The sequence below is a fragment of the Notamacropus eugenii genome, chromosome 1 (genome assembly GCF_028372415.1).
Source record: "Notamacropus eugenii isolate mMacEug1 chromosome 1, mMacEug1.pri_v2, whole genome shotgun sequence".
Lineage (NCBI taxonomy): Eukaryota > Metazoa > Chordata > Mammalia > Diprotodontia > Macropodidae > Notamacropus > Notamacropus eugenii.
Genome location: NC_092872.1, coordinates 611,902,763 through 612,035,429, shown reverse-complemented (window position 1 = coordinate 612,035,429; position 132,667 = coordinate 611,902,763). Strand labels below are relative to the sequence as shown.

At 44.8% G+C, this 132,667-nt stretch overlaps 4 protein-coding genes and 1 long non-coding RNA gene across 10 annotated transcripts; 4 read left to right on the top strand and 1 right to left on the bottom strand.

The window, feature by feature from the left end:
* The first annotated feature begins 3,434 nt into the window (after positions 1 to 3,434).
* On the top strand, positions 3,435 to 22,162 carry PDLIM2 (PDZ and LIM domain 2). Of its 5 annotated transcripts, none has more exons than XM_072634883.1 (10): positions 3,435 to 3,744; positions 6,525 to 6,619; positions 7,333 to 7,484; positions 10,401 to 10,467; positions 10,544 to 10,698; positions 11,040 to 11,118; positions 15,939 to 16,051; positions 16,351 to 16,496; positions 19,778 to 19,895; positions 21,540 to 22,162. In XM_072634883.1, exons 2-10 carry the CDS (start codon positions 6,527 to 6,529, stop codon positions 21,715 to 21,717), a joined length of 1,101 nt encoding a protein of 366 aa, XP_072490984.1. In that variant the 5' UTR covers positions 3,435 to 3,744; positions 6,525 to 6,526; the 3' UTR covers positions 21,718 to 22,162. The 5 variants fall into 5 exon arrangements, with proteins under 5 accessions (XP_072490984.1, XP_072490982.1, XP_072490983.1 ...); XM_072634881.1 differs by lacking the exon at positions 3,435 to 3,744 and adding an exon at positions 3,971 to 4,286; XM_072634882.1 differs by lacking the exon at positions 3,435 to 3,744 and adding an exon at positions 4,048 to 4,262.
* Positions 22,163 to 36,335: 14,173 nt separating this feature from the next.
* C1H8orf58 (chromosome 1 C8orf58 homolog) lies at positions 36,336 to 45,850 on the top strand. The gene is made up of 7 exons (XM_072634873.1): positions 36,336 to 36,633; positions 41,124 to 41,611; positions 42,068 to 42,214; positions 42,847 to 42,949; positions 43,132 to 43,244; positions 43,498 to 43,604; positions 45,048 to 45,850. Exons 1-7 carry the CDS (start codon positions 36,426 to 36,428, stop codon positions 45,157 to 45,159), a joined length of 1,278 nt encoding a protein of 425 aa, XP_072490974.1. The 5' UTR covers positions 36,336 to 36,425; the 3' UTR covers positions 45,160 to 45,850.
* Positions 45,851 to 47,605: 1,755 nt separating this feature from the next.
* On the top strand, positions 47,606 to 63,540 carry CCAR2 (cell cycle and apoptosis regulator 2). Its single transcript, XM_072634872.1, is given in 22 exon segments — positions 47,606 to 47,708; positions 48,116 to 48,213; positions 48,578 to 48,669; positions 49,165 to 49,256; positions 49,541 to 49,655; positions 49,810 to 49,939; positions 50,104 to 50,200; positions 53,583 to 53,702; positions 53,811 to 54,033; positions 54,129 to 54,242; positions 54,884 to 55,047; positions 55,442 to 55,478; positions 55,480 to 55,614; positions 55,692 to 55,925; positions 56,022 to 56,240; positions 60,524 to 60,668; positions 60,774 to 60,856; positions 61,342 to 61,488; positions 61,677 to 61,788; positions 61,881 to 62,072; positions 62,224 to 62,429; positions 62,701 to 63,540. Coding segments are annotated over 21 exon segments (2,760 nt in total). The 5' UTR covers positions 47,606 to 47,708; positions 48,116 to 48,155; the 3' UTR covers positions 62,746 to 63,540.
* Positions 63,541 to 63,950: 410 nt separating this feature from the next.
* On the bottom strand, positions 63,951 to 106,434 carry BIN3 (bridging integrator 3). 2 transcript variants are annotated; one of them, XM_072634875.1, is made up of 9 exons: positions 106,235 to 106,434; positions 89,561 to 89,609; positions 83,267 to 83,307; positions 82,847 to 82,908; positions 76,714 to 76,850; positions 75,960 to 76,000; positions 69,433 to 69,574; positions 69,110 to 69,244; positions 63,951 to 65,049 (listed from the first exon to the last, which is right to left on the bottom strand). In XM_072634875.1, the coding sequence occupies exons 1-9, from the start codon at positions 106,240 to 106,242 to the stop codon at positions 64,903 to 64,905; spliced, it is 762 nt and encodes a 253-aa protein (XP_072490976.1). In that variant the 5' UTR covers positions 106,243 to 106,434; the 3' UTR covers positions 63,951 to 64,902. The 2 variants fall into 2 exon arrangements, with proteins under 2 accessions (XP_072490976.1, XP_072490977.1); XM_072634876.1 differs by having other exon boundaries at positions 105,540 to 106,298.
* A 64-nt stretch (positions 106,435 to 106,498) lies between these two features.
* Positions 106,499 to 122,346, top strand: LOC140520727 (uncharacterized). The gene is made up of 3 exons (XR_011972625.1): positions 106,499 to 106,914; positions 121,153 to 121,238; positions 121,612 to 122,346. It is a non-coding gene; the product is annotated as an uncharacterized lncRNA (long non-coding RNA).
* Positions 122,347 to 132,667: the final 10,321 nt, after the last annotated feature.

Below are 132,667 nucleotides of genomic sequence, written 5' to 3'. Positions count from 1 at the left end.
TGGGGCTCCAGGGGACAAAATAATTTGCATATGCTCACTAGCTTATGAGTGTTGAGCAAGATCTGAACTCAGATCTTCCTCACCCAAGACCAATAATCTATCTACTGTCCTATGGAGTAGGAGAGACAATTCTTAAACCTTGCCTGCAACCCACAGACATATTGGCCCTGCTCTGCCTGTAAGCTATTCCTTCTGTGTCTTCTATGTATGTAGAGTCTAGAGTTAGTTGGGAAGGCCTTTTGGTCCAGCCCTCTATCTATAGGAAGGTAAGGTATTATCTCAATTTTACAGATAGAGCAACTAATCAAGAGAGATTGAATAATTTACCCAAGGTTGCACAGTGGACAGCTGCCTGCCTTTTTCCCATAACAGGCTTCCTTTTGCTCTAGGATTGCTGGCTTCCATCTTGGTTGTTTGTGCTTTGGTCCTTGGAGGTGTTGTTTCGTTTGAGGATGTAGGGGGGCTGAGGGGAAACAACGGAACAAATTAACTTAGGAAGACAGTATAAAACAACAGCTAGTAGCTCGAATTTAAATAGCATTTTAAGGTTTGCAAAATGCTTTACAAATATCATCTAAACTGATCCTCACAACAAATAATAATAGTAGTAACTATTGTTATCCCCTTTTTACAGATGAGGAAACTGAGGCAAGTTGTGGGGATACAAAGAAAAGCAAAAGACAGTGCCTGCTCTCAAAGAACGTCCAATCTAATCAGTCCTCCTCTGGGGCCAAACTCTTCATTTAATTCCTCATTCACATAATTCCTTTTCCACATCACCCACACCTTCCCCCTTTTTTGTAATCAGGGTTAAGTGATTTGCTCAGGGTCACACAGCTTTTAAGTGTCTGAGGCTGGATTTGAACTCAGGTTCTTCTGATTCTAACTCCAATGTCCTACTTACTGTACTACTTAGCTACTTGTAGTGGGGTCATAAAAAAAAAAGCACTAAACTGGGAGTCAGGAGGGTTGAGTTGTTTTATTTTTGCAAGGCAATCTGGGTTAAGTGATTTGCCCAGGGTCACACAGCTAGTTAAGTGTCAAGTGGGTTATTTTATTTTCATTTTTTATTGTTCAATTTTTGATATACACCAGACAAATGGATATTTCTATATACATAATAGAGCAGAAAATGAAGATTTTATGTAAAACTGTGAATCCCTATGATATAGTTTTTTTTAAAATAAGTAATAAATTTAACATGTAACTGTCAAAGCTTTCTTTCTTGTCTATGATTCCATGTGTCTTTTCTCCTTTTCTGTGTGCATTTAAAAAATGCTTCTGTAACCTTCTTTTCTTTTTTGGGGGAGGTTACACTATCCCTAAGTTCCCTCTCCCTACTTCCCATTCTCTCTAATTAAAAAAAAGAAAAACAAATATACATAGTCAAGCAAAACAAATTCTCACTTTGACCATTTGTCTCATTCTCACCTGGAGTCCATCACCTTTATCAGGGAGCAGGTAACCGTTTCATCATCAGTCTTCTGGATTGAGATTGGTTATTATAGTAATCTTTCAAGTTGTTTTTCTTTACAACGCTGTTGTTATTGTATAAATTGTTTGGAGGGTTGGGTTCTAGTTCTGTCTCTGCCAAAAACTAGTTGTTCAATTGATCTTGGATAAGTCAATCTCCCTCAAGACCTTAGTTTCCTTGTCTGCACAGTTAGGGGGTTGGATCAGATCTCTTGAGATTTTTTCCAACTCTAACATTCAATTGTTCTCTGACATTAATCAAATTTTTTTTTTATGTCTACAGTGTTCAAGGCTCTAACCTAGGTTATGTGGGAAAGGAAGCCTAAAACTGGGTCTCTGCCCATTAGAAGATTTCAATCTAGTTGCTGAGATAAGCCATATTCTCTAGGGAAGCAATGGGCCTTGAGCTAGGCGTTGGAGTTTCAGCAGGATTCAGATATGCTAGGAGGAGGGGAAGGGCAGTCTTGTTGGGGAGATACAGAGGCCAGGATGAACCAAGTGGGAAGGAAGGAGGACCAGTCTGGCTGCAGAGAAACATTTTATGGGAAAGAGGCATGCTTCATGCATGGATTTATTGGAGAATAAAGCTAGAAAGCCTGATTGGCAGTTTTTCCCTGCTTACATGTTAGGGACCTTGGGGAACCAAGATCCTTCCCTGTAATTGAAACTCTTCACAGCTTTGTCCAGAATACAAAAATTGTAGAATTTGAGAGACAGATGGGACTTCACCATCTGGTACAACCCATGCCAGGAGAGAAGCCCTAGCACAAAACAAATGGTTGTTCACACTTTGCTTGAAGACCTTCAAGGAAAGAGGATTCACTGCCATCCCCTCCACTTTGGAGTAGCCCTAATTAGTTAGGAAATTTTTTCTATCAGATTTAAATTTGTGCCTTTGCCATTTCTACCCCATTGGTCCTGGTTCAGCCCTCTTAGTTGGTCAGTCAGCATTTATTTAGTGCCCACTATGTGACATGCACTGTGCCAAGTTTGGGGGATGCAAAGAAAGGCAAAAGACAGAATTTACAATCTAATCGGTCTTTCTCTGGCGCCAAACTGTTCATCTAATCTCTCCTCCACGTGACTTTTTTTTTTTTTTGTAATCAGAGTTAAGTGATTTGCTCAGGGTCACACAGCTTGTAAGAGCCTGAGACTGGATTTAAACTTAGGTCCTCCTGACTCTAGAGCTGGTATTCAATTCATTGTGCCACTCAGCCACCCCATCACAGCCTTTCAGATCCTCGAAGACAACTATCGTGTGTCCCCTTCTCTTCCCAAATCTTTTCTTGAATATGCCCAGTTCCTTCAGCCAATTTTCAGGAGACATGGACCCAGGGTCCTTCCTCATCCTGGTTGCTTCCCCAGACACTTTCTAGATTATCAGTGTCCTTAAACTGTGACTCCCAGAACTGAAGATAATACCCTCGATGAGATTTCATGAGGGCAGAGTATAGTAGGATTATCACATCCCTGTTGAGGACAACTATACTTCTCTTAGTGCAATTCTAGATCTCATCGGTATTTTTGACTGCAGCATCACATTTCTACGGTTGTACAAAGGACCTTCCAACAACAGTCCTGTGAAGTATGAAGTACCAAGTATTCCATTTTGCAGATGAGGGAACTGAGACTCAGAGAGATTAAGTGACTTGTTTAAAGTCACATAAATTTTCTAGGGGTGGGGGTGGGGAGTTGGAATGAACTTCAGGTCCTTACCTCTTTCCATTGTATCCTGAACCTTTCCCCCTCCCCAGCCAACTGCCCAATCATTGGTATCAGAGGTGCCACTGACAGTTAACCGACAGTAGGGAGTGGGGAGCGCTAGCAAGCGCTGCCATTTATTTAGTGTTTTAAGGTTTGAAAAAAAAAAGTCATTTTATCCGAGTAAGCTCTTGAACCTCCCAACAATAATAATGCCTACCTGTGAGGCAGGCATTATTGTTGTTCTTTTTCAAATTCAGGAAACTGAGGCGCGGAGGCGTTTAAGTCACTCGCCCACGGTCGCACAACCATTAAATGTCTGAGGTGGGACTGGAATGCGTCAGGTCTTTGCAGACTCCAAGCCCAAGTCTTTCCCACCACGTCAAACCCTTCATTTTGAGATCTGGTCAGCGCCTGAACTGAGAACGGTCCAGAAGAAGTAGCAAGGACTCCCGGGGCCCCAGTCGCAGCCACATTCACAGCCCACTGCCCTCTCAGACGGTCACAGGGGCAGAAGATTGGACCTGGCCAGCCTCAGTTTTAGGTGGAATGGGGTGAGAGGAAAAGAAGGTGAGCTGAGGAGTACGGAGCACAACGCGGGACTGAGGGAAAGGGGGCCTTTGAAGCCTCAGGTTTTCTTACAAGATTTGGGGTCTTTATTCCAAGGGCAGCCTTTGGAGTAAAGCCGGAGGTGGGCTCAAACCCAGGCGTGGGCGTCCTCGGAAGGAGCGCGCATCGCCGGAGGCTGAGGACTAGTTGGAATGAAAAGGGGGAGAACCCCCCAGGCAGAGGTGGGAGGGGGCGTGGCTGCCCCCCTCTGCTCCTCCCCTCACACCGGGGCACAGCCCCGAGGCCAGCGACCCGAGCGCTTTGGCTGGTCTGGGAGGAGGCTCGGGGCGCAGCTCAGCACTACAGGGGCGGCCCCAGATCACATGGGCGGAGGCACCTCCCGGAGCCCCAGGCGGACTCTCCCCAGAGCCGACGAGCCGCGGCGGCGGTGAGAGCAGAGGCTGCCTGCGCTTCCCTCCCCTTGCGCCCCACGTCCTGTACCAGGGAGACTGGCAGCCCCGGCTGCCCGAGCCAGTCAGGTGAAGACAGCCCAGCCCGTACAGGTTAGGGGACCAGCACCTGCTCTTTCCCGTTCCTCATCCTCGCCTCCCTGGGCCTTCTTTCCACAGCGTCTCCAGTCTTCTGGCCCCGGCACCGTCTTCTGACCCCCACACCATCTTCTGGCCCCCGCATCTGCCCTCTCCTGCGCCCTTTTCTCTCTCTCCTGTGCCTTTTTCTCTCTCTCCTGTAATCCTGGCTGTGCCCTCCTGCGGCTGCCCTCTCCTACCCCTACCTCCTCACTCCTTCCCCCGCTCATGCCTCCATCCTCCCTCTCCTGCTACCATCTCTCCTCTCCTGCCGCCGTCTCCCATTCCACCCCCGACCCCCTCTCCTGCTCCTGTCTCCCCATTTTCTTCCCCTATCTCTTCACTCCTGCTCTCTTCTATTCTCCCCGCCCCCGGCCCCCATCTTTCATCCCTGCATTCCATCTAGGCTCTCCCCATCTTTCTTCCACCTCCCCCTCCACTCCCCACCCCCACCCCACCCCCGACTCCACTTATCCTTCTTCCCATCTTCCTTCTCTTTACTGGTCTCTCTCCTATTCCTTTTCTTCTTTCCCCAAACTCCTCAGCCCACCAGACCTTGTTCTCCCATCCTCTGGGTGGGTAGGAGCCTCCATCCTACTAAAACAGCCCAGTTCCAACTTGCCAGGTACTTTGGCCCCAGGAATGGGGAAGTCATCCTAACTGGGGAAATTCGCCGGGAAAGTGAACGGAAGCCAGTCTTGGCTCCTTCGATCAAAGCCAAGGAGCCAGAGTCCACTCAGCTCAAAGGTCTGAAGACCAGCTGAGTGCCTTCCCACTATCTCACAGCTGCCTTAAGAGCGCTGTCATCATGAGGCTGGCTGGCTTTGGTTCCTTGGCAAGATGTGGAGCCCAGATGAAGTGAGGTGAAAAAGTCAGAAAGTCAGACTCTGGGGTCCTGAGAGAAGGGGTCAAGGGCGGAAGAGGAGCAGAGAGCCCCCAGTAATGTGCTTGAGATTGGGGGGGGGGGTGAGAGGGTAGGAGAGGAAGTTATTCTAGGAAAAGAGTAAGGCAGGACTCCTTTCTTCTTATGTATCTTGTATTGTTCTCAAAAAGAAGCTGGGCACTCTAGGGTTCATGGGATAAATTATGGGGTACGGGAACTGTATTGGTTGTGTCTGCTGCTCTGTCTTCTTGTCCAGCTCTGCTTCTGGCAGAGGTTTAATGCTCCAGCCTAGATGGACAGGATGCAAGAAAGAGTGCCTAGAACCTGTCTGGGTGGGTATCTGGCAGGGTGGTATCCTCAGACTGGCACAGACATTTCCTGTCCAATCCCATCTTGGGAACTGAAGGCTCAGAAAAGTCTCTGAAAGGCAAGACTTCTGGAAAAGTTTCCTCTCCCGATGAAAGGGAAGAGGAAGAAAAGGATGCCCATCCCTTGTCCTGCCAGCCACCACCCTAGAGCACCCAGAACCCCACTCTCAGGCCTGTCTGTTGATTCCAAGAGCAGGTTGCCTCCTGTAGCTTGGCTAGCACTAAGTATTGAGTGTTCTTGGCATATCAAAGGACTAAGCAGGGTTTGCTTTTTTTAAAACCATAGCACAGCTGGTGTAAGGGCAACCAACTCCCCACCCCCACCCCAAGGGGTATGGTTGATAGGTAGTGGGGGCATGTTGTCCTCCTTCATCTGAGAAATGACAGCCCTACTTGATCTTCTTACTCAGACATCATCATCTTTGGCTCTTACTTGTGATTCCAGCCCTGCTGAGTGTGGGGTCCACAGAGTGCCTGCAGGGGCACATGCATGAGCATCTTTTAGGCCTTTTAGGGTTTCTGTCCTGTCCCCACCCCCTCCTCGTTCTGGGTTCTCTCACCACCTCTTCCTCTTCCCCTACCTCCTTAAATGTGGGAGTGGCAAAAGGAAATAGGTTATATTGTAGATTTTACAGACCAGATTCTCATAGGGTATGACCACACTGCATCAAAGAAAGAGGAAACCGTGGTGGTTCCCCCCACTCAGAACCTACTCTCCAAGACATATCAGTCCACTTACCTTGAGCAGCTGATTTCCTGGGAGTCTCTAGTTCTTAGGACACAAGGAGGGAGAAATTCAATCACCTCCTCCCACAGTGGGAGTGGGGGGGCAGTGAAACTGTTCCTCTGCAGTGGCTTTAGTCACTTCCTCTCCCCTTACCCCACAACCTCCGTATGATTGTTTCCCGTGGCTGGGCCATTACTATTGCCTCCCCCATCTTGTTTATTTCTTTCCGGTCTCAGACATGGCACTGACTGTAGACGTAATGGGGCCTGCACCCTGGGGCTTCCGCATCACTGGAGGCAGAGACTTCCACATGCCCATTGTAGTTTCCAAGGTAAGGAATCAGTGATTCCTATGGGGCGAGGATGGGGGCAAACTGGCATCAAGATCGAATGAGATATTTTGGGTAAAGTGCTTGGCAAATCTTAGAGCGCTATATAAACGTTAGCTATTATTATCGAGAACAAACACCTGATTGTCCCTTTCCCCCCTCACTCTGAAAGACTTACCTACTTTTTAAAAATGCATATCTGGGAATGATTGAGGGGGAGGGATGGTATTGCCATGGGAATAAAGGGTGTGAGTGTGTGTTTTGGTCCAGGCTACCCAGGAATTACAAGTGTCTAACTATAGGGCCTGTTCTCCTCCTCCTCCTCCTCCCTTTCCCCCTAATCATTGGTAACCATCTGGGGTTATTATTACAGTGAAAGGCCTAGAGATCAGGGCTAGATCTGGGTGCAAGGTGAGTGGTCTTATTTGCAAGTTTCAGGGGAGCTATTGGCCAAAAGTATCACTGTGCTTGAAATTTCACCATTAGAAATTAGGTCCTTTGGAAATGTAACTATCCCTCATCAGCTGAAGTGGGGTCAGCTGAGAAGGCCTTGAGAAATAGGACATAGGATAGATACCTAGAAAGGAAAAGACATTCAGAATGTGGTGGTGGGAGATGTCATAGACAATTTTTACAGTTTGAGGAGGGGGGAGTAGGGAATACCTCCCCACACTAAACAGAGCCACTTCTGACCCATGATTGCTCATCCTCTGAAGGTGACGGAACGAGGAAAAGCTGAAGCTGCTGACCTCCGACCTGGTGATGTGATTGTGGCCATCAATGGGGAAAATGCAGGAAGCATGCTTCATGCTGAGGCCCAGAGTAAGATCAAGCTGAGCCCGTCCCCTCTGCGGTTGCAGCTGGACAGGTAGTTTATGGGTCCCTCTTTACCTAATAATTAGTGTCTTCCTCTTAACCAAGTATCATTGGCATGGTCCCCAGGTCCTCCCATGAGGCTTAGAGTGGATGCCTCATTAGGCATTAGGAGTGAGATTTTGAGCAGGGGCAGTACTGGGACTCCAGGATGTCCTGTGGTCAGAGGGTGAAGGAGGTAGGGAAGTTGGGTGAGCACCTCTGTTTCTGTAAGCTCACTGGAGGGTGGGTGCTCCCGATCTAGGTGTGCAGCTATGGGCAGGGCAGGGCGAGTTGGCATCAGGCACCTGGTTGCCCAGGTTTGACTGGTTCCTAGGAGTGTGCAGGGTGTGAGCATGGGCGGGACATGTGGGCTCCTCAGGGGCAAGGGGGAGCAGCTGTGGTTTGGTGTCTCTCCTGAGCCGGGATCCCCCTTGGCACCTCTGAGATGGAGCAGTACCACTTAGGCAGGGGTGTAGGGGAGAGGATCTGAATTGCAGAGGTTTTACTCCCTGTCCTAGCTCCCTCTTTTGTCTTTGCTCCTTTCTAATCTCTTTTCTCTCTTACCCTGACTTTGGTGTTAGCACCTTCCAAGTTCAAGGCAGAACTGTGGGTATGGTGGGATGTTGAGCCTGAAGGCAAGGCTTATGGGGGAGACAGGTGGCTCTCTGGGGTTGGGTGTCCTAGTGACTCAGAGATCAGGAATGTAGAAACATCCCCAAGCAAGAGATACCTCTGGGAGGAGCTCCATTTGGCCTGAGTCATGGCCTCCGTTGTATTGTCTCCTTGGGCTTTTCTCATTTGGAGAGGGTACAGGCCTGTCCTTCTATGCCTCCATGGTGCCAGAAGCTATAATCTCCAGGGGACATTGGTGACTGGGCCAAAGTTGGCATTGGGTGGCCAAATCTGGTAGATCAGATGCCCTTCTACTGCTGCCATCCTTGCCCTCCTCTGGCCACTCCTTCATGCCTTTCTAGGCTGTAAGTGTTTACAGAAGTGGTTCCTGAGGACGGGAAGGGCCTCATGGCATCTGGGAATAGGACCAAAATCCACAGCAGGCAACAGGCCGAATAGGGGTGGGGGAGTTGAGAACATGATTTAGCCTCCCCCTCCAGTCCCCACCAGGGTTGGTAAAACTGCAGCCAAGTCCCTGAGGACTCCAGCGCAACACCTGGCAGGTCAAGGCCTCTGTGGCAAATTCCCCCTTTCTTGCTGAACACAGTTCTCTGCCCTTCTAACCTGTTTCCACCCTCCTCTGTCTTGGGGCTCACTTCTGTGGGATTCTGAAACTCTGAAGCAGAGAAAGGGCAGAGGGAATATTCTTTGTTGGGCCCAGTGCCCTGAACTCCCTTTTCCTGATTCTCCTTTCTCCCCCTTCCCTTAAGTGGCTAAAGGCTAGAATGTGGAGTGGTAAATGAGGTTTCTTTTAACTTTCCCACAGAGTGGCCAGACATCTAAGAATTTATGTGGTGGTGCCTAGGACAAGGCAGTGGTGGTAGCGGAGGGTCACCTCCTTCCTCCTCCCATCTCTTCCTAGTTTCCCTTGGACACCCCACCCCCATCTCTTATCCTTGGCTGAGCTCCTGGCCCCTTAATGACTTCCAGTTTTCAGTTCAAAACCAGTTCCTAAACCCAGGGAAGGATCTAGAAGGGGTATCCAGATCAGAGAATTGGTATTACCTAATGGTTGGCACTGCCCTATGGAACCCCCCATATCAAGGGAGCATTGGAGACTGTTTTTGCATGCATATAGAGGCAGCCAGGTTGTACAGTGGGTAGGGAGCTTACTTGGAGTCAGGAAGACCCGAGTTCAAACCCTGCTTCAGACACGATAGCTGTGTGACCCGGGGCCTTTGTCTCCCTCAGTTTACTCAATTGTAAGATGGAGATAATAATAGCACCTGCCTCCCAGGGTTATTGTAAGGATCAAGTGAGATAATATATCTAAAGTGCTTTGCAAGCTATAAGGCATTCTGTAAATGCTTGCTATTATGTGGTCTTACTCAACCCTCAGAAGCAGCACAGGAACTTCACAGGATGGGTTCTGGCACCCCTGTTATACAGATAAGGATGACAAGAGGTTCCCCACCCTGGCAAGCCTACTTCCTTTGAAATCTGACTTCTAGGATTGAGGGCTTGGGACTCGGTCACACCACTGAGTTGGACCAGAAATTGGTCAAAGTCTTCTTAGGACAGGGCTATACATCGGAGAGGAAGGAAAGATCATCAAAAACTGGGATCAGAAAGACCTGGGCTCCCCCCAGCCCTGTCACTAACTGGCTGTGTGACCTTGGGAGAGTCCCTTTCAGTTTCAGGCTCTCGGTTTCCTCATCAATAAAAGCATAAGTGGTCATTTCAAATTCAACAAATATTTGTTCAGCCGCATACCACACTGGAGACCCTACAGGGCTGAAAAAAGGGACAGGTGAATAAAACTCAACTCTTGCTCTCAAAAAGTTTACTCAGCAGCTAAGAGTGAAAGTTCAGACAGGCAGAAACCAACCACTTGGGCCTCTGGTGGAGGGTCAGACCAAATGATGGGACACAATGTGAAACGGTGGAAGGGCATGGGATGTGAGATTAAGGGGGTTTCCACCTCAGCTCTTCCTGCATGACCTTGAGCAAATCATTTCACTGTTTCAGGTCTCAGTTTCCTCATCTGCAAAATAGGAGGTTGGACTTCACCCCTCAGGTCCCCTTCTAGCTCTAGGTGTGTAACCGTTAAGAGCCCCTCTAGGAGCATCTAGGTGGTGCATTGGATAGAGCACCAGCCCTGGAGTCAGGAAGACCTGAGTTCAAATGTGCCCTCTGACACCAGCTGTGTGACTCTAGGCAAACTATTTTGGAAAAAAAACAAAAAACAAACCCCAAACCTCTGGCTTTGGTATTTTAAGATTCTCCCCATCATTCTCCTTCTTTCCCCATTCCCCAGGTCTCGGGCATCTTCTCCTGGCCAAACCAATGGTGGGAGTTCTCTGGAACTGGCTTCCTGTTTCCAGGTAAGACATCCCACTCCCCATCCCTGGCCTTATTGCCTGAAATGCTTCTCCCTCACGGTATCTTTTCTCCCTTCAGAACCCCATGAGGACTAGAACTGAGAGCCAGACCTCACTGAGATCCTCTTACTCCAGCCCAGCTTCCCTCAGCCCTCCACCATCCCGAAGCTCTTTTTCCACCCCACCCCCTACCAGCTCCCACACCCTGCCAGGAGAGGTGGTAAACAGCAGCAGGTGAGAGATGGGACGTGGGTCACCTGGGTCCAGTTTCACATTTAACTGGCTGGAGACCTCTGTTGTTTTAGTCCATGGGTGGGGAACCACAAGTGGTCCTCTAGGTCCTCAAGTGCAGCCCTTCACCTGTCAAAGTGCTGCACTTGAGGACCTAGAGGGCCACATATGGCCTCCAGGCTGCAGGTTCCCCCACCCCTCTAATTTAGTCACCAGTAGACACCCCTGTTTCCAGCCCCTTCTCCTAAATTCTTGTAGGGGGTATGGGCGGCCATTGTCCTTACTTAACCCTTGCCTCTGATAAGGGAAACAGGGTCAAACATTTCTCTTTTTTTCTGTTTCAGTTTCCAGAGTTTATCATATTCCCCTGCTTCTGTCTATTCTGAACACCTGACCTCTCGGGGCCATCTTAGCAGCAAGCAGGTAAGGAGGAGATGGGATTGGCGGGATGCTGGGGGTTGCTTCAGCAGCATCTAGGCCCTCCTCGTCCTGGGATCCTGGGGGTTGGCGCAGCCCTCTGGGGAAGAAAGGGCCACTCTCCTTTTCCTGGGCACAGCTGCTCACTTCTCAGGAGGAGGGATGCTTATCCTTTCCCGGCAGTTTTGCCCCCATGGGACTGATGCTCTGGTACCAGCACCGTTCAGTGCCTCCCCTCGGTTTTTCTCAATTCCCGAAAGCCTCAGCCCCCACACTTGCTGGCTTCCTCCCTCCTTTTGTGTTTCTCTTGGGCTGAGACTGAAATAGTTTTGCTGCTGCTGTTGGGTTGTTTCCCTTTGGCTCCCACTCCATCCCCTGAGAAATTCCTCCCCTGTTCCAAGTGGTATCCCCCTCCCCCTCCCTGCACTCCCCACCCCCTGCTACAAGGCCTGTTCTTCCTCATTTTTACTCTGCTTCCCTATTTTTTAATAGTTTTGACTTCTCCTGGCATCCTGGGATGGGGCTTTGATTTTATATAGGCTCCTCACATATGCATTCCACCTCTTCACCTCTCCTACCTCTCTCCTTTTGCCTGGTTACAGCCCAAGCCCCCTTAGAGAGAGGGCATGGGTGCTACTGGAATGGACTCCAGCTGTTGGGGGTGAGACATATAGTATCCAGCTGCTGGGGTGAGGGGGATTGTGTCTAGCTGCTAGCCCCCAGAGCTGGCCTCCCACGGGGCAGAGGGTTTCTGGGGATGAAGGGTGGGGCAGAAGGGCCAGACTTTTGTGAGTAAAACTTGATTAGTCAAAGTTTGATTGGTCAGATGGTTGATTACTGACTATTCCCACCATGATGCAGAAGGGATATAGCAGAAAGACATGCTCTGTCTTCTCAAGATTTTTATATTAAATTTAGTAGAGGTTCAGGGAAGCAAGAGCTCACTGTGGGGAGTTAGGAGAGGTTTCATGGAAAATGTGGGAATTAACGTAAGCCTTGAAAGCTAAGTGAAGAGAAGGAGGAAGACATTTTAGACCAGGGTGGTGAAAAGTGCAAGGGGAGAGCAGGAATAATAGTGGCGGTGAAGCTTATGGATTGGGAGATGATGAGCAAGTCAGCCTGGGAGAAGTCAGAGGCTGTCCATTAGGGAGAATGGAAGCTAAGGCTGAATAGGTGAGATGGGGAGAGATGGCTGATTCTATGGAGAGGGTTACCCCAGACAGGTCACGAGTTCTAGGAGATACCTCAGGGTCCTAGAAAAAGCTGCATCTGAGAGGAGGTAACCAGAGCAATAAAGTGAGAGGACAATCCTTGCAATTCTTTAGCAATATAGAAATCATAAAGCTTAGCACCTAGGTAGTGAGAATAATTAGTCAAAGTAGAAATATCTCTGATGGTAGGCTGGGGTAAACTTCTCTCCTGTTCCATCCTGCTCTTCAGCAATGCCTTGGATTGGTATCTTGGTCACCCTTTTCCCTCATGGGGCAATACCCTATCTCTTCTCTCCTATAGAGGAGAGTATCTATTTGTTCTAGGAAGAGTTTGTGGTGGCGTAGTGAATAAAGCGTTGAGTTCAAATCCTGCTCAGACACTAGCTCTGCGGCTCTGGACAAGTCACTTGTCTCTGTCTGCCTCAGTCTCCTAACCTGTAAAATGGGGACCATAATGGCACCTGCGTCCCGAAGTTATGATGATCACATGAGATAATATTTGTAAAGCTGTACAAATGGTAGCGTTGATCAATAATAATAAATAGTTAAGAGTATTATTATTGTCCTAGTTAAGGCCCAGGGTCCTGGTCTCTTATAAGGAATAAGTTTCTAAAGTTAAAGTATGTTTGTAGTGCTTTCTTGTAATTATACCTGAATTTGGGGGGAAAGAGTGGTTGGATGTTCCTGGGGAAGGAGCTTCCATCTGTTATTTTAGAGTGCTGCAGTCCAGCCTCAGCTTTATTACCAATGCCCCATGTAACCTTGAGTTAATCCACTCCTGGGTTGGTTTTCTTATCTGGAAATTGAGGACCAGGGCTAGATCTCTAAGGAAGCTTCCATTTGTGCTCTGAGACAATCTATAGGGACATTGGTGCTGGGCAGCTAAGGGAGGGAGAGGGACTTTTTGGTGTCCTCATCCTATTCCCATCCGACCTGTTGAGAGCAGGCGTCCATCCAGGGTTTAGAAGGGCCAGCATGAAGGGGGCCAAAGCCTTCTTCTAGGTGCTACTGAGGTAAAATGGGAGGAAAGGGAAAGAAGGAAGCATTTATTGAGCATCTACTATGTGCCAGGTCCTGACTAAGCATTTTACAAATATTCTGTCATTTTATCCTCACAACAACCCTGGGAGGCAGGTGCTGTTATTATCCCCATTTCATAAATAAGGAAATTGAGGCAGTAAGAAGTTAAATGATTTGCCCAGGGTCGCACAGATAGCAAGTGTCTGAGGCTGGATTTGAATTCAGGTCTTACTGACTCCACATCCATCTAGCAGATCAGAAATGTTAAATTTCAGCTATAGAAGAGATGTCAGAGGATCATAGATTTGGAGACAGAAGGAGCCTTAGAGTTCCAGTGGAGTCCAGCCCCTTCCCCCCAACCCTGATTTTACAAATGAGGAGATTGAAGTAGCCAGAGGTTAAGTGACTAGTTCAGGATTACATTGCTAGCAAGTGCCTGAGGCTGAATTTGAACTCAGGTCTTTCTAACTCCAAGTCTGGAGTTCTATTCCCACAATACCCCATTGCCTCAAGTCATCTTGAGTTCAACTCAGGTGTACAGGTGTCCCGGGTTAAAGTGGCCTTGACAAGAGTGACTTTGATCAAAGCCCTTCTGTTTTCTGATGGGCTGACTTGAGGCATCCCCCCTCTCTCTCTTTGCCCTGGCCCCTCCCAAATCAGACAGGATGTAAGCCCCAAGTATCTTTCTTCACCTCCGGGAAAATCTTCTTGTCTCTCCCTTCTCCCTTGAAATAACATCAGAGTCTCCTCTATCAAACACTGCCCATCCATCCCTTCAGACCCCTCATAGCCTTGCCTGACCACACTGGTCCAACCCTATCTCGATCTCTTTCTCCTTTAAGAACAATTGTCATTTACACAGTGCCTTATAGTTTGTGAAAATGATCTCATTTCCCCCCTCAACAACCCTGTGAAATTAAATCCTGGAGGTATTATTATGCCCATTTCACATTTGAGGAAACTGAGGCCAGAGCAGTTAAATGACTTGCCTATGGTCCCTTGACTATATGTGTTCCAGAGGCAGTATTTCTTTCCATTACGTTACCTTGCCCCTACAAACAACCAGGTCCTTTTCATCTTGGCTTTTTCCCTAGAGAACCTGAGCAACTTCCTGGTAGGCTAGCAACCCTTAGACAACTGGAGTACCAATGCATCACCACTCAGGATCTTCACCTGCAACTTAGAGGCAACTTATGACCATGGATGGGACTTGGCCTAAGAGTTAGGAGACTTCTAATCCTGCCTCTGTGATATTATCTGTGAAGTAATGGGGTTGGACAAAATGGTCCCTTGCAACTTTGGCCTTCTAGGACTCTGATAACTGTACACTCTCTGCCAGTTTCACAGGGGGATAAACAGGTGCTAATTTGCACCATAGCCTATAGAGTAAACCTGAACTGCAGATATTATAAAGAGAAAGCATTAGAGGGGCCTGCTAGCCCAGAGCTTAGGCATGTATTGCGTTCAAGTAGACTCTAGGTATTAAAGCATTCATCCTCACTAACCATCAGATGTAGTGCAAGGGGCACTAGTTCTGAGATCAGAGAACCTAGGTTCAAATCCCCACCTCTGAAAGCTCACCACCTTGGTGACTCTGGGCAAGTCATTTCTTCATTTCTCCAGGTCTCATCTTTCTTGACTGTAAGATGAGGGAGGTGAACTAGGTGGCTTCAAAGTCCCTTCTGGCTCAAGAACAAAAACGAGGGACCTTTTTGCAGCTGTAGAGAGTGAGTGTGTAGAGGGGTAGAATGCATCTAGGAATGACAGTCAGGAGACCTGGGTAGACTCTTAATCACTGTGAGCCTTAGGAAGGAAGAAAAGGAGGAGAGAAAGAGAGAAGGAAGGAGAGAAGGAAAGAAGGAGGGAAAGAACAAAGGAAAGAGGGAAAAAGGGAGAAAGCTAGAGAATGAGGATGGAAAGGAGGGAAAGAAGGAAGGAGGGTGGGAAAGGGAGAAGGAAAGAGGGAAAAGGGAAGAAAGAAAGAAGGAGAGAAAAGGGAAGAAAGGAGGGATGAAGTAAGAAAAGAGGAGGGAGGGAAGGTAGGAAGAAGGGAAAGAAGGGAGAAACTAAGTATTTATTAAACAGTTGCCATATGCCAGACCCTCTGGTAAACACTGTACCATCATTACCTCATTTGATCCTCACAGCCACCCTGGGAGGTAGGTGTACTATTATCTCCATTTTACAATTGAGGAAACCGAGGCAGATTGAGATTAAATGACTTGCCCAGGTCACACATCTAGCAAATGTCTGAGACTGAATTTGAACTCCGATCTTTCTGACTCTAGGTACAGTTCTCTATCCACTGTTCCCCCGAGCTCATTTTCCTTATCTGGGCCTCAGTTTTCCCCTCTGTAAAATGAAGGGGATAATGTCCCAGGCCCCTTCGTGCTCTGACATTCTGAGTCTCTTATTCTAAGGTCATCCGTCCCTGCACCTGGAGAATGTCCCTTTCCCTGGTCAGTGAGAAAGACGTGCCCTCTAGTGTTTAGCAGGAGAACGCGTGGGCTGAGTAGGAGAAAGGGGTGTGCTTCGCCCTGACTGACCCATCCTCTTCCTGCTCCTCCCTCACCGCCTTCTCCTTTTCTTCTCCAGGCTGGGCTTGGTCGAGCTGGCGACTCTGCGGTCTGGGTGCTGCCACCTTCCCCAGGGGGGTTCCGAGGTTCCCAGTCCTCTAGCCCCAAACGATCCTCTAGCCCCAAGCGCAGGTATGGCGGGGAGCAGGGTGAGCCTGGGGAAGGGTTGTATATGGGGCCGAAGGGCTGAGGCTTGGCCAGAAAACAGCTAGCAGCTGGGAGAGGAGGTTGGAGTGTAGGGATCCTGGGGTGGGATTGGAGGAGCAGGGCTGGGTCTCTCCTGGTTGGCTTGTGCCTCTTCTATGGCCCCAGGCCACCACTCTAGCCTTTAGGTCCCTTGACACCCCCTCCCCCCCACCACACACCCCATTCCAACTTCCTTCCTTCCTCCCTTCATCACCCTCCTCTGATTCCTGCCTCATTCTCCGCAGTGTGGACTTTGAAGGGGGAGGGCCTTACCTAGAGGAAGATTCTGAGGTCTTCAAGATGTTGCAGGAGAATCTGGAGGCTCGGACTGCCCCAAGGCAGTCCAGTTCCTTCAGGATGCTGCAGGAAGCATTGGAGGCAGAGGAGAAAGGTAAAGGCAGAGCAAGGCCTGGGGTTTGGGGAAGGGAGTCTCCAGGGCCCTTTGTGCTCAACGTAGGGGAAGGGTCAAGGGGGATCCAAAGAGCCATAAACATAATATCTGACACATTTTGCTATTCATATCTACTATTCAGTTGCTATCCTGGTAGCTCTTGTCTGCATACATCCAGGTCACTCCTTTTCCTTTCTCAATGAGTTTGGTGCCTGGCTCACAGTTTTTCTCTCTTCAACTCTTGCCCTCCTACTGAGGACTTCAGTATACACATAAACTTTCCCTCAAACACCCTAACAACTTAGTTCCTCAACCTACTCACTTCCCACGACGTACTCCTCTACCCCAATTCAGCCACACACAACGATGGTCCTACCCTTGATCTTGCCATCACCCACAGTTGGACCCAGATGGCTCTGGAGGAGACAATGAGGCTGGTGACTTTGCATAGCCCTGCCTCACTTAAATTCAATTCACTTGCAAGTCAAGACATCACCTTCCTGATGTCATTGGTCCTCTTGGGGAACCAAGGACAAACAATCCACAAAGACAGTCCCTTCAACTGCACATAATCTATTCACTTTCCTCCTCTCCCTCTCCCTTCCCTTATCAACTCTTTACTCTTCCAGGCCATCAACCTGCACTGGTCACTCTCTTCACTTTTTCCCATCTTGATCCCTTGTTGAATCATTTCAACTCAATGCTCTCCTCTTCTTTGAATCCCTGACCCCTTACCATATTGACAATTTCATTCTGCTAAGCCTCAGCCTTTGATCACCCTGCCATCTGCTACCTTCATATCTACATGCATGCACTACTTAATGAAAGTGAAGAAAATCATGCAACTGTTCTGACAGTGTTCACTACATGTAGATCTACATTATACAACCTCAACTGGGCCTTCACTGCTACTAAACAATCTTACTATACGTTCTCCATCAACTCACTATCTCATTCTCTATAATGACTCTTCCAAACTTTTTCATCCCTCTCAAGCCTACCATGGCTCCCAGTCCCTCCACCATCTTAGCTGAGAACCTTGCTTTATATTTTACAGAAATATTTGAGGCCATTTTCCATGAAGTCCCTATTCTTCTTCATCTCGTCACTCATTTGCCTATGGCTACCTATCTTGCAGGAAGAAACAGCCTTTTCCAAGGCTAACCCCTCACTTGCACAAGTAATCCCATTCTGTCCCATCTCCTCCAAAATTCCCAGTCTGTCATTTATCTTCAATCTCTTTCTGTCTACTGACTTTTTCCTACTGCCTCCAAACATGCCCATGTCTTCCCCAATCTCAAAAAACCCTCATTTGTTCCTTCAAATTATTGTCCTTTTTCTCTTCTACTCTTTGTGGCCAAATTTGTTGAAAAAGCCATCTACAATAGGTGCCTCCACTTTCCTAGCCACACTGCTTTACCCCTCAGTCCAGCTTCTAACCTCAGCATTCCTTTGAAACTGCTCTCCTCAAAGTTACTAATGATCTCTTAATGGCCAAATCCAATGGCCTTTTCTCAGTCCTCTTTCTCCTGGACTTCTCTGTAGCCTCTGAAAGTAGTGATCACCCTCTTTTCCTTAATACTCCCTTCTCTCTAGGTTCTCTCCTGGTTCTCCTTCTACCTGTCAGAGCACTCCTCTGTCTCCTTTACTGGATCCTCATCCTGGTCACACCCTCTAACTGTAGGTGTCCCATAGCGTTCTGTCCTGAGCCCTATTCTCTTCTTCCCTCTCTACTATACTTAATATCTAATCAACTTCTGTGGATTTAATTATGAGCTCTATGCTAATGATTCTCAAATATACCTTTCCTGCCTTAACCTTTCACTGACCTCTGTTCTCACATCTCCATCTGCCTCTCAGATATCTCAAACTGGATATCCAGTAGATATCTTAAACTCAATATCTCCAAAATGGAACTCATTATCTTTCCCTTACAAAAATAAACTAAACTGTCTTCCTAGTCCCTCGGGCTCATAACCTAGTAGTCCTGGACTCCTCCTTATTTCTCACCCCACCATATTCAGTCTATTGCTTGTGGATCTCACCTTTGCACCATCTCTCAAATGCTCTCCCTTCTCTCTGACACTGCACCATTTTGGTGCATACTTTAATTAACCCACATCTGGATTACTACACTAGCCTGCTGGTGGGTCAGTCTGCTTCAAATTTCTCCCATTTTCAATCCATCCTCCCTTCAACCTCTAAGGTGATTTTCCTAAAGCGCAGGTCCAACCACATCATCTCCTTCATTCAGTAAGCTCCAGTGGCTCCCTATCTCCTCTAAGGTCAAATACAAAATCCTCTGTTGTTCAAAGCTCTTCATAACCTAATTGCTCCCGCTTCCAGTCTTCATACTCCTGGAAACATACTCTTTGCTCCAGTGACGCCGACCTCCTGGCCATTTCACAGACAACACATTCCAGTTTTCATTTTCTCTGGTTGCCCTCCATGTCTGCAATGCTCTTCTTTCTTATCTTTACCTACTGGCCTCTTCAACTTCCTTTAAGTCCCAACTAAAATCCAATCTTCTACAGGAAACATTTCTCAGCCGTTCTCAATTCTCTTGCCTTCCTCTGTTATTTCCCATTTATTCTGCAGGCAGCTTGTGTAGACGTATTTGTTTGTCGTGGCCTCCATGTGATGGTGAGCCTCTTTTGTATCACCAACACTTAGTACAGAGCCTGGCACCTAGTCGGGGCTTAATAAATGTTTATTGACTGATCTCTGACATAATAGTAATAATAAGTACTTATGATGATGATAATAACGATAGCTGACATTTACATAGCACTTACTATGTTTTGGTGCCTTAAAATGGTTTTCTTATGTGATGCTCACAACGACACTGAGGGGTAGGTGCTATAATAATCCCCATTTTACAGATGAGAAAACTGGGATAGCACAGGTTAAGTGACTTGCTCAGGGTCACACTAATAGTAAGTGTCTGAGGTCTTTCTGACTTCAGACCTAGAACCCTAACCACTGCACCACCTGTATGACCCTGGGCAAGTCATTTAACTTCTCAGTGCTTTAAGTAACTCTCAAAGAACAACCTATATTAATATAATCATAGCTCTACATAAAGGGGCAGTAGGAGACGTGCCTTGAAATGTAGACTTTGGTGGAATTGTAGAGGGCCTTGAATGCAAAGTAGAGACATTCAGGAGGCCAAGGATATAAGGCAATATGTGTATATGATTTAATGTTCAAATGGATGACCTTGGGGAGGTGGGTTTGGGACATTAGATAATGAAGGAAAATTCTCTGTCTTTCTTCTGTAGATGGCACCTCTACTTACCTGCCCAGCTCATTGAATCCACTGGCCTCCCGGCCAGCTGGCGCTGCCCAGACCACACCACCCAGACTTCACACCTGTGAAAAATGCAGTACCAGCATCACGTGAGTGGCTGCTGGAAAGTGGAGGCTGGGGAACTGGACGGTGGTCCCAGGATAGGGCAGACCCTTGTGCTAGAGAGAGAGTCAGGGTGCCATTCTGGCCTCTTAAAAATGGCCATTGATGTCCTCAACCTTGGGACTTGATATAGGGTGAGGCAAAGCTGGAAGAAAGACCCACTTGTTTTCAAGGATAATTTTTAGCCCTGAAAACTTCAGTTCTGAGGGAACATCTCTAGTACCTTGTCTTCTCCTTTTTCCTTCTCCATCTCCTTCAGAGGGATAGATTATCAGTCAATCAGCAAGCATATACTAAAGTGTCAAGCGTTATCATAAACCCTGGGGATCCAAAGAAGGGAAGAAACAGGCCTTGTTCTCAAGGAGTGCAGCCTAATGGGGGCCATAATAGGTACGTAAGTGAATGCTTACAAGATGCAGACAGTAAGTGGTAACCTTAGTGGCCCTTGCAGCTGGGGAAACTCAGAAGACCTCCTGAAGAAGGTGGCATTGAGCCAAGCCTTGAAGGAAGCCAGGTTAAGGAAGAGCTTTAAGACCTGGGGGTAACAGGGGGTCACTGGCATTTGAAGAAGGGTGTGACGTGGTCAGAACTGCACTTTAGTGATTGAGTGGATGAGGCTGGGTTGGTGGAGTTGGTGGAGATGGGAAGGGCACTGGCCCCTGGGGGGATCAGGAAAGCTTTTTTGTGTAACGAGGTAGCATTTGAGCTGAGTTTCCAAGGAAACCAGGAATTCCCTCTAAGAGTGAATGCATTCCAGGTATGAAGGACCAGCTGTGCAAAGCTACAAAGGTGGGAGATGGGAGTGTCATGTGTGAGTGACAGTAAGAAAGCCATCCTGAGTGGGACTGTGTAATTTGAGAGTGGAAGTAATGTACGAGAAGTCTGGGTACTTGACATGGTTGGGGCCATGTCAGATTTAAAAGGCAAATAGATGTGAGTGATAGATGTGAAAATAATTTGAACAGCATAAATCCATAGAGCTTTACATGCAAGATAATGAGTATTTTTTTTTCTTCAAAGGTCTTTATTTCTGAATTCTTTTTCTTCTCCCTTAGAATGCTTCTCACAGCTATTCCTTTCTACTGTGCTTTCTGTCCTTTATCTCCTTCTCAAATGGGGTAGAAAGTGGATTCAGTAAGTGAGAGAACCATTCCAATCCCTACTTCAAGCTCTGCTTAACCCTTTTGGGGAGGATTCCTTTACATTTCTCTGAAGTCTCGAGATCACTAGGGGGTATGTGGGTGTGTGCCAGTGTGTATGTTTGTATGTGTTTTGAGGGGCAGGGTTTGTGCCCCTGAAAGGGCCAGGGCAATGTTGCTGCTTGTTCTCTATTGTGAGTCCTGGGAAATTTTGGAGAGGGAGACAACAATCAATTTTGAGATCTACCAGTAAATATGGGTTTCCCTGTTGGGCATTGCTGTCAATAGACAAATATGACAATCCCTTTGGGTAAAGGAATCAGGTCTCCAGTGTTTCCCTCTGTAATTTTTTTTGCCCCCCGCCCCCTCCCTACCCCATTGTTAGATTAGTCCCTAGAAGAATAGGTTCCTGGTACATCACCCTTATCCGACTCACCGCCTCCTGCATTGTTGGTGTTACTGGTTAGTAACAGTTCCTCCCTCCCCCTGCAGGAACCAGGCTGTACGGATACAGGATGGGCGGTATCGACACCCTGGCTGCTATACCTGTTTGGACTGTGGGCTAAACCTGAAGATGCGGGGCCACTTCTGGGTGGATGATGAGTTGTATTGCGAGAAACATGCCCGACAGCGCTACTCAGCCCGCCATGCCCTGAGCTCCCACTCCTGAAGGGCCCCCCTGGATCTCTCTTTCCTCTCCCTTACTCCCCCACCTTTTGTCTGAGGAACTCTGCTGGGGGTCTTTGCTAATGGGAAGCTTATGCAGAAGAGAAGGTGGTGGGTAGCTCTTGGGGACTGAGGTTAGGGACCATTTCAAGGGTTGGAATATGTTTCTTTTGTACCAGGCCCTCTCTGTTTCCAGGTATAGGCAGTAAGAGCAAGCTCTTAAGCTCCATTTAGGGACTTAAAGGGTTGTTTTCCCTGACCAAGTGGGGACCGTGCCACAGGGTGAGATGGGCTGTGCACCAGATGCTGAGCCCTAGGTCATACATAGGGTGACGACAGGGTGGGTTCCAGTGCAAGGTAAAAATGATTTGCTTTGAAAGCCATTGTGTGTAAAGATATGAAAAAATATATATATATATACATGCATAAATAAAGTAGATAATGCTCCATCTCCCTCCTAATTTCCTCTCTCAGTTTGATCTCAGGCCCTAAAACCACATGGAAAGGGTGCTTCATGTTCCTCAGTCCAAATAAAGTTACTTCTGATGCCAGGAACTAAGGTAGATGTGAGCAATGGATGACCTTTGAGAGGAGAGAGCATTCAGAGTGAGGGGACAGTTGGGAGGGTCTGCAGACAAACTGTGCTGGTGCCAATTTTGCATTTGGTGAACCAGGCTCAGGGTATATATTGATGTACAATTAATGGATCAATTAAAAGTCTTAAAAATAACACATCTTCACGTAATATTTTGAAGTTGACAACTTCCTTGTAAAATTAATAGTACAAGGCTTCCTGTCATCATTTTACAAATGGAGGTGAGTCTCAAAGATGCTTGTAGCCATGGAAACTAGTAAATGGAGGACCTGGAATTGGAACCCATGTCCCCTGACTCCAAGGCAAGGGTTTTTGCCACTGTGTCATACAGCCTGTGCATTTTATATGGTCTCAGTTTGGCATAAAGGGCTCTGATGGCAATCTTCTAAACTTTAGTGAAGATTGACTGTATTGTTGTCTCTGTGTGGGCATGTATGCATAGATGGACATTATCTGGCTATCCATTCATTCATCTGTACTTTAGTAACTTAGTACTTTTAAATGAATGGACATTTGGGTGGCACAGTGGATAAAGCCGTAGGCTTAGAACCAGGAAGACTCCTATTCTTTAGTTCAAACCTGGCCTCAGATAGTTATTAGTTGTGTGACCCTGGGCAAGTCACTTAACTCTGCTTGCCTCAATTTCTCTTCTGTAAAGTGGGCTGGAGAAGGAAATGGCAAACCTCTCCAGTATCTTTGACAAGAAAACCCCAAATAGGCTCAGAAAGAGTCATATACAACTGAAGCAACTGAACAAACTTTCAAGTGAAAGATAAACTGAGATCACTGGTTTTTGCCCATTGATTTACAAGTTTAACATATATGCTACATATAGAAGCTTTAACATATTAACTACATGCACGACAAATATTTAGCACAGATGAACTTAACCTATGTAGCACATATACACAGAGAATCAACAGTATGGCCAGTCTTTATTAAAGTTGATTAACACTGGTTTGTTTTAGTCCACTTCTGTGACTTCATCAGAGTGGGGAATTCTCAGTGTGGAAACTCTCTCCACTAATGCAGATGACAAAATTATCTGTGATTTATGTGGTCTTAGAGAATCACCCACCCAAGAAGTTAAATTACTCAGAGTTATACAGCTAGTACCTATCACATATAGAAGTCTTTATGATTCCAAAGCCAACTATACCCAGTTACCTTGCATAAATGTGTGTGCGTTATTGTGTATACGTGTATGTTTATGAATTCAGTAAAGTTGAGTTGAACCGTATGAACTACAAGAAGTATAAACAGAGTGGAAGTTTATAGAAAATAACTGTATTCTCTCTACTGATACAGCTGGTGAAACCACAGTCCAAGCCAAACTCCTAGACCCTGGCATGAGCCATTTGCTTGGAAGTGCATAGACAAATGGTCCAGAATCAGATCTAATCCATACCAGGCATCGTTCCCATTCTTTTGCTGTAGTGGCCAAAGTACCCATGCCAGTTAACCACTCAGGCCCTGGCCCAAGCCAGCTGACAGGCTGGAACTTAAAAGCTTAAAAATGAGGCCCACCTTGGTCTTTAGGTAGCTGGATTAGGGCCCTTTTCAGAGGGTAGCCTCAGTGTATTTGTTACAAGGGTGTTGTTTTTCTTTCTTTTCTGGTGGGAGGAAAGGTAGACGAAAGAAAACACAGACGCTTGTTAATTGAAAAAAAAGTTAAGTTCCAATATTCAAGCTAAAATTTGCTCAGGGTGGCCCAGATTTGGGGCCAGGACTGGTGTGATGGTTCCATTAAGGTTAATAATAGCTTCTTTGGCCCATTCATTATTTATTGACTCAAAAGATATTATAATCTAGATGCACAATATATATGATCATAGATTTAGAGCTGAAAGAGACCTAGACTTCAGAAATACTTTGGTCCAGCCCACTCATTTTTCAGATAAGGAACTTAATTTTTTTTTTCAATTAACAAGCGTCTATGTTTTCTTCTACCTCTCCTCCCACCAGAAAAGAATGAAAAACAACATCCCTGTAACAAATATGCATAGTCAAGCAAAACAGTGCCATTTGGCTATGTCCAAAAATGTGTGTCTCCTATATATTGAGCCTGTCAGCTCTGTTAGGAGCCAGGGTAGAATTCTTCATCACTGGTCCTCTGGAATCTTATTTGATCATTTCATTGGGGAGAGTCCTTAAGATTTTCGAAACTGTTCATTTTTACCTCGTTGTTACAGAATAAGCCATGCTGCTGGTTTTGCTTGCTTTACTCTGCATCCATTTATTCAAGTCTTCCCAGCTTTCTCTAAGAATCCCTTTCATGATTTCTTATAGCAATCATATTCTATTCCACTCATATAACATAGTAATGTAGTCATTCCTCAAGTTATAGACAACCCTTTAGCTTCTAATGTTTTGCCATCTCAAAAAAAAGCTGCTGTGAATATTTTTGTATACAATACGTATACTTGTACCTATGTATTGTGTACACAATATTTTGTACATCCTCTTTCATCTTTTGGGGATGTTGGCCTAGCAGTGGTAAAGCTGAGTCAAAGGGTATTCAGTTTAGTAACTTAAGGGCATAGTTCCACACTGGGTTCCAGAAGAGTGAACCAGTTTGCAGTCCTACCAGCAGCGCTTCAATCTGCCTGTTTCCCTGTTGACCCTCCAAATATTTGTCATTTTCCATTTTTTGGGGTCAATTTTGTTCTAATCCGGAGGAGGAAATTGAAGTTCCTGAATGTAATTTGCCCAAGGCATACAGAGATTAAGGAAAGATGGGAGTCAGATCCAGGTTCCAGTATTTTTTTTCCAGTGCTGGCAACTACATCTTGAATGCTGGGCTGTCCTCTGAACTCAAATTTTGCTGAGTGGAATCTCAAGATCTCACTCTGACCTTAAAGTGGCACCTGGGGTTTGGGAGCAAGCAGGTTTACACGCAGCAGGCTGCCCTGCTCTTGTGACATCAGTTGCCCACAAAATCATAGCACCAACTTTCCAGGTGGTTGGTATTGCAGACATGATAGGACTAGGCAGAAAAGTAACTGGCATGGGGGTTGACTTGAGGATGGGAGGAGTGCTTCCTTTTTGGAAGGGCACGGTTCTCCTTCCAGGATTACCCTTTCCTTCCTAAGGTCTCATCGTCATCAGGCATGTGTATAAGGCCTTATCTTCTCCCTCCCTCTCTGCTTGTAGGGGTCAAGGGCTGGTGGCTACATTTCAGATTTAGGTTGTCTACTGAGCTCAGCCTCCTCCCATTCGAATGTTGTTGTCCCTGATTAAATCGTTCCTGGTTGTGGCTTTAGGACCAGGACTCAGAGGGCTTCAGCTAGGGCTAGCAGAGCCAGAGAGCCTTTTCCCCCTTTTCGGCTGGCATCTAGGGTGAAGGTTTTGTGGGCTTTTTGTTGGCACTGATGTTTGCTCTTTTCTCAGGGAATTCTCTTGTCCCTTGTTTTAGTGGATGCTCATGAATTGGATTTTACCTTTATTTAAAAGTATTGTGGTTTCCATTGATTGAATTTGAATTTGTAACCTGGTGCAAATCTGGCTTCTGGCACTTTTTACCTCTGTAATCTTGGGGCAAGTCATTTAACTTCCCCAGACCTCAGTTTCCTCACTTGTAAAATGAAGGGGTTGGTCTAGACTGGGACCTCCCGGACCTCTTCCAGCTTAAATCTGACCTTAAGGTTTCAGGAATGCCTATCTGCCGCCCCCTGGTGGCAAATTAGTAGATGTTGGGAGAACCGGCAAAGAAGAAAACAGGCCTTTTAATCAACGGACAAGTGCATGATAATAACAGCTGAGGCTTTTATATTGCTTTGAAGATTACAAAATACTTTCCTTACAATATCCTCGGGAGGTAGGTACTATTATTCTTATTTAATGGATGGCCTTAGGGATTAACGGCCTGGATTAACCTCTTTAGGGAGGTTAAATGATTTTTCCACGGTCGTACAGCTTCCTTTGATGTGTGTGTGTGTGTGTGTGTGTGCGTTTGCCCTTCGTTGCTGTAGAAGACCATGCCATCAGAGAAATGATGACGTGACTTGCACTTGACTTTGTTTTGAGTGAGGGAGGACTGTGCAGGTCACCAGCTTCACTTCTCCTCCAGAGCCATCTGAATCTAGTGACCAGATATTCATCAGAATGACTGGAGATGACCCAGGATGAGGCAACTGGGGTTAAGTGACTTGCCCAAGGTCACACAGCTTGACTCCTGCACTGGTGCTCTATCCACTGTACCACCTAGCTTCCTTTGATAGGGAAGGTCTTGGTGTCTTGCCTTCCCATTGCTTCGGAGTAAAGTCCCAATGCCTCATTCCGATATTTAAAGCCTTGTATAATCTAGCCTTGATTTATCGGGGCCATTGATTTAGAGGTAGGCGGTGATCCTCACAGGTGAGGATTCTAAGGTCCAGAGGTGAGTGGCCGAGCTGGGAACCCAGGTCCTAGGAGCCTGCTTTGCTAGGCACCTTGGAGAGACAACAAAGATTATAGGTTCATACAGGGGAAAGATGGATATGGCAAGAGCTGTGATACAAAGAAAAGTGAGGTCCTTCCAAAGGAGAGTTACTGGCAAGGTGTCCTGAGGAACTAAGGATGGTGAGGTCGTTGGGGGGGGGGGATTAACATAAAATTTGAGAGGGAAGGGATTTTGGTGCTAATTCAGCTCTCATTTTACAAATGAATAAACTAAGGAGGAGGGAAATGTCATGTCCGTAGCAGCATAGATATTAAGTAGCAGAGCTGGGATTTGAACCTAGGTTCTTGACTTCGATACCCATGCTCAAGTAATTTCTTGGTATTTTCTTTCTCCCTTTCCCTTCCCCCAAAGAATTTCTCATAGGATTATCAAGGTAGAAAAGAATTTAGCTTGCCATCTACCAAGTGCTTGGTAAATGCTTTTTCATTCATTCATTATTTAAGAATAATTAGATAACTATTCTCCTCCTCCCTCCCTCCCTGGCCCCATTCATTCCCTTCCTCTGCCTTTATGGGGGCAGCTAGGTGGCATAGTGGATAGAGCACTGGGCTTGGAATTAGGAAGACTCATCTTCATGAGTTCAAATCTCAGACATAGCTGTGTGACCCTAGGCAATTCACTTAACCCTGTTTGCCTCAGTTTTCTCATCTGTAAAATGAGCTGGAGAAGGAAATGGCAAACCACTCCAGTATCTTTGTCAAGAAAACCCCAAATGGGGTCACAAAGAGACACAACTGAAATGACTAAAGAAGAAGTCTATGTGGCTAGCACTGGAGATTCAAAGACAGAAATGAAACAACTTTTCCTTTCAGGGACCTTCTGTCCTACCAGCCAGCCTGAGACAGGCCTGAGTCGTCTTCCCTGAGTAACCCTTTAAAAGCAGTGAGGAAGCCCTGGAGCCAAAGAGGAGACAGGATCCAGTTGCTCTGGGAAGGCATGGACTTTGGAACCTGGCTTTGCTAAGTAAGGCTCAAATTTAGATTCCATTATTATTTTATTAGGTGGAAATGTACATGACTCTCTCCTTAAGTAAAAAATGTATGAATAGATTCTCCATCCAGCTCCAACCCTTCACAACTGGGCTATCCCTCAAATCCTGCAGTGGTGGCATATGACATATTGGCAAACTCTTATCATTAGATGACTCCTGCCTTGTACCCAAGGAAGAAACTTGGAAATGCACCCAGGACTTCTAGCCCACATATGGTATTGCCTACTATTCATGATTTGGGGCCTTCACCATGGGAATGGGTCACCAAAAATATCTAGTATCTGGTACATACTTAATAATGCTGTTTGACCGACTGACTGAAGAGTCCATCCCATACTTGGACAGGACTTCCCTCTAGAGCATCTCAGATTAAAGTCCTTTGGTATTGTAAGACTAACTACCACCTGAGGCAGGCCAGCTTATTTTCTGGATAGTTTTTACTGTTAGGAAGCTTCGCTGTAGATTTCCTCTCCAAATTGCCCCAGTTGCTCCCAATCCTGCCTCCAGGAGGCCAAGTAGAGCAAGTCTGGGGTGGGGGGGTGGGGTGGGGAGGGGGCAGACTGCAAGTGAAGAGAATGAAGGCCATTCTGCATATATGATGGCCTTACATCTTACAAAACCCGAGGTCTCAAATTCAAAGCAGAAGGTTTCTATGGCGTCTGGAGAGTAATGGCTTCGTTATGAACCTGAAGAAAGATGCTGCAGTCAGAAAATAACCATGATTATCCAGATCTGAACAGGTAACCTCAATTAAACTGGAATATTTTTTTTTCTGCCCTCCAAGTTTAGAAAAAGGAGACAGATCTCAACAGAATAACTCATGGGGATTTATTAAAAAATGAAAACAACAACAAATCTTTCAGAGTTTGCCTTTAAACCTCCAATTATAGTCAGCAGAGTGGATAAAGCTCTGGTCCTGGAATAACTGGTCAGTAAACTCATTTATTCCAGCTACACAGCAATCAGAAATTGGAGACATTATTAAAATATACCAGGAAAATACAAGAATGACTGAGCTCTTTGGTGCAGAGAAAAATAAGATCTCAACTCCAACCGAAGAGTGATCAAGATCTTGTTCAAGGGGAAATTTTTTCTGCACAGTCTTTTGGGATACAAGCTAGAAAACAGACACATTGAGAAAATGGCTTTCACTGCATGTTTCCAGCTTCCAACGCCTTTTCTCCCTTGCCCCACTCTCCCAGATAATGCCTGGAACCACATGTGTCCATCTCTTTAAGATTATGTCCTGAAAAATCTAGAACCATGAGGGCCCCTTCTTTTGAAGAATTTTTTCTTCTTCCAAAAGCTCTAGAACTATCTCTGCCCCTCATAGGACATCAAATCAGCTTTATGTACACCCATTAGAGTCTCATTTTGCACATGGAGGGAGGTGAAAATAGCTCAGGTTTAGAAGCCCAGATTACAGTTAAATGAAATATAGCTAAGTTAAAACATTAGTACCAGGTAGTGTCACAGATCTTAGAACTAAAAAGAATCATAGAATATTGGAGCTAGAAGGAAGCTTAAAAACTCCTTTAGTCCAACTCCATTTTTTCCCAGCTGACATACAATCAGTGATAGATGTGGGATTAGAACCTGGGTCCTCCAGTGCTCTTTCCACTGAAGTAGGCTCTCTCCACACCTCAGGAGATCATCCAATTTGTCTTTTTGACATCAGGCAGGAAAGGTTTAATTATTCTCATTTTATATAGATACGAAGTAGCTGGGTGGTACAGCGGATAGAGCTCTGGGCCTGGAGTCAGGGAGACCTGAATTCAAATTTAGCCTCAGACATTTACCAGCGGTATGACCCTGAGCAAATCAATTAAGCTCAGTCTGCCTCAGTTTGCTCATGTACAAAATGAAAATAATAATAGCCCCAACCTTCCAAAGCTGTTGGGAGAATAAAATGGGACAATATTTGTAAAGTGCTTTGCAAACCTTAAAATGCCATCTAATATTAGTTTATTATTGTGGTTGTTATAGATGAGTCAACTGAGGTTCAAAGAAATTAAGTGATTGATGAGCTGTGTGATTTACCTGAGACCATACAGGCAGTAAAAGAGGAATCACAAACTAGTTGTCAATAAAGGAATACTTCTGGACAGCCAGATGGTACAGTGGATAGAGCACTGGCCCTGGAGTCGAGAGGACCTGAGTTCAATTTTAGCTTCCAACATTTATTAGCTGTGTGACCCTGGGTTAGTCACCTGATGGTCTTAAAAAAAAAGGGTTTGGGGTGGGTGGAATAGTTCAATTATCTGAACATAGGTCAGTGAGATACCCCATTATGATGGAATGTGCAGGTCAGGTTTCTGAATAGGGTGAATGATGGATGATTTAAAAAAAATAAGTTGTTTCAGTCTGTGTGAAGAAAGGTTCTTTTCCAGAGCTCTACCTGTAAGTCTCTAGGTCCTGGGGTAAGGAAGATAGAGGTTAAATGTCTAGTTGTTAGAGGTGGAATTTGATCTTTCTGAATTCAAGTCCAACATTTTATCCACAAGTCAAAGTAGCCTTTAATCCAGGACTTGTTCCAGAAACTGAAGCAAGGTAGCATTTTAGAGCTGACTTATACTGGAATGATCATAACACAATTACATTCAACATGCTGGTGGAAGGAGAAATAAAGACATCTATCATTCAGTTATTCAGTTTGATAAAATTTTTTGACAAATTTGAAACTTCACAGTTAAAGAAGATAAAATTTAACAACGTACTTTGCTCATTACCACAAGTAGAAATAATGAAGCAGGAAGGCACAGGGATAGTTTTAGAAGGTAGAGAAAAAGGTGTGTGGAGTTGGGGGAGTGTGGAAGGGGAGGGCTTATTATACTGTATAATTAGTTACATAGGTCTCTTTCAAGAACTTTGGATTTGACTGTGCAACATGGGAAACACTGGCACAGGACCGCTTAGCATGGTGTGCCCATATCAGAAAGGGTGCTGTGTTCTTTAAGCAAAGCAGAATTGAGACAGCACAAAGTAAACAAAGGATGTGCACATTTGGGATATCCATCCCAACTATTCATACAGACTATCTGTGCCCAACCTGTGGTAGAGCATTCCGAGCTCGTATTGGTCTGATCAGTCACAGTTGGACACACTGAAATTTCACTTTATCATGGTGATGTCATTTTGGTCCTCTTCTCAGACAAAAGACAACAACCAAGCATATAATTAGTTACTTAAAGCACCATTTTGGGAACAGGGGAGGGATAGGCGTTTCAGTGAGGGATGAAGGAGATGGGAATGGGGCATGCCTACATTGATGGGAAGATATGGAGGGAGGGAGAAAGTCTGCTAGGCAGACTCATGCTTAGGCAGGCAGGTTTCAGGCTTATCTGCAATTTTTAACTCCCATGCCCCCTTTCCCACACTATTCCCCTTGTCCTTAACAAAGCAGATATGCAGTCTAGCCTTCCTTCTAGGAAACTTCTGCTGGGATCCATTTGAAGGACAGACCAAAAGTGATCCCTTAAGGACTCACTCCCCACCCCAATCTCTACATACAGCCTAAATAGAATCAATCAGGGCTGGCCTTGGGAGTGGGATTTCCACCCTGATTAAAACAAAAAATCACTCAGGCCTCCTTTTTGAAGTCTGAATTTCTAGCTAGCTAGTAGATATGAATTCCAGGACTTAACTCTTTCTGACTCTAAGGTTAGCCTAGCATTCTTCCTTTCAATTAAAATTAGATGGGACAAAAAGGAGTTTTAGTAATGATCTCTCCAAGAAACTCCAAGAGCATTAAGGTGTTGTGGGCTTTTTTTTTTTAACGCATCTAAGGATAGAGGCTAGATGGTGAACCAACGGGGCCACCAAGCTGATGAAACAATGATTCCAGTGAATGAGATTGAACAAATTATCCTTTCCTGAAAAAGGAGGCCCTCTTCCAAATTTTCTCTTAAAAAGACTGGATGTATGCCATCAGTTCATGACTAATGCACCTTCGGTTAGAGGCCTAATTACAGTTCACTAAGCATTTATCAATCACCCCAGGGTCTATATCTTTTAGGCAATACAAAAGAATACATGATAGGATCCCTTTTCTATGGAGTTTACCATCTTTTTGAGAAGAAAAGACAATGAAACGGAACATAAGACAGATACTCTATCCAGATGACAAGTGATCTCATTAATGTGGACATTTCCTCTAGTGATACAGGTTGCCACTTACCTGTACCTCTCCATCCTGAGCAGGTCCCATCTATTTTTTCCCATAAAATCTGTCTGGGGGGAGGGAGTTCCAGTGGAGCACCCAATGTGCTAGGGACCTTTGTACAGTTTTGAAGGAACATTCCACTTCTTGCCTCCGCTTTACATAGTCTGTATCCTCCATTCCTGAAATGTATTCCTTCCTTCCTTCCATATCTTAGGACTCTTCCTTCAAAATTCAGCTCCAGCACCACCTACTTACATAATGATTTTCCTGATTCCCCCTAAAATTGTCTCCTAAAATTACCTTATATTCACCTTTTATAAATTTTGTTTATACTTATACAGGGTGTCCTAAAAATCTTAATCTTTAATAGCTTAAAACTACACCAAGACTTTCAGGATGCTCCACCTCTGTCTAGACTGTTTTCCCCAATGGAATTTAAGTTCCTCGAGAGCAAGAATGGTTTCATTTTTGTCCTTTTTACCCAGGGTGTGGCACATATTTTAATAAACATTTATTAAACTGGTGAAGGAAATGGCAAACCATTCCTCTGTCTTTGCCAAGAAAACTCAAATGGGTCATGAAGAGTCAGGCAACTGAAAAATGAGTAAACAACCTATTATATATATATATGTGTGTGTGTGTGTGTGTGTGTGTGTGTGTGTGTGTGTGTGTATGTATATATACATATACATGTGTATATGGATATATGGATATATACTCACAGTGAGTGACATGCTCAGGGTCACACAACCAACATGTATCATAGGAGTGGGACTTGAATCCAGGTCTTCCTAAACCCAGGAGCTTCCCATGACACAGTACTACTTCTCCTGTATGTGTTTGTGATTCTATCTATCTATCATCTATCTATCATTCCATCTATCATTCTATCTATTTAATCTTTCATCTGTATACATGTGTATACATGCATGTATTTATAACCTCAAGCACTGTCCTCTGGAGTTGGAGGTCCTAGGTTCAAATCCCACTGGTGACCTTGGGCATGATGCTGTATTTTCTACTCCATCCAGACGTCTTCCCAGGCTGTCTCCCATGCCTGGAGCTCTGTTCCTCCTCATCTTGGCCTTCTGGCTTCTCTGGTTTCCTTCAAGTCTCAGGTAAAGTTTCATTGGACAGGGCTGGAGACGTCCCAGCCCCTTCCAAAGGTCATTATGTAGACTCTGTTCCTGTTTGTGAGTGGTTGTAGCATATCTTCACATGTCAACAAGCATTTATTAAGTCCTAAGGAATGACAAACCATTCCAGTATCTTTGCCAAGAAAACCTCCAGTGGGTTAAGTTGGATGGGACTAAAAACGCCAGAACCAAAAGAGCAAAAAATGTGGTGGACACTGTCTAAATGATGAGAATACAAAGAAAGGCAAAACCACAGTCCCTGCCCACAAGGAGCTTATGTTCTAATAAGGGAGTCAACATGCAAACAACTGTACAGACAAGATGTATACAGTGCAAAGGGCAGGCAATCTCAGATGGAAGGCACTAGCAGGGAGGGGCACTGGGAAGGGTCTCTTGAAGAAGGTGAGATTTAAGGTGAGTTGGGAAGGAAGTCAAGGAAGGTAGGAGGTGGAGGTGAGGGGGAAGAACATTCTAAGCATGGGAATAGCCACTTGAAGTTGGGAGTAGGGACACCATATACTCCAGGAGGAACAGTGAGATCTTTGCCGCTATATTATAAATTATTTGGGCTGCTAGGTGGTGCCATAGTGCATACAGCGTTGGGCCTGGAGTCGGGAAGACTTGTCTAAATCTGACCTCAGACATTTATTAGCTGTGACCCTGGGCAAATCCCTTAACTCTGTTTGCCTCAATTCTTTCATATGTACCCCGTTACCTCCTCTGACACTGCCCCTACTCTGGTGCAGGCCCTCATCACCTCACCTACCTGGACTGTTGCAATAGCCTGCTGGCAGATCTGCATACCACAGGTCTCTCTCCCCACTCCAATCCATCCTCCCTTCAACTGTCCAAGTGATCTTTCTAAAGCACAGGGCTGACCATGTCACCTCCCTATTCAATGAACTCCAGTAGCTCCCTGTTACCTGCAGGATCAAATGTAACATTGTCTGGCATCTAAGGCCCTCTATAACTTGACCACTTCCTACTTTTGCTTTATACTTTGTTGCTGTTATCCAGGAGGGTCCAACTCCCTGTGACTCCATTTGAGCTTTTCTTGACAAAGATACTGGAATGGTTTGCCATTTCCTTCCCCAGGTCATTTTGTGAGGAAACTGAGATTCAGAGATGAGTGGCAAAGCCAGTCAAGCATTCTTTCCACTTTCTACTACACCACATTGCTTCTCAGGAGATGAATGAATGAGAAAACATTTAAATGCCTGCTATGTGTCAGGCACTGAGGTAGCTGTTGTTGAGTCATTTCAGTCATGTCTGACTTTTTGTGACCCCACTTGGTGTTTTCTTGGCAAAGATACTAGAGTGGATTGTCATTTCCTTCTCTGGCCCATTTTATAGCTGAGGAAACTGAGGCAAACAGGTTAAGTGACTTGTCTAAGGTCACATAGCTAATAAGTGTCTGAGGCTGGATTTGATCTCAGGAAGACAAGCCTTCCTGATTCCACCAGGATGTTTATCCACTTTGACACCTAGCTGATCAGTGGCTATGTAAGGGAGTTTTAGACTGGAGATTCAAGTGACTTGTGAATGGGGCACAAGTCAGTCAACCACCATGCCCTTTCCACCAGCAAAGGAGTGTGGATTTTGTTACTGTTCTCAGAGTACAAGCAAGGTTAGGTTCTGGTTTGTTGGCGGTTGGCTGGATAAGATGTGAAGCACGAAGCAAGGTGTGGGGAGATCTAGATATGTCCCTGGAATGTTCAGGGGATTGACCTTTAAACCACAGAGAAGTATGGGTGTCCTTGAAGTTTCTGATTTTGGCATTGCTGAGAACCATTCCTAGGTCAAGAAGGTAAGTAAGGGCTGGGGGTTTGGGAGAAGAAAAGGAATCAAAGGGTAAGGCCAACCAAGAAGACTCCTAAGGGTCCCAAAAAAGAAGACTCCTCTTTTTCCTTAGCTTGCTAAAGAACCATGGCTGTATTGAGGGGAGGGGAATCTTGGGTCTTTTTTCACTGCTGGAGAAATTAGGGAGGGGGTTGGGCAGGTTAGAGGAAGCCTGTCTGAGGCACACACAAAGCCTGTGCCTGAGACTGCATTCCTGCAGGCCCTGAGCTTCCTGTTCTCGGCTAGCCGCATTCCTTACCCATAGTCACCACGGAGACAGCTGGGGCCCTCTAGGAATCTATCTGCACATTCCCCAGATGCAGGGCAGGGATTTTACAGTCCCATTCTTTCTCCCTTATCTACTTTTGAGGGATTGTCTTTTCTTCTTTCCCTTTCTTGAGTGAGGACAGAGTGAACTCTTGTTCTTTGCTCAGGTATCTCCTCTCCCTCACCCACTCTAACAATCTGCTTCTTGGAATGGGAAAGGGGATCTTTGGAGTCTGAATGGAATGAAGTGGAGAGGGAGTAAAAGTGGGACTTGAGGAAGGTGGGATCCTTGCCCCTGTGTAGCCCTTCTGGCTTTAGACTGGATCAACTCCAGAACTGCCTAGAAAAGACATTTCTTCTCTCTCCAATAGGATCAATTTATCCCAACCCGGGGGAAAACAGGTGGAGTTTTGACCCAGTCTAAAAATAAGAATGTTTTGCATATGTATATCAATCTCAACTGATCAGCACACATTCCTCAAAGGGAGTCCAGGTACTGGTTATCATTATTTCCATTTTACAGAGTTGTCATTCCAAACCTGCATAGGTTGGAGACTAGTAGGTCTTCTGACTTCAGTTACGTTAAGACATTTATTCAGGTTATTCAGTACTGTTTTGTGCAAAGGCCAGTTCTGGACCTGGAGGTAAATATGTATTGCTACATGTACTCTACCTTCCTGGAGGTCACAACTTTTCCTATAGAACCACAAGAAACCCTAGACATCCTTCTCATTACGTTGATCACATCTCTTCCCTCAGTTAGATTTAACTTGGAACTGTGGAATCTAGAGGTGGTCAGAACTGCCCAGCACTCCTGTTTTACAACTGAGGCCAAGGGAGAAGATAGTGGATAGGAGAGCCGTGATTGGTAAGCTCCCCACCCCTCACCTCGGGTCTGGTTTTCTGGGTTCCAATTTCAGTTCAGCTTTCATCTCTGTAAAGGGCTCTGCTTTCTGGCTAGCTGAGGGAGGGGGAAACCAAACTGTCTTATCACCCTTATCTCCTTTCTCAGTCAGGATTAGGCAAGGGGGCTGGAGGGGAGAACAGGAGGGTTTAATCCAGCGCCCACCTGCCTCTCTCCCCTCTTCTGGTTCATTCATCCACAGGCACTCCCCCCTTCCCCCAGCTGCCTCGGGCTCACATTTCCCCCACCTGTCCCCAGTCCTCTCCTTAAGCCAAAGCGGGACCTCAGCAGTCCCACTGCAGTTGAGAGCATTCGCTTCCCCCTCCTTCCCCCAATCCTGGCCTCCTCCTTCTCCTTCCCACCTTCTCCCCGCTTTCATGCCCTCCCCTCCCCCCAGACCTCCTAGATTAGGAGAGTCCCAGAGCCGCGCCCTGTCCGGGCTGCGGGGCTGGGAGGGGAGAGGGGGCTCCGGGCCGGTGGGCACTCTGTCCTCCTCCGGGGTTGCAGCTGCTCCTTCCGATGCTCGGAGCCGGGCCACGCTGGGGAGACGGCGGGTCTTCACCCTACAGCCGTTTGGCCGCCAGGGTGAGTTACCAAGCTGCCCCTGCCCCAGCCCCGGGGTTGGGATCCTCTCCTAGAGGTCTGCGCGCCGGACAGCTCGTGCCAAGTTCCTGGTGCCGGGGCGGTCCCCTCACCTCCCGATTTAACGTCTGGTGATTCCATCTGTCCGGCTCCTGTCCTCCCTTCGGACCGAGCTTTCTCTCCGAGCACGTCCGGGATCCTGTCCTCTTCCCACGGACGCTGGTGAGGCGCTTCCCTCCTCCGCCCAGGTCGCATTCCGGAGGAACCCTGTGCCACGCCCCAGAAGCCCCAGGCTTGGGACTCCCACTGCGTGCGGACCCAGGTTTCAGACTGAACCTACCTGCACTTGTGGAGCTAGCCTCCGCTCTCTTTTCTTTACCTCCCATCCTGCTGTAAGTTTAAATTCTGCTTACCTGCCCAAGCCCACCTTTCCGAACTGATTTCCTTTCCCTGACCCCACCTTAACTTTGTGTGAATTCGAAAAATAAACCGCTCTGCCCGCTTCGGACCAAGACCCACCCACCCTCTTCTCCCCTAGGAAGGCCTCGTTTGCTATGCGGGGCTAAGAATTTATCCTTGCTGACAGATCTGCTGTACTCCAGGCTCCGCTCCCGCCCGGCGCCCGCCCTTGACCTTGGCACCTTGTGGGCTGAGTGGGAGCTCCGGGGTTTTTCTCTTGGCTTAGTAGCTCTCGTTCACAATAGCGCTGCGCTGTTTGCGAGAGCTCGCGCTCTGCTCTCCTGCCACCCCCTCACAGCGTGGGGCCGAAAGCATCTTTTGCAGCGAATCTTTTCCCCATCCTGGCAGCCCAGACCTTCCAACCTGGGTGAGCAAACCCTCTGCTCTTCCCTCCCCGCCCCCAAACCCACCGAGCTTTCCGAAGCCGTCAGGGAAAAAAGGAAATAATAATCGCGTATTTTAGAAGTGATGGAAAGGGCTTCAACGATAATTGCAAGGACAGCATACACACTGGGGATTGAGAATGGGGGGGGGGGGGAAGGAGGGGAAAGGGAAGGGCCAATGAGTCGTGCTTTGGTCTTACCCAGAGGTAATGCTTGTAATGGGATTTTGTTTATAGTTATGTTTCTGGAATGCATAAGTTTATTGCAAACATCTCCTGGTGTCCGGTGTGGGGCAGTGGAGGTAGTGCTGGATTTAGGCACAGGACCTGGGTCAAACCGAAGCCCCATCACTTTCTACTCATGTGACCTTGGGCAAATCACTCAGGAACTGTAAGCCTCAGTTTTCTCATCTGTGAAATGAGGGGGATTCACTCAGTGACCTTTAAGGTCCACTCCAAATCTGTGATGATACAATAGATATATAATATATATTATATGTATGTATAGCATATATCATACTATAATGAATAATCCTGTGACCACTAGGCATCACAGACTCTTCGTGACCCCATTAAGGGATTTCTTGGCAAAAAAAAAAAAAAAGATATTGGAGTGGTTTGGCATTTCCTTCTCCAACTCTTATAAATGCTATTTAGTATTATTATTATTATATTCTGATATCTGATCTAGGTGTGGGGGTGCCTAGGAACCCTGTCATCTAGGATCAGACAAATTAATTGTTGATCATCAAGTGATGAGTTCGTTGGCCCCAGCAACTCATGAAGACAGCCTTACATATAAAGGGGTTTCAATTTGTGGTAAAATACATCTTTGGAGTATGGATTAATTTACTCCAGGGTCACACAGCTAATAAATGTGAGAGGTTAAATTTGAACTCAGGTCCTCCTGGCTCCAGGGCTCATACTTTATCCACTGTACCACCTAGCTGCCTGGGGCATACCCTTAATTTATAGAGAGACAGCATAGCATGGTGAAATGGATACAAAGCCAGCTTAGGAGTTGGAAGTCTCAGACTTAAGTTCTGCCATGAACACATAGGTAATAACTGACTTCTCAGATTCCCCAGGCAGTTCTCTATGGCTATCAGGGCTAGATTTGGACAAAAAAAAATTTTTTTTTTTAAAGAGAATAGGCATCATCTCAGTAGTGTCTGACTGAAAGTAGTGACAGTCTTCTCATTAGTTAGGATGATTTTTTTTTTTCTGGCAGTATAGGTAGTCAAAGGATACTTTGTTCTACAAAATGGTCCAGAGACAGAAATTTGAGAACCAGTGCCTTAGACTTTGTCAGCTCTCTGTAAAGGAACTCAAGTGAGATCTGGAATCCTAAAATCAGCACTCATGGATCTGAGGGTAAGACTGGCTGGTCTCTTTCTCCTCAGATCTGTGCAGGGTTGGTGAGAATCTGGTGGAAGGGCTTTCTAGCTGATTGGGATAGAGCTATCCAAGTTCATGAAATCTATTCTCAGACCTCCTTGGGGATCTGTGGGACCCAGGTTAAGAACCTGTGATTTAAAGCTCTGGCTAAAAAGGCCAGTAGAGTTTCTCCTTCTGCTAGGGGAAACCCTGGACTCTACACTCTCTCTTTCTCCCCCTTTCATCCCTGTGGATAAAAACACATTAGCTACAATCCTGATCTACTCAGCTACTAGCATCTCCTTCCCCCAAACTGGGGCATCTAGATGTCAGTGAATAAAACATAGGACCTGGAGGCAGGAAGACGAGTTCAAATCTGGCCTCAGACACTTACTAGCTATGTGACCCTGGACAAGTCACTTAACTCTGTTGGCCTCAGTTCTCTCATCTGTAAAATGAGCTGAAGAAGGACATGGCAAACCACTCCAGTATCTTTGCCAAGAAAACCCCAAATGGGGTCATGAAGAGTCAGAAATGAATGAACAACAACCCCAAATGACCTATTTAGAATTTAGTTTGCATATATTCACACATAAATGTTGGTACCTCCAATAGAATATAAGCTTATTGAGGGCAGAGACTGTTTCATTTTTTGTCTTTGCATCCCCAGAAGTTAGCACAGTGACCTGCAGATAGTAAGTCCTTAAAGAGTGTTTGTTGATTGATGTAATCCAGTCTGATCCAGCAAGCATTTATTAAGGACAGAATATAAACAAAGCACCATGATTAGGAGCTGGGGATATAAAATCAAAACAAAAAACAGATTCTGTCCTCAGGAAGCTTCCATTCCATTGGGGACAACAATGTGTGAGGTAGGGGTGTGTGTGTGTGTGTGTGTGTGTGTGTGTGTGTGTGTGTGTGTGTGTGTGTGTGTGTGTGTGAGAGAGAGAGAGAGAGAGAGGAAGAGAGAGAGTGGGAAGAGAAATTAGAACTAGAAACAATGAAAAGAAAGGTAGTACCCCAGATTCTGGGAACAGAACTCAGTATTTGGCAAAAACTGCTGGGAAAACTGGAAAATAGTATGGCAGAAACTGGACATAGACCAACATCTGACACTGTATACCAAAATAAAGTCCAAATAGGTGCATGATTTAGATATAAAGACTGATACTATAAACAAATTAGGGGAGCAAGGCTTATCTGTCAGATTTATGGAGAATGGACACATTTATGACCAAATAGGAGATAGAGAACATTATGAAATGCAAAATGGATCATTTTGATTATGTTAAATTGAAATTGAAATTGAAATTGAAAGATTTTTTCACAAACAAACCCAATGCAGCCAAGATTAGGAGGGAAGCAGAAAGCTGGGAAAGCATTTTTACAATGAGTGTCTCTGATAAAGGCCTCATTTCTAAAATATATAGAGAACTGAGTCAAATTTACAAGAATCCAATCATTCCCCAGTTGACAAATGGTCAAAGGATATGAACAGGCAGTTTTCAGAGGAAGAAATTAAAGCTATCTCTAGTCATATGAAAAAATGCTCTAAATCACTATTGATTTTGATGCAAATCAAAACAATTCTGAGGTACCACATTACACCTATCAGATTGCTAGCGTAACAAAACAGGAAAATGATAAATGTTGGAGAAGATATAGGAAAGTAGGAATACTAATGCGTTGTTGGTGGAGTTGTGGAACTATGCCCAAAGGGCTATAAAAATGTGCATACCCTTTGACCCAGCAGATTATTTTTGTTTTGTTTTGGGTTCTTTTTCTTTCTCATGGTTCCTCCCATTGGTTCTAATTCTTCTATGCAATGTAACCAATGTGAAAATATGTTTTAGTAGGAATGTATGTGTAAAACCTATATCAGATTGCATGGCATCTTGCGGGGAGGGGAAGGGAAAAAAATTTAAAACTTATGGAAGAGAAGACTAAAAATAAACAAATTAATTTTTAAAAAATTGAAAACAAAAGAAAGGAATGGTAGTGAGTTCCTCATTACTGGCAGTTTCTGGTTGAGGCTGGTCAGTCACCTGTTGGAGATGTTCTAGAGGTGCTTCATATTCACATATCATTTTGACTTCGTGACCTCTTCCAGGTCTGAGGCGCAGTGATCTCACCTGACTTCTTTGTAGAATCACCATGAGCAGTTCCTCCCTCACCCACTCCTCTAGGGACACGCCTTCCCCTGGGAATGCTGTTTGGTCCAGGAATCTCGGGGGTGGGAGCACGTATGGTCCCTGATGCTGTCTTTCCTTGGCAGATGGTGGTTGTGAGAAGCTTCTAGGTGGCTGTGTGGTGCTTGGTGCTAAGAGTATCTATCTTCAAGTTCATGACATGCCTGGGGTACCCTCCACTGAGCCCCAGGATGGTGACTGCATGGTGAGAGGCTCCAGAGAACAGGCTTCAAGGGACTCTGGGGTAGAAATGGGGGGAGGGGAAAGTCCTCCTACTACCCACCCTGGCTTCGCTCTGAATTCTTCAAACTTGGAGCTGGGTGAGATGCCCAAGCTGGCCCCTGTCACCAAGGAATCCCCTGCAGACTTAGACCGGGTCCTGGCCAGCCAGAAACTACAGCAGGTGGTGGCAAGGTCCTGCTGGCCTCGATCTTCATCTACCACAGTACCCAAGTGTTGGCAGCAGAGTGAGCAGCAGAGTGAGCAGGAACTGGAGGTTTCCCCAGAAATAACTGGAGATCACAGTGCCACCGTGGCAGGGGTTGGCTTGCAGCCCAGCCCAGCAGAATCTCTGGTGAGTGCTGGTCATCAGACCAGAAGAGGGAGGTCCCAGGGGAGTTGCCAACTGAGGGGGGTTTGGGGGAGATCCCCTTTCCCTATAGCCCTCTTGATTCCCACCTCCTTCTCCCTGCAACTTTCTTGGGGTGGAGTTTGCTTGCAGGCATTTCCTGATCCTAATTGGTAGGTATTGGCATAGCTTCATGACTCGACAGGTAGCTGGGGTTGTTTGCAATCTCCCCAAAGAGTGGGTGGGAAGGGGTACAGGTTCATCCTGATATTGGCCCAGGCTGGGTGAGGGGGTTGGGGATGGAGAATGCTAGAATGCTGTTTGGCAGGGATCTTTTAACCTAGGCTTGGCTCCCCACACTCTCATTCTTCCTTCCTTTCCCTAAAACTGGGACTTTCTAACTCCTGGGGGCCCAAGAAGAAGAAAGCTGATCTAATCACCACACCCTGCTATGTCCTACAGGTAGTGGGCTCTGAGTCTGATGCCTGGGCTTGCCTCCCAGGGCAGGGGCTTCGATACTTGGAACACCTGTGTTTGATGCTGGAGCGAATGGCCATGCTCCAACAGCTTCATCTGCAGCTCCAAGAGCAGTATCAGCAGATGCCAACTGTGAGTGAGGAACAAGGAAAACAGGGACAGGGGTGGGGGGAGCCTGGAGTGGCAGGGAATGTCAGGGAGGGAGGTGGAGGGGCATGTTGGGGGTGTTCTGGGTAGGAAAGAGAAGTAGGTTCAGAGTCAGGGGAGTCCTGGGTTTGAATCCTGCTCCTACTACTCATGGGAAAGTTGCTTAGTTTTATTGAACCTCTGTTAACTTTCCTGTAAAATGGGCATAATCATACTACTTGAACTTACCTAATAGGGTTGCTAAGAGGGTCAGATGAGTTAATGTGTATACAAACCATCAAGTGCTGTATAAATGCCTGTGTCTGTGTTTGTCCTTTGTTTTCAAAAAAGACCATGCCATCAGAGAAATGATGACATGACTTACACTTGACTTTGTTTTGAGTGAGGGAGGGCTGTGCAGGTCACCAGCCTCATTTTCTCCTCCTGAGCTATCTGGGTCCAGTGACCAGATATTCATCAAGATGACTGGAGATGGCCCAGGATGCAGTGGGAAACCTTGGCCTGTATAAATGCCAGTGATTAATTGGATGGGCAGGCAGGGATTTGTCTGGCCCTGAAATGTTGGATTAGGTCCCCTCATTGATGAGGTCACAGATCTCTGTCTCTCTCTGATGCAGGGCATGGAAGAGACAAATGAGAACTCAGTTCTTGCTCCTTTTCACCCTCAATCTTCTTCCATGTTGTGCCCTCAGGAATTTCAGAGTCCAATGGAGAAGACAAGTAAGTGGCAATTTGCTGAACATTTTTTCCTTCCTGGTCCCTTGAAACTTCATTTGCCATTCCTCTGCTTCATGGCAGGTCTTTTTGGCCTCATATATCCATAGTCCTACCCTCAGGTGCCTTGATTAATCCAGTGGCTTCCTCTTCCCTGCCCAGGTTAACCCAAGCCCTTTTCTTCACAGTGGAAGAGTTAGCTCTGCATCGACGAGCAGAGGTGCACAGTGTGAGCACACCAAACTTGCTAGAAGCACCAGCGGAGGATGCCCACACAATTCCATCCTGCCGAGGCCATAGGGTAGGTGCTCCATATTATCAGGAGCAAGCCAGTGGGAACTGGAGGGCCTGGGGGCAGGAAGATCAATATGAAGAACCCCTTGTAATAGGAGTATCAGAAATCACAGGTCCCATTGGGCAAAGAACTTGTGAGGAGACAGAATGTTGGTAAGGTTCTAGACTTGGGGAGAGTGGGTCCTCATTGGGCAAGGTGAAGGTCATCTTTACCACAGTGGTTGAGTGAGTCTTCATGACTCATCTTTTCTCCTATGTAGAATACTCTCTCCCATTGGAACAAAGTCAAAGCTTTGCTCAACAGGATCCGATGGAAGAGCCCTCATGGCTTGGAATCTTCTCTTGCTCAAGACCCCTCTGGCCCTAGGTAAGTCTTAAAATGGGAACAGGGATCAGTTGGACTATGGAGATCAACTGGGGTTAGAAAGGAGAGTGGAAAGGGAAGAGACTTAGAGAAACGAGGGTATCTACAGCCAATTGCTACTCTTTCCAGAACTAGAAGGGACAATGCTAGAAGGGCCTTACAAATTGCTGAGGTAGCCCAGCCCAGTGACCTGAGCACTGGTCTCGGAGTTATGATGACCTGGGTTTGAATCCTGGCTCACATACCTAACTAGCTATGTGACTCTGGACTACTCTTAGTTTTCTCATGTATAAAATGAGTATAATAATAGGCCCCTTACTGAAGATCAAATGTGAGTCCAGCTTACAGATGAAGAAACAGTCAGGGAATGTTGATGACAATGAGAATGATGATTTGTGGTGGTTGTTCAGTGATTTCAGTTGTGTTTGACTCTCTGTGACCCCATTTTCTTCTCCATCTCATTTTACAGAGGAGAAAACTGAGGCAAACAGGGTGACACTCTATCCACTGTGCCACCTAGCTGCCTTATGATGATGACAGTCTGACTATTAAACATAAAGAATGATAGTAGGATATCAGCTTATCTAAGGATAAGGATAAGAATAGTCTAAGGACTGTCTCAACTCTGTTGAATGTAAGATGAGAAGAGAGAATAATAATGATGGGGCAGGGAGGTGATGCAGTGGTTAGAGCTCTGGGCCTGGAATCTAGAAGACCCGAGTTCAAATCCAGCCTCAGACACTTACCAGTTGTGTAATCTTGGGCAAGTCACTTGACCTCTGTTTGCCTCATCTGTAAAATGGAGATTATCATAGCACCTACCTTCCAGGGTTGCTGTGTGGATCAAATGAGATAGTAATTATAAAAAGTGCTTTGCACAGTTCCTGGCACATAGTAAGCCCTGTAGAAATGTTAGCTATGATGATGATAAGAGACACAAAGGTAGCACTTTAAAGTTTATGTAGGGCTTTATGTTCGTCATTGAATTTAAGGCTCACAACAGCTTTGTAAAATGGGTTCTAAAGTGAAGTATCATAATAAGATTCCCCCTTTTACAGGTGAGGAAACTGAAACTCAGAGTATCATGGTCACATAGCTGGTTTCTGAGGAAGGTTTTGAAACAATTTCTTTCAGATCCTAAGTCCATTTCTTTTTATTTCTTTCCTGAATCCTTTAGGGCTGAATTAGGACTAGAATCTAGGTCTCTTTGCATTCACTCTAGTACTTATTCTATTATAAAATGCTGTCACTCAGAATGACCCTGGATTTAATCAGTCTGTGCCTCAGTTTCCCATTCTTGACAACAAGGATAGGGACTAGGTACAGGGGTGAGAGGAAAATGAATGTGTTACAAAGTTCCTTTTCCCCATCACTTAAGTGACATGCTGAACAAATGCTCCCTGGTGAAGGTATCACAATTGTTTTTCACCTCTCCTTTCTCTACAGGAGAGATTCAGAGGAACCAGCAGAAAGTCCCCTGCATTACCCTCAACGGAGAACCTTTATGCCAAGTTTAGTGGCAAAAAAACATCGAGCCAAGAACTTCTTAGTCTGCTGAACCATCCTACACACAAAAGTCCTTCCTTCTCTGACCCTTGTGCATCATGGGTGGGGCAGCATCCCTTGGTGCATTTACTTGGCTTAATCTGTTCCTTACCGAGACCAGTAGCTTGGAGTGGGCCCCATGGTGTGAGAGCTGGATCTCTACCCTTCAAGATCTCTGGAATATGGGACTTTTGGACACTTCAGGGAACCATGATTCATTCCATCAATCCTCCATTGATCAAAACTTATATAACTTGGCATACCCTCTTCCTTGAGTTGCTGCAGTTGAAAAATTTCATCGCCCTGTGACCACAGTGTTGATGAGTCTCTTTGACCTTGGACAACAGACACACAGTCCATCACCAGTCCTGTCTTTGAAGCCTTTCTAGCTTGGTGAGACTGACCAGATCTGGACTCCACTTCCAGTATTCAAGATTCAAGGGTTCAGGATCAAGGTCAGGATGAAGGACTGGAGGAAGACTACAGTGAAGGTGGGATTCTATGGACCAAAGTGTCTTCTGCCAAAGTGCTTATTGTCCTAGCTCTTGCCCATTGTCAGAAATCCCTAGAATTGTATTATGTGAACTAACTTATTTGTTGTGCCTTTGTGTGAAGCATGTGTGGTGTTATGACCCCACAGGCCCTGTGCGTCCTGTTGCAGATGTGTATTTATATGTCATTATATGTAGACGTGTTTATATATATGCAGGTGTCAGTGTGAACTGTCTTCCCTCAGGGGTTGGTTAGATGTTTGGTTTTTGAGGTGGGAGAAGAAAGGGAGCTTTCCTTCACCATCCTGGAGAGACCATAGCTCAGTTCAACAAACACATTTGTTAAGTACTCCCTCTATGGAACCCTTGGTCCTTGCCCATCCCATTCAGGCGGTCATCTTCATGCAGCACAGCACCTCCGGGGTGGGAACCCGGCGAGTTAGTGCGTCACAGCCATCTGTGGCTCCCGTGTTAGCTGCTTCCAAGAGGCTCCCTTCTGCATGGGGAGGGAACATGGATGGAAAGGCACGGCAGAGGCAGGGTGGTGCAGCTGGAGATGGGGATGGGGACCTGCGTTCACTTGCTGCCATCTTGATCATGGACAGATCATTGGACAGCACCCTCTCTGGTGCTCTCTTCTTTATCTTTAGCAGGAGGGGCTTGAACGAGATTTCACAGGACAAATCTCCTTAATAAAAGGCTTTGCTCTGTGAAGTCTGGATCCAGTGGAAGGGCTGCCTCTGGGGACCTCGAGGGCCACCCTGAACTGGGTGACTTCGGAGGTCCCTTTCATCTCTAGATTTATAACCCTGATAAGGGGAGGTGAGGGGGACTCTGGAAGAGAGGGTCAGAGGTGTGCCCGAGGTGGGCGATGGGGCAGTAATGTCTTCGTGTGTGGTGTGGTGCCCAGAGCAGGTCAGCCCTCGGGGTGCCCGGAGGTGCTGAGGAATGGGCAGGACTGTGCTTCTGTGTGGGAGGTCGGAGGTTCTGGGGTTGGGGGGGACGGCCACTGAACCTGGAGTTGTGAAGACCCCAGTCGGAGACGCTTCCTAGCCGTACCTCTGGGCAAGTGGCTTCCCCTCTGCCAGCCTCAGCGCCGCCCCGGGAGGGCGCCCGGGGTGCGAGGCCCTCGGGGTGCGAGGCGCCCGGGGTGCGAGGCGTCCGCGGTGCGAGGCCCTTGGGGTGCGAGGCGCCCGGGGTGCGAGGCGTCCGCGGTGCGAGGCCCTCGGGGTGCGAGGCCCTCGGGGTGCGAGGCGCCCGGGGTGCGAGGCGTCCGCGGTGCGAGGCCCTTGGGGTGCGAGGCGCCCGGGGTGCGAGGCCCTTGGGGTGCGAGGCGCCCGGGGTGCGAGGCGTCCGCGGTGCGAGGCCCTCGGGGTGCGAGGCCCTCGGGGTGCGAGGCGCCCGGGGTGCGAGGCGTCCGCGGTGCGAGGCCCTCGGGGTGCGAGGCGCCCGGGGTGCGAGGCCCTTGGGGTGCGAGGCGCCCGGGGTGCGAGGCGTCCGCGGTGCGAGGCCCTCGGGGTGCGAGGCCCTCGGGGTGCGAGGCGCCCGGGGTGCGAGGCCCTCGGGGTGCGAGGCGTCCGCGGTGCGAGGCCCTCGGGGTGCGAGGCGCTCTGACGATGGGCTCCGGAGACAGAGGAGTCACGCTTCCTTTGGTTGAGGACGCTCAGAGGTTGACTTTGGGGAGCTCCGCGGGGCGCGGCCCCTGGAAATCGTGCGGGCGGCAGCAGCGCTCTCAGAGGCAGCTTCGGCACGGGAGGGGAAGATGGTGGGCTTGGACTGAGAGGGGGGTTATTTTTACCTAGGAACTCGTTTTTCGGACTTGCGCGTTACCGTCGGACACGTATAAAGTGCGCACCGAGGCAAGGCGCCCCTCTGAGCCCAACAGGGGTAGGCACACTTCCGTTTCTAGGCTGCGGAGGGCTAGCGGGCGGGCTAAGGGAACGATATCCGGCCGGGAAGCGGCTTCCGAGCAGCGGTCGCGCTTCCGGCGAAGCGCTTCCGGTGCCAGTGGCGGTGGCGGCGGCGGTTCCGGGTGCCTTTGTCCCCCGGTGTCGCGACCCCGGGCCCACAGGTGGGTTCAGGGCCCTCCTCCTTCCCGCCCTTCGCCCGGGGTGAGGGGTCGCGAGCTGCTGGACGGGGCTTCCCGGACGCGGGCCCCGGCTCGTAAACTTCCCCCCTCCCCGGTTTCCGTGGTAACGGGCTTGGGCTCCAGGGAGGGGGGAGGGGGAAGCCGCGCCCCTCCCCCCTTTCTTTGCCCTCTGCCCCTCCCCCGGCGTCCGGGGCGGGCGGAGGCGGGAAGGCCGGGGTCCGGGGCCGCGGGCCGCAGCCGGCCTCTCCGGCCCCATCTGCCCGCGTCTCCCTCCCCCGCCGCCCCCTGCTCCCCAGGAGCGGCTCGCGATCGCGGCCCGTTCTCGTGCCCCGTTGTGGTCCTCCTTCTCTCTCCCGTGTGAAGCCGGTAACCTTTCCCTTTTCATCCAGGGTTTTTCCCCAGACCCGGTAAGAGACACCAGCTTTCTCCATGTCTCAGTTCAAGCGCCAGCGGGTCACCCCCCTGCCCGGAGGACGGAACTTCTCAGGTTAGGCCCGGCCGGGGGACGCTGGCTTCTCTGGGCCAGGGCGGGCCTGACTTTTGGTGCTGCACCCCAGGGGTCCGCGGAGATGGCCCTGGCGTGGGGCTGAGGGCACTGTTTGGAAGCTGCATGATCTATGGGAACTGAAGGGGTTTTCATGCAGCCCCCCTCCCCTCCCCTCCCACTTTACAGATAGGGAAACAGGGTCTCAGGAATGCGACTTACTCAAGGTTGCAAAGGATTTGGACCCAGGTCTTCTGACCCCAAATTCAGTGTGCTTTCTGCTTTACCGAGAGGCTTTATACAGATCCTGGGGTCTGGAGCGGGCCAAGGCAGTGTGCCCACTCTGCTGTGGCCTTTGTTCTTCTAGGCTCTGCATCCACATCTCTCCTGGGCCCACCACCTGGTTTGCTCACCCCCCCTGTAGCCACAGAGTTGTCTCAGAATGCCAGGCACCTTCAGGTAGGCATTTGTTCAGGTGTACTTTGTCCATTGAGTTCTTGCCTTCATGTGTGAATTGTGATGGTCCTTTGATCTCTGTGTTGTAGGTCATTCTTCTCTTCTCTTCTCCCCTTTCTAGTCAACTCTTTGACAAGTTATCCTATACCTTGAGCTTGAGGATTATTTATAGCTTTTCTTTATCGGAGAAGAAGCCAGAGTCCTTATAAATTGGTGGCTCAGAAACCAATCTTTTTTTCATCCACGACTGGGTTATATCTATTTTTAATTTTTGGTCTCCTACAGATTGAGATTTTTCTGGCAAAGAGGACTTTAACCGTATTTTTTCATCTTTCCCTTTTACTGTGTATCTTGATGACTCAGACTGTTGAGGGTGTTGGGTAGGGATGAGAAGGTAGTTTGAAAGTAGGTCTTTTGTGTTGATGGAATTATGAGAGATATGCATTTGTTTCCAGCTATTTTCCTCCTTATTTTGATTGCTGCCCTTTTACTCTGCAGGGTGGAGAGAAGCAACGTGTCTTTACTGGCATTGTCACCAGCTTGCATGACTACTTTGGGGTAGTTGATGAGGAGGTCTTCTTTCAGTTGAGGTAGGCTGAAGGCTCTGATGATCTTCCCAAAGAGTGAGGATGCTTTGACAGAAAAAATCTAATGGGTTAAAGTTTATCATCATGATGGTATAGAAGTCTCTGAAGCTGCTATTTACATTGGGCCCCAGGGGATTTTGTTGCTGACAGGCAGGAAACATATGGGGGGAAGACTTTCTTTACTGGAAGGTCTTCTGGGGAAGGGGAGGGAGTGGTCTTTTTGAGGTGACCAGGGGCCTGATCAGGCCCCTCTCCTCAATGGGCACTCTTGGATTTTGTGCTGGCAGTGTGGTGAAGGGCAGGCTGCCCCAATTGGGTGAGAAGGTGCTGGTAAAAGCTGCATACAATCCTGGCCAGGCAGTGCCCTGGAATGCTGTCAAGGTTCAGACACTCTCCAATCAGGTACTCAGTCCTTGTCAGTATGTGCATTGGGGACGGGAACCCATGTGACCTGAAAGCCAAGAAGGACTTCTATCTCTTGGGAGGGGGGTGTTTTGCCTTCGGGTTGTGAGCTCAGTATTCAGAGTCCCCTGAGTTCCTGATTTTCACTCCTCAGCCCCTGCTCAAGTCCCCAGCACCTCCCCTTTTACATGTGGCAGCACTGGGCCAGAAACAAGGCATTCTGGGGGCCCAGCCTCAGCTGATCTTTCAGCCTCATCGGATTCCCCCCCTCTTCCCTCAGAAGCGTGAGTATGGTTGATAAGGAGGGTGAGATATAATAGTTAGGATTTGAACTGATAGCCTTGCTGTTCTCATCAGAACTGTGGATATAGAGCCTGAGAGATGGAGGTGTGGAGAGAACCAGAGAGATTCTTGAGTCTTTGAGTGGTAATGTGTTTTCTCTCCTTAGCACTGAGTCTCTTCCAAACGTCCCCTACACTGCATCTGAGCCACCTGAGCCGGTTTCCTGCCCGGGGTCCCCATGGCCGACTGGATCAGGGTCGAAGGTAAGAAGATAGGACGAGGGAAATTGTTGGGTGTGTGCTTCTTTTTCATGATCTTGTAGTTGATGCTGTCTCTGGAACTGCTCACTTTGTCTTATTGTATGTTTTCCCAGTGATATGTAAATATAAATGACTGTGTGTTGCGTTAGCATACAGGTGATGATGTGAATTGTTCTTCCAGAGTATTTCAGATACTAGACGTTTTAGACAACTAAAGTGATCATATATATGTAAGACTGAACATTGCAGCGTTCATTAAAATGACATTGCCATCTACATTTTAAAAAGTAATAGATTTAATTTGTGTGTACTTGTAAATGTGTGACAGAAGTTCTCTAGATTTATATAGTGTCTTGAAATCAAGAAAAGCAAAGGTTTTGGGTTCCTTAGAGTAGAGCAGGTGTGTTGGGTTGGACCTTTGGGGTATTTTTACTATGTTTTGTATGACATATGAATAATGTGTTCTGCAAAGAGCATGTTATTAGTTCTTTCCTTGCTACCCTCTGCTGTTTTTTCTCTCCCTAAAGGTTTTCACTTTGTTCCCTGAGAGCTAACTTACTTTTTACCTTAGAATCATAATCTCAGAGCCGTAAGGGATCTTGGAAACCCTTTGATCCCACCCCTACCTGAGCAAGAATACTATTTTTGTATCCCTGACAAGACACTCAGCTGTTACTGGGTGTAAAAGGATACTTGTTACCTCTCAAGGCAATTCATTCCATTGTTGAACAGTGCTAATTGAAAGGTTTTCCTTTTCATCTCACCAGAATTTGCCTCTCTGAAACTTCTATCTCTTTTGCTCTTGAGGGCCAAGTAAAAGAGTGATAATAGCTCTTCCACATGATAACTTTTCAGGTATTTGAAAACTGTCATCATTATCCCCCCTCAGTCTTTTTCAGCAGTTCCTTCAACCGATCCCTGTTATGGTATGATCTTGAAGTCATTCACCATCTTGTTTTCAGTCTCTCAGATAGTCCCCATCCTGTCATTGTCCTTTCTAAAATATAGTGTCCCAAACTGAACACAGTACTCCAGATGTACTCTGAGAAGGGCAGAAAACAGAGGGACAAAATCTCCTTTGTTTTAGACACTATGTTTCTGTTAATGCAGCCTCAGAGCAAATTAGCTTTTGTGTGTGCCACATCACAAACAGAGTAGGGTTGGGGGGGGTGTGGGGAGTGTGTGTGTGTGTGTGTGTGTGTGTGTGTGTGTGTGTGTGTGTGTGTGTGTGTGTGTGTGTAGCTTTGATCAAGCTCTCTTTTGAAATTAAAATCAATGAAGGATAAAAACCTTATATCCTGAATGTCACCAAGGTTATAAGTCATAAGGAAGCCATTCAGAATCCTGAAAAGGAACTCTGCAAAACTTAGGGCACAGCAGCAAGAGGCCAGGCTGCAGAGTTAGTACTTACTTCTTAGGAATAAGTCTGTCTTGAATTCCCAACTAAAACATAATCCTCATGCTTTCAGGATTGCTTATCAAAGGCTTCTCTTTATGCTTCCTTTGATTTTTCTCAGTGGTGCTAGAGTATATGTTTAAGGGCAAGTACATATACAAACCTTTTACTCCTAACGATGGGCTTCACTGTCCTCGTTTATAAAATGAAGAGATTAAACCAGGATGATTATAAAAGGTTCCTTCCAGCTCTCATATTCTGTGCAGTGATTTTGGACCCTTAAGGATCATCTAAAGCAGGTGAAAAAAATGCATATAAAGTTATTTGTTTTTCTTTCTAGATTATAAAACGTAGGTCAGTTATGGAGTCACCAATATTTATTGGTGTCAGACATCGCATTGGGAGTGCTGTGTGTGACTTTAGTTCTAGCTTGGAGTGGAAGGAAGTAATTGAGGATGACTTTTATTAGTTGAAAGAAATATGTGGGGTAGGAAAGGAGGTAGTAGAAATGAGGTGCTTTCAGAGGATGTTCAGTTTCAAGAGGCATCAGTAACATTAATAACTTTGCTGGAAGGTATGGTTTTCTGATTCCACATTTAGGAAGGACATTAGCAAACTGTTGAGTGTCCAGAGGAGGGCAGCTAGGATGGTGAAGCCATGAATTCATGTCAGATTTTCAGTTGTTTTTCAGTCATGTCTGACTCTTTGTGACTGCATTTGGGTGTTCTTGGTGAGGATACTTGGAGTGGTTTGCCATTTCCTTCTTCACCTCATTTTACAGATGAGGAACTGAGGCAAACGGGGTGAAGTGACTTGTCTAAGGTCACACAGCTACTAAGTGTCTGAGGCCTGATCTAAACTCAGGAAGATGAGTTTTCTTGACTCAGGCCCAGTGCTCTGTCCACTGTGTCGCCTACTCACCCCACGTCATGGGTTCATGTCTCATGGGGATAATATTTATCGCATGAAGGCACTGGGGATATTTAGCATGGAGTAGAGAAGATTCAGGGGATATTATAGTTGGCTTGAACTCTTTGAAAGACTCTCATATTTCCATATGACTTGTTCTGTTTGGCTCCAAATGACAAACATTAATGATGGGTAGAAGTTGTAAAGAGACAGACTGAGGCTTGATGTCAAGAAACATTTCCTAACGATTAGAGCTATCTAAAGTGGGAGGAGCTGTATCATCTTCAAACAAAGGCTAGATGACTCCTTTTTTGGATATCGTTTAGACTAGATGGCCGTTAACTTCCTGGCAGCCCTGAAATTCTGTGATTCAGTGATGACAGCTTCTCTTTTGGGGATCCAGTGCATGGTATCCCATTGGACATCAGTGGTATTTCTCATGAGGCTTTGAGGCTGGGTATGTTTTTGCTGATGGATTCTTATTTACTGAGATTTGTTTTTTTTTTTCTTTTACTGGTAATGATTTATAACCAAGTCCTGATTGGTCATAGTATTAGGGGAAATCTGTCTTGGATTATTCTAAACCACAGGGATTTAGTAGATTATACAATATAGCTAAAAAGTTGTAATATTTACTGAAATCTACTTAAACTACTAGTCTAGTTGTATACAATTGTCCAGATGATTTCAAAGCTGTATCATAGAAACATTGATATTCTTGTAGACACACACCTGAGAGAAGGTATTCTTCCTGTCTAACTTTAGTTAAATAGTCCACAAAATGGTTCAAGAATTAGCACTTGAAGCTCTGATTTTGAAGGTTAATGAGAGGTGAAGGAAGCAGCTCTGGTAAAAATTCAGCTGGCGTTCAGTTATTTTGGAGTGAGTAATTTACCCCTGAACAATTGAGAATTACTTGTGTTGTTTCTACCAAGAAATGAAGTTTTCATATCCAGGACAGTCTGAGAATGTACACTACTAGAAGGCAGGGATTGTCTTTGTTTAACTCATTAGGTGATATTATTATCACCTAATGCTTATGGGTATTTAATACTCTAATGATAATGTTTCAACTTCCAGTGATGACTATGACTCCAAGAAACGCAAGCAGAGGGCAGGTGGGGAGACATGGGGTGCTAAGAAGCCAAGACATGACTTACCCCCTTATCGGGTCCATCTTACTCCCTATACTGTGGACAGGTGAGCATACAGAGCTGTTAGGGAGAAAGAACTTTCTGGGAATTAAGGGGGAGAGTTTGCTGATGAGACATGGGCTGTGACACTATTTTCTTGGCTCTTGGCCTGCAGCCCCACCTGTGACTTCTTGGAACTCCAACGCCGTTATCGAAGTCTCTTAGTACCTCCAGACTTCCTAGTTGTGCATCTGAGCTGGCTGTCAGCCTTCCCTCTGAGCCAGCCCTTCTCCCTACATCACCCAAGCCGAATTCAGGTATCATCAGAGAAGGAGCAAGGCCCAAGTGCTAACCCTGAGTCCACTCCACCAGATTTTGACATGACTTACAGTGCTAAGGTGAGTTGGTAGCATCTTCTTGCTCTTCTCATGGTTTAGAAGAATTTCCATGGTTCCTATTGGATTGTTATTCTTTTCTTGTTGCCTCTGCTTAGGTACTTTTGATCTCTTCCCCGGGACTAGAAGAATTATATCGTTGCTGCCTGCAGTTTGTGGAAGACATGACTGAGCCAAGAGAAAGTCCAGAACACCCTCTGAAGCAAATTAAGGTAAGAGTTGGAACGATTCTGGAATCTGTGAAGGAAGATTTCAAAATTTGAAACTTTTCCTTTCTCTGAGACCTGTTCATTGATTTTGTTCTGTTTCTACCAGAGGACTGGCTACAGTATCACTAGATTTTCCCTGCTGCAAGCCTGCCCTTCTCTTCTCTCCCATGCCTCTGCCTACTTCTCATTCCTAGAATCAGTGGTGAATCGTAGTTCTATTAATGAGTCAGCATTAATTAAACACCTCCTATGTGCAAAGCATGGTGCTAAGCGCTGGGGAGGACTCCAGGTTTCATGAGGGTGTAGATTGTTTCAGCTTCTTACTCCTTGCCTAGAATAGTGCTGTACAGGCAGCAAAGCACTTAGTTGTGCTTGAATTGAATTAAAGAATCTTAGAGCTAAAAGAGACATGGAGGTGATGTGGTGATTATGCAGATGAGAAAGCTAAGGACTGAAAAGCCCACAGCTTTGCCACATATAGCCCATAACTTCTGGCAAAGCTGGGACTAGAACCCTTGTCTTTACCTAGTTTTCACTCTGTATCTAGCTCCTTCCTGCCTAATATTATATGTAGGTTTGTTGAGGGGGTAGGTGGAATTGGGGGGGGGGAACCACTTAAGTTTTTAAAAATTCTTGTTTCATAGTTCCTGCTGAGGAGGAAGGAGGATGAGGCTGTGATGGTTGGGGGTGAGTGGTCACCCTCCCTAGATGGTCCTGACCCTAAGGCTGACCCCCAGGTATTGGTCCGAACTGCTATCCGCTGTGCCCGGGCTCAGACAGGCATTGATCTGAGCAATTGCACAAAGTGGTGAGTGTCCTTTCTGCAGTTTTTATTTGAGGACATTTAGTGTGGTTGGTGAGAAGCTTGTACTTAAAACCAAGATAACAGATTAGCTCCATGTAGACTTGCCAGTTTCTCACTATTCAGTGACCACAGAATACACCTTTGACCCAAGCCTTACAGATAGGTGTCATTGACCACAAAGTGGGGCTCAGCAAAGGTGTCCATCACTCTTCCTGGCTCCACAGCAGAGGTCAGGAATGTGCTGTTCGGTTTAGGAATGCAAATGCATTTGGTGAAGGGGAAGGGTCATAGTTTAAAATTGTGGGTCCAAGCTTAGGGCACTCAGGGTAGATATGGGGATTGTCTGGTCATTTGGATCAGAGGGTAGTGTCTCAATGCCCCCTTTTGCTGGGAGCAGGTGGCGTATTGCTGAATTCCAGTACATACAGCTGGGACCCCCCTCGGCGGCAGCGAACAGTAGTGGTGTATCTGCCAGACATCTGGACCCTTATGCCCTCCCTCGAGGAGTGGGAGGCCCTGTGTCAGCAGAAAGCTGCTGAAGCAGCTACCCCACTCCAGGAGGCTCCAGTGGTAAGTCTGAACCCTGGGAGGGAAAGGGTCCAAAACATTTGGACTAGCAGGTGATAACCTTTTTGTTTACTTCCTAGGAAGCAGAGGCTTCTGTAGAGGAAGCAGACACATCTGAACTCACAACAACAGAGGCTTCTGAACAAGACACAGAGAATCCTGAACTCAGTCTACAGCAGGAAATGGACCCTTCTCTCCCAGAGGCCCCTCCCCCCCCTCTGGAACCTGTTATAATAGCCCAACCTGGCTGTACTAACCTTTCCCTCCATGCCATTGTGGAGGATCGGAGACCAAGGGAAAAGATCTCATTTGAGGTAGATGTGGGAGGTCTGGGGAATGTGCTGGTCTAGAGGAACTTAGAGGGACCATTTCCACTTGGTATTCATGTACCCTTGAATCTGCATTAACAGGTAACGGTATTGGCAGCACTATTTCAGGAGATGCTGCAGCGAGACTTTGGATACAAAATCTATAAGATGTTGCTGAGTCTGCCTGAAAAAGAGGTGCCCCCACCAGAGCCGGAAAAGGAGGAAGCAACCAAGGACGAGACAGCCAAGGAGGAAGCGGCCAAAGAGTCCAAGGATGAAACACAGAATGAAGGGACATCTGCTGAGCCAGATACCTTGTTGGTGAGTGCCAGGCTCAGAGAGGGTCAGGGCTAAGAGAGCTTCATGCAGCAAAGACCTTAATCCTGGGACTCCCAGCAGGTGTGTGAGTGCCTGGGTGTGACTGGCCTGCGAAAAAAGGCAACAGCATATATGGACAGTGAGTGTAATAGGATATGGGGATTGTGCTTAAACTGCATCTTAAAGGAACTCTCTGAGGCACAGGTAAAGGAGGAGCACATTTCAGGCATGGGGATGACCAGTGCAGAGGTATGAAGACTGGAGATGGAGAGTTGTCTGTGAGGAACAGAAAAGGAGAAGAGTGACATCTAATGAGACTGGAAAGGGAGGTCGAGTTAGATTTTAAGAGCTAGACGGAGGAGCTTGTATTTTATCCTAGAGGCAACAGGAAGTCAGTGGAGCTGGTTGAGTAGAGGGGTCACATGGTCAGGTCTGTGCTTAAGGAGAATCTCATTGGTAGCAGTGTGTTGGATGGACTGGAGGCCAGTTAGGAGGTGCTTTCAATAATGTAGGCAGAAGGCGATGAGATCCTGTACTGAGGTGGTAGTTGGGAAAGGTGGGAATGCCTCCCTTTGGCAGTTGATTGGGTCTGTGGATTGAGAGAGCTGGAACATTGAAGGCAGAAAGGCAGTGGGGACTTTGGCTTAAATAGAGAAATTAGGAGGAGGGGAGGCATTAAGGGGAAAGATGATGAGTTCAGCTTCTGACAGGTTGAGTTTAAGATGCCTCTCGGACATCCAGTTGGAAACATCCAGCAGGCAGTTCGTGTGGGGACTGAAACTTGGGGGAAAATGGGCTGGTTCTGGAGATGCGGCAGTCATCTCCAAGGAGATCATGGGAGCCAATGAGGTCATTAAGAGAGAATAGAGAGGGGGAAGAGAGCCTAGCACAGGCCCTGGGGGAGCACCCACAGTGTAGGGAGGGTGATATGAATGATGAGCCAGAAAAGGTCAGGAAGGGAGAGCTGGGAATGGGGCAAACTAGAAGAGAACATTTAGGTAAGCATGGCTGACAAGTTAGAGATGACAAAGTACATCAGTTCTGCTTCTCATTCGCTGAAGGGTAGGAATCTTTTTGTCTTAACCTTTGTGGAAATACTTTTCTAAAATTGGTGAGTAGGTTTTCCTGCTGAATGTGGTTTAGTGAGCATGATTTCACTTCTCTAGTGTTTGAGGATCTTGTACTACTCAAATGAAACTTCTCACTGAGAGGTTTTGATGAGCTGTGGTTCAGGGAGTGCTGGGCCTGGACTCAGGAAGACCTGAGTCAAATCTGCCTCAGATTCTTACTGGCTGCTTGACCACTGTCTGTCTCAGTTCCCTGAACTGTGAAAATGGGCATAATTATAACACCTCTGTCCTAGGGTGGTTTTGAGGAGCAGATGAGATATTTATAAAGTGCCTTTAGCACTGTACTTAGAGCATAGTAGATACTTAATAAATCCTTCCTTCCTTCCCTCCCTCCTCCTCTTGTCTAGTACCATGAATCTAGAAGAATATCAATTACTTTGTTGGAGCTGTGAGTTCATCATTGCTAGTACAGATCTTAAGCCATCTGTGCCTTTTTATGTGTCCTCTCATTAATCCACCCAAGAGGATTTACCCAGTGATCTGAACTGCCTTCAGGGCTTTTCAAATGTGTGGGTACCAGCACATTTCCTCAAAGTTATCTTTCACAACAATATGCTGTAGCCTACTTAGGTCAACCGACTACAGTTTTTATTCTTTGGAGGTGATGGTGTTACATGGGACAATATTGGTGTAAAGAAAAAAGCTGTGTGTGTGTGTGTGTGTGTGTGTGTGTGTCTGTGTCTGTGTCTGTGTCTGTGTCTGTGTCTGTGTCTGTCTGTGTGTGCTAGGGAGTAGTTTGGCATTTTTGAAAATGGTGCATTTTCCACTTTCCTCTTAATTCAGTTGTGGGCCAAGTTTGTTGCCTATCAAAACTGTATCCAAGACATGCATTTGTGGACTAGCTTATTGGGCTACCCATCCATAGCATCTCTTTGTCAGGGTACTAAGTCTTTTCTTTTGGAAGAGGGAAAGGCAAGGTAATTGGGGTTAAGTGACTTGCCCAAGATCACACAGCTAGTAAGGGTCAGGTGTCTGAGGTCAAATTTGAACTGAGGTCCTCCTGACTCCAAGGCAGGTGCTCTATCCACTGCACCACCTGGCTGCCCCAGTAGGTGCTTTTCATTTCAACCTGACATTTTTTAAAGTGCGATTGTGTTTAAGTTACTGAAGAGGAGGTACTGAAGATTCCAAGAAATTCTTAAGGACCTAACTTTCTGCATTCATTTATGACCTTGTTTTTTTTACATAACAATAAATTACGTTGAATTCTTTTGAGTGGTATCTTATTGAGGAGGCCCTGTAGGATCTTGATGTAGTTACCATAGCATAACTTGCAAATAGGGTAACCAGGAAAACTTCGCCATCTCTAGGAAGTTCTTCTATTCAGACTGTCCAGAACATCTTTCATGATAGTAATGAACATTTTTTGTGGGCGTTTTATGCCTTATTTCATATTTATAATTGGAGGATTTTTAAACAAATTGATCTCTGGTCATGTCAAGGAATTTTATATTTACATTTGCAGGGGAGATACCTATTTGAGATTTGATTTCTGGAGTCAGAAGCTTTTTTGTAATCAGGAAATAGTATAGGATTTCATTTTTTTATTACCTCATTTTTTTATTTTACATTTGACTTTGAAGAAGAGGTGTCTTTATCATTTCAGCTCCTAAAGATTCCAGACAGATAAAAAACTGTCTATCTGAGTTGGTAGTTTCTGATGTCTTTTCAGGCAGCTTTTTTTTTTTTTGTAATCACTGATTTTTGGGCTTCCGTTCATTCTCCAGATATCTTGAAAATTGATTCTTAGTACTTTCAAATCCTGTTGCCTTCTTCGTAGCTGTCTTATATGTAAACTTGATTTGATCTAGTCACTTGTGACTTCATCTTGTGTGACTTTCTAGTTTCTCCAATAGCACATTTGGTTCTGAGGTGTTAGGATCCAGATGTAGTTCCACTGTCATCAGTGATAATAGATCCGTTTTTGAAACACACACACACACACACACACACACACACACACACCGCACACATGTGCACATATAGATGTTCCATTTTGCACCTGTTTGTTCTCCTTAACAGTTTCATATAAATGCATTGTAGCTCCTGTCAAGCTGTCTGTTATCTTCTGCAGTGGTCTGCATGTGAGAGTAGTGAACACCTTTGGAAGTGTGTCTCCCTGGGCGAGTGCTCTTAACCACTGTTGCTTTTGGCTGCTGTTCCCTTCCCCACAAGGAGATAAAGGATTTGCTGGTTAAAGTGATTTCTGGGCCCTTTTGCTTTTCCTTTGCTTTGGTGGCTACTTTCATGAGTTAAAATTTCTCTAAGAATTGGTGATAATCTGAATCAATTTTTTTTTAAACTTTATAGAGTCAGGTGGTTTTGAAATGATTTATAATTTAACAGAGGTTTCTCATCTGTATCCTTTCTTCTGATTTTAGTGTTTATTTTGATTTTTGCTTAACATTTTCCAGAATATTTTTTTCTCTCCTTCCTTCCTCTAACCTTAATATTGAAGGTAGAGAAAATTGTTAGTGGAAAAGAGCACTGGTTCTTGGGTTCAAATCCTAACTCTGATACTTAATTCTGATATAACTTTGGACAAATCACTTTAAATTTCCTTGGAGCTCTTTTCTCACCTGTAAAATGAGGGGGCTGGATGAGATAATCTCAGAGATTCTTTCTAGCTCTAGAGCAAGAAAACTGTACTGATCCAAGGACAAAAAGGCAACTTGGAATTTGCTTTAAAAAAAAATCCTGAAAATGAGTTTTTCTTGTAAGTTGCCTACTCTTCTCCTAAAAGTCAGGTATAGGTGAAGTAGGTAAAGAGGCAGAATAGGCAGGAAGACCAGGGAATGAAGATGGTTCATCATACATGTCCTAATCAATGTGGCCTAGAAGGATGAAACTAGGTTTTAGTTCCAGGTTTTGAAACAGGGTTCAGACTTATCTCTGCTTAGTTTACAAGACTGTGTTGGTAAAAGGGAGTTGTTGCATTGATGGGGAGGGGAAAGTTTCTTGAGGCTGTGAAAATGTCTTACCTTCCATGTACCTCCCGTCCTCCAGTCCTGTGGGACTGAGATTAAGTTCCATAACAATTATCTGGAATTTCCCAAGAGGTCTTTGAACTCCAGTTAATGTATGTAAAATGTTTTGCAAATGTGAAGGTGACATAATGTGAGCTAATTATTGTTACGACTCTTCTGCCCCTCACAGAAGGAGGATGGGCTTTTGCCCAAGCCTCCAGCTTCTGGTGAAGAGGAGGAGGAGAAGGGTCGGGGTGAAGCATCTGAGGACCTTTGTGAGCTTAGCTTGGATGCAGAACTCTTACTGCTGAGGGAAGATGTGGAGGAGGATTTTGGTATGTTGGGAACCTGAGAGAGGAGAGAGGGAATTTTCGCATAGGCTGGGTTAAGTGGTTTGGTCTGAGGCTTCCTCTTCATTGTACTGTCCTGGGTCTCTTCAGCAGGGACAAAGCTAGAAGATGCTGAGGTACGATCTGTTGCCTCAAACCAGTCAGAGATGGAATTCTCCTCACTTCAGGACATGGTGAGGATCCCTCTTTTCCTCACTAAGTAGGGTTAGTTATCACAGTTCAGGGAAGCCTCTGATCTGGGCAGCACTTTTGGCACTTTGTCAGTCTTGGGGGACAACAAATGGCCCTAGGCTTCTTCCTCTTTCTGGAGGACACACACTTAGGGAGAAAATTTTCACATGTATAAAGATGGCCAATAGAATTCAGTGTCTAAGAATACATTTAATCTCTACCTGATATATGTCAAAGCCCCTAAGGGTTCTTCTGATAATCTTCACACTTGAGCTAGTTTCACAACTAAAAAACTCTCCATAGAAATCTAGTAACTATGGAATTCTTTTACTTGGCCTGACAGAGCTCAGATTCATTGACTTTTCTAGTTTTTACCAGCCTGTCAGTGAGGTAAGAATCCAACAATGTAGTTTAGCCATAAATGGATATATTTGTAAACACTAAGCCAATTGGAAATTTTTCTTCACTTTCCCTGGTTCTGTCTTAGCCCAAGGAGCTAGATCCCTCTGCTGTGTTGCCCCTGGACTGTCTTCTTGCTTTTGTGTTCTTTGATGCCAACTGGTGTGGCTACCTTCACCGACGGGACCTAGAGAGGATCCTACTCACTCTTGGACTTCGGCTCACTGCAGAGCAGGTATCTTTTCTCTCCTCTGTTGCCACCATGCCCTGCGATGACTTGTTTTGTCTCAGTGCACTCTCTCCCTGCCACTCCCCAACATAGGACTCAAGCTAGGTATTCCTGTAGCCCTTAATTCTTGTATTGGATAAGATACACAGCTCTTTCTGATCCTTGTGCAGTAATGGGTTGCATGTTGTCTGTAGGCTAAAAAGCTGGTTAGCCGGGTGGTGAGCCAGAACATTTGTCAGTACCGGAGCCTACAGTACAGTCGTCAAGAAGGCCTGGATGGTGGCCTCCCCGAGGAGGCTCTCTTTGGTAAGTAGGAGAACTCACTTAACTTTGGAAGTCCAGGGCCTTGACTTTCTTCCTCAAATCTTCTGCTAATCTCTTCTCTTTGTCTTTTCAAGGAAACTTGGATCTGCTCCCACCTTCCTCTAGGGAAAGCACAAAGCCAAGTGCCCCTCAGGTGGAACACAGGGGCCTGGTGTCTCATAATGGCAGCCTGATTCATGTGGGGAACCTACTGCAGCGGGCAGAGCAACAAGACAGTGGGCGGCTTTACCTGGAGAACAAGATCCACTCACTGGAACTGAAGCTGGGTGAGAGGCCTGCAGCCCCAAATCCTTGCTCGTTTTGAATGTCCCATGGACTGTGTTGCATCTTGGTGCTGTACGAGATGTGTCTCCTCCCATCCCTTATTTGTCCTGAAGTTGCAGGTGGGGAGCACGATTTGTGGTGTTTTCTTTCTAGAAGAGACTCATAGCCGTTTCTCCACCACGGAGGCTACCAATAAGACGCTGACAGCAGACATGCAGGAACTGCGGACACGGCTAGCAGAAGCCGAAGAAATGGCACGAACAGCCGAGAGGCAGAAGAATCAGCTGCAGCGTCTGCTTCAGGAGTTTCGAAGGCGTTTGACTCCCTTACAGCAGGAGATGCAGCGGATGGCAGAGAAGGTAGGGGGTAGGATTGGGAGGACTCTGGTTACTGTGGAAATGAAGGACACACAAGGTTGCTGTTGGGAGAAGACCGCTCCCTGCCTTCTCATTCATTCATTCCTTGTGCCCATTTGTAGAGACTACCTCAGAGTAGCTGGTCTTTCCCAGCCCTCTACTGTTAAGAGTACACATACCTGTGTTTCTTTTCCTCCCTCTCTCCCCCTTCCCTATCTAAACCCCCCCCCCCACCCCCCCCAAGGTCCTAATCCTTGGCACACCTGTGTTTCAGGCTGATAGCTGGGGAGAGAAGGAGGAACCAGCACCTAGCAACTGAAGCTGAAGGGCACCGCACAGCAACAGCCACCCAGTGAGCTCAGCGATGGAGTCTGATGAAGTTAGACCCTCTCAGCACCAGAAAGCAGCTGGAGCAGGGCCTGGAAACACAGGCAGGGGAGGCTGACAGTGCTCAGCATCTCCCAGGCAAATGGAAGGGGAGGGGCCTGGGGTCGTGAGGGGAAGACGACAAACTGGTTCTCGGGCTGTCAGCAAGGAGGGACCTAATTTACACCTACCACTAATAGAGCATCTTTTCTTCTCACTTCTGAAATACCGTTTCTCCCTCTACTGTGGCTCCTCCTGGAGCCCTTTTAATCTTGTGCTTCCTCATATAACTCCCAGTTTAGAATGAGGTAAAGGAAGGGAGGGGAAGACAGCTTTGAGAACCTGTGACCAGGCCTAGCGCCAACAGACTTTCTGGAGAAACGGTCAGGGAGTCCAGTTGTGGGCAGTGGATCCTTGATCTGGTCAAGCTGCTGAGCTGTAGGGGCAAATAGTTGAAGAAAGGGGCTCATGGTTCCTGCACAAGTTGTCGAGCCAGCAGTGGGGGCCAGTTTGTGTCTTGGGCTACCTGTCTGTAGTCCTGCACGCTGCCAACCCCAGACGAGATCTTCTTTCTCTTCTGCTCTTTGTTCAGAATGTGGTAATGGCTTGGGCCTAGTAGGTCAAGCCTTTCTGTTACCTTTGTAATTCTCACCTCTTTCCATAACCCACGGTTCCAGTTTGACTTTGTATATAAACAGTTGTCCTTTTTTTGGCTTTTTGTTTTTTAAATAAACCAAAGTCAAAAACACGGTGTTTGCCTGCAATCCTACAGGGCCCCCTCCCCTGCTGTTTCCTTAGTCTTTCTGGTTTGTAACCTACTTGTGTCATAGGGCATCCCTGCGCTTCTCTACCCTTCCCTTAACACCTTCCCCCGCCCAAGTATAGGCTAGGGTTGTACTCATCCAGGTAAGGTAGTGAGTTATTTCAATTTCTTCCTGCTAGACAAATGTCAAACTCTAGAAATCAGCTAGCTATAACCCCAGAAAACCAACTTGAAAAAGTTTGTTGGGCACTACCAGGTGTTAGGCAAAGGGTACTGTTATCAGTTAAACATTTAGTCCTCCAGAGGGCAGCAAGCACCATATTGTACATCATATATCCTTGGAAGCAAGGCTTCTTGGTTAGTCTGACCCCTGCCCCATCACTGAGAGCACTAGCTTTGTGTGTAGGCTTTATTTTAAGTTTCCTTGAAAAAATAAAACCCCCATTATTGAAGTCGGGGGAGCCCAGACATTTTGCCCTTTCCATGGGGCTCCTGAGTTACAGATGAATAGAAAAACAGCATTAAATTTACATTTTAAACTGGTTTCCAGACCCCAGGAAGTTATTTCCAGTGAAAAACTTAGAATTTTTCACTTGGTTGAAGCACAGGACGAAGACTGGAAAGAAGATAAGACACGACTAGTTTTTTCTTAACACTTAGAAGCCTGGGCAGGTTCCTTTGTCCTTGCTGGAGCAGATCAGGCCAAAAGCTTTGGTTTATCCCCTCAAGTTATTTGTCCTATCTCCAGTGCAGACAAAATGCCTTTGGAGGTGAAAGGCTCACCACCAGAAGCAAGGCTAGAGTACTGAGGCAACGCAACAAAGCAAATCAGGCTACTAGATGGCCTAACAGCCAAAAAGCGCCCTGACTTACAATTCCAGAATGATGTTCAGCCCAGCTTGAGCCGACTTGCTGACACACGTGCTGTTGATGGACTTGAGTTACTGCTCTAGGCTGAGGCAGAAAAACGTTCTATGTTGGACCAGTTACTTCGGAAATACAAACCATGGCTGTACCTTTTACACTAATTACCTGGTTGCATTGTCCACTAGCGTTCCTCTCTGGAGGAGGCATTTGCTTGCTTAGAGCTGGACATTCTATGGCACAGCACTCAAAAGAGACCACCTGCAACTTCAAGGTGTGAGGGGGAAGTAGCTCTCCAACAAGAGGGTCACATTTAGTCTAAGGGCCAGTGAAAGGTAGCAGATGCTGCCCTTGCTCCCTCTGCCAGTGGATCATGGCAAAGTTTTATAGTAGCTACTGCCCTTCACCAAAGAGCTGGCTTTAGTGGGTCTGAGAGTATATGTGGCATGAGGGTCTCTGTCTCAGGGGGATTTGGTGTAGAGTTCAGTCATCAGCCACAATGGAGAGGGCTCGGAGCTCGCTCAGCTTCATCTCATTCTCCTGCTCCCTCTGCTCATCTGTATGACCAGGCTGGTCAAGCTGCTGGGTTAGATCCCTGAAGATCTTGTGCATCTCAGTGTAGTACACAACCTAGGGTCGAGTGGGAAAAGGAAGGGAGAGAGGTTGGTGAGATCAGGGACTCACTGGATAGTAACCATACACTCCTCCCCCCATAATACCCCTAGGGACCAAAAGCCCCATAGTACAGTACAGTACACCGGCAAGGTCAGTTAATAAGCACTTAAATGTCCTGTACTGTGGTGGGCAAGATATGGAGACCATACCTAGAATCAAAGTTCAAAGTGGGGAGAAAAGAAGGTTAAACTTGGTTTTGGTTCTACTTCCCAACAGAGTGGCAGTAGGGAAGTTTTCTGAAAGGGGTGGACCACAGAACTTACTGAGTAATTCTATAAGAGAAAAGCTTGGGCCATTTCTCTTTAGAGAGAAAACCAGTGGGAGGCTGGTGCCCCACGAAGCCCAGAAAACTGGGAAATAATAACTAGGAAAACCACAGCCAAACTAACCAGAATCTGCCTTCTGGCCTTAGAAGTGGGGCCAGCCTGCCGCTCTTACTCCTGAAAATCCATACAGGGGATCAGAGGGTATGGGCAGAGGCCCAGCAACATCAAGAAGAATACAGTGCTGTTGAAGCACAATAGCCCCCCAATCATTTTGAAGGACCTTAAAAAAGTTGGTTTTTCCAATACGGGAAGGCATATAAGGAGATTCCTGTACGTCAACCCTGGTTCCTACTACCACAGCCTTGTATTAGGGCATTTGATACAGGGCCCCCATCTGCTTTCCCTGGTTTGGGTGGTGGGTGGGTGGGACTCCCCCCCATCAGTTTAGACACCTGGAGATAAGTGAGCTCTAAAGTACGGGGATCTTCACATGAGTTTGGTGATAGTAGCCTTGTCTAACTGGGACGCTGTCCTGGAGGGGTATAGAGTTCAGAACAAATCCTAAGAAAATCCTATTCCTTTATTCCTTGTAGAGGTCCAGAAAATAGGAGTCAAGTCTGGAAGTTTCCAGCTCCCACTATCAGCTCATCACATCTCTAGCAACCTTGCTGCAGCCTTGCAGGAAAATAGGGGACCTTGTGGGCAGCCTAAGCAGGCTAGTGGGTGGATGGGGGTGGAGGATGGTCCCCCCCCACAAGCCGCACTGCGCTGGGTGAGTCACTAGGAATGCTCATTTTTACTATGACTAACAGGACCAGAATTCAGGCAGGGGAGGGCTAGACGCCCATGTGAAGAAGGTGCTAAACAACCCCCTGGCCACGACCAGCCCTATTCCAGTCAAAGGTCTGGAAGCCCTAAGGATTCCTTTTCTGACAGACAACATTAATCTAGTGAGAAATCATCTTGAAAGGTGATGAGATGGGAGGGATAACTATGGAAGAAATAGCATATGATCCCCAGGGAGCAGAAGTTTATAATCTAGCTGTGCTTTTAGTTCTACCTTCCAGCTCCTGACAATATCCCTGCATAGACACAGAGAGATGGAGCTGGCTGTGAGGCTGGGCTCATGGTGTCAAAGCCATCAGGAGACTCTGAGGGCAGCAACATATCCCCCTCTGAAGAGTTCACTCCTGTCCACTGCCCTGAGCCTCTGTGGGAGATCTGCTGCCACAAGTTGTCTATCCAAATGTATGCCTAGGATGTCATGGGATGGTCTCTGGTCATTCCTTCCACCATGGTGCCTGGAACACTGGGTTCTCTCCACATACTTACTACTTGCTTCAGGGTTCCTGGAAGGAGCCCCCTAACTCTCCTACCTCTAGACTCTTGGTTACCTGGCCATCCCCAGCAGGCTTTAATATATGCTTAAGTCAGCCAGCAGGTTGAAAAGTCAATCAGAATCCCACCTGTTAAGGAACCTGTAATGTACCAGGTTGTCCACTAGGGGGCAAAAGATGTCCAGGCCACAAAAGAAATGAAATAGAAAGATGGTTAGAAAGATGGTTAACCTCATGAAAAGGAAGATGGTTAACCCTTAAACCTTGCCCGTCTGCTTCCCATTCCCAAATCACATTTTCCACAGCCTCTGAATGGCCCGAGGTCTGGTGGAGGAAAGCTAGGCTAAATGTTCTCTGCCTTGGGCTACTCACTCCTTCCCAGGGACTGATTTTCCCTTCTGTACAATGAGAAAAACTGCCTCCAGACTTGCTGGGGCAAGTCAAAGGGGCTGGAGAGGATCTGAGGAATGAATATAAAGCCCCTCCAGATGCCTGGTATTGATGAATTCACTTGTTTAATGCTCCCTTTTCTACCCCCTCATCAGGGGGAGAAGGGGCTGTGGCTGAGGGGCCAGAAGACCAAAAGGCAGCAGCAGCCTCGTAATCATCCCATTAAACAAGGGGGGTGGGGGTGGGGGAAGAGCAGGAAATTTTGGTTCAATCTTCATCTTAGGAAGACCTGAGACCACCTTGGAGTCCATTTCTCTCCTTCTCTAAAAAGGGTTCTGACTGAGGAGTGAGGTAATCTGGGTCCTCGGAAGATGCTGGTGATCCCATGAACTCCCACATGTACAATTATCTCTGAGCAGATGATTCCCAAGTTGATATACTAAGCTTTCACTGCCATTGTCAACCATCTACTGGCCATCTCCACCTGGACAGTCAACAGTCACCTCAAATCCAATGTATCTCAAACGGAACTGCTATATTTCCCCTCAAATCTATCCTTCCTCCAAATTTCCTCATTTATGTTGAGGGTACCCATAGACTATCAGGTTTGAGACCTAACAATTACCCTTGGTACTTCTTTTCTCTCCCATCCGATCAGATGCCAAGTCTTGTCAACTCTACCTTTCCCAATACTTCTTTCAAACATCCCATTTCTTTGCTCCTTAGGACCACCACCGTACTTCAGCCTTCACCACCAATCATCTTAACTACTAGAATAGCCTCCTAACTGGTCTTTCTGCTTCCAGCGGTTCCCCTCTCCAATTCAACCCCCATAAAACTACTAAATTTATATTCTTAAAACCATGTCTGATCATGGTAGTTCCCTCCTCAAAAGTCTTGACTAATACTTATTGCCTCTAGAATGAAATGCAAAGTCCCCAGGCTGGCATTTAAAGACCTTTACCATCTGTCTCCTATTACATACCCACACTGGGCTAATTTCCTATTACTCCCTTTCACACTGTTGAAGCTGAACAGACTTACTAGTTCTCTCTTAAACTACTAGCTATTTCCTAAACCTAATTTACTATCTCTTGCCTCCACTCCCCACGTTTGGGGTGCATTTCTTTTTCCTCTCTCCCTTGAGGCTTGGCTCAGGTGCTGGCTCCTAAACAAGGGCCTTTCTTGATTGCCCCCACCCCCATCTGTCAGTGCTGTCTCATTCCCCTAAAAGGACTTTGTATTTGCTTCTATCTTCACGGCAGAAGGGAAGTTACTTAAACACAGGACCACCCTTTGCACCCCTAGAGCCCAGTGTATGCTGCACACAAAGGAGCCAAGGAAAGACTGAGGTTCCAGTTTCAGTGCCACCGATTCTCAGCAGTGTGGTCACACACAAGGCACTTGAACTTTCTGAGTCACTGTCTCTTCTCTGTAAAATGGGGACAACATTGGTCATGGTAGTACGGTATAGTAGATGAACTCGAGGTAAGTCACTTAACAATCATAAATGACAGACTGAGGTGCAGGTCTAGATCTGTGGAGGGAGTTTCCCCATGCTGATGAAATCACAGGATGGATAAAAAGAAAACACGCACTATCTACCTCACAGGTGTGAAAAGACCTTAAAGTGTTACATAAATGTTATCATCATTATCCTGGACCTTTCACTACAGCCCCCAACCCCTAGGCCTCTAGGTCTTAGTGCTCCTGGACAGTTTCTTTAGGGTCACACAAAACAAGTCTATGGTTGGAGAACGGGGCACTCCCCTCTAATTCTGGCCTCTGTTCCTCAGCTATGAAGCAAAACTGAAATCCAAACAGAAATCATCCCAAACCATGCCTGTCTGGGCTCCTCTCAGATGGTTCTAGGATGGTCTCCCTAGCTTGGAGTCATATTCACATGGATGGCCTTACTCTCACTCTGTTACTTATTCTTCTGGGGAGCCCTGGGCTGTGGGGAGGAGTGGAGGGCGCTCGGCCTGCTGGAATTCACCATGAGCTCAGAAAGCTCAGTCTTACCTGGGCCCGGATCAGTGACTCAAAACTTGGCTGGAAGTAGTCAAGTCGACTGCTGTAGAATCGGGGCATCTCCTCCAGGAGTTGTCTGTTCTTGGCTTCAAAGTCGTCTTTTACAGGCCGAAGCTCTTCTCGTACCTGTCCGTAGTGGACTCAGTCAGGGTTCCAGGCCATGCAGTGGGGGAAGCAGACTTGCATCTATCCCACCCTAATTCCCAGGTGAGGGTGGGAGCTCCCCCACCAACTGTGTTTTAACCAGCCCCCTTCCTCACCTCCCAAACCTTTAGCCTGGGGTTCTGCTTTGTTTGTTTTTGCAGTTCTAGTACCTGGTGAAGTTTGGCCAGGACTGGTCCTGTCTTTTCCTTTTCCTCATACTTTTCCACCTTGGACTGCAGCCGTTTGTAGTCCTGCAAGGCCTGTTCTCGCCTCTTCACTGCCATGTTGAGGCTGGGGAAGACACTACCAAACCTGCCAGAAACAGGGTAGGAGGATGAGTACAGGTTGCCTGGGGAAAAGAGTAGCATTTCTCCTGCCTGGCTGTTACCAGGAGGGGAGGAGAGGAAGAACGCAGATTATACAGACTCTAGAAAAGGCCTTAGAGATTACCTAGTGCACCCCCCTCACTGTACAGATGAGGAAACTGAGGGTCAGAGTTCTTCAATTTGGCCCAAGTCACACAGACTCTCTAACTCCAAATCCCATGTACTTTTTCACTAGCCTTCAGTGTCCTGGCATGAAGCCTCAAGGAAAAAGGAAGGGCTAAAGGCGTCAGCACGCCACTGGTCTTAAAGCAGAACCTTACAAGATGAACAAGATTGAAACTGTAATCGCCAAGCCGGTCAGCAAGTGTATTTCAAACACTTTTACATTTATTATCTCATTTAAGTTGACCAATAACTTAGGAGCTCGGTAGGGCAGGCTTTATTACAGAATTACACATGAGTATAACAGAACTGTAAGGTTCCTTGGAGATGATCTGGGGCAAATTCCCTCATTTCACAGAAGTGGAAACTTTAGCCTAGATGGAGCAAGTGACTGGCTTGAGGCCAGACGTCTTGGTCATAGCAGTGGTAGCACAGCCAGAAAAGAGCTCTGGACCTCTGATCAGAGGACCTGGGTGGGAATTCCCATTCTACCCTCCATTGTGACTGGGGGAACATTTACTTATGCTCTGGGCCTTTTCCATTCCTCAGATCCATGACTGACCAGACTCTAGAATACAAACCTAATGGATGTGACTTTCTAGAGAAGTCTCCTCTGATCTCTAGGACCTCACCTCTTAGACACCAACTCTGAGGGCTTTGTACTATCTCTGTGACTAAGACAAGCACCAGAAAAGCCCAGAGCTTTGGGACCATTTGATAAGCTATCAGTAATTCTGCCATTTGAAAGTAAAGGAACTATTTATTTAAGAATTGTTCTGAGCTGAAAATCTCAAAGTTGGTGGCCCATGGTTGTTCTTTAGAAGACCCCAAGAATATTTTAAATGCCTCTCAGACATTTATGTTGAAAAACTGTAGAGAAAGAGGCAGAAATGATTTATTTTTCCTTGGGCCATCTAGACAAGGCAGTTCTTGAAGTCTCAGCAGTTCTCACTAATACCCCATGTGAACTCTGGATCCCAAATGCTAACATCTACGTGGATTCTGCTGAACATAACGGAGGAACAAATAATGCTTGCAATCATCGTGCTGCTGAAGTTTTCCCTAAACTTGGAGCACGATCACCACTCAAACATTAACCAAACACTGTACTTGAGTTAAAGAATTATTCAGTGATGCCTGTAACCCAGGCAAAGGAAGAAGAACATATGAAGATGACCAGAGATAAAGACAGAAATGACTAACTTGCTCACATGGGGCTTTTCTGTAAGCAAAGAACATTTACTGAATAAACCATGTTCCACCACTGAAGTCTTCCTCAGATGCTTCACCATGGGGGGGGGGGGTATTTGTGGGGTGGGGGTGGGGTGTCACAGACAGACAGACTGACCCTGACTCTAGCAGCAGAGGACAAGATCTGGCAGGACCTATCCAGCTGGAGAAGTTTCTGAACAGGTACAATAAGAAACTGCATGTCGGGTAGCTAAAGAGCAGCCCAGCTAAGTAGAGAGAGGCTTTACACTCTGTGGGTGGCCACAACAACCCTTGAAGAGCATCCTCCAAGTTACAGAGGGATCATCAGTGACTGTGGAGGGAGTATCCACACCAATAAAATGACAGATCCTTTAAGTATAGAAGTAAGTAAACCACAGCTGGGGCTTGTTTCAAAAGCAAGGCATTCAAAGTTTCACACTCTTTAATAAACCAATAGCTCCTGCCCTGAATAAGCTCTCCTTGCTAAACTGGGAATGCCAAAGGCGTAGTGCTCTCAGCCAGTCAGTGTCACTGGAGTCTACTGTAATGTAGTGATTCTAAAATCTGGGGGCCACCATGGGCTACAATCTAGAGGGGGGGCTGATTTCAAGGGGCTCATCTTGTTATAGTTCAGAAGAACTGGCATTTGGGGTTGTTACTATGAAGCAGTCTGAGAAAAAAATTTCTTTCCCACCCCTTCTCTCCCTCTCCCTGAGAGGACTGTGACAGACAACTGACAAATCACATGGTTCACAGAAGGCGGTGTAGGCAGAGCTGTGAATTCACTAAGATGCTCCCACTGGGGAGTAAGCCATTAGAATAGCCCCACTGGTAAAGTCTCAGTTCTGAGGCTTTCATCAGTTCCTCTGACTAGGGGGACTGTGGTCACAGGAAAGGAAGACAATAAGTATTTGACCCAGGTGAGTGAACTGTCCAGTGGTTTCTTCCTGCGTTCTCCTTGACAACCTACTTTCCATCCTACTACTTCAGGAAACAGGAGGAATCCCTTTGGAAGAGATAATGTAACGTGCAAACACTCTGAAAGCAGAAGGCACTCAATGATGTCTCAGTTATCGGGAGAGGTGTTGTGGTGGAGTGGAAAGGGCACTTGCTGGACTTGGAGTCAGGGGAAAACCTAAGTTAAATCCTAACTATCAAGACTTAGCCCTGTGATCCTGGGTAAGTCAAGCCTAGCCCTGTGATCCAAGTCAGTCACCTTACCTTTGGGACCTTTCTTTGTTTTTATAAAACCACACTAACTGCCTCCCAGAATTATAGACCTTTAAGCCCTGTAGAAATGTGAGTTATTCTTGTCCAGAGAGAAGGGACCAATCCAGTAAGGAAATAGTTAATGGTCCTTCCTTAGGGAGCACTGGTTCCCTGGCCCACCAGTATACTCCCCCCTCCTCTCTACAATCCATCTTATAGTGTGCATTTTCCAAAGTCATGGTCATACAACCCCAGGGGATGACTCAGCAATTTTCCAGTGGTTTAGGGGCATAACACTCATTTTTAGGAGTAGGGAGAGAGTCTAAGTACCCTAACAAACCCATAAGTTCTCATCTTGGGACCTAGTCTAGCCTCTTCCAAAGAAGTCAGTCGACTATTCTGACAGTCATGTCTTTTTCATGGTTCTTATTCTGCCCCCTATGGTTGATGTCCCCATGCCAAACCAGGATGCCATGGGTGGGGCGGGTGGGTACAAAGCCAAAATGGCAGGCAGCATGTTACCCAGGGAATCTAAGATGAAATGAGTGGAGAATATGCACTTTGCTCCCAGTGTGGCCAAGCAATAGTGGACCTGGGCAATTCTTTCAGAAGTATCTTTCTGATGTGACACTCAGCTCGCTGTTAGGCAACAAGGAAATGACCAATCCTTCTGGGACTCTTCCAGCTCTTCCTTTCTTTGACATTTCCCATGGCTCACTTAGATTAATCACTAATAAATTTCCATTCATATGGATTCATTCAACTTTGGTGTTCCCCTTGGGGGTGAATTTTACGTCTTCCTTAGAGTGGAGAAACTGAGGCTGAGCTGGGGGGGAGGGCACAGCTTAAAGCAAGGCTTGTGATAAGTCAGTGGTGGGACCAGGAATCAAGAATTCCTGGCTCTCAATACTGGCCCACTCAGCCCCCACCTCTCTACTCTCTATTTATAGGAGATGGAACAGCCTTCACCAACTCCCAAGTTGTGGGCAATATAAATAACCACGGTGTTGCAAAAGGAGTTGGTTTGAAAGCAGGAAACCTCAAAACTGGCCTTCTGCAGTGTGGAAGAACACAGGTTTGGAGGGTAGTGTGGTACAATGGAAAGCACAATGGATATGAAGTCAGAGGATCTGGGTTTGAATTTTGACTCTGCTACTTAACACCTTGATGGGCATAGGTGGTGGGGCACATCACTTATCCTGTCTCTCAATTTCCTTATATGTAAAACAGGAGAATTGGATTAGCTAACCTCCAAACTCGAAACAGGGTCCTAGGATGTGATCAGGTTAGTTCCAAACAATGGAGCACCCTCTCAGCGATGGTCCAAGACAGGACCTTCATGCTGGCTTCTCTCCCAGAAAAGACAGAGCTTTCCAAGCCCTGGGACTAGAAGCCATGTCTTCTGACTTCTATGCCCAGTGCTCTTTCAATTATACTGCTGCCTCACATGGCTCCTTGTGTAGTGATTAGTTTTTCATCTTTACTCTATTTTATGTTCTCTACTGTGTAATTCCTGGATAGCACCGCACATAGTAGGTACTCATTACAGATCTGACTCTTTATTTTGCCTGTCCTGGGACTGCCTAACAAACTTTCTCCCCTAAGTGTGGGGTAGGAAGGGAAGGAGGGAGAGAGAGGCCGGCTGGGAGGTAGGTTGGGAGCAGCCGGCCCTGGTGGGGAATGCCTGCCATTCCTCAATCTGTGCCCACACAACCGGGATCTTCCACCCACCAGGAAAGGGAAATTAAAAGCATCCCAATCCAACTAGAGCCCGGAGGAGCAGAACACCCAGCTCAGAGAATGGGGGATTAGAGGCCGAGGCCCCTGGAGGTGGGAAGGAGGCTGTGAGGGGGCAGCCATGTGGCCATGTTCTTCATTAGGGGAGGACAGGAAAGCTGCTGTTTCCTCCTTCCGGTCCTGGGGTCCCCAGGAGGCTCCCCACTACCAAGACGGAAGCAAGACGGGAGGGTGGAGAGGGGGTGCAGCCAATACTAGTTTGATGTGGTCAAGGAGATTGCATGTCCCCTGGGGTGGAGTGAGGAGCTAGTCTACAGGCTCATGGGGAGGTCAACGGATCTGCCCAGGGAGATCTCAGCTTCCACCCCCTGCCACTCGCCCACCTTCCTGGCAGGTGGTGGGCTGCCATGGTTGTGGGAAGCAGCCGGGATGTCTCTCAGCTGGGCACCAGCTACAAAAGCTTGGGTCAGGGATTGGATTTCAAGGCTGCTTGGTGCGTGTGAAATTGAGTCAGAAGCTCCCAGGGCTGGCTTTTCTTGGCTAGATTTGTCAAGCCCTAAGTGCCTAGCCTTGTCCTACTGTCTTTTTTACCTGCCACATGCCAGCTCAGACACCTTGTGCTGGTTAATCTGACTACCCTGTCCATGGTGGAGTCTCTGGGGTATGGCTTCTGATGTCCAGAAGACTACATAAGGACAGGCGACTGCTCTGCTGCCCACCTGCCTTCCTGGCTTTCTGTGAAGTCTTATCTCAGGAGGCTGGGGTGCCAAACCACAGGGCTGCCTGATTTATTTAGATCCTGGCTTCCTGACCAGTACAGCTGCCTGTCTCTTGTTATCTCATGAGACTCTCTCCACAACAGATTCAAACAATATACCTTGTTCCTTTTCTTATCCTGGCATTTTGGGTTGAGGGGTGACTGGGGCAGGGAAAGCAATTAACTTTGCTAGTAGGAGAGAAATTGCTCTAACTTACAGGCCTTGAGTTACACTTAAGTCTTTTGGTCATTTTCTGGAAAAGCTGGTGATTGGGAAAGGTCAGAAAGAACCCCTTCCAGCGGTTAGGAGAGTTACCTCCTAACTCTACCCCCGGGGCCTGGGCAGGGATGGATAGTTTATGATTCTATCAAATACAAAGGGCTAGACTGAGGATCAAAAACTGTTCTCTCTTGTCTAATTTTGGGGACCTTGATCTAGTTCTAATGATAATTTAGTAGATCCTACTTATCCAGGTCCCAGATGAATCAACTACAAGGGACCACCATAGAAGAAGTAATAATGTGCAGCTGTTGAACTGGAGCCTGGATCTTTTCTAGGTCAAAGCCAGTTTGGGAGAGGCCAGAGAAGAAGATGAAGTGAGGTGGGAGCTTCAAGGCAGCTTTCCTGTCTCTTGCCACCCCCACACCTACTTTTTCCCCTCAACTTAGGGGACCTGGGGAGCAAGTCTGTCTCTCTGATCATCAGCTGGAGACGCTCCCAACAGAGCAGATGGATCCCACTGCAGAATTTATGAGCTTGAGGGGTCATGAATTAGGAGGCCTTTCTAGTCAAACAATCACGCTGGTGCTCCCCCCATCTCCACCTCCCCTGCCCAGCCGCTCCCTTATTTCAGAAGGAGAATACTCTAGACAGCTGTTCTTCCACTCCTGCCCAGAGATGAAAGGCCTCCTGCACCTCCACTGAGGGCCAGCCAAGATCTCTGCTAGCTTAATTTGGCAAGTTCAGCCTCTACTGGGTCTTGAGAAGATAGCAAAAGGAAAAGGGCCAAATGAGCATGGTTGTATGGCAGGTCTCTACCTGGCTTGGCTGCCTCAGGTTCCTGCAAGGACAAGAAGTTGCATGATAGGGACCAGAACTTTGGGAGAATCACAGGTCTTAAGGGTCTTTTAGGATTGTCCCTTAGCAGTCCAATTTAGTCCTCAAGCTGCTGCCAGCCTGCTCACTTCACCCCTTGCCCATTGCCAGCCCCACTTGAGTTTTCCCCTTTATAAAGTGAACATCCTTGGCAAAACGCTCTAAGAATGTCAACCCTCAGGGGTGGCTGCTACTCACTTTTTTAAGGGCTCAATCACTGTCTTTTGGATCTGGTTCACCTGTCAAAAATAAAACACAGTGGGGTCAAATTCTGGGTGGCAATGTGGTTGTTCGGGCATTTAGGTTCTACTTCCTCAGACCAAACTATGAAGCTGGTTTGCAACAGACACCAGAAAGTCTGAAGAGGGAGATGAGGTTCTTTACCTCGCCCCACCCCCAGCTCCCACTGGCCTGACACTTTAATGATGATCAGTTAGAAGCCAGGATCTAGCACAAAGCCTTGTATATAATAAGTGCTTAATAAATATTGTTGAATTGAATGAAAACAAAGTGCTAGTCATATCTGAGACTACAGCAGGCTTGTGTGGATAGCCACAGGGATCCAATGGGCTCAGGTAAAGACTTATTACCCATTACTGGATAAGACTAGATGTGACATCTAGTGGCACTGCAACTGGCATCAGTCATGCTGTTACAGCTATCGATGTTGATCTCAACAATGATCTATTCCAGCATCTCAAATAGTTATTAGCTCAGTGACCTCTGAGGCTGTATGAGCTGTATGAGGAACCCCAGTAGGGCTAAGTCAGACAAATTCTGAGACATTTTAGCTTGGTCAGTCACACAATATGGAAGTATCTTGAGAGGCTAGGGTGAACCAGAAATGAGAATTGGGGCCTGTTGTGGATCCTATCAGAGATACTCAGTAGTTTGAAAGAAGACATGAGAAGAGAGAAAAAGGAATGCCCTTGGCTGCAGAAGACCTCATCACCTTTTCCTGGTTAAAGGCGTCCATCCGTTTCATGGCTGTATCTAGCGCAGTCACCATGTTTAAAAATTCCTGGTCTTGTTCACAAAGTGGGTTGGAGAGGAGATCGGAAGAGATCTTCACAGCTGATTTGGACATGGCTGTGGGAAGGGAAAGCTTAAAGGTTGAGTGGAAGGCCAGAGAACAAGGTTATTTAAGTCTCTATCCTTCTACAGTCCAGATGACAATGACCACTTTCACATTAACACTTCAAATTTTGCTGCCCACATATCTGGGGGCTAACTTGTCAGTCATGAGAAGAGCAAGAAGGGGGAAAATAGCAGACCTGAGAATTAGATACTAATGGCTATACGGTGCTTTTCATGCACCAAAGTAACTTATGTCTTTGGTTCCTGACAATGACCCCAAGAAACAGGGAGTGTAGGTATTATTTTCAATTTATAGATGAAGAAACAGGCTCAGAGAGGTTAACTGACTTGCTCCACATGACACAGCTAATAAGTGGCATAGACAGGACTCAAAGCAAAATCTTGATTCTAAATCCAGAGTTCTTTTCATTATCCTCGCATTTTGTGATGGTCCTGGAGGAAAACTGGCACAGCACACAAGGTCATTCAGCTCCTCCCAGCATGGGCCAGAATCCTACTGACACCTATTTCCCCTATATTCTCCTTTACAAGGATCACAAATTCTCAGTCAAAGATTCTTAAGTGATAATAGGATCTTTGCTTTATATGGCAAGCCTTTCTATTTAAATTACACCACTGGTGTGAGTGCTAACATAAGAAGCAACAAAAGAGGAGTCCACATTTTTCATCTTGCATTAGTAATGCAGGTTATTGTAATACAGCTATTATTCTCTCTTTAATTCTTCTCTGAGCTAATAAGCATCTCCAGTTCTTTAGATTGCTTCTCCTATGAAACAGCTTTAAGGATCCGTGCCATCCACTTCTTCCTAACATGTGTCACCTAGAACAAAACACACTACTCCCCAAAGAAATTAATAGTTGTTAACGTGGTGGCTACTTCAGGCTGTCATTTAAAAGTGAATGGAACTAGGAATCAAGAGATCTAGCCTTTAGTCCTGTCCTCACCACGGGGAAATCACCTAACCTCTGGAGGTCTATTCCTTCACCTGTAAAATAACAACACATTATCCACCTCAGGATCACAGTATCAAGTGATATGAATAAACTTTGAAAAATATTGCCATAATCCATATTAAGTTTTATAATATAATACTGTCTTAAGTGACTAAATTTATACAACTTCCTTTGAGGATTTTAAAGAATGGGATGGATACTCACTTGGTATGATATAGTAATGACTGGGTCTAGAGGCAGAGGTCTAAGTTTTTTCAGTTTAATGAATCTATGATGAGATTCTACGAAAGGACAGAATGTTCATATCCTTTATTTTAAAACGGCAGGGACAGGGCTGGGAAAAGAGCACTTGTAGGTCCTGGTCCCTTATTGGCCTTAAAATCCATACAGATTTTAAAAACAAATTCTATAAGGGACAAACAGGATGGGCTTGAGTTATGTTATGTGACAGAGAATGGGTATAAAACTTTCAGCTAGTGTTTTGTTACACGGTTTAAGTATTTTTCAGAAAAAACAAGAGAAATTCTGTAGTATATCTTCTTAGTGAATCATTCAAAGTGCTTTTAAGATATGATCTCACTAAGAAGCAGTGAGTTCATCTCTCCATCTTGGAGATGGGGGAAAAAGTCTAAGTCACATAAACTTGTGCTCATGTCAAAAATGGAGTCTATCAGCTGATTACTCTAGATCTAACCTTACTGCCACATTGTTTCTCTTCTCTCTGGACCTGGGGATACCTACATAAGGGGGCCATTTTTACACAAAACAATACAAAGTCTGTTGGGAGACAGGAATGTAAAATTCCTAGAAATGCTGAAGACATGGAGAAAGATTATTTTAAAAAGAGGGAAATTGTGGGAGAAATAAGTATGTGTGTGCGTATGAAACATAATGTATTTGGGGGAATAATATATAATATGCATTTTTAGTACCTTTTATGATCTTTAAAGACATTCTGTTACTTTAGAAACACAGTGCTTAGCACAGTTCCTGGCACACAGTTAAGCACTTAACAAATGTCTATTGATTGACTGATTATAATCCAGTTTGCTCATAAAATTTCGTGTTCAATACAGAGATGAGAAAAGACCTGAGAGAGGGGAACTGTTTCATTAAGAACAAAAAAGTCCTCACAACATTTTTTCTTCCTCCCCCCATTCCGACTCTTACTTTTCCACATTTCTAGGGGGGACATAAGTCTCTTCTTTGCCAAAATTATAGGCTATTGTGTGGCAAAGTCTTTGGAGTCTATTAGTTTTGCTTAGGCAATTAGCCACGGAGAAAAGCTGAGCCAGGCACCTGCTTATAATGTCACCATCTTACATTTGAAGTTTTTCTTAGTGGGATCTCAGGCCACTTGCTAGGCTAGTTAGAACAGGGTGCTAATAACTAAGTAGGGTCACAGAAACCATTTACATATGAGTCAATTAACCAGGCTCAACAGCCCAACTACATCTTTTAACTTTCAAAGATATGATGTTAAGAGAAGGGGGATGGGCTAGGTGATGGTTTATGGCTGATCAGGGCAAATGTATTGCTATTATTTGAAAAATTATTTAGAAATAATTCCTTTCTGAGAGTGGGTCACTTTCATATACAGTGGATGACACACTTGAAAGAATTCCTTGTGTTTATTGAACCAGGCTTCTCTTTGGTCATGGAAAGGGAGATAAGAAAGGCTGTAAAGAAAAAGGTGCCATGCAGGATGTACCACTGTTGAGAAAGATCAGGAACCCTTTAAGATTAGGACTTAACATATACTGGAGAGACATCTAGGGCACAGGGATAGGGCCTTTACACTGTATAGAAGAGGTGAAGGTTCATTCTTCACAGAGCCCAGGGTTAGATCACCTGGGGTCTTGATGGCTATAGTGCCATTTCTCCAGTCTAAAGGCGGGCAAAGGTTCAGTCTTGATCGATAATTACACACAGTAACCTTTCTGTGAGATGGCACATCAAGTTTTCAGGCTTTTCTCAGCTGAGCTGAACAGAACCAGAGGGTGTCAAGAAAGGGATGTGTGGGATCCATCAAAGTCTAGCCTTTGGAGTCAGTGAAGGAATCATCACTTCAGGAGTGGGGACAGCTAAGATCAAATAATAGCCTTTTTTATCTTTATTGCCTTCAAGTTGTCTGGGGTCAGTAATTCACTTTTGGGATTCTGGAGTTTTCTCTATGACCCTGGAATCAGTGTGGCTAAAGCAAGGACACCAACAGCACTGTTGGAGACTATAGGTTATATAGTCAAAGAGAATGATTCATTAGCATGAATACACTGCTTAATTCCCTTCATTTTTAAGGTTCTTTATCTGCGGAATAAAACAATTTAATTCCAGCTATGAAAATTCAGTAATGCCAACATCCCGGAAGGACTAAAACACTGCATCACAGATTCAGTGAAGGAAGTGACCTCACTTAGCCATCATTTCATCACATTCCATCCAGTTCCCATATGGTTACAAGACACTGGGCAACTGTATGGTGTTTCACAAACTATTTGCAAAGCAATTTCAAAAACACAATAAGACTCCATGTTTATTTACCACTTCAAAGTACTTTTTCACAATAGTTCACAAAAGAGAGAGGGAAAGTATTATCATCTCCATTTACATTACAGATAAGAAAACAGACTTAGAGAGGTGACATTATTTGCCCAAGTCACAAGGTAAATGAGCAGGACAGTCAGGCTTAGAAACAGTACCATGTTCTTTTTCTACTATACAAGGATAATTTTCCAGACCTTTCCTCCGTCCCCAATCTCTACCTCCCCTCTACCCTAACCCTCAATGTTGAAAAGGTAAAGAAAAAGGGAAATGAGAAAAAGAAAAAGCTAGTTCCAACTAAATGGAATTATTTTAAAAATCCAGCATTTTTTTTAAGTGCCATTTTTTTCCCTGGTTGGAACCAAAAATAGAGGCTGTGAATGAGTTATGAGTCAAGTATGGACCAATTCAAATAATCTGGATTAATGTGGTATGATTTTCCCTGGTTTAAACCCACCAGTTTAGCTATGGAAAGAGTCGGGGCTTCTGTTTATATTATTTGTATTCAGGCCACTGTTTGGGGGGAAGTGGAATTTTATTTTTTGCAGCTCATTATGATCAAATGAGATATATGTAAAGCGCTTTACAAACCTTAAAACATTATGTAAGTGTTAGGTACTATTGATTAATGTTATCATTATTATTTCTACTCTTAAAAGGATGTGGCATCCCTTTGCATAAGTTCCTCAGCTCTTATGATGAATGCTAAAAAGCCTGTGACAGAAAACATATACAAGGGTATTCCAAAAATCTTCATGTAGTTTTAGACTATTAAAATATATTATGTATTCCACACAGATTCCAACTAAAAGGGCAAACTCTACCAAGGTCATACTTAGAGTATTTGATACTGCAGAACAGAAATACATAATATGTAAACATTCCCCTTGTGAGGAGAAGGGAGTGGGATCTATGGAGTGCAATGGTAGTTCATATTGCCCTTGAACAGGAGGAGGAAAATGTTCAGCACTGTGCTAACCCAGTGTTGGTTCTGGTCTGCCTTTTTCAGGAATGTCTGGAGCTGGCAGTCAGTAGAAGGTAGGCTCCTCCACCCTAAATTCTAGGGACCCTGATAGGAATGCCTGGAGAGTTGCCTAAAATCCCAAAGGACATATCTTACATGGGTGGAGTGGACCCCACTGAGCAGCTGCCACTGACCACTCCCTACAGACTCCCAGCATGCTCTTCTCTGTTCCATGAAAAACTCACAATACTAATTATTTACTAAATGTGGCCTGAGGAGGCAAATCTGGATTTCTCATTCTCTTGTCTCCCTGTAGGAGCTGATGTGAATTATTTCCTCTCTTGTGTCTTATGATGTGGATGGAAGTTCAACAAGGGCAGTCCAAGCTGGAACACTTGTTCAGTTTCATCAGAGAACTGAATAATTAACAAGGGCCTCCAACTGGGCAGCCTGGGTGCTATTTCAGAAAATGTTGCCAAGGTGCTACAAGGGTGCCATCATGGCCTACCAAAATCAACTTTCACTTTCTCTGAAATCTTCTGGTCACAAAATGATAGGGCCAAAGAATGCCAGAGTGAGAAAGCATCTGGGAGATCATTTAGTATAAGCCCATCATTTAACTGAATGGCAAACCAGTCTTTGTAGGTGTTTCTCCCATCATTTCCGCAAGGAAAAACTTTATGTACAAGTTAGATGGGACTCCTTGGGAGAGCAGCCTCAATGAGCAGCTATAGATTATTGATATGTGCTTCTGTTCCAAGAGGAAGGCTAGTGCTGATTAGCATGATAATATGAATTGCCAACAAGCTGGGTTTTTTGTTTTTGTTCTTTTTTTTAAATGCAAGAGCTCCAGTATATAGTTTTTCTTCATTCAAGAGTGGCTCTTGGTAAGAGATTTGTATCTCCAGGACTTCTGGCTGGCTCCTGTTAATTTTTACACACTAGATCCTCTCAGACCTTTCAGAATCCTTAGAACTAAATACAGGGCAGTGTTAAAGCATTCTTCAGCCTGTCTGTCATAGAACTACATGTTTTAGTCCACATGACCTTCTCAAATCCAATTTCCAAGATAGCTCTTTGCTCCTGAAAAGCAAATCCCTTATTTCCCAAGGAATCTATTATAACTTCTGTCAAAGTTCATATCTGCAAGGGCCTGAAAGGACAGAAGAGAGCAGCCTAGATTCCAACATGCCAGAGACACTTTTAGCTTAAAGTCCAAGTTAACTGTAATAGCATTCCTGTCCTCCTTGCTCCAAGCTTATCAAACTTAGTATCAAATCCAACAGGACCCAGAAGTAGAAAGAGGGCCTCCTGAGAAGTTAGGGAAGTAGGAGAGTTTTGGTAAGAATAGTAAGCTTGCTCTGACGAGGGATGGTTAACCTAGGGCTAACTGTCAGTCAATATTTTTTGATGAGCCATCCCAAAGCTAGTCCCTACAACGAATAGCCTTGGGGTTCTCTGCGATTCTCTATGACATCCGCCACCCTCCAACTCTTGGGTCCCAGCAATGTGGGGTGGGACCTCCTACCCAGATCAGCATCGGTGCTCTTTTTCAGGTCCTTCTGCAGCTTCTTGGTCTGATCCTCCAGCCTGCAAGGAAGACAAAGAGATTTTTGGCTCCCCTAAGCTTCTTTTGGTTCCTAAATCCTACCTTCTCCTCCAGGATGCTGCTGGAGAAAAGGGATGCATTTGCTATGGAGATTTCAATCTAACCCAAAAGACAACCCATTCTACAGGCTTCCCTAGACAGGGTATCAATGAAGAATGAGGAACATGGGGATCTGGCAGTATAATGAACTGAGCTGCCCTGACAGTGTACTAATGGGGGTGTTCTCCAAGTCACTAACAGCATCAAACAAATGTTACAAATAGAGAAATTAAACAAAATAGAGCTGTCTCTCCCCCTTTGGAGTCCCTCCACCTCCTTCTCCTGGAGTTGATCACTTACTGCTGGAGTTTTCCATATTCCCTTTCAAAGTCTCTTTCCACCTGTAATGAAAAGCAATTCAATCATCAAAGAAATGACAACGTTGGAAAAAAAAAATCAGTCCTTATTTCAAACAATATATGATAATCACCCCCCACCTAAGCCTCCAGGAAGCAACACTGTTTAGTTTCTGCAAGTGCTGACAGTTCTCCAATGACAAGTTCTCTTTGTGTTCCTTGACTAATTAATTGCTTGATTCAGGGATGAAACTGCTCTCCTATATGGACCTTCTGGGCAAGTACCAGCAGATTGCGACCTTATTCTTCCACCAAAGGGGCAGGGGCAGAAATTCTTCACCCTCTACTCCCAGAGCGGTGAAAGAAGAAAATTACTGAAACTATCTGGCTGGGGAGATAAAATCCAACTTTTGTTTAGTTAGCCCCTTTTTCATACATACCAAAGAGAACTGGATTTATTTGTATGTTGGGAGTTCAGCTACCTACATGCCAGATGAAGTTAAAGGTCCTGCTCTGTTTTCTTATGAATCAGTTTCCTCATCAAGAAAATGGAAACAATGGCCTGACTGCACTGTTAGCTTTCTATAGGCAATACTCAGCTTATCTAGGATGTCAAATAATATCTGAAAGGTGCCAGGAAGTATTAAAAGAAAGTGGCTAGAAGCATATGTTTTTAATCCTAACAACTTTCACGTGGAAGAGAAAAAGGATGTCCCTGGTCAGAGAAGTAAATGTCATAGGTATGACTTGGTGAGCTTCATACAGGCTTTCTCAAATAAGAGGATTTATGTACACTTCTCTCTCATCAAACTTGCTCACCTTGCATTCTTCTTTGGGGGGATGTGTTCACTGATGGAGTCAAGATCTTGTTTGATTTTAACAAAATGCCCCCATCTGCCTCAAGGCAGAAAATCTGGACTCTCACCCTTCCTTGACTTCCAAGTGCCATCTGATAGTCACTAAGCAGAAAACCACCAGAATGTCAGGGGTCATTAGAGGAAGGAGGGCATGTACCTGCCAAACTGAGAGGGACTGTTAAAACCACATTTTTCAGAGTAACTTGTCTTTTGTATACTTCCTTAAAACTCATCACTTCCATGAAGACCAGTCTGATTAAGCATTATCCTAAAGCTGCACCAATCTTACTACACAGGTTGGGTTATGTATTGATGCAGAGTCAAAGTAAAGCTCAACATAAGCTACTCAACCACAGAATGTCAGGGCTTTCTGGTCAAATCCCTAGGGCCCAGGGAGAGTCAGAAGTGACTTAATCTAAGGTCACAGAGCCGGTCAATGGCAGAGTCAGACTTGGAATGCAGGTCTCCAGAGCTCTCTCCTACTTCCTTATGCTTCTCCTTTGATAACTGCCAAGTTGCCTTATCTGTTCTAGCTTAGAGGACAGAAATATATTTTCTTCACTTTATAGACTGGCAACTAGAACCTGTGCCAGACCATGGCAAAATTGTAAAGCTGGCTACGTCTTTGGTACCTCCACCCTTCCAAATCTGCCTTCTTTTCCCTCTGCAGTGAGGTTCCCTACTTTCCTCTATCAAGGGCCCAATAAATGTCCTCTTACTTTCTTCCCTTCCCTGTTTCTCCTCCTAAGAAAATCTGTTCTCAGGAGAATAAGCTGAAACTTATTAAGGTATAAATAACTAATAACAGCTTAAATAGTGCTGTCCCTCTCAAGGGAATGTACATTTTTAAAAACCTGGATCAAATGAAATAATGAATATACAAGTGCTGTGTAAACTATAGGATACTTGGTGAAATATAATGTGTTGTTATTGCCATTTTAGTAGGGAGTCTTAAGCTAAAGTAATGATGCTCCTGGGATGGAATTTCTGACATCTGAGTCAGTGGCAAAGATATTTAGGGGGTAGTGAGGTCTTACCTATGCTCCTGAAATCAGACAGCATAAATAGTTACCTACTTAGAAAGACCCTAGGACAGAGTTCAAAGCCCACCTCCCTCAGTTAATGGTTAACAACAGCCAGCATTTGTATAAGGGCTTTATATACATTATCTCATTTGATCTTCACAACAACCCCTAAGAATTGGCTGCTGTTATCTCCATTTTACTGATGAGAAAACTGAGGCAGAGAGAAATAAAGCATCTGAGGGCTTCATGAAGCCCTGAGCTCAAGACATTGCAGGCCCAGCGCTCTATGCACTGACTGGTCTCTAACGACCAATTTTGTGACCATGGGCACAGGACTGCCTAGGACAGTCTTAGACATTTAGCAAAATGCTGTTAAGGGGATTCTGCACAACACCAATGCTATTTTTAACAAGAATTCTGAGGGTGAGTGGCATGCCCCAAATTACCCAGTAAGCTGGTGACTAGGGTTATGCTTGGAGTCTGGTGCCTTGTTTCAAGTCAAGTCACCAGGAGGTGGCAGGTGAGTAGTGTGTCGTTATATGTTAGGTCTGCAGATGAATTTTAGCATTTTAGCTCTGCTAGAACCAATCCCTGAGAGGATGAGAGCAGAGTGCAGGTGGTTTCTTGGAGAGAAGGCGAAAGAGTTTGCTGAACTCCTGGAGCTGTGACCTTTGGCTTCCACTCTTCTCTTCTGCAATCCCACCAAGTGTGCTGGTGTGTGGGATGTCAAAGAACACCTGGCTTCTCTGGACTAAGATTGCTCAGACTTGTATAGAGCAGGACTCTAAGCTTCCAACTAGGTCGGTTCATCCTAGGATGCACATGATCTTGGTCTTGCACAGGGGCTGGAAGCTGAAAAGGGCAGTCAGGGGTAGGAACTGATACCTACATCAAATGCCAAGAAAGAATGCCCTAAAGCCTATGAAATACTGGAAGAAACCATGATATCCTTGGGTCTCTAAAAGTCAAGTGCTGGACCACTTCCATACCTCATCAATTAAAAGGGTTCTCCAACTTCCACAAGAGAAAACTCTGAGGGAGGATTTTCAGTCCCTCAGACAGAAGGCACAAAAAGATATTTTATTTCCCTATTCTCAGGGAAAGATTTAACCAGGAAAGATCAGAATCCATTTAAATACTTGTTCCCTCTGCCAAAGGAGCAACTGGATCTCAGTCAACAATGCTAGACATGCATGGACAATAGAGGATCTGAAAGGGCTGGGTCAGGCTAATGAAGTGAGCTCATGGACTGCCAAGCTGGAGTCCAATGACCAACGCTGCTTGGCTGCTCCCAACATTCTCCAAGTTTGGGGCTAGTGCCCATGCAAAGTATGACTTCTTGTCAAAGAGACTAGAAAGACTCTGGCAAGGGAAGGGGTTGGAGAAGGCTGCTGAGAGGCCATTCCAGCTCTAGGACACCATGGTTCTTAACGAGCAAGAAGACTAGGACAAGAAGGTACAAGGACAGATGGGGCTCACACTGCAATAAAAAGGCCAGAGAAGGCTGCAGATTCCCACCCCTCCCAGGAAGCAAGGGTTCAAATGGCGCATTCTCCTGAGCCTGATACTACAAGAACTGGGTAAACACTCAGAAGGAATGCAGACAAGGCAACATCTACTTTGCATGTAACAACCTTGCATCAGCAGAAATCCAACCTGACAGGGTTTTTTCCTTGCCTTGACATGGAGAGGAGGACCCCTTTAACTTATAGACTCAAGTGAGTCTGGGGATAGGTAATAGGTGAGTCATGCAAAACGAAGTTTTGGACTAAGAGTCCTTCTATTTTCCCTGTAAGTATAGGGGCTCTCCACTCTTTCCTCAGAGGGATGCTCTAGCCACTTTGTGAGATTCTGGGGATTGTAAAGGGACCAAACAAAATGATAGCATTTTGATAAGGATTTTTTTTCTTAAATTTAAGTTTCAGTTGTCTGCTCCCATAGAGAATATGCTAATCCAGCAAAAGTTCCAGAACTTTCATGAACAACCTGGGTGCAGAGGAACAATGAGGGCAAAGACACAATGCCCTCTTTGTGCCTGATGGTTGAGTGCCTTGAGCCAAAAATCTCCTGAAACTCCCTGAAGATAACATGAGCATTTATTCCCATGACAGCGCCTCTGTGACTTCCAATAACCTAGCTATACACATCTGCTCCCCTCCCAGAAAGCGCTCAGACAAGAAAAACAGTGTGCGTCACTAGTGTTCAGATGGCAGCTGCCAGAGATGCTGAGATGTACAGTTGTACAGCCTGGGCCTGTTTGGAGAGATGAGGTGAAGGTGGTGGTAGGGGTGAGGGGCAGCGAAGAGGAAGAGCTGGTAAATACCAAGACTCCTAAGGGTAAGGTAGTATGGACATCAAGGAAATAAACCCAATGATGTTTCTTAACCCAAGCTGAGAGCTGTTTGGACTCCTTCCTTAGGGATCAAAGACTCTGATCATAATCTCACTAAGCTGGGGTTCTAGCTGCTTAGTATGGGCTTATTTCTTGAGAGTTTACAAGGAGAAACCAACTATCTCCAGGTTCCCCTTCTGCTTCAATGAAAGCAAGGTTCTCTGTGGCAGTTAAGAATGTGAGAGATTAAGAGGAAAAAATTCTGTCCCAAATGAAGCAGGTCCAAGGAAGGATTGAGATCAACCCAGGTTTTCTAAGCTCTACCCACCTGCTCTTCCCTCTATAATCTTGGTTGCCTAGGGAGTCATTTTGCCACTCCAAGTACTCTGTCAGGCCCAAGGGTTCTTTCTAGCCAAGAGTTCTACAAACAAGCTGGATCTTAGCCCTGTACCTTTCCAGGGAGCAGCATGTTCCAGGAGGAACAAAGTTCATTTCAGTAAAGGAAGGAGTAGTTTTGTTTTGTTTTTTAATATCAACGATAGGAATAGAAGACCCTTCCCAAAACCACTTCTCTTTCTGATCTGCCCTGTATTAAGCCCTGGAAACCTGGGGCCACACCTTCCCACTTCCTGTAGCCGGCCGGAGCCCAACATCTGCACACCCAGATTCTTTGAGCTCTGGCTCAAAGTCAGATTGTGCAGATGGATGGCCTCATTTAAGTTTTGAGGTCTCCAGTATCCTGACTCTCGATGACAAAGTGGGAAAACTTTTTTTAGGATCCAGGAGTGGTTTGTACCCCTGGCCTCTTCCCCCCAAAACTTTCATAAGTGACTAGGCTATGGATTTCCTATTGATAGAGTTGTTTCGAAGTTTGCTCTGAATTTCATACTGGCTGGCAGAAATGTTTTGCTTTTGATTTAGTTACCTCAGTTAAAGAGAGAAGAACCTATTAGGCAAAGAGGGAAAGAATCATATTTGAGAGGCTTAAATTCCCAGAATCATAGAATTTCAGAGTTGGAAGGGCCCTCAGTTGCTAGTCCAATTCATACCTGAAAGATTCTTCAAGGTTCCAAACTAAATTCAAAGGACTTACTCAGATGGGGAAGCCAAAAGAAGCCTCTTTCTTATGGGGTTTCCAAAAATCTTGCAAAGTGCACAAAACCACTTTCTCTCCAATTCTGGACACAAAAAGAGGGCTCAAAATAGGGGCAAGATCTAACTTCTGCAGGAAGTATCTTTACAATCAGAGGCTATTGAACTGGATGGGACAATCAAGGGAAAAACCTCCTGTAGAGGCGTAACATCTGAAGCCTACTTCTCTGGAGCTGACCTATTCCCTACATATTAAACTGGCTTAGAGCCTCATCCAAAGTAAAGGACAAACTTGCATATGTAGCTGGTAGGGGGAGGAGGAAAGGATGGGACAGGAATTGGTGGGGAAGGCAGGGTTTCCCTATGAAGTCAAGATAATAGGAAACCATTTTAGTAGACAATTAATCATAACTTCTTAGCTGATGCACAGCTGCAGTGGCCACTGAACAAGAGACGTGGTAAGGGTCTAATACTGCTGGCTTCAACTTAATACAGGAATTCTCTATGGGAGTACAAACTCTATCCTGATCTTCCAAACAGGTTGTTGGCACTTCAACTCTTTCTCTAAGAAAATGAACAGAAGCTAGAGGGAAAGTTATTAGGCAGTAACAAAGAATGGCTATTCTGGAGAGATTATATTAGTAAGAATTTCTGGATTTTCTGCATCAAATTAGGTTTAGATCATTAAATTTTATCCTATCTCTGGAGATGGGCTTGTTTAGAGCTGGTAATTTTCCCAGATCCTTTGGAACTCCCCCATTCATCTGCTCTTCAGAGGGGCAGGATACATTGATCCAAGGAAAGAAAAGGTCTCAGGACTTGAGGACTTTGGGGCCTTAGCCTGTGCCACACTTTAGATCTACAAAAGTGGGAACAGAGTCAAAGGCTGCTTTTCTTTTCCACCTCCAAGACGTGTTGGGTCAAAATCACAGCTCCATTAGAAGGTCATGTATGGCAAGATTGGTTCTTAGGGAAGAAATTAGGTTACTTACTGTCTTAGGGACAATCTGTTTCTTGGGCTGCCCAATCTTGAATGGAATCCTACAAGAGATAAAGAGAAAAGTTATAGGAGACAGGGAAGAATGTACTACTGTAAGGAAGGGGATAAAGTAGATTGTTGAAATCTAGATAACTCTCTTTTACAATGCAAGGAGAATTGTATTTAGAATTAGAGAAAATGGGTTTGAATAAGCTCTGCCACTAGCTGTGTAACCATAAACAAATCATTTACTTTTGTGGACCTCAGTTTCCTTAAATGACAGGTTTGGGATAGATTTAAAATCTCTTCTAGTTCTAAATATCCTGACCCTGTTTCAGGAGTATAAAGAAAGAGGGCAGGTAGATTACCACCTGAGATATTATTCCCAACTCAGATCCTTGTGGCAACTTACAGCTAGGCTTAGTTTCAGGGCAATGATCTTCTAAAGAGTGCTTTTTCAAATTCAGACCCTGGAGAGCATTCTCCTGATCCTATCTTTGCTGATAGTTACTGTGGTATTAAATAAATATAAAGGGAGGGGTGGGGAAAGAGAACTGTTTCATGAAGAATTAAACTGTTATGAAGTCCCAGAGCTATGAGAACTTTCAAAGATAGTAGTTTAAGGTAGCAATCATCATACTTAAAAATCCTTATATTATTAAAAAACAAACAAACTCATATTGATTATCTTCTCTGCTAGTACCTGATGATTCTAATACATCTGTGGATCTAAAGTGTTCTTTTTCCTGGCTGAACAGAGGTGACAGATTTCAGGTACACTTAGAAAATTGGTTAAGCTAAGTTCCCAGCAGAAACTGATGAGATCCAAATGAAGCTGAATATAGAATCTGAGATTCAATCTCAAATCTGTCTTTAAGTCAAGTCAATAAGCATTCTTTAAAGTGCTTACTATGTGTCAAGCACTACAGAAACAAAAAAAAAGCAAAAAGAAAATCACTGTCCTCAAGGAGCTTACATACTAATGGGAGAAGACAACACAGGACACATAAAAAGGAGCTGAAAAGCAGGAAGGGTGCAAGGTAGGTATTCACCTGGGGGCCTGATGGTGAAGTCTGGAAAGTCACAAGCAGAACTGGGAGAAGAGTGAAGGGTTGATGTATGGTCCTTGTCCTTTCTCAAAATGGAGGTTCTTCGAGGAACTCACCAATGAGAGAAAGGGGCTACAGGAGAAGAAGGATGTCCTAGGGACTTGTTTTGGTCCTACTATTAAGTTCTGTATCTTCAGGCTCTCTACCTGACAACAGGGAATAATCCTACTGAGAAGTGACATGACAGTCGGTGGAAAAGAACACCAAATCATGAGTCACTTTAAGCCTTCCAAAGCCTCAGTTTTCTCACCTGTAAGATGAGGACCCTAATACCTACCTTGCTTATCTCACAGAGATGTTGGGAGGAGCAAATCAGAGAGGATGTGAAAATACTTTGAAAACTGTGAAGTATTATATAATGAAAACCATCATCCTTATTATTATTCTTGTATACATATTCTACATATAGATTATTTGTATATTCTACACACACATAAATTCACATACACACATAGCACACCAGATGGACAAGAGAACCAGTGCCAAAGCTAGAACCCGGGCTCAGACTGGGAGGCAAAAGACACTTCCTGGTAGAACTGTTGAAACTGTAGATATGTCTTAACATTAGATAGGGTAGGGAGTCACTGGGATCAGCCCTAATAGATGAGCAAATTCAAGAGAGCCCTGGAGGCATGAGAATGAACTAATCACTTCTTACAACTCAGCTCCACTCAGCTTTACTGAGTATACATACGAGCTTCCTCTAATGCAAACTTCTTGCTTCAAATGTTGCAACTTACCTGTTCACTCACGGCTCCTATCATTCTCCCTCATACTTTTCCTCTGTACCTAGTTCTATTTGACCCAAACTGACCAACATTGCTTCTAAACCCAACAGTGTAATTAACCACCGATAATAACCCCAGACGTTGATCCGGTGGAGAGGTTGGGCCTGCCTGAGTCACAGCGGTTAAATTTAATTTCTGGAGGACATCCTGTTTATTGTTAACCCAGCCCAGTAATTTGGGATGGTTAACCCTCTAGGGGCTGGCTGGCCCTGGCAGCCACCAAAATTCACGTGGTTTCTATAAACAAATAATCCTCAACTGTATAATTACTGAAGAAAAGATCAGGTTGAGGGATAAAGAAGAGAAGAGAAGTAGAACCTGCTTCTCTTTCTCAGCCTGGCTATGAGGGGACAATAGCTAGGTAAGAAAATCCCCTGAGACTCATTCCTAATTCCCAACTATTCTTCCTAAAGGGTGAGGATTAAAGTCCACATACTGGTTTTAGACAGCTGGAAACTGCCTTTAAAGCTATTTTTGAGACCCCTTCTGTGACAGTGTAAAATAAGGTCCTCAGAGTGGCATCATTATGAGATCAGCTACTGTTTTCCTTGAGACCTATGGTGTGGAAAGAATGCCATGGTACCAATCCGAAGACTTGGATTGTAGTTCCTAGCTCTGAGACCGATAATCCCCTGGCACTAATCTTCATCTCTTTGCAATCTAGTTTCCTCATCTGTTCAAAACAAAATGAAGTGTTAGGGTGGGAATTGAACTAGAAGGCTTTGTGTAGACTCCATATAATCTTAATCTGAGAACCCAGTAGAAGAGTGAGACAAGAAGCAAAGCTGAGCCATCGAATTTCAATGTGGTTTTCAAATGGATCTGTACTTAAGAGATGACATGCTCCTGACAAGGGATCTGGGTTCTATTCTTTATCATCTCTATCATCGCTATCTGGATAAGAATTATAATTATAAAAGTTTTAAGAGTTTAGAACACTATCTGAAGATCTCCCAGTCTGATTGCTTTATTTCAGAAATGAGAAAACGGTCCTAGAGAAGCTAAATGATCTGTCTTAAGGAACATAGTTAAGGGCAAAATGACTAGAATTCAAGTCTCCAGATGGGAAAGCTTTAATGATTTGGATTCTGAGTTAAAATGTATTTGTCACTAAAAGAAAACAAACAGGGGAGGAAAAATCACCTAGTCAAATGCTTCACACGAGAATTTGGAGGGCAGTTAAGGTTACCATGAGTAGAAGGCACTGCTGAAAGCGATCATCAACCCAAAGGAAGAGATTTCTTGGTAGCAGGGATGTTGCAGGGTATGATGTCTACATGTAAAGGAAAAGTCACATGCATATCCAAATGTCCATCTCTTCTTCCTCACTACTGAATTTCAGGCCTTTAGGTCATACCTAAAGCCTGATTGGTCTCCCTGATGTTGTTTTTGTATTCCTGTTGATCCTGCTCCACTGCCACCATATTAAACATCCTAAAAAAATACCTGTTATGCCACTCCTTTGCCCAGAAAATGGTCCCCACTGCATGCAGGATGAAGTCCACTCCATGCCCCTTAAATTGTCATTTAAGGTTTCAACAGTCTGGATAGGGCTCCTAACCTGAAGTATCACCTCTGGCTACAGTGTAGAGGCCTGGTAGGGATTAGATTTAAGACAGAGCGAGGTGCTGGCTTACGAGTCAGGAGACCTGGGTTTGAAACCTGGCTTGCTACTGCCTCACTATGACTCTGGGCACGTCTAGTGGGTGGCAATAAATTACCTCTATGGTCTTGTCCAGTTCTGATGTTCTTTGATTCTGGTTCCTAGCCTATTTCTCACTTTTCTTCAGTGAAAAGCTTCTGCTGTAGCCATGCTGACCCAGTTACTCACAGGAAACTCCTGCTCCCTCAGAATGCCTTCCTATCTCTTTTCTGTCTGACCAAAATCCATGCTGCAAAATCTCTCTCAAGTCACAACTCTCTTATCACAATCAACCTCAGTGATTCCATCCCTCCTTTTACTCCTAAGAACTGCCTATATTATTCACCTGGCATTTATCACATGACTTGCTTGATTTTTGTTATATACACATCTCATCTCCTTAACTATGAGACTGTAAGTACCTCAAGGACAGGAAGCAGGTATTATGCTTGTTTTTATTTTCCAGTCTCACACAGTGGTAGGTACATGTTGAATAGCCATTTCAAAAAAATGTTATGTGAATGAGATTCTCCACAGGAACTACTTATGGAGTTCCATAATTAATTCTGTGCTAGGGAAGAGCTGCTGCTCTCCACTAAGGTCAAGATGATGTAACATCATTGTATTTGGGGTCTATATTCAAACAAAGAAGAAGCAACAAGTACTCGGAAAGGATGGCTCTCTTGGTATCTGAAGACCAACCACTTGGTTGCTGGCTCAGGGCAGGGAGCTAGTTTCAGTTTGAAAAATGAGAGTTGGTGAAATCATCAGAGCAGGACAAGGGAAAACACATAAAAAGATTCAAGAGAGGAAATATCAAATAAGGGGAACATTCTTGGTTCAGTCACAAGTTGCCAAATAGCAGATATGCTCACACTTTGTTATAGGACTAGCTTAAAAATGAGAATATATGCCTTGCTGTAGAAAAACTGGAACTCTTTTGCTAGAGAAATTGAGATAAAAACCACACTGGTAGTACTGGTGCTGTGTTGAAAGAAAGAAAGAGAACAACTACAGATTCAGTATAACCTTCTATGATGTCCTCAATCTATCTCTGTTGTTTCCATGGTGTTTGAAGTGAAGTTTTGACTCTGCTCCCCTGTGGGAATGCAGCATCTTCCTGATGAAAAACAGCTGCTCTGGAAAAACTGTGGCAGGGGTGACAATATCCCAGGATTCTGGGGAAGAATGACCATGCTTGACACAGCAGAACTTATATGCCCATGGCAAGCCTTGAAGGAACACTCACTCCAGTGTATGGAGCTCATAGTAATTCAAGGGGATATTATTTATTCATCCTCACAGCATTCAAGGAAAGCAGAAAAGGCACATGGATTTAATTACATTTAACTGAACAAACATTTATTAATTTCCCAACACAGACAAGCAGTGGGAAGTTTTTCCATAAGTATCACCTTTAAGAAGTTTACATTCTACTCAGATTTTCCTCTTCATATTACAGAAGAGGAAACAGACTCAGGAAGAGGACATAGCTTGCTAATACCTAGAGAACTTCATTGGACTGAGAGAAATCAAGAGCTCACAGATCAGTTTGGAGTGAAATTCTCTACCCTGCCTTGCTCTCCAGACCATAAATATGGGTTCTAGAGGTCAGGAACAGCTACCCAACAGGGAAAAACATTTTCCACAACTATTCCTTACATCCCCACCCCCTTACCTAAAACAAAACCAAAAAATCCAACTTCTATGTGTGCAAAGAGGGAAAAAGAAAAAAGAGATTCTATTTTCTTTCAAAACAAAGAAAAGTCAACAGGATGTTCCCCAAAGTTACAAATATACTTTTTCAAACAGTAAATATCTTTATTAGCAGCATGATGCCAGTTGGCTAATTTTGTCTGTCTCAGTAAAACCTTTCCAAAAAAATTGCTCTTGTGTAATGTCTATTTACAAAAACAGTTCTTCTGCATTTTCAACTTGCGGGGTTTCTCAATCTTTTCTCTTGTCCCCTCCTTTTTCTTCTCTACTGCAGAGGCAAGGACAAGAGAGATGCTCAGACAGTACAGAGTCCCCTGATCTCAAGCTGATTTCTTGACACATATTTTCTTTGGAAAATTCTTCTTTCTTTTCATCAAGAGTATTAATAAGTTAGTTAAATCCTAAACATATTCTTTTGGCTTCTATTGGCTTTTGCTGGCCACTGAGCATGAAGTGTCCTTAAGTTTGGTCTGGGAATGGGGAGTGCCCCAAAATTATTTTTCATAAAGAAGTAGATGATTCAGTCTATGTCATCCTATGAACTTTTGTTTAATGTGACACCTGATGAGTAGGGGGCTAGAGCTGAGTAAAAAGCATGAGGTAGTCCATAATGGCTGAAGACTCTGGTTATTCAGGGGAGTGAACTGGGCTTACTTGCTGAATTACCAGGAGCAGGAAAGTAGGTAAGAAGGAGGTTGGAGAATTAGATTTTTGCTGTCTTGACAGGATTTCTACCCCTTCCTCTACCCACCTCTATCAATGCCCTTCCTTGCTTCTCCCAAAACAAAACTAAAAAAATTTCAGGGTCACTCATTTTTAGGTTTACTATCTATCACCAGTTCATAACTTAATCTATCAGAGATACCTTCCCATTGGCATATAGATAGAAAAAAACTAATAAACAAATAACTTCTCTGGTAGCCTTAGGGTTATTTAAAAGAGGAGACATCTAGAACCAGGGTAACATCTATCTATTGGGTTCCAGCTTCCCTGTTTGAAAGCACTTGCTGACCAGACTGACCAAGGAACAAGAAAAGTCCAGCCACATCTAAGTCAGAAAAGTTTTGACTGGAATCAGACAGTTTCAGTGTCCATGTGCATCTGTGTCAGTGTCCATGGCAACAATAGCCATAGCGAACCTCAGTTCCCTTCCCCTGAACAACCACCAGCCTGATGTATGCCCATTACAAAAGGGAACATTAGCAGTATTCAGCAAATGGAGTTAGAAAATATACATGTTTAAAAACCAGGTGCCAGTCTTTGTGACTGGTCTCTTTGTGACTTTGGGACATATGGGACATCTGATTCAGAACAGTCATTCTGCTCAGCTGTGAGCCTTCCTTTTCTAAGCCGACCAGACTAGAAATCACAGCCAGAATCAACATCTCCATGTTCATGGTTGACATATACACAGCACTTTTGGAATTGTGAAGCACTTTATGAACTTTACCTAATTTGATTTTCACAACAATCCAATCAAGTCATCAAATTGGCACTACAGATATTAGTTCCATTTTATAGATGGGGAAGCTGAGGCTCTCAAGATCACACAACTCTTCACAACATCATGCAGCCTAAAGATGGAAAAGGTCCTAGTAATCATTTAATGCAAGGATCCTTAATCATTTGTGTGTTATGGTTCCTTTTAGCAATCTCGTGAAATTCACTAACACCTTCTCAGAGTAATGTTTTTAAATGCATAAAATCAAAAAATAGTATGACAAAGGAAATCAACTTATATTGAAATAGTTATAAAAAAAAAAAGGGCTCCAGGTTAAGAGCTCTTGATCTAATCCAACTTGATCTAATCCCTTTCTCCATCTTTGAGGAGGCTGAAATGGAAGTCCAAACAGCTTAAATGACTTGTCCAGCTATTCACTGAAAGAACTGGGCTCCCTGACTCCCAATCTGAAGCTCTTTCTATAGTGCCAAAGGTGAGTGAGGTCCAAGACACACAGGACTGTCAGCAGGTCAACAAGTTCTTACTATGGGTCTGGCACAGTGCAAATCATCTTGTTTCACAGATAAACGCTCATCCCAGAATTCACTATTGCCTAGACCAAGCTAACAGGTTTGAAACTGAATGAAGACTGCTTCCCAGATAGGTTAATTTAATTCACATTATAAGAAGGCATTGTGCTACACATAGGGGAGATAAAAAATACAAAAATAATAAAGAGAGTACCCTAACCTCATAGAAAGAAAAAGCACCTACACACATCAGGAAAAAAACAACACAACTCTATCTGAAGAAGGCTCACAGAAGGTTTTGAGGAAAAGCAGCATCTGAGCTGGTCCTTGAAGGGTAGAAGGATCCTAAGTCAGATTGTGGGATAGTGAGCACAAATGCTTAGAGGTGACAGAGCACTCTAAGAAGTCCAGTTTGGACATGTAGAGTATGTGACATGGAGTAATGTGAAATAAAGATGGAAAGGTAGGCTGGCATAAGGCTATGAAGGATCCTGAATGACAGGCTATGAAATTTATATTATATTTAGTAGTCAACAGGGTGGCTACTAAAATAGACTAAAAGCAAGGGGGTAATGAGGGCTTGAACTAAAGTGGTGACAGTGTGAAGTACTGGAAAGAGATTGCAGAGAGAAACAGCAAGACTTAGCAAGTGACTATGTCAGGAGTGAGGGAGCACTCAAAGAGGCTTGGAGGTTTGAGTCTGGGTAATTAGGAGAATGGTGGTGGGCGCAACATGTTGAATGAAATAGAGAAGCTGGAAGAAAGGACAGATTTGGTATGCAGAGTAGATTAACAATGAAGTAACATTCAGCTAAGGATATTCAAGAGGAAGTTGGAAATAAGAGATTGGAACTGAGGAAAAAGGTCAGAGGTAAAGCTGGAGCTTCATAGAGTTGGGCACTGAAGCTATAGGAGTACACACATGGCTTTGTCAAAAGAGACATTACAGAGAAAGAAAATAGCCAATGACAAAATTTCTGCTTCTGGAATTACCAAGTGAGAAAGGCAAGAAGTGAAGAAAATTAAGGAAGATGAAGAAGTTGCCAAAAAAATTGGCAACTTGTGTTTTCTTTTGGTTGTCTTGAGAACACGATAGGTATTATGCAGTCGTGCAGAAGTGGAAAACATACAGCCTGCAAAAACTCCCAAGTGCAGTTGAACCAGATTAAAATGTAATTAGGAAATAATGAACAAAATAAATAAAAATACAATGAAACAAATAATTTTACATTTTAAAATTAGATCAATAGGTGGTCCCCAAGGATCCTTATGTGTGGTTTAGGGGCCCCTGTTTCTCTCTAAGTTTGACACCACTGGTGTAGTGAATCCAGTCCTGGTTTTGGAGTCAGGAAGGCCTAGGTTCAAATACTCTCAGACACACAATAGCTGTGTGACCCTGGGTAAGTCATTTAACCTCTTGGGCCTCAGTTTCCTCACTGGCAAAGTGAAAGGGTTTGAGTCAATGACCTCTCAGGTTCCTTCCACCCCTAAATCTACGATCTTATGATTTTACAGATATGATCACACCTACTCTCACAATTCCGAAATGGAGTATGTGTGGGGCAAATAATCTTTTATAAAGAAATTTACTCTGCAGAAGGGGAAACTGAAGTAGAAACGAAATCGTTCACTTGTCAAGTCAACTGCTGAGTAAGGGACCAGATCTAGCTGGCCTGGCTCTTTTTATGGTCTAAGGACTCCAGAAAAAACCATGCAACCTTTAGTCCTGGTACCATGATCTATTCTTACTCCTCTCAACTAGGTGGTGTCCCCAGTAGCCATGAGCAGAGGTAAGAGTAGTCAGCAGAGATAGAAACAGAGGATGGGCTTCTATTGTAGAGCCAGTTTTAGAAGTATGCTTGTGGCACATGCTGCAGGCAGAACCCTTTACCTTATTCCTGATCCTGGAAATCATGTTTGCTCAAGCAAGGACTAATCTATGGGACCTGAAATCAGCTCAGAGCGCTAAGAGTCAAATGTATACTGGCCATGGGAAGCTGCAGCTTTCTTCAAGGTGATTGTTCAGTTGCAATAAACAAGATATTCTGGCCAAGAATGTTGCTTCAGTAAAACTGGAAGACAGTCATCAGGGAAGGTGTTGCCAAGGCTGTGTGCTTGACCAGTTTCCAAACCCACAGTACAGGTTTTCATAAACAACATGGACATAACCTCTTGTTTGCTTGGTTCTTTCTTTTCTCCATCATCATATGTTTAAAAAAATAAAAACAATTCCCCCTGCCACCATACTTTCATTTAGCTGGTGTCAAAGGAGAGAGCAATAGTCTAGACTAGCCTCCTAAGTGGTCTGCCTGTTTCCATTCACTCAATGTAATTCATCGTACACATACTCCCAGATTATGAATGAATGAAAAGCATTTATTATGAATTTCTTATGTGCTTCAATACACAGTTTGTATCACATCAATCCCATGCTAAAAAACCTTTAATGGCATTCCAACATTTATAGGATGAAGTCCTAAAGAATCCTGGCATTTGAGACCCTTGATAATCTGACTCCATTGTGTCTTTCTAATGTTATCTCCACTACCTCATTCAAACTGTTCTCTGCTCAAGCTGGATGGCAGAGGTGATGTGGTAGAGTAGAAAAGCTACTGGATTTGGAATCAGAGGAATTAGGTTCATATCATTGCTCTGTTACTTACAACCTGTGTAAGCTGTGGTTGACATCTATATAATGCTTTAAGGTATGAAAAATACATTATCAACATTATTTCTTTTGATCTTCACAATAATCCTAGGAGATAAGTAAGTACTGCTATTACTCCATCAGGAAACTGAGGCTGAGAGAGATTAACTGGCTTGGTTATTGTCACATGACTAATTAATATAGGAGGCAGGATTTGTACACTCATCTCAAGTGGTAGCAAGTTTAGTGCCATTCCCTTTACAACATACTGCCTTCTCCATCTGGCTTGAGCAGAGAAATATGAGTAAGGTAGCAAGTTGCTTAATTTCTCTGGACATCAGAAGCAAAGTGGAATAAGGTAGAAGTCACTGGACTGTGTATGTCAGTTTTCTTATCTGTAAAGTGAGAAGATAAGAACAGGTGATGTCCAATGTTCCTTATAATTCTAAATATAATTCCTCCCTCTCCCTGATATTTCTTGCATATTCTGGTCTCCCATGCCAGAATGTCCTTCCTTCACCTCTCTCCTTACATAAATACTTGTTGTTCAGTCATTTCAGTTGCGTCTGACTCTTTGTGACCCATTTGGGGTTTTCTTGGCAAAGATACTAGAGTGGTTTGCCATTTCCTTCTCCAGCTCATTTTTACAGATAAAGAACTGAGGCAAACAGGGTTAAATGACTTGCCTAGGGTCATACAACTAGTAAATGTCTGAGGCCAGATTTGAATGCAGGAAGATGAGACTTCCTGACCCCAGTTCCAGCACTCTATCTACTTGTAAGTTAGTTGATCAGACAAATTGGCTAGAAAAGGATCATGGTACAATGGGAAGTGCTGAATTTAGATGCAGGGGACATGAGTTTGAATTATAGCTCTCCTACTTATAGGGGGATAGATTTAGATCTGGAAGGGATCCCAGAAACCATCTAGTCTGAACTTCTCATTTTACAGATAAAGAACAGAGGCCCAGGGAGAGGCGGCATGGTGGGGAGTGCCAATAAGTCAGTCAATAAGCACTTATTAAGGGCTTACTATACTGAGCACTGTGTTAAGCAGCTGGGGATACAAAGAAAGCAAAAGACAGTCTCTGCCCTCAAGCAGCTCACAATCAAGAAGACCTGGGTTGGAATCTAGTCTCAGACACTGACTAGCTGTGTGACACTGGATAAATCACTTGTCCTCTGTCTGCCTCAGCTTCCTCAATTGTCAAATGAGGATAATAATAATAGCACTGTCCTTGCAGGGTTGTTGTGAAGATCAAGTAAGATTATGTTTATAAAGTGCTTAGCACATGTCCGGCATAAAGTAGGCATTTAAATAAATGTTTATTGACTCAAATACTTTCGTTCCCCCATTCATCCCAGGGCCATAAGTTAGAAAATGTCCTTTCACCTTTGGTTACAAATGAAGCAGAAAAGACTCCACTCTACTGGGATCCGTAGGTGGGGAGACCCCAAAGGTCAGACAGATTATTGCAAAATTACTGGATGTGGACAAAGCTGCTCTTTTTCCTCCCTTAACTTCTCAAATACTAACAGTATTCATTATTTATTAACATTTATTGTGCACCAGATGAGTTCATGCCATGGCAGTAGGTTTTAGAATGATAGATTCAGGGAAACCTTATGAAAGGACATTAGGTCACCTAGTCCATTTCATCTCAATCTTTCAATCAACATGGAATCAGTGCATCGAACTGCAGAATGTACAAGTTGGAAGGGAGCGCAGAATTCACTTGATCTAATCCACACCTGAGCAAGAACCATCTCTACAACATTCTGGGAAGTGGCTCTCCACTTTCCTCTAGAAAAATGACTACTTCCTGAGGGAGTACCCACTGAGCTGAAATCTGCCTCTGCAACTCCCATTCACTGATCCTAGTTCTACAATCTGGTGCCAAATAAAACAAGTGTAACACTCTTTACAACACAGACTTCCAGAAACTTAAAGATGTATCATGTACCCTCTAAGTCTTCTCCAGGTCAAACATACCCAGTGTCTTTAACTGGACCCTATGCATAGCATAGTCTCTTCACTGTACTGATCACTCTTCTCTAGATGCTCCTCAGATCATTAATGTCTAAATGCCTAAAATGTGGCACTCAGAACCTAAAACAATACTTCAGATGTGTTCTGAGAAGCAAAGAAAACAGCAGGATGATAACCTCCCTTGTTCTGGATCCTATACTTAGTTAACTTGGACTAGGATCACATTAGCTTTGTTGGCAGGCACATCACACTGAACATCCAGTTCCACTAAAAACGCCCTTTTCCATACAAGCTCTTTTAGCCATCCCTTCCATGCCTTGAACTTGTTCACTCAAGTTTTTAACCCAAGCATGGAACTTCATACTTATTCCTACGAAATTTCTGTAGTTCATTTTTCAACCTTGTTGCAATCTCTTTGGCTCCTGATTCTGTTATCTAACAATTTAGCCATCCCTCCCACTTTTGTGTCATCTTAAAACTTGCTAAGCATGACATCTCTGTCTTCAGCCTCACCATTGATAAAAACATTGAACACAAAGGTCAATCCCAGAGCTCTGAGTCACCCTCCTAGAGCCCTCCCTCCAGGCTGACATTAATAATTACTATTCTTTGGGTCAAGTAGCTCACTCAGGTCTGTATCCACCTAACCATAACTATCACCCAGTCCACAGCTTTCCATCTGGTCTATAAGAATAACTTATAGGGGGAACTGCCAAATGTCTTGCTGAAAATCCAGGTATATTTATATCTACAGTATTCTATTCATCTACCTGTCTAGCAGCTTTGTCAAAAGGAAGTACAGTTGGTCTGATTCAGATCACTATAGGAAAAGGCAGAATGTGACAACTACCACAAGAGATGGGCAAAATGCCATAGAAGGAATTCAGAGAAGGGTGAGATCACATTTAGGGAGGGGAGAATAAAGGAAAAGCTTCATGATATAGGTACCATTTGAATCTTTATCACAAGATGAGGGAACAAGTAGTTCCATGTGGTAAATGCAGGGTGTTAGATCTCACAATGGCATCTGTACAGCCTCTTCCTTTTGAATTCAAGCTGGGGGGCAAGGGGTTCATTGCCTATACTTTGAACTTTTCCCAATCCTATGGCGCCATATTGAAAGAGCTAAAAATAGCTAGCGATTACACAGCACTAATGTTTGCTAAGTGTATTACATATACTATTTTGTTTGATCTTCACAACAACCCAGTGAGAAAGGTTCTATTATTATTTCCATTTTACAGATGAGAAGACTGAGGCTGAGAGGTTAAGTGCCTTGCTCAGGGTCACCCAGCTAATTATCCGAATCAGGATTTGAACTAAGGTCTTCAAAATTTCGAGGCCAGCACTCCATCCATTGTGCTAACTAGTTGCCTAAGGTGACTGGGCCTTGGTGACTCTTAGGCATGAATGTTTGGTATTTAGATTTCTCCCTTTTTTTGAATCAATCTGTCATTTTAAAGAGATGGATGTGAAAAAGCCACTAGCGATTACTAGTATTAGGATTAATTTAATCAAATTATATTCGTCTAAGATACTAAAAGGATGCAGATATAGTCTTGTTTATTCTCACAAACTGCATATGTGGCAGAGTCAATCAATCATTAAATATTTATTAAGTGCTTACTATGTGCCAGGTACTGTGGTAAATGCTGGCAGAAAAGCAAAAAACTGTCTCTGCTCTTAAGAAGCTGAGAGTGAAGTCAGGATGACTTGGCCAAGGATCCACAATTAGCAACTAAAGGAGGGCTTGAGTTCATGCTTCCTATTTCCCTGGGTAGTTCTTCACTCACACTACACTAATACTTTCTTTTGAGTTAACTTTCCAGGGCATACATAAACCTTTGTACAGGACAAAATCTGACAGCTTCTCCTCCAAGGTTTCTTTCTCCCAATCTTATCTGTGATCTTTAAGGTTTCAGAGAAGGGTGTAATGGTAAACACAATAAAAAAACTTAATTCTACTCAATTTTAACTCACTCCTTAGGGAAGAGGGTATTTACTCTGCTCCAGAGACAAGAAAGTAGAGAGGTGGAGAATCTGATTTGGGGCCACATAGTAAATAAGGTAGTGGAGATGAGTTCCTAGTATCTTCTTCTTAGCCAGATGCTCAGATTCCTAGGTCATCCTGATTAGAAATGGATGGTCTTTGAAGGGGGGCACACACCAACTAAACAAACAGGGGGGCAGGCAGGCCGCCTGCTCAGAGGAAGTTGGGAACAAAGGCTATTAGATCTTCATGCAAAACCCAGTGTGCAAAGGGCACTAATGTTAGACATTTTTCACCATGACATTTTGAAAGCACAGCCTGGCCCAGAACAATGGCTTCCCTCAGGGAGCCACGATCAGAATGCCCTATGTCTCACTCACCAATAGTTGGCACATCCCCTGAGCTTGGTGAACTTGACCCTGGGCTAATGCCTCCCATGGTGGCTGTACGTCACTCTGCCCATTTTTCCCACCCCTGGAATTCCAGACTTTGGTGAATGAAGAGATTGATTCCAGGAGCAGGAAAACAGTTCCATGCATGAATCAGATAGACCAAACCCTGGCTCCCTGTGCCAGCTATTGAGCCAGGAACTGAATGTGATTGTATGCCTGGTCACTAGAGCTTTTCCCCTTTCAAGGGGAGAGGGTCAAGGTCCACGCAAGAGATGACGTGGGCTAAGTCTAAAAGGAAAAGAGACAAATCTCAGCTTCAGGAGACAAAGCTGCTCTCTTTATCACTCTTATAAGGCAAAGTACAAGAGGTGGCTGGAAAATATGGCAGTACAGGCCTATGACAGCATTCTTTTCAGTTCCTACGGTAGCACTTACTCATGGACTATCCTCTTCTCCTAAAAGACCTCAGAAACCTGGGGCTACAGCCTCACTATTACAGAATATTCTCAGTAAGAAAGATAAAAACAACTTCCTAGAGTACTTCCCCAGAGAACCTCTCCCTCACTAATCATCTCCCAGGTTGAGAAGATGAGTTCTGTTTGATTTGTAAATTATACTCTGAGCACTAAAAGGCAACCGCCCTTTCTGGTTTTAACCTTGAGAAATCAGGAAATTCATGATGTGCTAAGCAGGGACGAATTTAGTCATAGGAGGGAGAGGACCAGGCTACACGCTTAAGAAACTGATTCCCCTGAGGAAGAATATCTCCTCTCTGACTGGCAGGCAGAAGAGACTCTGTGATTTGGTTCTAATAGGACTGGAACATTAACTTTTCTAGGTAAAGGCCTACAATTGGCCTCCAGCAGGAAAGGACATTAGAAAAAGGAGAATTCCTGGAGGGGCTTATTAGGTTATTGCTTGGGGCTCTACCTAATCTGCCAGGAACTGTCAGTTCAATATTTGCACATAAATCTTAACACAGCAAGGAGAAAGGGAATCAGAAGGGGTTTGGATTTCATACTACACATCTGTTCCTGATGTTTACTGGCATATCAGCTGCTTCTAGGCAGAGTTCAGTCACAAATGCCTAGGTAGAGAAATAAGCTACAAATAGCCCTTAAAAGAATGTCCATTCAAAGCTCTCTATGGCTAATGGACCTATCTAAAAAGCTTTACGGACAATTCTCCCAGTCTTATACTGTAGGTACAAAAGGCAAGGTTCGGCAAAGCTCACAACTAGACAGGGAAGTTCCTGAAAGTCTCAATAAAATATAAGAGGGTAAGGAGGAGTAAAGTGTTTTCTCTTCCAAGAACAAAAATTAGTCCGGTATACAAAGAACAACCTGCTTTGCCCAAATGGAGTCCAAAAGTCCATCAATCATCAAACATTTAATAAGTGTGTACTACGTATAAAAGATTATCAAGTGAAGCAGCAAATAAGGGTTAGAGATACTGCATAATAGGAACCTTGACGGTTATTATTCAGACCTCTGACACTTATGCGTGTGTATACATACATATATCTGTATGCTACCATGTCTTTGAGATGAAGATTTAGATACCACTAGCATAAGAGTGCTATAAATTTAAGATCACTGCTGTCGAGCTCTAGGGATGTGAGGTTTTCTTTAAAGCCCTTTCCTAAATGATTAGTCTGTTTAGGAAGGGTGAATTTTGGAGGCATGGTTACGTGAAAAAGAGACTAGGACCTGGAGTCAAGAAATAACGTCCTCAGTCCTGACGCTTACCGGCAGTGTGTCTTTGGACAGGTTACTTCCCTGGGGCCTCAGTTTCCTCATTTGAAAAATGGGGATATCAGCACGGACCAGTGCACCTCCCCGGCCTGTCTCCGTACAGCAGGCAGGGTGGTGCAAGGGAGAGGGCACTGGCTCTGCCTAAGTAACTAATAAATACTCGGGTGACCTCGGGACAAGTCACTTCATCTCCCTTGGCCTCAGCTTCCTCCGTAAAATGACAGGGTTAGCTTGGGTGGCTTCGAGGTCCCTCCTGGCTCTAGAGCGATGACCTCATGACGGACTTGGGGCCCGAGAGGAGACTAGATCCAGGTCGGCCCCGCCCCCCAGGGCTCCCTTCAAGTGTCCCAGAAGGACGGCATGGGAAGGGCCTTCCGAGGTCATCTTATCCCTCTCCAAGGTCCGTGGCTCGTGGCCATCCAGCCCCCGGGGCCGGGGCGGTTCCGGGAATCAGATCCGTTCCCGGCACTTCTCGTGGAAAGTTGGCAGAAGCGCCGAAGGCCTTGCTCCGGGACAGGCTCAGCCCACCCGCGGCTGGCGGGCAGGACAAGCTCAGAGGGGCACCCTGGAAAGCGGGGCGGGGAATTAAGGGGGTGAGGGGGTCTCGGGGGCTCAGAGGCGGAGTCCGGCGTGCGGCACGAGAGGGAGCCTAAGGAACCCCAGGGCAGGATCCGCCGGGTTTCACTCACCAGCTCATGGCGACGGCTCCGGTGTCCGAGCCCCGCGTTGCGGCCCCGGCCCAGGCCTCAGCCCGCTTGACCACGGCCACTTCCGGATTCAGGCCGTCTCCAGGAAGTGACGAATGAGACACTCCCGGAAGAGAGGCGGTGCGCGCGGCGCGGTGAGGGGGAGGGGTCAGTACCTGGACACGTAAGGGGTGGAGCCTAGAGTGGTTACCTAGTAACCCTTTCGCGGCGGAATCTGCGGACTACCTCGCTCCGCGAACCCTCCCTGTCCTAGTGCAGACTCCCGGCTGTGCCGGTCCTGGGTGCTCACACCTCTTCCTTGCCTCAATTTCCTCCAGCTGCAGAAATGAATACGACAGTGCAGTAAAGCACAACACGCATTTATTGAGCGCCTGCTGTGTGCGGTGCATAAAAGAGAAGGGGGAGGAGGAAGAGGAAAGGCAGCCCTGGCTTCGGAGGCTGAGAATGAGCCTGAGTTGGAGAAGCGGGGAGGACAGCGAGTGGTCGCAGGCTGGACCTAGGGTCAGGAAGACCTAAAGTTCAAATTCTGCGTAGCTGCGTGACCTTGGACAAGTCACTAGACCCCTCATCTGTAAAATGAAGATTAATGTAGCTCCTACTTCACGAGGTCTTGGTGAGGATCGGTGACGTACCACGTGTAAAGCGCTTTGACAGAGCTTTAGGTAAAACTAGTCCCGATTATTGCCGTCCCGTCCTTCACGCCGGGGTTCAGGGGTCACTTTCCACGTGGTTCACTGCTGAAGTCCAGTGGGGTGCCCTTGAGAGCGGGGACTCGGAGGGCTGGGAGAGTGTTAGGTTGTTGCAGAAGTTGGAGCCAGAAAGCGGTGGATTACACCCAATTCTGCCCTGCTCCGTGGCTCTGTTTATGCATCCAGTAAACACTTATTAAATGCTTGCTCAGTCCCAGGCACTGAAAACACGTACAGGAAATAGCCCCTGTCTGAAAAAGCTTGCACCCCCTGGCGGGGGCCTGGAGGACGCAGAGAAGGAAATAGACGAATAGAAACAAAGTATCCCTGGATCTGGGGCGGGAGAGCCCTGGTGCCCCGCGGGTGGGCGGGCGGTGGGGAAGGAGATCGGGCTGAGCCTCAAGCGCTGCGCAGAACCCGAAAGCCTGAGCGCTCGTTTTGCCACGAGGGGATCGCTGGTAACTTTGAAGACAGCGCTTTCAGGTGGATGACGAGGTCTCCTGCAGGAAATGGTACTTCAGTCCAATCCACCAACAAGAACTTAGGAGAGCCCACTGTGTGCCAAGCAGTGTACTGGGGAGAAAGAGACAAACGTGATGTAGCCCTGACTCAAGGAGCTTCTGTTCTATCAGGGGAAACCTGTAGTCATATAAGTCTACGGAAAATATCCACAAAGTAAATTACGGGGTGCATGACAGCTGGGAGGAGCAGGAAAGGCCTTTTGTGGGAGGTAGCATAGGAGCTGTACTTTGTGACAACCAAAGGGTTTTAAGACGAGGGGATGAGGAGGGAGAGCATTCCAGGCATGCAGAAGAGCCTGTGCCTGAGCGGGAATGGAATGTTACATGTGAGCAACAGCCAGGAGGTTGAAATAGGGTGATGGGAGGTGGGCATAGAGTTGGAAGAGGGAGTTCAAATACAGCCTCGGACACTTGTGACCCTGGGCAAGTCACTTAGCAGCTGTGTACCTCAGTTTCTTCATCTGTAAAATGGGGGTGATAATAGCACTCACCTCTTGTGGTGGTTGTATCAAGTGAAATAATAATATAAAGTTATTTACTTTACAATGCATGGCACATATGAAGTGCTGTATAAATGATAATAGTAGTAATACTACTAATAGTTATTGCCTCCCAGGGTTGCTGTGAGGACCAAATGATATAATAATTGTAAAGAACTTAGCAATAAATAAATATTATTTATTAGGGGGGCCAAATTTCAGAGATGTTTATGGAGGTAGCAAGATTTAACAACTCAATGGACGTGTGGTTAGTGAGAGTGAGGAGCCAGGAATGATTCAGATAAGGAACCTGGGTGCCTAGAAAGATGGAGGCACCTTTTATAGAAATAGAGATGTTTGGGAAAAGGATGGGTCTTGGGGAAAATATAGTTCTGTTTTGGATAATTTGAGATACCTATGGGACATCTGTGGGAAATTTCTCATAGGCAGGGGATTCAGAACTGGAGTGCAAGAAGAGGGGCCAGAGCAAGATACCTAGATCTGAGAACCAACTGCATAGAGATGATAATTGAATCAATGAAAGTTAAGTCACCAAGAGAGAAAATGTAGATGGAGAAGAGAAGCCTGACTCAGCAAAAGAGACTGGAAAGGAGTAACCAGGCAGGTAGAAGAACCAAGAGAAAGCAGGGTCACAAAAACCCAAAAAAGGAGAGAGTATCCAGGAGGAAAGGTTGGTCGGAAGTGTTGAATGCTGTAGGGAAGTCAAGAAGGATAAGGATTAAGAAGATATTCCCACAGTCAGCAATTAAGGGAACACTGATAACTCTGAAGAGAACAGTTTCAGCTGAGGGGTGAACTTAGAAGCCAGGTGTGAGAGGCTGAAGAAGCAGATGCAATGAGTGTACATAGCTTTTCCTAGGAGTTTGTCTCTGAAAGGGAGGAGAGATATTTTAAGGCTTTAAGAAGGTTTGGATATTGCAAAGATGTTTGGAAGCAGGTGGGAAGGAACTGATGGGGAGACACTAAAGGTTAGGGAGAGTGGAGCCTCCAAGGATGGCATAGATTTTCAGAGGCAGGGGTGAGGAAGGAGTGCATTTCATCGGTGTGGGACAGCTCAGCAAGAGTTTGGAGAATGCCATCTCTTCCTCACTCCACCTATCCAGTTATTTGCCAAATCTTTTTATTTCTACTTCCAAGGCATGGCTTGCATCTGACCCCTTCTCTTCACTCATACAACTACTACTTTGGTTGAGCCCCTCATCACCTCTTGTCTAGGTCATTGCAATAGCCTCCTAATTGGTCTCCTTGCCTCAAGACTCTCATCACTTCAGGGCTTCCTACACACAGCTGCCAAAGTAATTTTCCTTAAGCACAGATCTGGCCATGTGACTCTCCTACTCAATCTACTCTACTGGCTTCGTACTATCTTTAGGATGAACATAAATTCCTCTGTTTAGCTTTTAAAGCCCTGCACAACCTGACCCCCATCCCATCTTTCTAGCATCATTGGACATCAGTTTGCCCCCTTTCCTTCCAGCTCTTTGATCCAACCAAAGAGGTCTTCTCCCTGTTTCTCTACATTTCTGACTCCCTACCTTTGCACTGGTCTTTCCTCAGACCTGGAATGCATTGCCTCAGCATCATAAAGACCTGCTCTTTCTCTAAGATGAAGCTTAGGCACCCCTTCCTGCATGAAACCTTACTGAGCCTCCATCTGCTAATGTCTTCCAAATGATCTTGTGTTTTAACTTTTGTGTACAAAAATACACATTTTTGTATTTATATTCATGCTATATACTATATATAGCAAGTATATTTAACTATATATACATATGTGTGTGTATATCTGTGTATACATATATGGGGGAGAGAGAGAGAGAGAGTTAAAATACTTGCTTCGTCCTTTGGAATGCAAGCCCCTTGAAGGTAGGGATTGTTTCATTCTTTGTACTTGTGTCCCTAGCAAAAGGCTAGGTATATAGCAGGACCCTAATAAGTACCTGTTCTTTGATATTTCCATCTTATTACATGATTGGCCCACCTCCTCTTCTGACCACATATTTCCTATATGTGTGTGTACTAAATTTATATTATATATGTATGTTACTATTACTTGCCCATAGACCATCCTTAGAAAATACTTTGAAAGCTGCTTGTTACCTCCATACATCTTTCCTATGTTCTATGGGACACCTGTACCTTAGATTTTGTGAAGATTGTGGTTTTCCAAGATTCAAAACTAAAAACATAATTGAGATGATATTTATGTTAACAAGATGTGCAGGGGATCTGCTTGATGTCATTGAAAGTATTACCCAGTTTCCCAAGCTTATTCCAGCCTGCTCTCTTCCCCCATTCCACCAGGGGTCCAACTCATTGTCCATTTTTAGCACTTGTCCCAGATGTAGGTGCTAATTCAATAGACTGTTCATCCTAATACATGCCATAGTCTAATGCAATTGGCATTTTTTCATCCATTTAGTTTTTCCTATATGGATTTAATCTCTTTTGTATAATTTTGGATCTCATGAGGAAACTTGATGGAGTCAGCATGACCTTTGTTCTGACTTGAGTAGATGGTCTTACTACACACAGACAGCTAGCTGATTGCTATGACTTCAACGGTAACCAGTGGTTACTGCTATTACCCAGCAGTATCCTATATTTGTTGGAAGGGTCAGCTCCATTGGGTGTACCTTGGCAAGGGCAAGAAGGGATGAACTTTATTTGTTGATTATACCTATATAAACTTGTACCTGCCATTATTATAATAACAGGTCACATTTACATGACAATTCAGAGTTATGAAAGTTTACACATCTGGACTTATCTGATATCTTCATGATATACAGAACTGGCAGAAAATCCAACTCTGTCATATAACAAATGATCCTTGCAATAACCTAGTAAAATAAGTAGTACAAATACATCTCCATTTAACAGATGAAGAAAATGGGGCCCAGGCAGAGGGGGACAGACCCAGAGTCACACAATGAGTTTGTGCTAGAGTTGAGGCTAGAACCCCCTTGAGGATGGATAAAACATCATGCTCAGCACCAGGGGGATGTAGATATGATTAGAGTCTGATCTTTGCCTTCAGTTTCCCTGGGCTGCATCATCTTTTATTTTCTACCTTGGAAAGATCCCTCCATTCATGAATCCCCAAAGCAAGAGATGGTGCTTAGGTACAAGTACAAGATGTATTGTTATCTATGGTGAAAGCTTCCTTGGGGGTTTAGACCAGGTAGGGAAAGGGACACTGTTCAGAATAGTCTGGGGAGTATCTGTCTGATTCCATTCCTGGGCATCAGACTGATGGGAACTGTGTTTGACAGGACCATCTTGAGGTGAATCCAGTCATCAATCAATCATGTTCTTGTGTACTTCTGTCTTTCATGAGTTCAATGAAGTAAAATCCTAGCATCTGTGAAAGAGAAAAAAAGGGAAGGGTCATCACAAAAAACCACATGTAATCTGGAACTGTGTCACACAGAGAGATCCTCTGGCTATACCTTAGTGAGGGAGGAAAAATGTGCTGGAAAAATGTTACTCAGGGAAAGGCACCTCAGGTCTTTTGGACCATCTAAGCTATTACTATCTACCACCCCAGACATTGCCCAGCTATTTGGTACCCATAGCATTCTTGTTTGTTTGTTTACTGCTTTTATTTAGTAGCCATGATGTTCTAGATCAATTTCTCCCATTTTACCACACCTGCAGATTTTCTTTATTTTTCTCATGTACAATCAGTATAAAATCCATTGCTTGCAAGAGACCCTAGAAATCATCTAGTCATAATGTCAGATTGTCATAGGTTTAGGGCTAGAAAGTACGTTGAAGAAAATTCCTCATTTTACAGATGAGGAAACTGAGACCCAAAGATTTGCCCAGTATTACATAGTTCCTCTGATTATACATCTGGAGATTTTCTCACTATACAACACTGCTTCACAATCAAAGCCTCATTCAAAATAGCATAAATACCAGTCCCCACCACAACAACAACCAAAAACCAAGGTAGCATCTTTTTTGAAGTAGAGATTGTCACAGAAAATCTGGGTCATGTGGTAGTTGTCCTAGGAGTCCCCCTAAAAACATATCCTGTAGGACCTTGGGGTAATAGGAGGAGCACAAAAGAAGTTGGTTGATGTCTTCAGGGTTAGGGGAAAGTTGGAGGGAGGGGCCAATGTAATTACAATCAGGGAGCCAGAGCATTGGATTGGGGGGCAACATCTGTTACCAGTAGACCCAATAACGATACCAATCTCTCTTCTCATTCCAAAGTTGGCAGCCAGCAGTAGGTAAGAAAACAGGGCTACTCAGAATCTTGGGGCTGATATTTGTTCCAGGTTAGCTCACCATAATGTGGCTATATAACTAATTATTCTTGGGGAAGAAAGAGATTGAAAGCTAGCATCAGCCAACCTGCCTCTTCAAGGCTCAGCAGGGATGGGACTCTGTGGTTCCTTTGTGGCTTTCCTTCCTTGTCTTTATGTTCCCTTGAACTATGTTTTCTGTGCTAGGCTGTTCATTGAGAGGCCTGACGTTAACATAGTGCCTAGCACATAGTAGGTGCTTAATTTTTACTGATTAACTGAGGTTTTCTTAGTCACAAAAAACAGCAGATGGATGTGTAACAGTGACTTTGTGTTTGTCACAAGATCACTAACTGCTCCCCTGCCCCCTCCACCCATCCTTGACAATACTTTCTAACAGCTCTTCCTTATAATTCCAGTGGATGTCTTAGAACTCAGATAGTCAGAAGTGAAGGAACCCTGATAACCAATGGGAGAAGCTGCTCCCTAAGACCTTTGGTATGAATCTTTGGAAATGTGAAAACATAAGAGAAGCTACCCCCTCAGGGACCAAATTCAAACGCATTTTCCGTAGGGTTGCAAAGATTGCAATGCCTGCATGCGTTCCATATAGCACCATCTGCACTTCTGATCCAATTCAGCTATCTTGCATTGACTGCAAGGGAAATTGGGGCAGAAAGAGAGGGGCCATATCAGGATGAGCCCTTCCTCATTGAGAAGAATAAGTTGCGGGCTCCCTGGACGTTATGACAGAAGCAATGACACCAGAATCTTAAGAGATTATGTTGGTAAAGCACTTGGCACAGGGCTTGGCACATAGTAGGTGCTTTAGAATATTCCCTCCCCAACCCTCTTTGAACCAGGATGTCAGCACATTAATGTTAGATTTTGGGTACTAAAGGAGCTGTAGAGACAAATATAGTCCCCAAATAGAATCTGGAAGTGGAGGAATAGCCATCCTGAGGCAAAGGGAATGTCTCAGGATTCTCCACAGAGACTGCCTCTGATGTTTGGAGGAAGGGGACCATTTCAGTTTTGGTTTTACTCCTTCCAGCCTCCACTTTGTACCTGGGCATTAAGGTGCATCAGAGTATCAATAGCTGTGAATAGTTAAGAAATGTAGGTAAGGAACAAGGAGCCAAAAAGATAAAAACCAAGAGTATGCCAGGCTTGCAAGTCTGTACTGGGCATAGTCAGTCACCATACTGGGTCAAAGAACCCAGAAACATATAAGAATCAAGTGGGATTAGAAACCATCTGCCTGATGAGAACCAGAAGGATGGAGGGAGGCTCTTAGAGGGCACCAATAAAGGATAGGTTGGTGTGAATCCTGACTCTGGCACTGATTGAAGCCAGCTTTCCTTGCTTCAAGACTAAGATCAGTCCTACCATCTGCAGGAAGCCTTTCTGGGTGCCCCTTGCTTGCTCATACTTTCTCCTCTGAAATCATCTTCCATCCATTCTGTATATCTTGTATAAACTAATTATTTACATCATGTCCTCCATAAGCATATGAGCTCCTTGAGGGCCAGGACTGTTTTTGCCTTTCTTTGTATCCTTAGTGCTTAGCAGAGTGCCATGCATGTAGTAAGCCCTTAATAGATGCCTGTTGACTGAAAGATTGAGTTAGAGTCCTACCTCTGATGCTTGCTCCTTGTGTGGCTTTGGGTCAGTCATTTGACCTCTCTGAGACTCCCATTCCTCATCTGTTAAATGAGATAAGTGGACTAGAAGGCTTCTGAGATTCCTTCCAGCTCTATAGCTATAATCCAACAGCCACATAAAGCAAAGGGGCCAAAAGGTTCAGCTGATACAGTGATCATTGCAGACTACCAGCCACAAGAGCTCTGCTTCAGTCAGGGGATTTTTACTCTGGCTTTTATTTTGTCGTTAGGGTAGGACCCACATCCCAAGCATGGCTTAGGAAAAGGTGTTGGACACGAGTTAAGGAGAGTACCTGGTTGGAGGGGGCGGTGCCTAGATAGGTGGTGGGTGGGGAAGTACTAGATCCCAAAACAAAACTTTCAGGGTAAGAATCTGTCCTGGTTTTCAGAATTGAGTAGAGAGGAGGGACAGAAGAGTGAATAGCCACACGTGATTGAGAGGGTTGGAGGAATAGATTGACCACGATGCTCTCTGGTGCTCTGCATCCTGGAGACTCCTGATGCTGCCTGAGCTCTGGCTGCTTCTTGTAGGATTCCTAGCTTCCATTTCACGTTGCTTGCTGTGTGTGTGTGTATGTGGTTTTTTTCCTCTGGAGAATGACTAACTTTAAGGACTAAAAAAAAAGTGTTTTGATTACACTGCCTTTTTACCAACTGGGAGCATTAGTCACCATGGATTGCTGCAGATAACGGAGAGAGCTTACAGCAATCCCCCTCCTCCTCTCTGACTTGCTTACAGCACCCAGTGAGAAAGCAGAAAAAAAGAGGGAGAGAGAAAGAGAGCCCAGGTTGGAGTTGGGGGGAAACCCCCGTGAATTGGCATTGCCAGAGGTGCCCTGAGAGGATCATTGAAGAATTTTCTTGTCTCCTAAGTCTTGAACCCTTGGTGGGAAGACTCAGTTGAGGAAGGGGCTCTAGGAAAGGTCGATGGAGCCTTTGAGTCCTTTTCTTAGGATTTGAGATCATGAGCAGTTTATAGAGGATACTGTTTCCTCTTCCGAAGTTCTTGACATCATTCAGTCATTGAATAAAACTGGGGAAAGAATATTTGGTCCCTGCTAGTCTGCATGGAGGCATAAGAGAAATGAGAAGGTTCGCTCAAAGGATGCCACATCCCTGCTGTCTATCAGAGAAAGGGATGTTGACAGGTGAAAGGTATGAAGTGGTCAGATGATTGTGAGGATGGTGGCTGTGCCCCCAAAGCAGGGATCCAAAAGCAGTTGGTTTGGGCTGGTCCTCATAGCCTGGGGCTTAGAGGAAGCTTCTGAGCCCTACTCTTTGATCTCTAATCTTCAGCTTCTATCCAGAGACCGCTGCTTGCTTTAACACTTTACTGGGCATCCCATCCTAGAGATGACCTGAATCTAATAACAATGTTGGATCCATAGACAAGGATGTTACTCATCTTGACCTGCTGTCTAGCAGTTTAGATTACTTTTCCAAGAGTAGGGAAGGATTTAAATGGACATATTTCCTCTGAAACATTGTCTTATGTTTATGGAGATGTAGGCTTTCTTGAGAAATAGATGGAGCCCATGGATCAGGCCAGGAGGGGATGGAGCTGGATTCCTACAGATGAAACCCTTCATTCCAAACTTCTCAGCCCTACCTTCAGCACCTTTAAGTGTCCCACCCTCAAAAGAATTCATTTTCTGAGGGCCCTTAGAGTATACCAGTAGAGGAAAAGGTGGTATGAATTCTGTTTTCTTATGAGTTTACAGATGGTAGGGAAAAGTTAGGGGTCAGAAGTAGAGTGGGGAAACATAGAGGACCAAGCTAGAACTTTGTGTATTAGAGGCAGTATGGCATAATGGAGAGGGTGCTGGGCTGGAGTAAGGAAACCCTCCTGTATTTACTGGTTGTGTGGCTCTGGGTAAGTCATTAACCTCCATCTGCCTCAGTTTCCTCATCTACTGAGAGGACTGGACTAGATGACCCCTAAAACTCCTTTTAGATCTTACTCTATAATCCCATCAAAATTCCTCACTCCATGCTGAATCTCCAGGGAGATAATATTTAGCTTAGTAGGGTTGTATCATGTCATTTTCCTCCCAGAATCTTCAGTGTGTGTGTATTACCTGCTAAATGAAGTTCAAGTTCCCTTTGCCAGGCATTCAAAGTCTCCTACAATCTGATGTCACCATACCTACTCTTCCCAATGTATTGAATACCTTAGACAGCCAAAGTGGACGACTCTTTGTCCCTCAATCAGGATTTGTTTTTTCTACCTCCATATCTTCATTTTTGCTGTGTTTAAGTCCAAACTAGGCTTTGTGCCTGGAATAGAGCTTATAAAGATGAAAAAGGATGCAGCCGCTGCATGGAATGCCCTCCCTCTTCCTTTTTACTGGTTGAATTCCTACCCGCCATTTAAAGTCCAACTCAAGTGCTATATCTCCTTGAAGGTCTGTTCTAGTTCTAAGTCCTAAGTCCTTCCTTGCCCCCACCCCTTGTCCTATGACCCTCCCCCTCCCCCCATGACCTTATATAGCACCTTAATTTGGTACCTCTCCAGTACATTATTACTGTGCAACAAATTTTTATATTTCTACCTTACATATGATATATGTATATAAAATATATTTAATCCCCCTACTAGCCTGTGCACTCCATGAAGTAGTTAGCACAGTTCTCCATACACAATAGATAGATCTTTTTTTAATCAAAGGGAACAGTTTCCTCTGAAAAAAGTCCAAGTGTTTCCAGATTGGGGCCTATAGTCCTTGGCTTTGTCGGAGGAGGGGAGACTGACTTTCCTAGCCTGACAATGCCTTCCTACCCTTCTCTAGAGGAGACAGCCCCAGACACTAGGCTGTGGTGACCTACTAGAGCAGGTCATTATCTCTGAGCTCTGATTATACCGAAGGGCTGAACAGAGAGACCTCACACAGTCTAGCAGCTGCCCTAGAGGCATCTGTCAGCCCTGTTCCAGAGAAGGGAGATAGGAAGTGGAAAGAGGAGGGGGTTGGTTTTCTGATGGAGATTCCAAGTTGATACTCCAACCACTCTGGGTGACTGGAGGCTAGAACTCAAACTCACTCTTCTTGGGGGCACTGGAAATTGGAGACTGCTTGGTCCAGAATCAATAAAGAAATACAGTGATCAATTAAACAAACATTTATTAAGTCCCTATTTATTAAGTAAAATGTATTTAGGAAACAGATTTTAAGCTGCCCCTTTCCTCCCTTCCACACCAGAACCTGGTGTGACCGGGCCAGGGATGGCTGTGGAAGACTCTCCAAGACAGATTAGAGGAGTCTATGTAGGACAGTGAAAGTGTACTGGAGTCAGAATGTCACTGAAAATATTTCCTACCTATGTGAACCTGGGCACATCTCTAAACCTCCACAAGCCTCAGTTTCTTCATCTGAAAAATGAGGGGATGGCCTTTGAGGACTCTTCTGGCTCTAAATGTATGATCTAAGGGTCAGACAAAGCAAAGGCAAGAGGATAAAAAAAACCAACTAAAAACGAGGCTTCTGGAGAAGTAAGGATGGGCTCCTAGAAAATTCTTCAGCCTGCCACAGGGCTATATTCCTTAGTCCCCTCTCACTGTTGGTTTTTTTTTTTTCGACTGTCAGCATGCATTTATTAAATGTCTACCGTATACCAGGTCCTAGATACAAGCCCTCCAGGAGCTTACAGCCTAATGTATATAACTGTCTACAAACAAGCTGCATACAGAATAAATTGGAAGTAACCAACAGAGGGAAGGCATTAGAATTAAAAGGAATTGGGTAGAAGGTAGAAGTTTAGCTGAGACTTGAAGGAAGCCAGAGAGGCCAGGAGACAGAGAAGAGGAGGGGAGAGCATTTGAGGTATGGGGGAAACATCCACCCCTCTCACAGTTTTCATCATCCTCTCTGGGGATGCTTATCCTAGAGCAGGCTGGTCAGATCAAACACGTCAAGATTCTGGCCTTTTATGTGCTACTGCATATAGTAGAGATGTAGCTTTACAAATAGAGAGAGAGAGGTAGAAAGGTAGGAAGAAGGGAAGGTAGAAGATATGGGGGAGAGGTGGGTGAGTTAGGGTGATTGTCAGTCTAAACATGGTTCAGTACAAATAGCCCTGGGCTGTAAGTAGGCACAGCTAATTTAGAATCCTAGCTCTTCCTCTAATGATCACATTCAGCCTTAGTTTCCCCATTTATAACAGAAGGGGCTTACACTAAAACAAGGGTTCCTGACTTTTTTGTGACATGGAGCCCTTTGGTAGTATCGTTGAAGCCCATGGACTCATTCTCAGAATCATGTTTTTAAATGCATAAAATACATCGGACCATAAGGAAATTATTCCTATTGAAATGTAGTTATCAAAAATATAAAAAAGCCCATATTCATGAATCCTCCTGAAATTTATCATATCCCTACCTACAAGGGGTCCATGAACTAGATGGACAATTCAACAATTCAGACTCTGAAAAGTGTGATCAGGGTGGGACTGAGGAGCCTCTTACCCTTGAGATTGGGGCAGGGTCCCAGTTAGGGCAACAGGAGGAAGGACTTCCTCCTTTCTTGGGAGCTTTCCAACTCTCTTGCTTCTTGATTCCCAGTGTATCCTCTTAGGAACTTGCTGTTTGCCATAATGAGGAGGAATGTCTGGGAAATGATACCGAACAGAAGTCATGAGATTTTAAAAACTGGAGGGAAACATTTCTCCCTTGACCCATTTCTCCTCTCCCGTAAGCAAAAGCATGTCTTATGTTCATCCCCTTCCTTTAATTTGTTACTATTATTTCCTCCATATGTCAGAAAGGAGAGGGAGTTTTCTGAACAAGCTAAGGGCAGGAGTGCTGCTAGCCTGCTCTTTGAAATGAGAAGCCCTTCATGAGCAAAAACCTGGATGGAGGAGCTTTGATCCCCCCAAATCTTTCCAACATGGGGAACAGTGGCATTTTGTGGGTGGGAAAGTAATTGGAGGAGAAACTGGATTTAATTTAAAAGACCTGGGTTCCCTGGCAGATGTCACTTGTTAAAGGAAAAAGGTAAGGAAGTAAGGTTTGTCATGTTCCTACTTTTCTTCTCATGTCTCAGCCTCCAGGCTCTATAGACAGACACACATATCTGGATATGATCCCTCCCCTCTCCTGCCCTCCCCTCTCCTCCCCTTCTTTCTCCCTCCCCTCCCTTCCCTTGTCTCTGTCTCTCCATCTCTCTTTCTCTGCCTCTCTTTCTGTCTCTCTGTCCCTCTCCCTTTCCCTTGTCCTCCCTCCCTTCCTTTTTCTTACCCCTCCCCTCCAGCTGGCAACAGATGGTTCTAGGCCCCCTATTAGTCAGCCAGTACAGGGACAGAGAATGACTCCTCCAGTCAGTGGTACGGTGGCTCCCTGCCACCCTACCCAGTAAGTTTGCTTATAGAGAAAAGGCAGTGGGAGGAAATGATAGTTTCAGAGTTATTTTCAGAAAGGAAACAGAAAATTTTTTTAAAGGGTGAGTGTCCTGTGTTTTGGTACAAAATCCAGGAAGTATGAGGAAAAGCACCTGAAATCTTTTCCCCCCTAGCCCTCATCAGACAGCAATAAGGGATTGACCTGACTAGTGATGGCAGTTTTTTTTTGCTTCTCAATACTTTTTTGTTTTTAATAGGGAGGGTGTTTGTGTGTGTGTGTGTGTGTGTGTGTGTGTGTGTATGTGTATGTGTTGGACTGGGGTGTCTGGACAGAGAATATAATGCAGCAGGAGGTTAGAAAGAAAGCTGGAAAATCTTCCAAGACCCTTCCCACAAAGGCAGCTGCACCCAGATCTGGAAAATCTGTGATATCTTTGCTTGCTGGTCAGAGCTGGTTCCTCCCTTTGGGGGTGTGGAGGGGTCAGAAGAATTGAGTGGGAAAACCATGGAATTCTTGAGTTGTTGCTTACATGCATAGCCTATGTAGGATTGGCTAGGCTAGGAGGGTGTGTGCAGGGAGAGGAATACAGCTAGAGAGAGAGAGGGGGAGGGAAGGAGGGAAAGAGAGAATGTTGGTGTGTGTGTGTGTGTATGTGTGTGTGTATCTGTGTGTCTGTGCGTGTATGCGCATGCTCCTCCTTGTAGGAAAAATGTGTAGGGCTGCTAAATGTGATTGTGTGCAAAGATGAGTATATGTGTAACCAGGGCTGTGTTTTGGAGAGATAGCTAAAGTTGCTTCTCTTTACATTTCTAGGAAATCAGACTAAATGTTCATTGATTTAAGGTTGAAAGAGATCTTCATGGCCATCCCTGAGATTCTATTATTTAATCTAACCCCCTCATTTTATAGATGAGGGGTCTGAGGCCTAGACAGAGGTGAACAGCAAAGTCAGGACTGGCCCCTAGGTCCAGGCTCCCCTCCTACAAAGGACATGGGGTATTCAGTAGCTGACTTCTTTTGCATTTCCATAGAAGGAGAGAGTGGCAATGGTCTTTGGGCCCTAGAAACATCTGCTCAAGGATACAATGTAATGGGAAATTGCCGGGCCTTGCTTGGCAGAGATCATCAGGATTTGCTAGACCCTCCTAGATAAGAAAGTGTGAAGAGAAATTGGTGGGGGGAGAAGGGAAAGTGGGAGGGGAGTGAGGATAAGGAAGAGAGAAAGAAGCCACGGTGGGCATTACTAGAAAGGGAAGGCAGAGAGAGCTGTTATTATTGTCCATCCTTTGTACTCAAAGAGGACCAATGACATTACAATATTGGGGTCAAGGTACAGTGTTCTTGACTGTGTCTGATCAGTCCAGCCGGAGCTCAAAATGCTCTACCACAGGTCAGGCACAAATAGTTTGAACATTTGGGATAGAGATGTCTCTAGATTGGTGTATCTTGCTTTTCCTTTGTGTTTTGTTCATAGGGTACATGCTTTCTTTAATGTTGTCATGTCCTGCTGGGTGGTCCTGTCACATGTTTCACAACTGATATTAAAGTTCTCCAGAAGGACCGTGAGAATGTTCTTGTACCTCTTCTTCTGACCTCCATGTAAGCACTTGCTTTGTGTGAGTTCTTCTTAAAATAGGCTTTTAGGTAAATGTAACTTTGGTAACAATGGTAAGTCCCATTGGAGTTGTGTTCTCTGCAGTAGAGTTTGAATGCTTGGCAGTTTAGTTTGAGAAAGAACCTCAGTGTCTGGTACATTATCCTGCCAGGTGATCTTCTGAATCTTCCTAAGACAATTCAAATGGAAGTAATTCAGTTTCCTGGCATAGTGTTATAGACTGTCCAGGTCTGGCATACAACAATGAGGTCAGCACAATGGCTCTGTAGATCTTCAGTTTGGTAGGTAGTCTAATACTGTTTCTCTCCCACATTTTCCTTCAGAGCCTCCCAAATACTGAGCTAGCTCTGGCAATGCATGGGACAACTTCATTATCAGTGTGTACATCCTTGGAAAGTAACCTACCAAGGTGAGTGAACTTATCCACAGCATTCAAAATCTCACCATTTACTGTAACCAACGGTTCTACATATGGATGGTGCAGTGCTGGCTGGTGGAGAACCTCTATTTTCTTTGTGTTGATTGTCAGGCCAAAATTAGCATAAGTGGCAGAGAACTGATCCATATTTTGTTGCATCCCAACTTCAGAGGATGCATAGAAAAGAGGAGGAAGTTCTGGGTCAGAACTAGTGGTTCTATTGGTCACTTTCAGGGCAGTTGCGTAGTAAATAGTTTCAAGAAATGTAGAAGGAAAGAAAGAGACAAGAATAATAATTGTAGCCAAAGTAATTAGGAGGACATCAGTTTGATGAATCCCTCTAATACACCTGATGAAATTACAGGGCATGGACCTTTGCCAGAAAGAGGAATCTCCCTTGGAGCTGGGCGTGTGGATCCCTTATGGAGTGGACATAATGAACTCCTGATTGGTTCCCAGAGACTGGGGCTATGTCAAAGAGAATTGATGATTGAGGCACCCCAAAAGATGGACTCTTGTTGGAAGGAACTCTGTCTGCCTGCCCCTATCCCCACTATAAAAGAGCAAGCAGCAGAACTGGCTTTTCCCTGGGATTCTTTTCTGTCACTGTCTCTCCCCTGGCCTTCCAGTAGGATGGGAGAGGACTTCTTTCTTCTCCTCCATTACAATGGTGGATTGCAGTAGAAAGACATAGCACTGGCTAGAAATCCTGGAAGTAAAGGATATTTCCAGCATTGGCAGCTACTTCTTGAGTCCAGAGTTCCTGGTCAACCAGTGAAGATTTGCATAAGAGCATGCATCTAGGAGAAGTGAAACACTACCAGAATCATTCTGTACTTGAAGGACCAAAGAAAGCCATGCTGTCCAGGAGAACTCAGCCTTGTGAACTGCTCAGATAGTGCAGCGAATGTGAAATATCTACTCATCTGTCCCACAAAATTCTGTCTTTCCAGGGGGGGTGAGTGATAAGACATAATGAGTGTAATGGGCCAGTTGAGTGTTTGATGGGAACAAAAATGTATTTCTTCACGTGAGCCTTTTGAGTTCCTTGTGTTTTAGATTGTTTCTGTGGTAAAGGACATAAAAATGTTCTTCCGTACCTTTGTAGGAGGGAATTTTGTCACCCACTTTTGGGAAGGTGGTAGACACAAGTCATACCTATACTTTATTTTAGAGATTTACCTGGAGTTTTAGTTCAGTTGGAGGCCTGAGTTGGAGAGAGAATCTGATGCTCCAGTTGGGTCAGAACCCCTAGAATGACCCTAACTCTCTGTGAGCTCATTTTCCCTTGGGGACCACTTTATGTCAAGGGTAACAGAGTCATAGCTCTGGTAACTGGAAGGGCCCTTAAGAACTCTCTGTTTTTAATCTCCAATATCACATCCATTTTATAGGTAGATCAATTAATCCTAGAGAATCATAGCATTCCAGAATTGGAAAGGGCCTTAGGGGTCATCTAGTGTTAACCCTCCCCAAAGCGTGAATCTCTTCTAGAACATCTTTCAAAAGATTCCTGGTTCTGTTGCATTCAACCTTTGCCTGGAGACTTCCAGTGACTGAGCATTAACTACCTCCACTTCACCCTCTCCAGGACTCACTTCATCTTTGGACAGTTCTAATTTCTTTATATTGAACTGAAATCTTCATCCCTATATCCTCCACCCATCATTCCTGGTCCTGCGTTTTAGGATCAAAGAGAACAAATCATGATTATCCTTCAAATATTTCAAGACATCTCTGATGACCCCCTAAGTTCTCCTATCTAGACTAGTATCACCTTATCTAGCTAAACAACAACAATTATTTCAATCAATCATTGCTTGGTTTCAAGTAGAACTGGACACAGTACTCTAGATGGAGACTGCCCAGGGCAGAACACAGGACTATCACCTCCTTTCCTCTGGACTCTTGATTTTATTAATGCAACCCAAGATCACATAAACTTTTTTTGACTGCCACATCACACTGCTGACTCATTTTGAGATTTCAGTCCACTAAAACTTTCAAGTCTTTCTGTTTTCACACAAATCACCCCCGTAACTAGCTGTGTGACTTACTCAGGGTCATACAGCTGCTAAGTGGTGGTGGTGGTGGTGGTGGTGATAGAGTGGTATGGTATCCTAGAACTCAGGTTTTTTGTTTTTTTATTGCAGTTCTTTCCAAGGGACTATGAAGTTAAGGAATCTGGGAGTACTCAGTAGGGTTAAGGAGGATAGCAACTTAAGTGAGAAAAAAATTGGACTGAAGGCAGGAAAATTCTGATATTGATGAAGGCCAGGAGGCAGAACCAGCCCATCCTCCTTCCTCCATTACCCAAAAATGAAATAAGGGAAGTCCTCTTTTCCTACTAAACCTGAACAAGCCCTGGAGATCTGGGAGGGTATGGGAAAGAGATGGAGATGATGACTCAACGTATCAAGCAGATCCTCAAATAGGGAGGAGGAGCCGCACCCTCATGGGTAACTGAAGTGGAGATGAGTGAGGGATGGAATAAATTGGTGTTCAAGAAGACAAGGGAGAAAGGGAGTGATGAGAGGGAGTGAGGAATTTGTTCCTTGTACCTTGGCTTTGGGAGGAGGGAAGGGAAGGATAAGGAAGTTGTGAGAAGGATATTTTTATCTCTGGGCAGGGGCTCAGGAGAAGGAAAATGGTCATTTTCCACGAATCCACAGTCTTTGCTATAAAGGAGGGGCAGGTATAAAAGAAAATGATGGGTCTGCCAATGGAGTTAAGATCTGACTCTTGAGAGGCACCCTGGCTGAGGCTACAGAGGCCTCTTCTGGATTAAACTCTCTCCACCAAACAGGCAGGACAAATTTACAGGCTGCCAGGGCACTAGGTAGAAATACCATGGCTTGCAGATCACTGGGGGTAATGCTTAGGTATCCTCTGAGATCATCTAATGACTTCTACCTTAAGTCTAAAAAGAAATGAGGCTGTTTAAAGCTCTTCCAAAGATGTCAGTATACACAGGAATTGGAAAACTATAAGCAGAGAAAAAGGATGTTTTTGAGGAGATGACCTATGATGAAATCTAGAGGGAATCTCACAGAACTTAGACCCTGGACAGTTTGAGGGGTATATACTATGGAAATAGTCTGAGGAGCAATCTGTCTTCTACTGCAGTGGGGGAGAACAGTATTTTGTTCCTCTTTTTATAATTTCAGGGTTTCAGACAAAAAGAGCCTACCAAGGCTGATAGCATAGCACTGCACTTCTCAGAAAGAATGCTTTAGGACTTGAATTATATTAGTGAGACCCATAAATGTTAGTGTAGGAGTGTAAGGGTCATAGTTCAAAGAAATTCTGAAGAAAATAGATTGAAATTAAGCCATTTTTTCACACTGAACAACATGTAAGTATTTTTGAGGCTTGCATAATTTAATACTTATAAAATACTTCAAAGGAGAAAATATCCCTATTTACATTTTATCATTGACCTTTATTCATATAATATAGAAGTTTGGGAAACACTGACCCCAAAAAGCCAAGCCAGTTTTAAGCAATAAACAAGAATGGAGGCAGAGGAAGTCTTCTGTCTCAGCACAGCTGAGAGGAAACATTATCTTGAAGTTTCAGCAGAAGGAATCAAAGCATAAATTTTTAAGAATAAGCTCCATTCCTCAATGGATAAATGGTCAAAGGATATAAACAGGCAGTTCTCAAAAGAAGAAACATGAATGATCAAGAACCATTTGAAAAACTTATTTAGAAAGAACAGTGAGAGAATGCACCCCCCAAAGCCCACCAAACCCCAACTCTGAGGTAGCATCTTACACCCATTAAATCATCAAAGATAGTTAAAATTATAAAATTCAGTGTGGGAGTGGTTTTGGAAGAATAAGCCCACTACTACCACACCGCAGGCAGGGCTGTGAATTGAGGTGTTTGGAAAGCAAGATGACAATTTAAAAAAAAGAGAGAGGGCTACAAAATGATCCATACTTCTTTGCCCAGGGGTCCTACCACTCTACTGGACCAAACCTCTAAATATAATGTAAAAGAAAAAAAGGACTTATTTATCTGTACAAAAATATTCATAGCAGCTTTATTTTTAATAGCAAAAAGCTTCCCATATGTCCAACAATTGGAGAATGGCTGAACAAACTGTGATATATTAACATAATGGAATATTATTGCACTATAAGAAATACAAATATGAGTACAGAGAAATATGGAAGAACATTTATTAAGTGATGCAGAGTAAAGAAAGAAGCATTTGAATAATATACATCTATACTATGATTATGCAAAATAATAATGATATTAGCATTGAAATTTAAAAAATTATACATAGAAGAAAAAGTGATCAGAGGGGAAGGTGGAATTAAATAGTACTTTTAAAAAAAATTAAGCTCTTTGTAAACCTTACGTAAATGTCATCTTACTTAGAAATTCAGGAAACTGCAATATTCTGGGTATTGATATAGTCAGCCAAATGTCATCCACAAACAAGAACATCTGGGGGACTTTCCCATCTACAGAAAATCCTTCTTCTCTTTGGACTCTATGCTAGGCATTCTCCATGGATGGTGGCAAATGCCCCAGGATGTACCAGTATGTACTTCCCAGTTTTATGACTCATTTGACATTGATAATGAGAAGGTCTCTTTGTTGTTGTATCTTCCAAATGCTCCTGTATGATTCTGACACATGCATGGGAGACATCATGTTGGAGGACAGCCTTTAAGGTTGTATTTTGTTATACTGAAGTAAATTCTATTTTATAGGCAACAAACAGTAAACACAGTGGGACCTTGTATTTTATATACCTTTCGGTCTACAGTGTAAATGAATGTCAGTTCTGATGATTATTATTTTAATGAATTAAAATCACAAAAATTTAGAGTTTGTAATTTTATATAAATCCATTAAAATGTGCTTTATCTGTTTGAATGTATTATTGCTGATGGTTGCTAAGTTTAGAATTCAGAAGCCCCTTTCTCTTCCCTGCCCCCCCCCAAAACAGTCAAAACTCAAAGTCCTCTTCCCAATTTCTACTCTTCCAGCTTGAGGCTTCAATTCTGTCATTTGTGAGTTGGTAGTAATAATTCTCATTATATATATTTTTCTTTTTGTTACTGTTGTTTGGTCATTTCAGACTCTTTGTGACCCTACAAATCTTGGCAAAGATACTAGAATGGTTTGCCAATTCCTTCTCCAGCTCATTTTACAGGTAAGGAAACTGAGGGTGAGCAAGAGAAGCAGAAAGAGGTGGCGTTGGAAGTTGGACCCTGAAGGGGTTTCCATGTGTTTAGAATAAGGGGAACCAATTAAAGCTGATCAAATGCTATCCCTCATTAATTCCTTCATTTGTCCCCCTACCCAACCTGGATCTCATGGCCGACCATTTTTATGATGCTCTGCCTAACACTCATTTTGTTAGTCTCAAATCTGTACTATCTACTCTCTCCACTCCTGCTCCCTGGTTGCTGAACATTGCTGGAGAAAAATCATGTAAGATTACCTGTTGGCTCCACAACAAATTCAGGCCATCTAATGTCAGCAGGACTCTTAAGGCAGGTCAAGCAGTTCCTTGAACTCATATCTTTCTGACCCCATCACATTCTCTATAGCAATCATTGCAAATGTCTACTTTCATCAGAACTCATCCCTAGCCCTCTCATTCTCAGATGACAGACATGAACTCCTTTACCTTCTCTTCTTTGCACATCAAAATGTCTCAGTATCTTGATTCATCATCTCCTTTTTCCTTCCTGTTTCAAAAGAAAGAGAGATCATCCTCCTCACCCAGGTTAAGCTCTTGATCTATGCCTTTGTTGCCATGTTTTCTATTCTAGGGCCTTGTTCCTTCAACATCCCTTCTCTGTGTCACATTTTTAATCTCTTCCTATTCACTGGTGTCTCTTCCTATGCTTACAAATGTTTTCAGCTATTCTCTATCCTTAAAAAGACCCTCCATTTGACCCTGCTATCCCTTCTGGTGTTCATAACAGACATCTTTTTCCTTTCTTTCTCTGACATACTTTCTGAAAGTCTGTACTTGATGTCTCAAATTCCTAGTCACCTTTCCTACTCCTCAACCTTTGAAATCTGATTTCTAGACTCACCACTTGGATGAAGCTTTTTCAGGGGTCACTAATTATCTCCTAATGGCCCTGTCTACCATATAGACCCTGTCTCTCCATGTAGGGTTAAACACCACAGCTTGCCTCTTCATTCTTAAAACTGAGCTTTTGACTTTTTGTGACATCACTGTCCCCTGATTTACTCTTACTTGACGTTTTTCCTCTTTCTCTACCATTTTCTCCCCTCTTAAACACAGTAAATTTCCCAAGGTTCTGTCCTCTAACCCTTAGAGATCTCATCCACTCTCATAGCTTCAACTATCACCTTGTTCAGAATTCATATATCTAGCTCTGTCCTTTTTCTAGAGTTCTAGGCTTGAGTCTCCAATGCCTCAGGTGATGTCTCTACCTGGATCCATCATAGGCATTTTGAACTCATCAGGTAAATCAAACACATTCTATCTCCCTCTAAATCTGCCTAAACTTCAAAGCTTCTAAGCATGTACTGTGCAGAACACTTTGTTAACTCAAAAGTCTAGAAATCAACCAACAAGCATTTATTAAATACCTTCTATGTGAGAGACACATTTTAATTTTTTTAGAAAAAAAGTTTATTGTAAGATGTGATAAAATGGCAATGATTTCTGCTGAGTTTCAGCTTCAAAGAGCATAATGTGACTGAATGAGTTTATAAAAGCCAAAATAAAAGCAATGGCCCAATTATGTAGACTTCGCCACTTTAAAATCATCTTCCCTTGATAATTTCTGGTTTCCAACTGACTGGAGTACCAAGGATTCAAAGACAAAAAATAAAATGAAATGATAACTGTTCTTGATAAGCTTATGTTCTATCAGAGAAACAATATGTATATATGTAATTACATTCAGAATGAGAATAAATATAAAATTAATGCAAAGTGATTAGGAAGGAGGGCCCTGACAGTTGGGAGAAGGGGATGGAAAGGCATTATGGAGAAGCTGGTGCTTGAACTACAACCTGGAGGAAGCAAAAGATTCTATGGCAGGAGTTTATCTTAAGCCAGGAAGAACAGTTAAGCCAGCTTGACTGGATTGTGGATTTCAGCAAAGAGAGTGGTCTATAATAAAGCTGGAAAGATAAGTTGGAGTCAAGTCATAAAGGTCTTTATAGACCAAACAGAAGAGCTTACATTTCATCCAAGAGGAATGAAACCACTGGAATTTAATGAGTAGAGGAATAACCAAGTCAGGTTGGAAAATAAATGCACAGGAGAGGTCAGATAATGAGCTGAGATTTAAGGAGGGAAGCATCATTTCTAGCTGAGTGATCAGGGAGGGCATCATTGACGAGTGGCACCATGGCAGAGAGTAAGCAATGGCCTGGAATGACATTCCCATTTCTGTTTATGGTGCCACTGGTCTCCCAGGTATTTAGACTGAAAACTTCGGTTATTTTTCAGCATCCTCTGTCTTTCACCTGCTACATCCAAGTCTAGTTAATTTCACTTTATTATTCTTTCTTAAGTCCATCCCCTCATATCCACTCCCACTGTTATCACCCTAGATTAGTTCACCTGAACTTTTCTTTATATCAGTAGTTTCTATCCTATCCATTGGGTACATAACTACCCAAGGAATCTACATGCACAGCTTTGATCCCTTCATTTTCCTACGCCCAACCCTTCCATGGTTCTCAATTGTCTTCATAATACGCAAACGTCTGTGTCTGGCATTCAAAGTCTTTTCTGACCAGACTCCAGACTGCCTTAGCTCATATTCTCATTCATATATACCCTAGATACCAGCCAAAATGAACTGCTTGGCCTTCTCTGGGTTTGCCCAGTGCTTCTTTGCCTTTGCTCATGCTGGTTCCTCCATCTAGGGTGTCCTTATCTTCTTTCTCTGTCTGTTATGGTCTTATTCAAACTTCAATGCTCTGCTCAAACACCACAAACCGTCTCTTATCACCCCTTTCCCTAACCCCAAATGATCTCTTCCTCCCTTGAAACCTCATGGCACTTTGTGAATTATTGCACAGTGGAAAAGTGCTGAACTTGGAATCAGAGGATCTGGCTGTGCTCCTTACTGTGTGACCCTAGAAAAATTCCTTAACCTCTCTGAGCCTCTGTTTCCTCATCTTAAAAATGAGGGGGTGGACTCGATGGCCCCTGAAGACACTTTCAGCTTCCTGTTATCCTAACACTTACCACATTCTGCCCTGTACTAGAACGATTTGTTCTATACTTGTCATAATGGTAAGAATAGCTGATATGTAAATGGATTTTAAGGTCTGCCAAACAGTTCCCATACATTATTTCATAAACTCTCTGAGGGTAGGGACTTTTATTTTTGGTTTTGTATCTCTAGTACCCAGCACAGTGCCTGGCACATGGTAGATACTTAATAGGGGCTTGTTGATTGATTGACTGGTTTGAGCCTCACAACAGTTCCTTAAGTTAAGTACTATGGGTACATTTTTATAGATGAGAAAACTAGGGATCACAGGTTCATAGAATTCAAGATTTAGAACTTGAATGGGCCATAGAAGTCATCTTAGACCAATCTCACTTATTTTACAGATGGGTGAAACTGAGTCCAGAAAGGCGAGATGGCTCATCGTGCCCAGTCATATGTCTAATAAATGTCAGAAGTGGAGTCAAACTCATGTGTCTCCAGATTTCAAATCTAGTACTTTGTCCACAAGGTTATAGTCTCCAGCATGATTCATCTTTATACACCCTAATCAGCAACAAACAGAGGTCCCTACATAGAGTAGGCATTAGATAAATGCCAGTTAGAATTGAAGGATATGTCCTTCCCCTAGCTCTCCTTCCTAGCCCAAGAGCTGCACAAATATGAGCCTAATCTGTAAAATGAAGGGGCTGGATTTTTTGTTCAACATTTTCAGTCGTGTCTGATTCTTTGTGACCCCATCTGGGGTTTTCTTGGCAAAGATACTGGAGTGGTTTGCCATTTCCTTTTCTAGCTCGTTTTACAGATGAGGAACTGGGGCAAACAAGGTTAAGTGACTTGCCCAAGGTTACATAGCTAATAAGTGTCTGATGCTGAATGTGAGCTCATAAAGATGAGTCTTCCTGATTCCAAGTCCAGTGCTCTATCTACTGTGCCACCTAGCTGCCTGGAGTTGGATTAGATGACCTTTAAAGAGCTTTCCACTATGCGTGATATATGAACTGTGATCTCCTATAACTTATAGGAATGGAGAGAGCCCATTCAGAAAGTGCATGGGAAACAGATGAAGCCGCTACTATAACTTAAATCCAAAAGCTGCTCTCTCTTCTCCACTCCCCAAAAGTAGGTAGGGAAGGAGGGCAGAGTACGTAGGCAGAAAATGACACAGTAAATGGCATCAGGTTAGGACACCTTCCTCAAGAAAGCTGGACAAATTCCTATCATGCCAGGTCACTGAACAGCATTCCAGGGACTAAGACTTGCTGCTTCTCATTATTCTGGAAGAATCCCCTCCCCCAAAGAGCACATTTGTCCTCTCGAGTCACAAAAATAGACTTTAGGGATGGAAAAGTCCTTAGGGATCATTTAGCCCAACCTTCTCATCTCAAAGAGAAGAAAATCGTGGCCCTGAAGAGCTTAAGGAACTTACCCAAGGTCACACAGATAATAAGGATAAACAGGATTTTAACTCAGGCCCTTGGATTCCAAATCCAGGGCTCTTTCAAATTTTTTAACTTTGTTTTAACTTTGTAGGGCAGCTAGGTGGTACAGTGGATAGAGTACCAGTACAGGAGTCAGGAGGACCTGAGTTCAAATCTCACCTCAGACACTTGACACTCACTAGCTGTGTGACCTTGGGCAAGTCACTTAACCCCAATTGCCTCATCCTGGGTCATCTCCAGTCATCCTGATGAATATCTGGTCACTGGATTCAAATGGCTCTGGAGGAGAAGTGAGGCTGGTGACCTGCATAGCCCTCCCTCACTCAAAACAAAGTCAAGTGCAAGTCATGTCATTATTTCTCTGATGGCAAGGTCTTCTTTGGCAATGAAGGATGAACACACACACACACACACACACACACACACATTCAAGGTTTTAAGTTTGTAAGTCTGAGAGGCCCTTGAGGAGTGCCACATGGTAAACTTGAACCAGTAAGACACAGAAAGTGGGAGTTTGGTTTCAGAAGGAGGATGAAGCCATGTGAAAATTGTTATGGGGATGAGATTTTGCATTCCTCAGAAGGAGTGCAAGTTGGCCCCTCCTCATTTTGGCTAGTTGCCCAGCTTTGTCTTTGGGAAAGACTTCTGACCCATAATTCAGACTACTATATAGTATAGTATAGTATGTTCCATTCCTTCCCAAGTAGCCGGGGCAGAGAAAGTTCTCGCTAGAGCAGAGAGCCAGTGGTTGCTGGCTACCTTTGGCTGTGTTGAGACACTGTACACTGAAGGCACAGTTAAGATGGAATCTGGAGAGTTTTGGTGGGCGAAGTCAGAAGAGATCAAGGCACTAGGGAGGTAAGAAATCAAGATGGCCTACAAGGTGCAATGAAAACTTGGTAGCTGGTGAGATCAGGCTGCCACACTTGGCCCAAATCTCTGGGGCTTTCTCTGTGTTTTCTTTGCTTGAGCATCCAGTTGGTAGAGGGAAAAGTCATAGATCCTCTATTTCCCTATTCCTTCTTGTACTCCAGGGAGCAAATAAGAAGGGATGAACGATTGGTAGAAAGCAAATGACTGAGCATGCCTCAGAGCATGCTTAACATGCATCTTACTGATTTTCTTGTATGCTGAAACGTGCAAGGCCATATGGTGGAATGCTTGTATATTATAGAGGCCTGGCTGCATTGAAGGGAATTTCCTAGACAAAAACAGGGGTGGGAGTTAGCACCAAATAGAGATGTCCATAATTCTCATGTTTCACAGTGGTAGTCTATTTGCTCTTAGATCAGGACCACATGGGGCCAGTGTCAACATCTCCTGATATATGGAGAACCATAAGAGGTCCCCCTAGGGAAAGGGGGACTTTTCTAAGAACTTGTAGGCTACCTCCCTCTGCTGAGCAGTGAGAATACTACAGCCTTTAGGAAAACAAGCACATGGGCACTGGATAGCCTCTGATAAAACCACCTGGCTGATGGCCTAATTATGTACCATACACTTTTAATGATCACTTAATAGACAGTCTGTTTTTCTGTAGGCTAGTGGAAGGCAGGGAAAAAGCCAGATGTGGGTGGCTACTGCTACTGGAACACCTTGAGTGTCTGTCACTTGGACACCTGCCAAATGCCCAGACAACTCAAACCACTATCAATGGATGTAAAATACAGGAAGTCCTCTAATTCTGGACAGTTACAAAGGAAGAACTGGGGAAAACAAGAAATTGGTCTGAAGTTTCAGAGACATAGGACCTTGGAAGGGACCTTGGAGGTTATCT

Bases quoted from the DNA above. Each gene is read 5' to 3' on its own strand.
- BIN3 (XM_072634875.1), bottom strand. The intron at 76,851-82,846 runs GTAGGAGGTCCC...CCCTTCCCACAG, and splicing joins GAGCACCGATGCTGATCTGG to CCATGTCCAAATCAGCTGTG. The intron at 76,001-76,713 runs GTGATGAGGTCT...TATTTTTGACAG, and splicing joins ACGCCTTTAACCAGGAAAAG to GTGAACCAGATCCAAAAGAC.
- PDLIM2 (XM_072634883.1), top strand. From the start codon at position 6,527: ATGGCACTGACTGTAGACGTAATGGGGCCTGCACCCTGGGGCTTCCGC. The intron at 10,468-10,543 runs GTAAGACATCCC...TTCTCCCTTCAG, and splicing joins AACTGGCTTCCTGTTTCCAG to AACCCCATGAGGACTAGAAC. The intron at 16,052-16,350 runs GTATGGCGGGGA...CATTCTCCGCAG, and splicing joins TCCTCTAGCCCCAAGCGCAG to TGTGGACTTTGAAGGGGGAG.
- C1H8orf58 (XM_072634873.1), top strand. From the start codon at position 36,426: ATGCCCTCCCCTCCCCCCAGACCTCCTAGATTAGGAGAGTCCCAGAGC. The intron at 43,245-43,497 runs GTAGGTGCTCCA...TCTCCTATGTAG, and splicing joins CATCCTGCCGAGGCCATAGG to AATACTCTCTCCCATTGGAA. The intron at 43,605-45,047 runs GTAAGTCTTAAA...CTTTCTCTACAG, and splicing joins CAAGACCCCTCTGGCCCTAG to GAGAGATTCAGAGGAACCAG.